The sequence below is a fragment of the Lotus japonicus genome, chromosome 1 (genome assembly GCF_012489685.1).
Source record: "Lotus japonicus ecotype B-129 chromosome 1, LjGifu_v1.2".
NCBI classification, from domain to species: domain Eukaryota; kingdom Viridiplantae; phylum Streptophyta; class Magnoliopsida; order Fabales; family Fabaceae; genus Lotus; species Lotus japonicus.
Genome location: NC_080041.1, coordinates 98,838,763 through 98,970,537, shown reverse-complemented (window position 1 = coordinate 98,970,537; position 131,775 = coordinate 98,838,763). Strand labels below are relative to the sequence as shown.

Below are 131,775 nucleotides of genomic sequence, written 5' to 3'. Positions count from 1 at the left end.
GATAAGGTGAGAAATTGAGTTGGTAGGATGAGAGATTGAACACCGTTATGTATCCCACAAGTCACAAGGTGATTTCGTTAATGAATCAATCAAAATATAATACATTGATTTTTTTTATTATATTAATATTTATTTCCTTAATGATTAACATATTATTTTAGGTATGGAGAAATTCACTCAATTTTCTTATTCTTTTTTTTAGAGGGAAACCCGTATTAGTTTATTTATGAATCTGGATCCTCTGCAGCCCAAACTCTCTACATCTCTCTACAGCAGTGTTGTCCACCATTGGATAAATCTAACGATTCAAATTTATCAAAATTAAATAATTAAAAAATGAGCAAATTGAGGGTCTAACTTCTCCGTTTAGAACATCGCAAGCCATCTGCAGCGTTTGCTCCTCCCCTCATAAGTGTCATCGTCTTCTCTGTTGGGGGCAAACAATTTTTTTTTTTGGGCAAACAATGTTTGTGAGATAAAAAATGGCAAAGTCATTGGTGTATGCAATCCGTGTGGTAGTTAAACTGCTAATTAACTTGATGTTGAAAAAAGGAGGTTGCTGTGTGACCCGAGTTACCAACGGAAAAAACAGCGGTGGCCGACGGCTGACCAGAAGCTGGACGGAGACAAAGGTGCTTGTCGTCTACGTATTGTAATATCTGAGATCCGTTGTTGCCCTCTGCTCTAGCCTCTAACAGTGGCAATGGCTTTAACACTTCATTAAATTATCTTTAATTATTAGACAAATCTGAAACATTGGTTTCATCCAATGGTTGAAAACACTGCTGTAGAGAGATGTAGAAAGTTTGGGCTGCAGAGGATCCATTCTCTTTATATTTATTTAGTCAAGATTCCGGGTGATTAAATTAAAACATCGCTATAATTTGCATGTCTATTTCAGAAGTTGGATGTATATATTTACTGCCGGCTGCTAATAAAGTCATAGACACATAGTGGGCTTGTTCTCATGTGTCATTAATTAAGTCCATTTAGATTTCTTAACAGGGACGTTTTTAGATAATTTAAGGTATTGGGTATTTATTGACCAAAAAAAAGGTATTGGGTATTTTAGAAACTGCCATGACGTATTTGTTTTGGTTTGACTCAATACCTTCTTTAATTTGAGAAGCTTCTCTTTGGCATTTCCGTCACAAGTTCAACAGCTTTACCAAGCACGCTAATCCTCCGTGAAGATATTGTACTCGACCTTGAGTGACGTGGTTGCGACGTCATCCTCAACACGGTGGCGATGCAGCTGAAGAAGGAGGGGATCTCAAGCCTGGTTGTGGACCTCAATCGGTCCAATCAGACTATGTTATCGACGCTCTAGAAGACTAAGATAAAGGGCGTCAGGGAGTATGTATGACGTGCTACAATGAGACATGCGCGTGAGGATTGTTGTTCTTGGAAAACTACTACAATGTGGTGTCATTTGACGTGTTCGTGCACACGGTAGGGAGGGAGCACAAATAGTACTAGGGGCATAAGTCGCGACGGAGAGAATGAGAGTAGTGTCGAAGCTGGTGAGGATTTCGAAGCACGACTAGGTGTGTCAATGTGGGATATGGTGCACGTGACGTGCCGAAGTGCATGGAGAGATTGCAAGAGCTGAAAATGGAGGATGATTCACCGTCGTTATTTTAACACACAAACTTATTTGAAATTTGCAAAAGTTAAACTTTAGCGAAATCCCATCAATAACCTTGAGTTTTCGTGAAACACTTTTTTAAATAACTAGTATGAAATATTTTTTTTTTTACATCGGAAAGATAAATTGCATCCTTCTTGTACCTCCCCATTCAACCCACATATCCCTTATTTCTTACTACTTGAGCTATCATTCAGGGTCGACAAACATCACTTAGTTTATAAAGCCGTAAGTCGGTAAGTGATAATATTTTTTTTAATAACCCAAAATGAATTCAACAAACTACAATGGGTGCTTAAAACCCATATTACACAATATTAAAATTAAAATGATTGGCTTGGTCGGGAGGACCTGAAACAAATCTATCAAACAACATCAGTACAACCAATCCAAAGATCCACCCACCTAAAACTATATGACCCACAATTAGCAATTTAAGACAGCAACAGATCGCAGGTTATTACATATATAAGTGACAATGTGATGATCATATAATTAATTTATATGGAAAATAAACATTGTAACTTTATGGCCTCCATAAGCAATTTGTATCATTATGTTTGTTGTTTGTTTAGCCGTCTTGCATGAATGACCACATGATTAATTTTTTAACAAACCACATCTTTATAAGGTCACAGTCAAGAAGACCTTATCAAGTTCTATCTATTTGTATCAGCCTTATTTGTCTCGAATCTGTTTGCCGAATCAATAAATATTAATGTACCACTTTTTTTAGTTTTTTTTATTTTTTATGTTGACACTTAAATGATGAAAATTCAATTTTCTAAAATGAAACATTTTGAAATAATCACTAAAGTTTATTTGAATTGGAAATTGCAGTAAAATATATCTCTATGTTGTGTAAAAAATCAAATGTTGGAATCATGCTATATAGGACGAAGTTATTTTCAAAAGAAATATTAGGAGCAAATATTCGGATGTTAAGGTATTTTAATATAAATATTTACAAGCTAGAGTTATATAAAAAAAAATGTTATCAATATTTTTCATTAATAAAATTAAATATTAATATTAATATGTTTTCACGTATAGGGTTCATCCTTGTGTGATATTTTAGCTCTCATGTTATGTATATATACTTTTGGGGGTATTTTAACTCCACATGGGCTGCTGAAAATGATCATCTGATATTTGCTGCGGACCATCATTTTTTTGGGTCATACGGAGGTAGGCCCTTCTCAGACAATACTGGATGGATGGAAAATAGTGGGCCGAGCTGAAGAATCATCAATATCAATATCAATATATATTAAAAAAGAACAATTTCTAGCATGACGTGTCGCTCTCACAGGCCAAGTTAGTGACGCGTCGCTCCCAGATTAATTCTCACCTAATATTTTACATGTAAGCTCTTTCTCCTTGGCCCCACTTGCCACATGTGCCCTGATTTTTCCTTACCTTATTTCTCCTTAATAAAAAAATACATTTTTAAATTTTAGATTTGATTAGGATTTAGGTTTTTTATTTCTTGATTTTATCTTAATTTATTTTTGATTTATTTTTAGAGTATTAATTAAGTTTTATGGTATTTTTATTGAATTTTCGGATTTTTAATTAATTCCGGATTTTATGAGTTTTTATTGTGATTTGCTAGATTTTGATAGTTTTTATCTATTTTTATTTAGTACATTTTTAAATTTTAGATTTGATTAGGATTTATGTTGTTTATTTATGTATTTTATCTTAATTTATATTATTATTTATTTTTAGTGTATTAATTATTTTTTATGGTATTTTTATTGAATTTTCAGATTTTTAATTAATTCTGGATTTTATGAGTTTTTATTGTGATTTGCTAGATTTTGATAGTTTTTATCTATATTTATTTAGTACATTTTTAAATTTTAGATTTGATTAGGATTTATGTTGTTTATTTCATGATTTTATCTTAATAAAATCAAAAACTCATAAAATCTTGAATTAATTAAAAATCCGAAAATTCAATAAAGATACCATAAAAATTAATTAATACTCTAAAAATAAATAATAAGATAAATTAAGATAAAATCATGAAATAAACAACCTAAATCCTAATCAAATTTAAAATTAAAAAAGGTATTAAATAAATATAGATAAAAACTATCAAAATCTAGCAAATCACAATAAAAACTCATAAAATCTTGAATTAATTAAAAATCCGAAAATTCAATAAATCCTAATCAAATCTAAAATTTAAAAATGTATTTTTTTATGCGAATTAACCTGAAAATGACACGTTCTCACCTAATATTTTACATGTAAGCTCTTTCTCCTTGGCCCCACTTGCCACCTGTGCCCTGATTTTTCCGTAGCTTATTTCTCCTTAATAAAAAAATACATTTTTAAATTTTAGATATGATTAGGATTTAGGTTTTTTATTTCTTGATTTTATCTTAATTTATTTTTGATTTATTTTTAGAGTATTAATTAATTTTTATGGTATTTTTATTGAATTTTCGGATTTTTAATTAATTCCGGATTTTATGAGTTTTTATTGTGATTTGCTAGATTTTGATAGTTTTTATCTATTTTTATTTAATACATTTTTAAATTTTAGATTTGATTAGGATTTATGTTGTTTATTTCTGTATTCAATATATATTAGAAAAGAAGAACTTCCCTTAGGCTGATTTAGTGACGTGTCATTCTCACGTTAATTCTTAGTGACGTGTCGTTCTCACGTTAATTCTCATAAAAAAACCCCACGTGTCATTCTCAGGTTAATTCTCATAAAAAAATACATTTTTTAAATTTTAGATTTGATTAGGATTTAGGTTGTTTATTTCTTGATTTTATCTTAATTTATTTTTTATTTATTTTTAGAGTATTAATTAATTTTTATTGAATTTTCGGATTTTTAATTAATTTAGGATTTTATGAGTTTTTATTGTGATTTTTTAGATTTTGATAGTTTTTATCTATATTTATTTAGTACCTTTTTTAATTTTAGATTTGATTAGGATTTAGGTTGTTTATTTCATGATTTTATCTTAATTAATCTTATTATTTATTTTTAGATTATTAATTAATTTTTATTGAATTTTCGGATTTTTAATTAATTCAGGATTTTATGAGTTTTTATTGAGATTTGCTAGATTTTTGTAGTTTTTATCTATCTTTATTTATTACCTTTTTAAATTTTAGATTTGATTAGGATTTAGGTTGTTTATTTCTTGATTTTATCTTAATTTATTTTTTATTTATTTTTAGAGTATTAATTAATTTTTATGATATTTTTATTGAATTTTTTTTAAATAGAGATAATATCTATTTAAATAGAGATTGGTTGAGATAGATTTAGTTTCTTTTTATCTCTTTGTTAGATTAATAATAAACTAAATCTTAAAAGATATTCAACACAGTCCTTATATATCTTTGGCTTCTATGCATTTTCAGGACTTTTGGGTTAAATAACATTTGTGATTTTTTCTCCTTGATTTTTAGGTTGAAGAAAGTATTCGTAATGACGGGGTTAATCCCATGGCAGAGCGGTGTGATTACCTTTGAGACTCACGATATTGCTCAAGTTGGTGCTACGATTTATGATGGAAAAATTGATGTATGGATTCTCATCATTTATTACTTTTTCCCTTTTTTTAGATTTATGGTTCTGGAAAGTGATATCATTAATTTTCTCTTCCTGTTTTCAAATTTTTTTGATAGCTCAAAGACAGGTCAAGGTTGATGGGGATATCTAGAAGAAGGAGCATGCAATGCTATCTTTGAAAGGTTTGAAGTTTACATGACATTTACTATTTAGTTTTTAGATTCATGTCATGTCTTAAAAGTAGTAATCTCCTTAGCACATGTGAGAGAGAATTTGATTTGGGTTTCTCGGTTTTGAGAAGATAATTTCAGAGCGAGAGAGAAAGGTTATGCTTATATGTTTCCCTTTTTTCATTCCCCTATTTGTTTGACTGTAGTATCTAAAAAGAAAAACTTATCACTCCTTATATGAATCAAAGAATAACATGATTATCAAGTAGAAAAAGTCTATATTTTTAGCTTCTCAATGAAGTTAATTTGAAAGTTTGATGCATAAGAAGAAGAATATATAGTTGATAGCTTAATTTCGTTGTTTGTCTCATGTTTTCATGTGTCCAATTGTCTAACATTTGTGTAGAAAAGATCTGATCTTTCAGTTCCTATTGGAATTGTTATTATTGATTCTTATGCTGGGGGATGAAGGATACTTATCATTCATCTGAAAGTTTTGAGATCCATTTATAGGCATTTTTTCTATGTTTCTAGCCATTTATATTGAATGATTATCTATTCCTTTATATGCATCTTCTATAAACAGTGTGCAAAGAGTTTAGTTAGTAATTATGGGTGCTAAGGTAACATATGTCCTACTATATGATGGGTGTCTGATTCAGATTGTAGGCTTAGACTTAATGTAGAACACCGATGTTGTTATTTGGTAGAACATAGATGAAATATCAACCATATTGTTGTGTTTTTTTGATGATTTTATGATATTTTTCTTGCATTCTTACAGCGTTTTCTTCAACACATTGAATGCATTATTTCCCTATGAACAATAATTTTAATGATTATCTGTTCCTTTATATGCATCTTCTATAAACAGTGTGCAAAGTGTTTAGTTAGTAATTATGGGTGCTAAGGTAACATATGTCCTACTATATGATGGGTGTCTGATTCAGATTGTAGGCTTAAACTTAATGTAGAACACCGATGTTGTTATTTGGTAGAACATAGATGAAATATCAACCATATTATTGTGTTTTTTGATGATTTTATGATATTTTTCTTGCATTCTTACAGCGTTTTCTTCAACACATTGAATGCATTATTTCCCTATGAACAATAATTTTAAATTAAAAAAAAAAATTAACTTTCAATTTTTTTTAATTCAAACAAAAAATTAAAGTTAATTTTTCATCCAACAATTTTGTATTGAATCTAAAGGAAAAATTCATGTTTGTTTTTCTCTTATGTTGTGAGTTTTTTATTTTATTTTTAGATTATTAATTAATTTTTATTGAATTTTCATATTTTTATTTAATTCAGGATTTTATGAATTTTTATTTTTGATTTGCTAGATTTTGGTAGTTTTTATCTATCCTTAATTAGCACATTTTTAAATTTTAGTTTTGATTAGGATTTATGTTGTTTATTTCTTGATTTTATCTGTGGGGCTTTTATTTTATTTTAGATTTATTTTTAGAGTATTAATTAATTTTTATGATATTTTTATTGAATTTTCGGATTTTTATTTAATTCAGTATTTTATGAGTTTTTAGTGAGATTTGCTAGATTTTGGTAGTTTTTATCTATCTTTAATTAGTACCTTTTAAATTTTATATTTGATTAGATTTAGGTTGTTTATTTCTTGATTTTATCTTGGGTCTTTTTTATTTATTTATTTTGAGAGTATTAATTAATTGGCTAAAAAGCATTTTTGGCCCCTGATGTTTCAAGTTTGTGTAAATTCTGCCCCTACTCTATTTTTGTCGACGTTTCTACCCCTCATGTTTTCAAACAGTGCACCGTCTACCCTTCCGTCAGTTAGGCTTTCTCAGGAGAGGTTCCTGAGTGGACTGGAGAGATGAAGAAGAGTATATGAAGTTGATGATGATCAAGGAAATGATATAAATTAAATTTGTTTGATGTATATATCAATTATGTATGTAACTGAACTAGTTAAATACATGTTTTGCTACTTACAGGTCTTGAGTTTGAATCTCTCATACCCCTTTTTCCAATTTCACTTGTAATTTCCACGTGGCAGGTCCAAAAAATTCTCTTTTTCCGTTAGTTTTTTAACGTCTGACTGACGGAGGGTAGACGGTGCACAGTTTGAAAACATAAAGGGTAGAAACATCGACAAAAATAGAGTAGGGGCAGAATTTGCACAAACTTGAAACATCAGGGGCCAAAAGTGCTTTTTAGCCTAATTTTTATGGTATTTTTATTGAATTTTCAGATTTTTATTTAATTCATGATTTTATGAGTTTTTATTGTGATTTGCTAGATTTTGATAGTTTTATCTATCTTTAGATAGTACCTTTTTAAATTTTAGATTTGATTAGGATTTAGGTTTACTATTTCTTAATTTTTTCTTAATTTGTCTTATTTTTATTTAATGTTAATTCCAGGAAAAGGGAGTTGATATGATGTTGAGGGTCCACAGAGCTACCATGGACACGCAGAGATTTGATGGTTGCTAGGTGAATTTGGCAGAGTTTCTCATTAGCTGCGGACAGCGGTTGTTTCTATATTTTTTCCATTTATCACCTAAGAGAAGTGTGTTTACTTAAATTTTTAAACTCATGATGTAACAGAAGGGGAAATTAATCAGGGACTGCAAGGTTAGTTAGATGTTATTATAGTAGTTACTTAGTACTAGGACGAGATGAGCTATAAATATAGGGAAATCAAATTAGAGGGACGCATTATGTAGCATTATATATCTCTCATTAAGTATGTCCTTTAGTATTTGAAAATTTTGCTAAAGTATGGTATTGAACATGTCTTAAGCACAAGAGAAAGTTCTTCGTGCAACGCACGGATAAAAAGTGATTGTTTGAACTCATAGGTCGAAATCTAATTCCTATGAGTTGTAAATAAAAAATCAATATAATGTCATTACTTTTTTCATAACTTTTTGAAAGTTTTAAAAGGAAATAAATATAAAGGCATGATAATTTGATGATTAAAATGTGGCGTGCGGAGATTAGAAAAAATTAATACATATATAGTGTATTTTGGTTTAAGTTAAACTATAGGGTTAAGAGTACCCACGGGGATGGACATTTTACATGAAAATTCATGTAAAACTAACAGAAAAATAAATTTTAATAAGATGTCACTATTTTACAATGTAACTTCATATTAAACATGTTCTACATAATAATATAGTCTATTTTTATTTTATTTTGTTCAATTTATAGGGCAAAAAACTCCTACGGGAAATAACATTTTTTGGAAATGCTTTAATGTCAAACATAATAAGAAAATAACATTTCATATATGATTTAAGTAAATTGTTCATAGTTTTTCTAATGATTTTAGGAGTAAATATACATAAAAATTATGTGAGATTTCAAAAGGTATGTGGTATTTTCGTTTGTGTTGTGGAGTTGTTTTATTAAATGGTTATCTTTGTTAGTTTCTTAATTCCATCAGGTAAGAATCTCAACAAATAGTGTTTTTAGCATGTCAAATTTGTATAAACCAATGTATTGCTCCATGCCTCAAACACATGAGCAAATTTGACCGTAAAAACACTAGAAAGATAGTAAGAAAAGTACGAGGAATAAAAAATATTAATACATATGTACTATAAAATTATGACCTAAATTTATTAGTGCTAACAAATTAGAGTTACGAGATCTCACGGGAGGAACATTTGACATTAAAATTTGTACGAGTTAACAAAAATAATAATTCATTTTTCTATAACTTAAGTGTATTTTTAATAATTTAAGCAATAATTAAATATTTATGTATTGTTACATATCTAAAACACAAAAGCATTACCATTTATGCAACATGAGTATACATCTTCACAAACAAAATTCACTTATGCCTCACATATGCAAAACTTAAAGCTTTTGGCTTATTAACTTCTGTCTTTTTCAAAATCTTTATATTAGTTAATTCAATGTATGCTTACAAAACACTAAAATTGAGTGTCTGAATTTGTGCTTTTTAAATATCTACATCTTTATTATGATTGTTCTTACATTCTTAGCATCTTAAATATTTTATAATTTAAAATATTAATTGGTGTATTAAATACAATAGATAAATTCTCCGTGCAACGCGCGGGTAAAAAACACTAGTTTAATTCAAAATTGCATACAAAGCAAGGGCAAGAGACCAAAAAAAATAGAACAACTTTGGTGAGGGCACTAGCTACCACTACCCTTTGGGTTCTCCTCCCTCATTGGAGAAGTTCCTCTTCCTCTAAGAGAATCCTCCTTCTTCTTTGGAGAAGTTTTTCCTACAATAGGTGAGTTCTCTTCTATATTAGGTGGTTTAGCTATCCAAATAAGTGGATTTTTTTCTCCCTTTTAGTGTATGTTCTTCCCTTTTTCTTTGGTCAACACCGATTTCCTCAATCGTTCTGCCTTTACTTTTACCTTGGTCGTCTATGTCACAACAGTGTCTTGCCATCTCTGTCGCTGCACCTTATCGCCTTGTGCTGCCACTGCAGTCGTTTTCACCTCAGCAACTACCTCCTCTACCACTTATATAGCCCTACCGCATCTGCTACCGGAGTCGAGTTCACCGTCGTCTCCATTACTTCCACCTCTCCATCCTTGCCTTCGTCCTCATCTGCACACTACAAAACATTCCATTGGGCCACACATTGAAAGCCCATTAAATTTTTCAAAGCCATCAAGTTCATACGGATGTAAGACATTACCCAAGGCCTCTTGAAAGCCACAAGTTCTGCATATTTCTTTTATCAAGTTTATCATTTAAATAATGACAAGTGAATTTTATTTCTTAAATTAAATGGTATTAATTAAGAATTTATTGTAAAATTTTAAAAAATTGTACATATTTCGTTATATGAATGATGAACTTTATTTTTTTAAAGATAATAATGAACTTGATAAAATGAATATAAGAAATTTGGTATCCAAATTCAAATTTATGCGTCCTCAATACATCATTCTCTATCACATGCATGCATTAAATGTGAGGAGCCGTCCTAACACGTACAACATCAGAATAGGTAGAGGCTATACTTTTAAGAAAGATGAAATATATTCAATATAAGATGAAGAAATATGCACGATACATAACACTCCTTAAAAGGATAAAAAACCTGGCACAACCATAGAATAAATATTGTGTGTGTTATATTTTGCTTTCGTGTTGATTTACATTTAAACCATTTAGAATTTTTGAACCTGACAGAAGGTCAGATATAACTAGGTATGCCGACGTCTGCGAAAGAAAAGGAAAAAACAATTAATATCTATTAGCATTGGCCAAGCTGAGACTAACGTGTGCCAAAAATGATTTTTTTTTCAAATTTGGTGGACGTGGAGGAGTTGACAGTAAGAAGGGGGTGTATAAATGGTAGGGTGGGGTTCAAATATATTATTTATGATAGATTTGGGCTAAAAGTAGAAATACTTCAATTTTTAATTTCAAACTACCTTTTTTTTTTTTGGTCAAATGTAAGCATATCATTAATAACATGGGCCAGGCCCATAACCCAAAAGGGTAGTACAACTGGTTGGCAAAGCCCAGAGAAATACAAGTCAGTTTCTAACACTTGAGCCCAAGACTCCTTTCTACTCCTAACCCAAAGTTAGAAACTAGGAGATTAAAAATAAAACTACTTGCAACAGGCCCAAGAGGACCAAGCCCGTAACACTGAGCACCGCCCATGAACCATAGGTCAGAAGAACCCTCGCCCAACCACAGAGGAGATGGCGGTGGATCGGCGGAGACGGAAACGGAAGTGACTCTGGCTTCGGTTGGTGGTTGGTGGATGCAGGTGAAGGCCGCAGTGGTGAGTTGTTGCAGGTGGAACAGCGGAGGATGTGAGAAGAGCGTGGCGTGAGAAGAGTGTGGCGGCGGCGGCACGACGGTGGTTGCACGGCGAGGGCGTTCAGAGACCCATGGGGAGAGCAGATCTGAGTAACCAACAGAGATGGAAGGAAACCATACACAAGGGAAGAGAAAAACAGCAAGGAAAACCCACTTTTTGGGTAGCATATCCACCTAGAGTGAAAGATAACCCACCTATTGTGGGAGAAACCCACCTATTGTGGGGAAAAAGGCCTCCCTAATGGAGGAAAAAGGGAACCCCCAAGGGGGAGAAGCCCCCAAGGGGGTGGCGGCTCAGAGGAGATGAGATGAAACCCTAGCAGACAAGGATTGGGTTTTTTTAAGAACTAGCGTGTTTTTGCTGCAATTTCAAACTACATGTGGTAGATTTAGAAGATCAAATGGATTTTCCCATGTAAAAAAAAAAGGTCAAATGGTTTTTGTACAAGATTGCACAAAAAAATGTCCTTAGTAGAGGGCTCCATTTATTCTATTTAGTTCATGTATCAGTTTCCGAGGGTAATTCTTTTCATGTTGGCCCAACCTACCGTAAGTGTAAGCGTAGAGTTGCTATCAATAATAACATGTAACTGATTGCAGCAAATTTGAGCATTCAGAATCGTCATTATCTCTGCTTGATAGACGCATCTCCAGCACTAAACTTTAAGCCCCAATTTTGTTTTTTCTCATTGCGCAACACACCTAACAAGACGTATCAATCTATTAACAAGTGGAAATATTGTTCCTTTTCCAGTTTCAACTAACTTATGGTAAAACTCAAATAAAGTGATTTTTTTTTAAATTAGAATTTCATGAAATATCTGAATGATAATGTCTTAGTTGGAACGGTAAATTCCTTCTTTCTAACTCGGAAAAATATCTATAATCAGTGAACATTTCAAAATTCTTGGGGGGCGATGGCTCCTGCCAGTCCCTCCCTAGATACGCCCTTGCAAACAGAGTGTTAGACTTTGTTTGTTAGGAGAGAGTTTGAGTATAGAGAGTTAGGGGACGAAGAAAGAAGTATGTGTAATGTTTGTTTGGTAAGTGGGAAGAGAGAGTTACAGAAGAGAAAAAGTGATGGGACTCACCACTTTTTTTTGTCTCTCCAAATTGGAGAGAGATGGGCTGGTCCCTGAATTTTTTTCCCTGATATTTCGCACTTTACTGTGGTCTGGGGCCCCCAGAAGCCACATCAGACCGCCAGAAAAGTGTTTAATATGACAGATTAATATTTTTAATAACAAATGCAGTTTATTGGCGGTTTCGGACTGCCAGTAATTGCATTATGACAGCTAGAAATGGTTTTATATTAGAAATATTCATTTTTAAATACAAAAAGTAAAGCTCTCTCACCTCCATCTCTCTTCTCTTTTTGTCATACCAAACAACCTCTAAATCTACTATATTTATCACGTATTTTCCTTTACTCAATTTCTCTCTTCTCTACCAAACAGGTCCTTACACTCTGTTTGGTAGAGAAGAGAGAGATATAGAAAAAAGAGTAGAGAAGAGAAAAGTTAAGTAGAGAGAAATATGTGAGAAATAAAGTAGATTTATAAGGTTGTTCGGTATGGTATAGATAAATGAGAGAGATAATAAATAATGAGATGAAAAAGAAAAAAAAATTAACTTTTGATTGAAAAAATATTTTTAAAAACAAAAAGAAGTCTCAAAGCAGATAGTAAATGCCTCGAAAATGCAAAAAAACAAAAGTGGCGATTTAAAACCGCTACTAAGTATTAGAGAATTGAAAAAAAAAATATAAAAACTGGCACATGGTTCCTCCTCGCGTCATGATTCCTTTTCTTTTCAAATTGGAGAGACCCAAAATAAGCATGGGGCCCACCAATACAATTCTATTCTCTCATCTCTCCAACAATCAAACACACATAGAATCTCATTTCTCCCCCTAACTCTCTCTTTCCCATCTTTCTCTACCTAAACCTCCCTGTATCAAACATAGTGTTAATGTTCTTTCCAGAACAAATTGGAATTCTCCTCTATTAAAAAAAAGAGATGATAATATTGATGATGAAATAATTAATTGTTGATAGCTAGTTATGAACCGGCAGGACAATAAGTCAATAAATATATGAAATGGACAATAAAGGATCTACGTCAGAAAAGAACATGATTATGTTCAAAAAAAAAAAAAACATGATTTACTCTCTCTTTATTTTGTTTTGTACGCCGAAAAACTCTCTCTCTTTAAGTTCGAAAAAAAGCAGAAAAAAATTATTAGAAATTGGGAGGCCTATACTCAACCACAAAAGCTAGCTCAAGAGTTGAGGTTTGCACTACCCTTATAAAGGCTATCTATGCTCTATCTCTAGCCAATGTGGGACTTCTAACACACCTCCTCACGTCCAGGACTGAACAACCTGGAACTGGGGATCAACAACAACGGGTGGCCTAATAATGGGAGGTCTCCACAACAAACAACAACTGGATCTAGGATAGGCTCTGATACCATATTAGAAATTGGGAGGCCTATACTCAACCACAAAAGCTAGCTCAAGAGTTGAGGTTTGCACTACCCTTATAAAGGCTATCTATGCTCTATCTCTAGCCAATGTGGGACTTCTAACAATATTAGAATTCTAGTATAAATAGGAAACTCATTGTAATATTTTACAATCAATTTTAATAATGAATGAATATTGGAATCAATTTTCCTATTCTCCCTTTTGCTATGTTTGGGATCCCATTGAAGAAATCCATGTGATTTCTAACATGGTATCAGAGCTCCAATGGAGCTCACCGCCTCTTCCGCCGCCGCCGCCGTCGCCGACTTACGAGCGCTTCCTCCGACCTGCTCGACGTGGCTTCAAGCGCTGCCGCCGCAGCACCACTGCGAGAACCACTGCGAGATTATCTTCCTTCAATTTCTCTGATTTGGTCACTGATTTTGGAGACATTGCTGTAGTTTCATCTTCTCCTTCATCGTTCTCTGATTCGATGGTCATGGCTTCTGATTCTCTCATGGTGCAAGAATCATTCGTGAAGGTTGAAGATGAGGATTCTGTCTTGCATGCTCCAGTTCCTCTTTCCTCTGCGTGCTTTGATTCTACCATAGATGAAACGTTTTCTGAGAAGATTCTTGATCATTTTCCTGTTTCTTTCTTGCCGGTCGAGAAATCAAGATTCCGGAGTGGAAACCGGTGATTGAGCCGTTCGTTTTTGGCACTATCAGCAAGGGTTACTTCGTTTCTTCTTCGCTGCTGGATTCATCATCAGGCCCAGATTCATCTTCGTCTTCGGTGTCCTATGAATCGTCTTGTTCGTGTTCGTCATTGAGTAGTTTGGTGAGACGTTTGCCTCTGGTAGTTCGCGATGCTACTACAACTTCCAATTCTAGTTCTTCGTCCTTCTCTGATTCAGCAATGGATGAAGTCGTGCCTGAGAAAATTCTTGAAGCTTCCTCTTCATCAATTTCTGTCGTGGAAGAAGCCATTGCTTCTGATTCAGTGTCGACCACTGATCTTGGTGTAGCATCTTCCCTTACTTCGCATCTTTCGTTCTTTGCCGATCAAGATGTTCAATTTCCGGCGTGGAAACCAGCCACCAATGCTTATGTTTTTTGAAATTTCAGTGAGGGTGTGATCAATCTTGGAGCAGATTCATCTTCCCATTCTTCGTGTCTCATGAAGAATTCAGTTACTCAGCAAATTGAGGTTCCTCTCATCATCGATCAGTTTTTCGGAGAACATTATGTCACAGAGGTAACTCAAATCCTTCTTTCAATCAAAGAAATTCAATTGTCTTGGCTAGGATTATGGAATTTCTCCTTTAATTGGAAGAATTATTTGAACTTGTTGCTTGAGATTGATGGTTCTTGGATTTGCTCACCAAGTGTTTGTGGAAATTACTCTGAGATAGTAAATCTGCCTAAGAAACTTTCTTTTGATCCTGGTGGATCCAGAAGTTGTACACAAGCTGTTTGTAAAAAGTTTCCAAAGAAAGGAGTCGATAGAATTGGTGTTAAGAATGGTATAGACTGTATTTTTGTTCCCCATGATTCGTTTACTGCAAGTTCAACACTCTTCCATAAAAGAAACCAGTGTTTTGATCAATTCAAGTGTGAGACTAATTTTTCAAATTCATTCACTATCAAGTTAAATTTTACTGGGCATGCTCTTGAGATCTTCATATTGCTTCACACAAAGACCCTCTTCCAAGGCTCTTTCTTTCAAATTGTGTGCAAGGATGCTGATGTTGTTGCAGTAGTTGACAAGCTGTGTGTTTTTGGTTCTGTTTTCAATGATGATTGTTCAATGAGTAACTCTTTATCAGCATGTTCCTATCGAGATTTCCGTGATTCAGAATTTGAAGAAGAAAATGCAGAGTTTTTGAGTGGGTTATCAGAAGCTAAAGTTAGTGAGCAGCTTGGGTTTCCAACTCATGAGAGATTGAATATGCTACAAAACCTTGTTCAAATTTCAGAATTGGGTCCCGAGTTAGAAATGAAACTGTCCAAGAGTGTATGGTATTTTAAACTGTTGGAATTCTGCATTATAGACAGCTATTGCTATGGAATTCTGGTGATAGCAGTCCTTGTTGTAGTGGTGAAAAGCCAAGCTATCATGACTTCAACCTTTGTCAATCCTCAAGCATCGTTTTGCATTGAGTTGCTTCCCACACTTTAAGTGGTTCACACTTCAGATGATGCTGATTAGTCTGTCGTTCATACAAGAATGCTCAACATTTCTTCCTTGTTGTTTTTCAGCTTTGCTTTGTTTTTTGGTAGTTATGTTTTCAATTTGGTAGTGTTAATTCTTACTACTTCCAGCTTGCGGGGGGATATTAGAATTCTAGTATAAATAGGAAACTCATTGTAATATTTTACAATCAATTTTAATAATGAATGAATATTGGAATCAATTTTCCTATTCTCCCTTTTGCTATGTTTGGGATCCCATTGAAGAAATCCATGTAATTTCTAACAAAAATAGATTCAATTTTTTTTTTCGGTACATGAAAAAGATAAAATACATATTTAAGGATTAATTCTTACACCTTTTCATCCTCACTTATATGTCTCTCGGATCTTATCACTTAAACTATCATTTGATGACAAATTTAGTTCTAAAAACAAAAATTAATTTGTGCAGACACAACTCTTACACATTTTCATCCTCACTTATTATGATGATCAAATAATCATTTAATACTATGATTGCCAAGAGCATTAATATGATTGCCAAGAGGATAATACGTTTTCTTTTATCTAGAGACTATCCTCGTTGATGAGAAAAAAAAAACACGATCTTATGTTTTCATCGATGAAGTGTCATTGAAAAAATAAATTACACAATTTATGAATTTATCTTTACACCTTCCGATTCTCTCGTTTATATATTCTCAACTCTTACCACTTAACCTATAATTTAAGAATAGATTTATCTATAAAAACAAAAACTTGAGCTGGCACAACTTTTGATTTCTAAAATCAAAATTATTGATTCTAAATGAGAGAGGTGGTAGGTATTAGTAATTATTACTATCATGAAACAAAATCATTAACAATTATTATCATGATCAAATAATCATTTAGTAATATGATTTCCAAGAGCATTGTACGTATTTGATCTAGAGACTAACATCGTTGATGAGAAAGACAATGTAGTGCCATCAAAGAAAAATAACAGAGAAACACAATCTCCTTCTGTTTGAAGCCATTTTTTATTGGCTTAATTGCAACTTTGGTCCCCGACGTTTATAAATACCACGATTTTGGTCCCCCACCTAATTTAATTACATGAATGGTCCCCGACGTTGTAGGCCGTGTGCAACGTTAGTCCTACCGTTTATTTCTTAATGGAGGAGGCTTACGTGGACGTCCAATTGGAGAGAGAAAGGAGGTATGAGGAGAGAAGAAAGCACGTGAGTATCACGTGACCCTTATCTGAAAGGCTTTTCAGATAACCCCTGACCTCCCTAGAACGAAGAAGGTAACACGATTTAGATCCCTAGGGTTTCAGATTTGGGTATAATGGGTTCATATAAGGTTCACGTGAGTTCACGTGATACTCACATGCTTCCCTCTCTCCTCATACCTCCTTTTTCTCTCCAACTAGACGTCCACGTAAGTCTCCTCCATTAAGAAATAAACGGTAGGACTAATGTTGCACACGACCTACAACGTCGGGGACCATCCATGTAATTAAATTAGGTGGGGGACCAAAATCGTGGCATTGGTAAACGTCGGGGACCAAAGTTGCAATTAAGCCTTTTTTATTTGTGCCATGAGCTTCAGTCCGTGTTTGTTATGTTTTTAAGATAGAACGGAATATGACAAAAAGTTTCAGGAATGTGACACTTTGATTCCCTGAAAAAGAGTGAAACATAGGTAGCATTTGGTAGATATGTGGGAAGGGAACGAAACATGACACATGGGTTCCGTTCTGTGTTTGTCGTGTTTTTAAGATGGAACGGAACGGGACAAAAGGCTTCAGGAACGGAACACTTTGGTTCCCCGAAAAAGGGTGGAACGGAACGGAACACTCTCTTAAAACTTTTGCAAGTTCAAAAATACCCCTAATTTATATTTGAAATTTTATGTATCTAAACAATTTAAAATCACTTATAAAATCGAAAACACTTATTATATTTGTAGACAAAGTTAAATAAAAATCTACTTTTTCAAAAAAATCAATTAAAAAAAAATCAATTATTTTTTTCAAAAGTAAAATCACTACTTGAGGGCAGAAGGGGGCCTTGGCCCTCCCAAACCTCTAGAAATTTCCTTGAAAAAATTAAGTATATAAAAAAAATTGTTTTAGGAAACCGTTATATTGAATAAGAACGAAAATATATCAAAACAATGACTTGGACACAGCGGTAACTGTCGCTGCATGACCCAAGGAAAACCTGGGTTCGAGCTAGGCTTTGGACCTTTTATAACTAAACTCACATTTTTATTAATTGTCACATTTTTTATTTTTGATTAATTGGCACTTACTATTCTTTTTTATGGACATACCATTGAGATTGATTATTAATTACACTGATCATTGATTAAACTATATCACATAAGATCTAGCTACACGAAATAGAGTTTCTTCACATCCAACTTTTTTTATGGACTTACCATTGATACATAATTAGTACGGAAGTTTTAAATTTTTCTTCACCGCTAACGTATATGAGATTCTTACATTTTTCCTATACTTGGAAGATTATTAGTTTAATCTGTACTTTTTTAATACATATATTGCCATGAAAATGTTTAAATTTATGTTTTGAAATTGAGTTTCAAACCCGGCCAACAACCCACAACAATTTTTATTTGGTCCCCCAAAATTTGTGTCCTGGTTCCGCCACTTGACAAAGGGCCTCAGGAGCCAGGATTGTAAATTTCATTTTAGTGTCTTTGTTGTTTGGCTTTTGACGTAATTGCTAATAAGATGTATTTTTAGAATAATTTTTTTTGAAATGATATATTTTAGGACTTGAAAACTCTTTTTTATTATATTTCGGCTCACAATAGGATTGATAGAAGTTTTTTTTTGGTCAAAAGGATTGATAGAAGTTAAATAAAAGACAATAATGTTATGTCGAGCCATGAGGCCCAATTCCATACATGTTAATATGATGATTCAAACAAATTAAAACATAAAAAAGAGAGAGAAATAACCTAGATTAAACTTCCTACTTTGGGCTGAGCCCAACTATTCCCAAACCTTAACCTATTCCTCCAAGGCGTTGGCTAGGAAATGGTGGAAGTGCTTTGGTTTCAACATTCGAATAACGAAATAGGGTTCGAGAGAGGTGGGTTGTTGTGGTTTCATTCTCACTTATATCGTTTTCTTCTTTCTCTTGGCTTTGTTTATGGTTGTTGTGTGACCCTATTCTAATGATGATTCTAATGAAGAGGTGAATAGAGTTTCACCGAAACAATGTTTTCAAGCACAAAGAGAAGTGACATCTTTATACGCTTGTCCAATATTGTGATCTCTAAAGACATGAGACAACGAAATATATAAGTTCCAACCTAACATACTCCAAACCCTGTGAATCACAATCGGAATCGCAAATTACTCTCTTGTAAGCCAAGTCCCAAACATGTCGTAAACAAACCTCAACTTCAAGAAGCACAATATAAAAAGCATCTCCATTATTGAAACTGCAAGAAAATCTAAAAATTCATCTATCGCCCTTACCACGAAGAACGTACCAAAGAGTTGTTTTAGCCGTTCAACAAATATAATGGGTCTAAAATTTCTAGAGGGGTTTTCTTCCATTCATCTTCTTTAGTAGCATGTGATTAGTTTCCCCTTACAAATAGATCTAGTTGGTTATGGAAACCACTGGAAGGCCATAGCCAAAAAGTGGCTTCAATTCATTCTTTGGCTTTCATATCTTTTTGCAAATTTGATTGCTATCTTTGCACTATCATAGCTAGATTGATGTTGCACATATTGCTATTATGTTTGGTGGTTTTTAGTCTATCCTACTCTAACATGTCTATCAATCTCACTTCATGAGTTCTTGATTTTCTGTTACTTAGAATGCAGATACGGCTGGAAGCTGCTGATTTGGAAGCAAGTTTCATTTGATTTTTTAAATAGAAATAAATATTTTAATGATTTAAATTCAGAATGTGATACCTTCTTACTTTATGAAGTGTTTTTTTATGCCAAAGAACAGACTCTGGTTGCAGTGAAAACAAAATTTGCATATGATGTTAGGTACTGTGTGGAATTTGTGAGTGTGTTTGTGGATAATTTATAAGAAAAGAGGTGGTGATAGTGAGGTAGAGAAATCTGAGAGAGATTTTGATGTAAATGGAGATTTTTCTTTCTTATGAGATTGGACTTTTAATCCTTATCCACACCATTCAAAATTTCCATTATTAATACTATTATTTTCGACACTTATGTCACTGACAAATAATAATTAGGTTCTGATGTAATGTATATTCTTTGTAATAGAGAATTAAGTAGTTGTTTTTAAGAGTCTTTTATATATAATTCAGATGCAAACAGTATGCACTCAGCTATCACTTGAGCACTAGAGCAAGTAAAGGGAGCATACTACGACTGCTTTACTATTCTGAATTTTTTTATCTCAGAAATGTTCTGGTAAGTACAACAAGCTCAAAAGCAGAATAACATGATGAAACTACTAGATATTATTAATGAACCAAACCTTTCAGTTCCAAACTGCCAAGACCTTCGCTAGAAATTTGTTCTAAAGTACGTCCATTAGTACTACTATAAGAGCAAAGCAACATGCTTCTTATATTGGGAGATAGACAAAAGCAGAGGTTGCCTTAGTAAGCTTTCTCACCTGGATCAACAGAAAAAGCAACTGAAACTCGATCGATGAAAGTTGGAATGGCAAGGTTTACTCTTAAAGTCTTCGGCAGGAGGAGGATACAAGAGATCGACCTTGAAGCAAGCAAGGTATGGTGGGTGTCATCATCTTCATCGATATTACCCACCAGATAGACTTGAGAAAAGACTTTCAGACATCCTGAGAGTAAGGAGAAGTTGGATCTAAATGTATTAGAAAGAGCCTAAAAGCTTTTATATATAGGAAGAATATTTTACATGAAAATACTTCTACATAAAAAAAATGTTAATAAAATTTCATCGGAATTTTTTTTGTTACAAGAAAAACATAATATAATATAGTTTGATGTTAATTTTTTAATACATAATAATATAGTCCACTTTAATTTTTTTGTACAAATTATTATAGGAGTTAAATTCTCCTACGGGAAGAAATATATTTTAACAAGAAAGTACCTTCATTAAGTATTAATTAATGTATCAAATACAATAACAAATTTCGCGGTACATTCTTTTTTTTTCTAAGATTAAAATGTGTTTTGAATGCTTTATTGGTGATTCTTCATATCTATAATTTGTGTTATTGTCTTTAGGCTCATGAAGAATGTGAAACGACTTCATGTTGATATGGGTCAAACTTAGTTTATTTTATTATGTAAAAAATGAACTCGCATAATCACGTACATAAAGAATCTTTTCTCTTTTTTTCATTGTAGATTAAATCAGCTATTGTTTATTAGCCATCATTAAACCACATCCCCTAATATGTTTTGCATAATTTGAGATTTGGTTAACCAATTTTTTTATTAGTTATTCAATTGTACGAAGTTTAATCTATGCAACAAGGGTTTTAATATAAGACTTTTTGTCCACTTTGTTCATCATTTCATACTCTTCTATTTCATCCGTTGTTTATTATATTTTTAATGATCAAGGTATTAATTGACCTATCAAATATAATAGATGTATTCCCCGTGCAACGCGCGGGTAAAAAACACTAGTTTTTTTTGAAATGATATATTTTAGGACTTGAAAACTCTTTTTTATTATATTTCGGCTCACAATAGGATTGATAGAAGTTTTTTTTTTGGTCAAAAGGATTGATAGAAGTTAAATAAAAGACAATAATGTTATGTCGGGCCATGAGGCCCAATTCCATACATGTTAATATGATGATTCAAACAAATTAAAACATAAAAAAGAGAGAGAAATAACCTAGATTAAACTTCCTACTTTGGGCTGAGCCCAACTATTCCCAAACCTTAACCTATTCCTCCAAGGCTTTGGCTAGGAAATGGTGGAAGTGCTTTGGTTTCAACATTCGAATAATGAAATAGGGTTCGAGAGAGAGGTGGGTTGTTGTGGTTTCATTCTCACTTATATCGTTTTCTTCTTTCTCTTGGCTTTGTTTATGGTTGTTGTGTGACCCTATTCTAATGATGATTCTAATGAAGAGGTGAATAGAGTTTCACCGAAACAATGTTTTCAAGCACAAAGAGAAGTGACATCTCTATACGCTTGTCCAATACTGTGATCTCTAGAGACACGAGACAACGAAATATATAAGTTCCAACCTAACATACTCCAAACCCTGTGAATCACAATCGGAATCGCAAATTACTCTCTTGTAAGCCAAGTCCCAAACATGTCGTAAACAAACCTCAACTTCAAGAAGCACAATATAAAAAGCATCTCCATTATTGAAACTGCAAGAAAATCTAAAAATTCATCTATCGCCCTTACCACGAAGAACGTACCCCCACTCCTTACACGCCATACACTAGCACCAAGTTACACCATCCACATTCAGACGAATTAGACGAACCTCACTTAAGCCATGACCCTAGGTACAACATATACAACACAATTGGCCTCTCCTAATGCCACTAACAGATATTAACATCTACCTCAAAACATAACTAACAGACAAAAATACCATTGAATTATGCAAAAAAAAAAAATCAAAATATATTCCTTTAGGTTGGCCCCTAACTAAATTACATATTATACATAAATATATTTACTTTTAGTTACGACACATCATTTATTAGGAGATGTCTACCTACATATTGTGATCTCCAAATCTCAAGAAATTAGTCTTATGGTTGTTGTCTGTGGAGAAAACATGAGAAACCGAAAAAAATCACCATCATAAATCATAACAAATCTTAATTTTTTTTGTTGAATGGGGAAAATAACAAATCATAATATAAATTAAGATTCTAAATATTTTTGGATTATATGCTAAAATAAATTTTTTCAAAAAGTTAGTTCTTCATGCAAAGAGGCAAGCAAGTCCCAATACAAACCATACCATATTTCATTCACATCAAAGTGCACACTTCTCACTTCTCCCATTCCAATCCATTCTTCTTTTCACAACATTTGATCCTCTTCCTCATGAACTTGAGAGCCATCACCACCCTCCTTCTCTTCCTTCTCCTTTCCCAAAATCCCCACTTTACCCTCGCCGGAAAACGCAAGGTTCACATCACCGACGACCTCGACGACGTGTTCGACGACGAGGAAGACGATGGTTGGAAAGAATGGGGCCAGAAACCCGCACCCTCGTTCCCACCTGCCGATTTGAACAAGATGGATCCCTCGCAGATCCAAGAGGAGTTGGCGAAGCGCCACACCGGACCCGTCATCGGATTCGTCAAGCTCCGAGTTGGGGTTCGCCGGACTCCGGTGAGAAATTCCGCTCCTACCCTCTTTTTGTTTTTTGGATCTGAACTCGAATTTGAGTTAAAGTTGTGATCTTTGCTTGTTATGCGTAATGGGTTGTTTACCTTAAAGTTGTGATTTTGCTCATACCCTTTTCATCTTTTTTATTCTTTTGTAATGTGAGCTTGAAGTTGTGAATTTTGGTTGTTATGGATGTAGATTACTGAGTTGTAGTGAATTAGGAGCACATTGCTTGTTTGTTGATTTTTCTAATTTTAGCTTTTTGAGTTGAAGTTGTGGCTTTTTTCATTGTGCTTGTTGAAGATTTTGGATTAGCTTGATTGGGCCTTGCTTTACTTGTGTTGCAATTTTGAAGTGAATAGAGTGAGAGCAATGCTTGCGTAGCGGGTCCCAAGTCGGAGAAGGGTTGTGTTTGGCCTTTGGCAGCCAACGCAAAACTATGCGATATCGTCAATATGGATCAAGCACTACATAGTGAGAACAATGCTGTATTGGATTTATGGCAATTGAGTTCACTATTGCTGCTTGACCTTTGTATCTGTTCCAGCCAAACCACGAATAGTGTTCTATGATGTGAATATTGATATGCCCTTGTGTTTTGTTCTAGGGATAATTTATGTTGGTTCACTGATTTTGTGATAAGTTTTTATTGAACTTTGAAGTGGAATATTATTTCGGAGAAGTCCAACTATAGAACTTTAAACCTTTAAGTTTCATGGATGGCCTTGCAAGCTTTTAAATTTTGAGAGCCAAGTGTACATGAGTGTAAGTTAAAGGGGATAAATTGGGCTTTCCCCCCATTGATTCTACTACTTGTCAGTGGTGTATATTTGATTTATGATATGTTGTTAAATTGTCAACTGTGCCTTTAGCTTATTGGACAGTCAATTTGATTAAGATTAAGAGCAGTCTGAGTGGAGCTTGAGCTTTTAATCTTTACTTAATTTTCTATAATTTGTTTTCTGATGTAGAGAGGTTTCTGGTTTGAACTTTTAGGTGAATGTATTCTTAAGTGCCGTTACCGTTTTTTCCATGTTTGGCTTTAGGACATGGTAGCTGAACTTGCCATGAAATGGACACATGTCCTGAGAACTGGAGCTCTTGGAATAAAGTTCATGGGTGTTGATCTGAATACAGTCATGTTCAACATGGAAAGCATGAAAGATTTGGAAGAGGTATGACTTCCCTTTTAGCCTTTCTATTTTATTTTCTTTTAAAATGTAAAGAAAGAAGTATAGAATAAACAGCTTAATTCAGAGCTATTATGTTCTTCCAGGCGTGTCCTGTTTGAAGTAAATGGTGCTGAATTTGAATCAATGAACTTTGCCGTCTGTTTTTCCTTTGTTGTCTTTCAAATCTAGCTTTAGATTTGACCTAAAGGAAATACTAAGCTTGTTTGATACCATTTTTAGTATTCTGAATTAAAAAACTATTTGTAGAAACAATTTTGAAAATATGTTTTTCAGAAGAAGAAAAAATAAAGTAAAAAACAGTTGAAACATGTTGTGTGAAGCTGAAAGACCTGTTACTTGAAAACTAAAAACAGATGCAGGAAACTGTTCATACCTTTAAGTTTCATGGATGTTTTGGGCTTTCAGTTTTATAAACTAAAATTAAGAACAATTTTTAGAAATTGTTCATACCAAACAAGTTTTTGTTTTGCCATTTTTAAAAACTGAAAACTGTTTTACAAAACAGTAATCAAAGAGGCTATAGGTACTTTGTTTATGATTCTTTCTACTGATATTTTCTCGCACTCATACATGTCATCAGTTGAAGGAATATATCTTGGACCAATCAGAGGCATATGAGATTAAAATGGGGGAACAATTTTTTAGAAGACCTGGAGATCCACCTCTCGATGAAGTTATTCAGAAGTCTAAAGATGAGAAAGGCAAAACAGAGAATGCTGAACCAGAGGAAGTTGATGGAAATTTAAAAACAGAATTGTAGTCAGACAAAATTCTCAAGAAGTTGAGATGATGCAATTGTGCCACTTCTTTTCACAGGCTTACTCCCATTTTTTAAAAGAAATTTTAGAGTCCTGATTTACATCTCTTTCTTCCCCCTCTTCTAATTAGTTTTAAATGCTGGTGTAATAGTAATAGTAACCATAGTTGCAGCATTTGGCAAGACTAAGAGAAGGCACTTCTAGATGTAAATTTTGGGGAAAATAAACAGAAATTACTTTAATTTATATTGATCATGACCAATGATCATGCTGAAAGTGAATGCTTTGAAAACAAATCAACCTCATGGCTAGTTTACTGGATTATTGTTGCAATTTTTGGATTATTATATGATGATTTTTCAATGACACCAAAGATAGAGAGATATTTAATGAATGGAATTAGGCATGGAACAGATGAAATATAAACAGAGCCCCTTTGATGTTCGCAATGAAATAAGGCATGGAACGTGGGTTGAGAATGGGAAATGAACTCTCGAGATCAAATTTCTGTTGTTTGTAAATCCTAATGATGTCGTTTTCAAAGGGTTAGTGGTGAAGGATGGCAAAGTGTCCTCAAATCTATCCATGTTCATATTCTTGAGTTCATTTCTCTATTCTTAATATCTTAAAAATGTAATTGTAATCGGTGTTATATATATGGTAAAAGTTTTGAGCCCCGTCAGATCATAATTTCTTTCTCAAACTAGCTCAACCAGAATCATCAGACATGCGTTCAATATCAAAATCAAACCAGCTTATGTATCTTATTGCTTCTGAGGGCAAAAATGAGGGTCACAGGGTTTGAATGTAATATGTAGAGCAGTAGTTTAACTTGCTAGCAAAACTACCATACCATTAACTATGGTAACTTGAAAGAATGTGTTTGTGCTAGACAATGCTAAGAATTTTTAACATCCTTGCTTCCGGTCATCAATTTTTTGTGCAGTCACCGTAGTCAAGAGATCTCAGCTGTAAAATGAAGATTTGACGATAGCTTTCGAGTTAACAAATTAAAACATGTTCTTTGAATATATGCCGTCAATTTTCATTCAATAACCGAAATTCCTTGACTGGAGTGACTACGCCATGTAAAATATGTTTTTTGAATATGAGACGCACATATTTCTAAATCTCATAATTGCTGCAATTATAATAGAAAGGGCAGTAGAAAGTCACAAGCAATTTGTCTTTGCTTATAAATGAATCAGATGGGAGAAAATATCTAATTCAATGATTGACAATCCAATGGAGTAAGACTTCTATTTCAGCTTGTTACTGAAGTCAGAGAGCCCAAGAACCTGAATCCTGGGGTTGGCTGCTGCTTCTTCCCTCTCTTTCTGAGTGTTGAACCCCCAATCCACTAATCCAAAAAAAACCAAGCATAACAAATGCACAACTCTAAAAAGCACAAATAATGCCAAAAATAAAATAAAATGAAGAAACATGATGAAAAGTGCATAAGTTACACTGAGACAGAAAGAAGAACTCTACCTAGATACAAGTTCCATCCATCTAACTCTGGCTCTTTGATGACATTTTTAAGGGTTGCAAGTCTGTCTTCCACAAAGCTGTTTATATTTTGCTTCAGTTAGTATCTCCTGAACTATCTTAACAAGTAACTGCAAGATTATGCGCATGTTTGAAAATCATCTACAATTGGTTCTAAATGCAAAATCAATTATGGGGATGAGCTTCTATGAGTAGCTTCTGGGCGCCATGATTGATTTTGTGGAAAGAAAAGTTGATTCAAACATGCTATATATCAATCAAAATAACCTCTGAGAGCTCAGAATCTTAACTGTAATGTCAGCCCTTGGTGTTCTGGCATTTTTTGAAGCTTCTTTAGCACTTCCACCTTAGGACTGTAAAGTAAAGAAACAATGTAAAGTAAAGAAACATAATGGTTTTTTCATATAATGTATTAAAGCACTTCAATTGAGCCAAATATATCAAATAGTAATACAAACCCAGTTCCTAGTCCATAGATTCTTTCTGGGGGTAGTGTCACTCCAGCAAGCTCTCTTAGTAAAGCATCAGCAAAACGGCCCTAGAACCAGAGAAAAGATAGGGATAAAGGCATGCTAAAACCAAGTTACAAACTAATATAATATAAAATTATCCACGTGAACCTTAGCATTCACTTGTGTGGTAAAAAAGTAAAAAGTTCATTCAAATTGCACTAAACTGGTATCCAAACACACACTTAAGCTTTTAGAATAATTTGTTTATGACATGTTATCTAGGCCTCTAAGACTATATGTTCTAGAGTTCAATCTGTTACCCCCGCATTATATTCTAACAAAAAAGTTGAATTTCAGCACATGTTAGGTGAGTTTGTGGATCATCATCCACACAAGCCATCTTGTGTGAGGGAGCGTGTTATGAATATAATATATAACCATTCATTCATGTAACAGTTCAGCAAAACTGCAAAACTATGTACATTTAGGATTATTGTCTTACATGCTAGGAGCAAAGAGAGAAAGTCAGACCTGTTTTGTGGTGACAATGTAGACTCTTGAGCTTGCAAATCTTAATGCATCAGCTGTTCCAGGATACAATCTAGAAATAAATCATCCACAATTCAGCAATTTGAAACCTTGTACAGTTGTACTTATAAATGTTTATTTATTCAGCAGGGGCAGAACAGCAGCTACAAGCTCAAGATATTTAAGATATAAGAACTTCAAAAATTTGCACATCCAAGCTCAATTCTATGCTATCCCTCAGTCATATTAGCTTTAGGTTTTCTCATGGTTGAATCAATCAGACTGATGATTCATCAAGTAGAATTATAAAAAAATAAATACCATTTGTTTGATTGGACTACCTGTTGGCCCCAATCCAACCATTGAAATCCTTCTCCAACCAATCATCTCTGACCTTTCCAAAAAGTTCTATCAGATCTTCCCTGTTTTCATTCCATTCTTCCATGATAACTGGCTTCAATTTGAGCCAGTTCTCCAATATGTCCTCAACTGTGAGACCATCTGCCACCTTTCAGAAGAACTATGACATCAATCAAATAGCATCAACAGAGTTGACAAAGCTCCTTATAATCTAATGATATGTATGTCTTTCGCGAATCAACATCTTTTGTCCCCAAATGGTAACTCAATTTTTTGTCCCACCAATGAAATCTTATCATATCAATTCAAAAAGATATGAGTGAGGCCGTTACAAACTTACATGATTATTTTTAGCGGATATGTCAAAATTTTATTAGTGGGATAGAGACCGAGACAGTTCAGGGACAGAAGATTTCAATCCGTAGTGAACAAAATGAAAGCCAAAGGCATGTACCAAAACAATTCAAAACCCTGCTTTACCCACCGAAGACTTCCTGATGGAAGGAACTCTGGTCTCAAGCAACAACCTCACAAGTAAGAGAGTTTCATATCCAGTTTCCACCACAGGCCGCACCTACCATGAAAATAGCATGAGTCCACCTTTAACATCTCATAGGTAGAAAGAAAAGTAATCAAACTCAAATCTTGTGTATAGAGATTGTCTTGAAATTTCAAATTTGTAAATATTTGGATTGATGTTGATTAATATTTAGTACTAAGATCTGTTTGTTATTCGAATGACCCCTAGTTGGAGTTGGAGGCATTTTCCCTCACTTCTAAATCAGAAATCAGAAAGGTTGTGATTGATACAAGACAAAGGACAAAAAAAATTCAGTTTCTGAAGTGCAAATCCTTTTTTTATCACATCCAATCCTTATCTTAAGTAAGGGACCCATTTTTTCTTGCATCTCATTTTCACTTATTTTTAGTTCTTATTTCTCTCTGGTTTTTCTATATCATATCTTTTATTTCTCTATCTTCTCTTCTTATCTCTGACTAGATTTTGGTGGAATTGGGATGTGGATGAAGTATTATTGAACAAGTAATCCACACCAAGATGCCTATAAATCTTATATTATGCCACTAAAATGTTTCATGATAATATAGTCACCAATATATAATCAATGAAAATGACTATCCACAAAAAGAAATAAAAAATGGACCTAATTAAGACCCAATAATAGCACACAGAGAAGAACTGCTTAAAAGTACATTTAACAAGCAAGTCAGTCTAATAATACTACTAATTCCCCTTCAATCTCTTACTTTATAACCAAAAGTAATCAGTCAAAAACTCTTCTACAATTGATTCTTGAGACAGAATTCATTCTGAGAATAAGCTTCTACTAGTAGCTTTTAAGTTTCAGAATTGATTCTGATGAAAACAACCTAGTCAAAGTCTAAAGTGGAGTAGAAAAACAAAGAACAAGACAAAATAAAACAAAGAAGCCATATATTACTTACTGTAATCATCTGTTCCACAATCCAATCTTCTGTGGCTGAATCCACACTACCAAACAAGGAAGGCCATCTCAACTTGGCAGCCTACAAATTATGAAACAAATTAATGATTAGTTTAGTTTAGAAGTTAAAACCAAAACCAAGGGTAAACAGCAAGTGATATCTCCAAAACTTTCTGTTATTTTCTTCCATTTTCTGTGTAACCAAACAGAGAAGAAGGAGAGTGAGAGAGCATGATGAACCTTGAGAGCAGAGATAGCTGTTTCACCACAGCTGTCACATATAACTCCATCAAAGTCCAAGGCATAGAGATGCCCCATTTGCATTTGCCTTTCTTCCTTTCAGCTTTGCCTAAGTTATCATAAGATGATATAATATTGCATGCCACACAAATTACCCGCCATCCAAACTGGATTGAAATCTTTGGTGTAACTTCCATTCAAATCAAGACACGTGCCTGATTAGCAAATTTTTGTGACCAAAACAATAAAAAATCTGAAAACCCAAAAATATACGGAAAAAAAATTGTTGGATTGAATAAAAATTGGAATCTAACTTTTAAAATCAGTCTGATCCAATGCAATAAATATACAACTTATATTTATTTATGAAATATACATTTAAATGAAAATGCTTTTATATGAAATATTTAATAAAATAAAAATATCATACTTTATTATATAATAAATTTAATTTTTTTTGTTTTCCAAGTTGTAATAAAAAATTGATTTTTTTAGATGAAGCATAAACTAAATTATAGAAATATAGTTTTTTATATACTATATAGAACTATTTAAATTATTTTTATTACATTTATTTATATTTTGTGTTGGCGAGAAGAAATGGTCCATGGATTATGTGTGCTATTGGATTGCTCAAGAGCATGTGTAGTAAGACTAGCGTTCATGATCTTATGATATCTAAAGCCAACTACTGATCTTTACCTCCAAGGGACTTCTATTCTCTATGTGTTGATAGTGCTTCTAGCCCCACACACCACCATATGAGGATGGGAGGGCTGGTTCATAATGACTCTAGCAGGTGGTACCGTGGTTTTTACAATCACAGGGGATGGGGGTGATCCTCTGCGAGCAGAGATGCAAGCCTAAAACTTGGTCTTCGATTGTTATGGAGTATGGATATTAAACAATCGTATTGTTAAAATGATTGTTTGGAGATTGTTGATTGTCTTCAAGATGTCTGGTTCTAGCACCATGAGTGTGCTAGTGATTTTTTGGATTTCCATAATGTCTTGTCACAAGATTGGGATATTCATCTTCATCATATACCAAAAGAAGTTAATGAACCAACAAATTGTCTCATTGGTATGAGAGCTTGTCTGCAATGTGACTTCACTATTCTAACTTCCCCTCCTAAAAGGGTTGAGTCGATGATTACTACAAATTTGTTTGGCATGTAATTTTAGTTGTTTTATTGTTTCTACTCAACAAAAAAAAATATTATAGCAAACTACCTCAAGTGAAACCCAATCAAACCCTAGTCTCTTTTAGATTATCTTTTTAATAGTCTCCTTTAGATTGGAATAAATTAAATTTATATTTATAGAAAATTAGATTGGATGATAAAATATGAAAAAGTGTACTGGGCAATATAATCAATACCGTAATGTAAATAGTCAAAAGTGTAACTTTAATAACAAAAACAAGCCCGTCTAGCTCAGTTGGTAGAGCGCAAGGCTCTTAACCTTGTGGTCGTGGGTTCGAGCCCCACGGTGGGCGATTTTTTAATTTTGACTGAAAAAATCAATGAAAAAGGTTACTGCTTATGTATGTAGCTGCTTAGAAAACTTGTCATCCTTAGATCACAGATGTTCCATCCTTTTTAATACTTTATACTCAATTGACTAGTGGCAAATCTTTCTAGCAGCGATGAGATTCATATATTCCTGGACTTGGAAAGCATGGTGCTTGTTCTAATTTCTCTTCCCAAAGTTTGAGCAGAATCTCAATCATTGCACTCAATTTTGAATGACAATAGTCATTTTCTTATGAGAAAATTATATGAATAGTTGAATACCATTTGGTTCTACAAAGTTTATTTAGCCGAGGTGCTTACTGCTAAAGGAACATGTGATTATGAACATTCCTGAAAAAAATTGTCTTCACAATTGCAAGAATATCAGAAATCCTCTCTTCATTTAGGAGAAATGCAAATTACTGCAGTTTAACAAGAAAAAAGGGAGGAATTTTCTAAGTAAAAAAAAACGTGTTTACTATAAACTTTTTATTGTTCATGGTTCAATATCCTTGACAATTACAAATCCATTGCAGGCTCCTATTTCAATTTCTTGCTGAAGTCAGAGAGCTCAAGAACTTGAATTCTGGAGATAGCTGCAGCTTCCTCTTTCTCTTTTCTAGTGTTGTAACCCCAATTCCCTGATCCAAACAACCATCCTTATCAAGTAAACACAACATTTTTCAAGAAAAAAAAAAGCAATAATACACTAATTGGGAACTGAGACAAAACGAGGGAGGGTGCAAAAATAGTAAACAAGCAGAGAGAACTACCTAGATACAAATTCCACTGGTCTAACTCAGGCTCTTTGATGACATTTTTCAAGGTAGCAAGTCGATCCTCAACAAAGCTGGATAAAATTAACTGGAATTAATTTCTAGAAAACAATAACTAGCAAGGTAAGAGTTTTATTCATATGAATAGCTGAATTGAAAGTGACATTAATTATTGCTAATAGCTCAGTATCTTACTGCAGTGTCAGCCCTTGGTGCTCTGGTTTCTTTTGAAGCTGCTTCAGAACTTCTACCTTAGGACTGTAGGTATAAAGTTACAGATAGTACAAGAAAAATTAATTACTTATCAAAATAAAGAAAAAAGATACAATATAAAAATATAAATACTCTACTGTATAACAAAATGTACCAAATACTAACCCAGATCCTAGACCATATATCCTTTCAGGTGGTATGGTCACTCCAGCAAGCTCCCGGAGTATAGCATCAGCAAAGCGGCTCTGAAATAAGAGGAACCAGGAGGTGGGAGAGTAGAAAAGACAAAGTGAAAAGGTCATGATGGGAAATTGATTAAATGAGTTTTCATGGTATTAAGAGTTTAGGACAATAAACCAATTGGTTACCTGCTTCGTTGTGACAATGTAGACTCTTGAGCTCGCAAATTTTAATGCATCAGAAACTCCAGGATATATTCTAGAAGCAAAGGATCACCAATTAGTAATAGGACATCTCATTCATTAAATTTGCAAATAATATAAACATTACAGCATAAAATGATTTATAAGATGAAGATATTCCGTCAACAGAAGTAGAGCAAGATCTCAATGACAATATCTAGTCTGAAGCATAATGAGAATACAAAGTCTAATGTAAATTGATTCGTCGTGGAATATTATCTGTGAAGGGGCTTACTTGAACAGAAAGAATACAAATTGTTCTACCTTAACATAATGTTAGAAATATAATATAAAGCTATTGTGTGTTAGAAATATAATGTAAAGTCATTCATATGCTTTCAGCTAAAACCTGAAGCTTTTAGAATAGTTGGTTTATGATGTAGACCACAAGGTATCAAAGCCTCAATAAGAGTCTATGATCTAGATTTCAATTCTAGTCTCCTCCAATATTCTTCCAATAAAAAGTTGAGTTTCAGCATAAAGCTAGTGAGTGTCCGCTGTATCTATGCTTCAAGTCCAGAGGGCTCTTGTGTGAGGGGATTTGATAGGCCTACCTGTTTGCACCAATCCAAGTCGCGAAATTCTGTTCCAACCACTCATCTCTGACCTTTCCAAAAAGATCTATCAGAGCATCCCTATTCTCACCCCATTCTTCCATAATAACAGGCTTCAACTTGGACCACTTCTCCAATATACCATCAACTGTGAGCCCCTCTGCAACCTTGCACAATAACTATAACATCAGTCAACAGGTCCATGGTTCATTCTGGTTATTCGGAAGCAGATGCAAATTCAAGGAAACCGGCATCATCACAAATTATGAACCTTGCTCCGGTTACACAATTTGCAATTGCTAATAATTAACCAGAAAAAAATATAAGGAAGGTATTTTACCCACCGATGACTTCCGGATGGAAGGTGCTCTAGTCTCTAGCAACAATCTTACAAGTAAAAGGTTCTCATATCCAGTTTCCACCACCGGTCGCACCTGACATGAACAAGTATGGAAGTTCATCTTTAAAATGAAAACAGTCCAACATACTTCCATACGGCAATAGTCTTGAAATTAGTAAGTAAAAATCATGAGATAAATTAGTTTAATGATCTGCAACAGAAATCTATGATTATTGAAGCAATCAAGCAAATATGATCTATTAGCCTCAAGACAGGACAGTTAAAATGGGTGAAAATTTTATTTTCATGACATTACCTCTTATAATATAAAGGGTGAAAAAAAAAATCTACTCTACATCTACATTCAGTCATCATAATACATTGGATTCATGGCATTTTGGTCAAGATTGCCTTTTGTATGTTTGCAGACTGTGTACATTACACTTTCATGGTTCCAAATTGCCTTATTTTAAGAAGTTAACAAATGTTTGACACTTCACTCAAAAGCATAATCCTCTGAGGTATATATCCAGTTTTCGAATCAAACGCCTCCAAAGATAAATCAACTAATAATAAAGTGCAAATTCAAGCTTACTTCTCCCTTCCTATAATGATTCCACTAATTATTATTTTTTCCCAATCAAATCACAAAACTTCCAACATAGCAAAACCAAAGCCTCCTAGCCTAAAATCCATAAAAGCAAAAGCCAAGGAAAATCAAGCACAAATTTTTACTGCATGCATCTGATCAACAATCCAATCTTGTGTAGCTGAATTCACCCCATCAAACAAACCAGGCCATCTCACTTTTGCAGCCTGCAGAGTGTAAAACAAAGTAAACCATGACCATGAGCTTAATTCAGCACATCCATGAATACCCATAAAATGAAAATAAGAAAAGATTGAAACTTTAGCACATTTAAACTATAAAAAAAATAAAAAATAAAAAGTTTAAACACTGTTTTTTTTTTCCAAGTGTATTTCAGTTTTGTGGGGAAGGAAAGAGGAGAGGAACCTTGAGAGCAGAGAGAGAGCTTTCACCGCAGCTATCACAGATGACTCCATCGAAGTCCAGCGCGTAAAGCTCTCCCATTTCACTCTATTCCTTTTCAGTTTCACTGCAAATGTCTTCTTTTTTCAAAGACACTGTGTATTTCAGTGCCATCCAAATTCCAAACAGCCCCTAATTCCATCATCGTGGAAATCGAACCACGTGCCTATGTAGATTACACAATGTGTGGGACCAAAACCAATATTTTTTACTATACAAGGACCAAAACATATTTAATCCATAAAATATTTATAAATCATTGATAATGTTTTTCAAGTCAATTGGATTAAATTCAAAAACTTATTCGTGATGGTGGGACTCGCTTCCATGTGTATGCGGCGATTATTGGCCCTATTAAAGCTCTGCTGCTTTAGAGAGATTGACTAGTAGAGCTTAAGTACATGCTCCGGAAAGTGAATGCAGTAGCAAATTGTTTAGCTATGGATGGTCTTCGGGGGTCTCATCGCCAGATTTTTATGAGCAACTTCCGTTAACCGTTCAACCAATGTTGTTGGATGATTATCGTGACACTTCTTTCTTGAGGCGTTAATGTTGTGGTTTTTTTTCTTTTTCTTTAAGCTTCTTGTAACAAAAAAAAATTCAAAATCTTTTTTAAATTTCAATTAATACTTAATTCCTCATGTAACAAAAAAAAAATCAAGTAATACATTGTGTGCATGCCTAAATACTAAATAGTCAATCTTGTATCGTGTGACTTTTGTTTTAATCCTTTGATCACCCTAATTTTCCTTTCTCTTTTATTTCACATATCATTTTAGTTTTTACTTTGTGTTCTAGGTTGAGAATAATGTGTGATTTAAGCATGTGGAGGGAACTTTTAAGTATTTTCTTTCTTTCTTTCAAAAATGTTTTAAATTTCTATTTATAGTTTAAAAAAAACTACACTATTTTTGTTTTGTTTTGTTTTTATACTTATAAGTTTTAAGGTGTATTTTGCACACTTTACACTGAATTTCAGGATTAATAAATTGTGATTAGAATAATCACTTTGAGTTAAAAAGTTTTAAATCTTGAATGAATGGAATTTTTGCATTTTAAAATCATAAAGTGGCATTGTGAATTAAATTGTTGAATAATTTGTAGTCGATTCATTCCTTGTGGGAATATTTTGCTTTATGCTTGAGTGAGAATCAATTTTATTGTTTTCTTTCTTTTGTGTTACAAGTCTTATAATTATATTCTAGAGACTCAAGAGGGTAGTTCAGTTGACAGCGCATATTGAGTGTGTGAGAAAAGTTTTTGGGTTCGATCCCCACACAATACACTCTAGAGGAGGGATGAGAAGCCTTAATTGTGACTAAATCCCGAATCTGGCGGCATCCAAAGGGTGACCGGGTACCTGGATGTTTATAAAAAAACTATATTCTAGAGATTAAAAATATGAATTTAATATGCATGCATTGAAATCCTGAAACTCATTTACACCAACATCCAATAATTGCTTGACATGTTAGAAAGTGAATTTTAATTTAACTGATATGATTGAATGTGAGTACAAATGAGTTTTTGACTTGAAGTGCATGAAAAGTAAACTTTAAAAGCATCTAGCTGAATTTTTTTACTTATCAAAATCATAATTTAGGCTTACTTTTATTTTTTTTCATCGATTTTTTTTAAATAGTGGCTTTTTTGCGATGAGGGCTTGTTTGATTTTTGTTTTAATTTTATATCTTTAAAAAAATAAAAAATGGGGAAATTTTTTGTTTGAATGAAATATTTTTTTTTCAACATAAAAAAAACTGCAATATTTAAAACTAAAAATAGAAACAGAAAACATCTTTAACATCTTTGTGATTTTAATTTTAAAAATTGAAAATAAAGACTATTTTAAAAATAGGTTATCACTTTCATAATTTTTCAAATTTTAGATAAGTATTTTAATTTTAAAAACAGATAAGTATTTTAAAAAACTGCACAAAGAAACAAACCTAAATATTCTCATTGTTTATTTATTTTCTCAACTCGTATTGGCGCTACACCTACGCGTTTGGCTCAAAAGCAGTGGGCGTGACAGTTAGATCCCATGTCACTGACCCCACGCAAACGACCTTAACCGGTAACCCTCTCACTTCACCCCCTCACTAACCTGCTATAGCCGGTAACAGATAAAATCATCAATATAAAATTCACAAACCCCGTTTCCCGAAGCAACTTCTCAATTTCAACCTCATCGATATCTCGCTCCCACGATTACGCAGATCGTGTTGTGTTTTTTATCTTAGGTTTGTGTTTGAATCTTCATTTTTGTGTTGATTTTGGTAATTCGCACGTTAATTGTCTCTGTTGATGTTGATTTTCCAGGGGAAAATTGGTGGATGTTGTTGTTGAATTATTGCAGATTTTTTTTATTTTTTTTTTGAATTATTGGATTTGTTTTTCTGATTTTTGCAAGTGTTGTGTGGTGATTTAAATTTCACTTTGATGATGTGTTTTTGTGTGTAACTGACTGTGATGTGCATCAGTGCATGTTTTGTTATTTTAGTTCTGTGAATTGATGGAGTTGATGACTGGTTTAAGGTGTAAGGAAGGAAAGATGGTGAGAAATTTGTACTTAGGAAAAGGGAGATTGAGGAAAGATGTGGTTGTTGAATTGAAGATGAGGGAAATAGAATTGAAGATGAGGTGGATATTGTTTTGCAAGAAATTTGAGCAGATTTCAGTTTATTGTTTCTATGTAATTACTAAATTGCATCTAGTTATTAGTTTTTCTCTGGGAAGTTTACCTTTGTTATCAATGAAGTTGATTTAGAATGTTGTTATTTGATGTGTTTTGTTTTGAAATTGAGAAAGGAATGACTCCCTCATTTTTCTGTACTTATATTTCACATGCACTCTAATGACTCTGCATATGATTGTGCCTTTTTTAGTCTAAATTTGTTTCCCAAAAGTAGCTGTTTTCTTGTATATTATTAACTGAATTGTACTATTCTTTTGTGTTGAATGGTTGATATGTTAGCATGTATTTGTATTTATTGATGTTTAAGTTTACTATAAGTAGAATTGGAATTCTGATATAATTTTTTGATGAAAACAAAGATGGCAGACAATGAAGAAGGAGGGGGAAAGGCTCCTCGTGGGAATGATTGGGAGGTTGTATCTCTCACGGCATCAACATATGCTGCTGCTCCTGGTCCCACTGAAGTTGAGTTGAAGGACGGTGACAAGGAAGATGTGTATGCACAGGATGAAGCTGAGACATCTCGTGCTTTGTTTATGTCTGGCCACTTTGTCTTTCCACCCAGTCAGCATGAAAACTTGCCAGTGCAACCTGACTGTAGTGAGATTCATGATGAATCTAGAGACGAAGATATTTCCTCTGAAGAGACTCGTGAAAAAGCAACCAGGCGTAGTGGAAAGGATGAAGAAAACTTGACATTAGCTGGATTGAATGTTTCAGAGGATTTTGAGGGTATACAATATTTTGATGAGAAAATCAACAGATTATCTGTTCATGGTAAGCAGTTTGAGGAAGGTACAACTCTTCCAGGTTATGTTTTGGTTGGAAAACGGGAGGGGGAAAGTATATATGACCCTGCAAAATACACTAATTTCCACAGTGAAACAGCTATTGGGGATGTTACATCATATGACCAGAGCATAGTTGAGTCTGAAACTACCGAATCAAAAGAGCAACTGCCAGTGAACTCTTCCAGAGATGATGACAAATACGACACTTCAGATCTTCCTTGTGGAGCTTGGTGGAAACGAACAGCTGCTTCCTTATATACTCATGCCAAAGAGGCAAATACAGTCTGGTCTATTTTCATTGCAGCTACAGTTATGGGCATTGTAATGCTTGGCCATCGCTGGCAGCAACAAAGAGCTCTACAACTTAAGTGGCAAGTCAGTGTAAATGATGAGGTATATCGACGATCACCATACATCAATTGTTCCTCTAAAATACATTTTATTTTTTCATGTTTAAGTTTATCTTTGACAGAAAATATATGCATTTGATAATTGTTATAAGGTCGTTGGAAGTGATTTTTTACTCTGGAGCACTAGAATTCGTCTAAAAATGAAACATCATCAAGCATGTGTTATACAGTTATACTGAAAGATCCTTGATTTTGTCATTTATTTAAACTCTTTTGTCAATGAATCAAAGGGTTAACTTAGGCCGCCATGATGTTAGACGAATTTCCCTTGACATGGGTCAAAGGATAGACGAATTTGCCTTGACATGAGACAAAGGATTGGACAGTGGTTACTGGTGATACAGTGATGAGTGATTGGTGATTAATGATTATGCAATTTGTTTAATGGTTTTGGCCCCTTTATTGTTTGTTTGGTTTTCAGTTCACACGCGTTCCAAGACAGTTTCAACTGAACAACATGAATCCCAATGTGTGAATGTATTGACTCCTAGGTTCCGTTGGGTTGAAAGTGCTTTCGAGTTGAGCTCAACTGAAATCCAAACACGCCCTTATATGTGGAAACTGTGGCTTAAGACTGAATGACCTTGTGTAGCGAGTTTTATACAAGTTGAACTTGATTCCACTTAATGCTACTATTAATTTTTTAACAAGGTTTTATTTATTTTCGTTATTTGATTAGCAATAGTAGAATTTTTAAGAAATACATCTTTGAATTGCTTTTACCTGTAGAGAAACATAACTTTTAGTACCCTAAAAATTAAAGGTATTTTGTGTGGACTTGATGCCATACACGACCAGTAGGAAGACGGCCATGAATTCTTTTTTATTGCGTGCTTCTCTGTCCTGTTTGATTCCTGTTAATACTTCAAAGATTTTAACATTCTTATCGTTATCCTTTCTACAGGTGAGGAGCAAGGTGCTTGGTCCCATATCTAGACTCAAAGATGTGATTGTTGGTGGGCACCGCCGTGGCTCCTTGATCAGGGGAAGTTCCTCTGGTGAAAGTTGAAGTGAAGGTAGCTCAGTGCATGTGGCTCCTATCATGTGGTACAAAATGACATGATGACAGAAAGTTGAATGTCAGTTTGAGGCCGAGGATGAGAAATGCTGCAGTAGATAAACGCAGGTTTGGTACTGGAATTGGTTCCACCTTTCCCTATTATGAATGCCCTTATCCAAACATTTTATATTGTGAACTTTCTTCATGTTTGCCTTGATTTGCATTGTATAGCTCTTATGTTCTTCAACTTGGTAAGTTTTGTATTCTGATTATGTGAAATTGGCAGTTTAGACACCAAATATGAGATGTAAATGAGTTGGTTGCTATAATGGTGGGTGTTATTTTCTTGATTCTAGCAGCAGCTTAAATCTTGCTAACCAGACTAAACCAGGTGAATCCAATTAAATACACCTTCTGCCGTAGGGATTTTCACGGGTTGGTTGGTTTGAATTTATAGTAAGCTAGAATTCGAACAAATTTAATTTAATTCGTTTGTTTGGTTTAAATCAGTAGTCTTTCGTTTAATTTAAAATGTGATATTAAAATTGGGTGACAAATATATTCAAAAACACTTGATAGCTAAGATGGAAAAAATTGCACCCGCTAGGAATCGATCAATGGACCTCTCCATACCCAATTCATATGTTTTTCAGCTCCTATCACTTGAGCTATTATACGAAGACAAGATGAAAAAGTTAAAATGATTTTAAAATAACTCATAAATGTTAAGTGAGTACAAATTTAATTGGGTGATTGTGAAATGAACCAATTAACTAAAAAAGTTGAACAAACTATACCGATTTGTTTGGATCATCCGATAAATTCAAACATGACACGTAGGAACAAATACATATGTAGTGTCATTTTTTCTTTTTAAATTTTTTTTTGAAAGTAGATGGTTGAAAACATATTGCGGAAATACCGAAATACTACCCATGCAATGTTGTAGCTAACGCGTAAGGTATCCCGGAATCCCGCCTGGGAAGTACGTTCGCAAGAACAAATCCACCCACCCACATTAGGATTACTTGTTAAATGTTTATCAAGTTTGATGGACGGTCCACGAAATTGCTTCCACGTTCGATAGCAATCACACACAAATCCATTGCATCGTCCACCTGCACATATCCATCGCGCCACTAGAATCTGAATTGGTGCTTCGTGGCCAAGCTTGAACCACGATTTTACCCGTGTATGAAGGATCTAAAGATTTTTTGGGGTCTTTCTATTTCTTCACAAAAAACTTCATCGTTTTTCTTTTGTTTCATTCTCTCGTGACTTGAATCACAGGTTTCGTGGGATGCAGTTTGATGGTGGAAGGTTTTGGCTGTGGATGCTGCAATGGAAGCCTGATCTTGTTTCAAAGAGGCAAGGGTGGAGATTGATAGGTACGACAAAGAGGCATGGTGGTGGTTCTAGCTACTAATATGGTTGGCTCTATGGGTTGAGTTCGTCAAAGGCATGGTCGGGTGGAGGTTGCAACTGGGTGGTCATGCTCACCGAGAAAGGGTGGGTTGAAGGTCATGATGGTGGAAGAGGAGGGACAGTGAAAAAGATACATATGTCATATGACTACCAAACACCTTTTGATTTCAACCACTCATGTATATGGTTGTATCACTTGGTACATCGCATTTATAACCTTGTGTTAAATAATCAACAATAGATTATGTTTGAGTTCGGTGGACCACTTTGAATGATAAAGCTATTATTGACAAGTATTTAATGTAATTCCACCAACCGACTCAAACTGTCAAATAACCATAAAGAAAGGACATTAAGGTTACGAAGTAAAGACACGTGGTTCAGGAAAACCTAAGTAATCAAATCTCTTAGTATGTGTTTGAACTTTGAATATCAGTTAAATTAACATAAAAGCACTTTCATCTCAATTCATGATAAGAGATTTGTGCCACATATAAATATACCACCCTTGAATACTACTTATTGAAATTAGATCACTTTTCCATTCTTTACATATAAACTTATTTGGTTATATGTAAGAAAAAATCGTTTAGATAAAAAAATTGTGTTTCAAAAGAATATAAGGAGTGTTAGCAAACAATTTGTTTTAGTTTTATAAAAAAGGCTTAAAGGGTCCAAAGGCCCCTGAGATTACAAAGGGAATCAAATCCAGGACCTAGAAAATTTTTACATCAAATTGGGTCCCTAAGAAATTTTTTTTAATTCAATTAAGGCCAAATCTCAATTTGGTCCTAGTCATCAGTGACACCTGGCTTTTTTCATTATTTTTTAATTAAAAAATATTAAAAAAATAATTTTTAATACCAAGTCATCAAAATAATCAGAAAAAAATCTTAATAAAAACCTAATCTAATAATCCTAAACTAAACAACCTAATAATCTAATAAACCTAGCTAATTTAAAAATCTAATCTTCAACACCATCATCTTCATCATTCTCATCTTCAACACCCAACACCTTCATCTTCTAAACCCAGCAACATCCACCCCACCTGCAACCTCAACATCCACCTCCAACACCATCCCCAACGTGACAACCACCACTCACGCACACTATGCCTTCTTCTTCCACCACCGCACCAAAGCCACGGACAAATCCCCCAACCGGATCGACACAAAACACCTCAATCACCACCGCACCAAAGCTTCACCATTGTTAGATCTCGCACAAACCTCCTGGGGCCTCTATGAAGAAGAAATCTCCATATTCCTTTCTCGGTGCTTCCTCTTCCAGATCCCACCCCCATCGCAAACCCAATCCCACCAGGTTGAATGATTTTTGGATCTGGGACTTCAGGGAAAGGATTCGTCGCCGAATCTCTATCGATCCCTTCCTCTACTCACCGATCTGGGTTGAGATTTTTGAATTAGGGGTTTTTTGGGGTTTGTTGGACACTGCCATCGAAAGTTGAAGATGATGGTGGTATTCCCACCTAACTATTGCTAGTTGGACGTGATAAGGGATCTGCCAAGGGCTGGGCACTTCATATGAAATAAGGATTGATTTTGGGTGATATATATTGAAGCTAGTGCTAGTCTATGTTCATCTTACTCTTGTCGGTTTAAACTCTAATTCCAATCCTTTTGGTTTTTCTTTTGCAATTGGATTAGTTAATTGTGTTCACTCTGAGATGCGATTTGAGCGTTTTTTTTTTCTGGGTTTTGGGACTGGAAGATGAAGCTCATGAAGATGCAAATTAGGGATTAGATTAAGTTTTGGAATTAGATTAGGGATTTTATTAAGTTTTTTAATTTTTTTTTCTGCTTAAATAACTGAGTTGGAATAAAAAAATAAAGTTTTATTATTTTTTAATTAAATAAAAAATAAAAAATGCCAAGGAAAATTAGTGACTAGGACAAAATTGAGCTGTGGCAAGATTTGGCCTTAATTGAATTAAAAAAAATTTCTTAGGGACCCAATTTGATGTAAAATTTTCTAGGTCCTGGATTTGATTCCCTTTGTAATCTCAGGGGCCTTTAGACCCTTTAAGCCTATAAAAAATATTTCTTAATATACACTACTTATAGAGTGACAAAAATGATGCAATTTTACATCACTTGCTTAGATCTGTCATAAGCGATATGAACATCATTTTTCTAAAAGTGATGCATATTGAAGAACCTATAAAAAAAATTATTTTTCAACCCTGTTGAATAGAGGTATGGCTAGGTCAAATTTTGGCGGGTGATATAAGATTAGAATTGGCGCCATAATAGTTTTACTCTTTTTACCAATTTTCGCTTCGCCCACACTCACCGCTGCGGACTCCACCACCAGAGACCAACCCTCTTCATCATCAAAATCAAGTAACTTCTCTTCTCTCTTTAACAACTTCAACTTTCATTCAATCGAGTAGTTATGTTATGTTCTCTCTTGTTAATTGATTGCATTCAATTTGATTTTGATTTTGATTTTGATTTTGATTTTTTTACATTAGTTTGGGTTAGGATTCACCGCATAAATCCCATTATCGACAAAGAATAGAAGAACCCTAAATCCCAAATTTTCGTTCCAAATTCGAATCCCTAATTCACCATCGAATCGATGCTTCGTTTCGTTTCACACTTCTTGCCATAGAGATCGATGCTTCATTTCGTTTGCTTTGAAAAGGGTATCTGTTATAATTTCCTTTGATGTAGTGTTGCCTGCGTTCATCTTTGAAAGCTAAAATTCACAGCAAGGCCCTGTTTTATTTAGTCTTCTGGGTTTTTTGGTTGCTGGGACAAATGAAGAAATGATCGAGTTCATTGTTTCAGGATTTTGGGATTTTTCTGGAACTTGTAAACTTTTTTTTGTTGATATTTTTCTGGAATTTTGAAATTCTTTTGATTTGGTTCTACCACTTTTGCAGATTTTGAAATCTCCTTCTTCAAGAACAGCTCCCCCCTTCCCATTAATTTGGGCTCCTTCTCTCCCACTTCTCCTAAGGATTTGGGCTCTTTCGCTCTTCAATCACTGCTCCTCAGACTCACTTCACCTTGTTGGTAATGATTCTTTACTTGTTACTCCCCATTGGTTTCCATTTCTTTATCTCTGTTGTGGTTTTGTGACCATGTATGTTTATTTTGTCCAACGAGGTGGAAAATGGGGTCTCAAGCATTTGACTCTTAGGAATTGTTTGGTTGGAGGACAACGGAGGGGAGGGGAGGGGTTTTTAAAATCTAATTTTGTTTGGTTCAAACTTTAGGAGGGGAGTGGGGAAATGGAGGGGAGCAAAATCCCTCCAACCTCAATTTTTTGTTCCCCCAAAAGTGGGGGAATTAGGAAGGAAAATAATTTTCGGACAAAAATAACCCTACACAAATCTAGAAATTCCAACTTTTAGTCCAAGGGTTTTAGGTGTATTTCCTTCCTTCTTCATATCAACCATTGCTGCCTCCGTCTCTGGTCTCTCTCTCCGCCGCCGGTGCCCCCTCACCGGTCTCTCACTCCGCTGTCGCCGCCGCTGGCCCCCCTCATCTGCAACCCAAGTATGTGTTAGCCGCCCCTACTACAATTTCCGTTTCATTTGGTTGTTCCCTTGGCTGGCTGTATAGACTTTTTTTCTGCTGTGAAAGGAAGAAATCATAGTATAGGGTGATGCTATTTTTGCACAAGATTTTGGTTTTTTTGCAACTGATACCACATACACTGAGAAATCTTGTTGGTAGTTTGCTGTAAACTTTACTTATCTGTTGAATGAATTTTGGCATGTCTACAACACAACAGGTATAAATTTCAATTTCTTTACTTGCACAGGGCTGTCCACATGAATAATTTTACATGTCTCTTCTCTTTTAAATTGGACTACTGCCGTCTACTGGTCAATTTATTTGGGTGGGGTGAACTGTGATAATTTGCTCGGGGCATTGAGTACATAGTGAAATTCAAGTCCTTTGATCACTTTGTAGCAATGTATTTGTGAACTTAATGGTGCATTTGCCTTCTCTTTTTTATTACTGTGCAAGGTCTGGAAAATTCTGGTTTGTGAGGTTGTGGTGAAGGCTTAAAATTATGCAGAATAATTTTTTCTGAAGAAGGATGTTATATTGTGTTGTTAAATTCAAGTAAAATATGAAAGGGTATAAAAATAATTTTAATTATTAAATCTCTTCCCTCCCCTCCTGAACAAAAAAAAAAATAGTTATTTTCCCTCCCCTACCCTCCTATGAACCAAACATAATAAGTATTAAAATCCCTCCCCTCCCTTCCCCTCCCCTCCCCTCCCCTCCTTTGAACCAAACAGTATGTTAAAGGGTCACTTCTGTTTTCTAGGGGTGGTTTGTTTCATGGGTCTGTCCTTACATTTTCTCGGTTTTTTAGAAAGCCCTATTTTTCTGCTTCTTTGGAATGAGAGTTTTTTTCTTTCTTTTATTTGGGTTATTGATATTGAATGAGAGGGACTAAGTAAGAAGCCAAGGCCTCTCTTTTGTTATTGATATTGAACGAGACTAAGTAAGAATCTAAGGCCTCCCTGGGCCATTGTTGCAGCTTTGTAGCCTTTTCTTTGCTTATGTTGGTATGCATGATCAATTCAAGAATATTGATTCTCTTGTCATAGTTTCATTCTAATTTGATTTGTGTCACCCCCTTTTTCATTTGCTCCTTATTTTCCTGCAACACAGGTTCTGCAAGCCTTACCTTTTCAATTTCATTTCTAATTGGTGATTCCCTCATTCTTCAGCAGCTGAAATACATGGATACAGAGGAAGCCCCTAAAATCCCCAGAAGATTAACCAGGTCTTTGGCTTCATGTTCATCATCCACTTCAAATATTGTACCTGCAGCAAAAGTAAATAACCTTGAACCTCTAACTATTGATGACCTTTTAGTTGGAGGAGGCCCCATTAGCCTAGGTGATGTAATTTCTAGTTATCCTTGTAGAAGTAACCAGATTCTTGAGATTATGCGTCTTTTGGGTCCTTTGAATTCACCAATGCCTCCTTTGTTTGTGTATGGAAGTGCTTCTACTGGAAAAAGTAGTGTCATTCTTCAAGTATTCAGGCATCTAAACAGACCCCTTATTTATTCTAGTTGTAGGACATGTTATAACCAGCGTATCTTGTTTGAGTCTATTCTAAATCAGTTGCTTCTCCATAGAAAAAATGCTGCCAATGGTTATTCTAATGTGAAGCGCTGTGAAAGACCATCTGATTTTGTCAATTTTCTCCGCGAAGCATTGACCAATGTTATAAACAATCTGAAAGAGAAGTCGATCTCAAATAAGACGAAACATGGAGGAATTGGGAATATGATCTACTTGGTATTTGATAATTTTCAGCTTGTTAGGGAGTGGGATAAGAACTCTACTATATTGCCCTTACTGTTTAATCTCTATGATCTGCTAAAGATGCCTGAGGTGGGTCTGATTTTTATCAGCAATACTTCCCCAGATACATTTTACTCTAACATGGGTTACGTGGATCCTATTCCCATTTACTTTCCTGATTACACAGAAGATGATATTCGTCAAATATTATTGAGAAACCAAACGAACCAGAAGTTGTATTCCTCATTTCTAGAGTAAGACATTTTGATCCTTACATTAGTTTCCATTTTGAGCTTTACATTATCTCATACGGTGAAGACTTTTGTTTCTTTTCATGCAGTGTAACTCTGAGGCCTTTCTGTAGAATTACTAGGCAGGTTGGTGAATTGACCACTGCTTTAAAGCCGCTATATGAAAAATATTGTGAACCTTTAAGTGACAGGGGAGTTGTTCCTAGTCAAGACATGATCCGAAGACTATTCAATCATATCAAGCCTCATATTGCCTCCTCTCTGAATGAGATATTTAAGGTTTCATCTCCTCTTTCAAATGAAGTTGAGAATGGTAAAGAGACAAAGCGGAAAGGGAGTCCCAAGAGATTGGAGCAATCTGAAGAAATTGGCAATCTTGATTTTCATATGTCTACTAGTGCTAAGTATCTCCTTATTTCAGCCTTTCTTGCCTCCAGAAACCCAGCTACTCTTGATGCTTCACTTTTTGATTCCAAAGGTGGTTCTGATAATCGAAAGCGAAAGCGGAAGTAAGTATTGTGATTTAAAACTATTTTTTTTCTTTTTTTAAGATTTAGTTCTCAGGCTGTCGATGAAGGCTTTTCTGTATTTTATTTTTTATTTTTTACTTACTTTCCTTGTCAATGTTGTCTTTGTGGGAATTATTTATTAAAGCTCTAACTATTTTCTGATTGGATTTGTTATTCTTTTGTGGTTGATGATAAAATGTTAGGTCTATTACATTTTCACATTTTTTATTCTTTTTTTATTGAGCATTGCCAGTTTCATTTTGTTGTCTGAGTTATTCTTTTTCATGCTAGGCCCGCTGAGAAAGTGCTGAATAAGAAGGAAATTTTAGAAGAGGAACTACTGATGAAAGGACCCGGAACTTTCCCATTAGAGAGGTTGTTAGCCATCTTTCTATGTCTTGTATCAGTTGCAGAAGACCCGTCGGATGAAGAGGAACAAAGCAACTATGGATTAGGAGTTCCATGTGGCCATGATGAACTGATGTCTGACGTTCTTTTGCAACTTTCTAGCCTCTGCAATGCTAATTTTATATTTAAAGGAAGAAGCTGTCCAATAGAAGGCTCAATTCGGTATAGATCAACTATATCTGAAGACTTGGCTTTGAAGGTAACATCTTTGTCTCACTTAATACTCGTACAAATATCTTCATTATATATATATATATATATATCAAACGATGAGTAATACTTACAATGTTGCTAAGCAGGTTGCAAGGAGCCTTAAGTTCCCATTATCTAAGTATTTGTATAGAAGATAGTTATATTTGACATGGACACTTCGCTAAGCTTGGTTGTCAAGGTTTTTGTGATATATTTGCTGAGAAAGTGAGAATGAATACATCCTCTACTGTGATCTACATTTATCAAAGTTGAAATGGCTGGAGTCTCCGATGAATGCAAACCAATGGTAGAATGGATAGTTTTGACCATGCAGTTCATTGGATGGATGGACTGAGTAGTGCTATTTAATGGACTTCTGAGTTGTTATGGTTTGGTTTATTGCTACTTTGTCTTCAATATTGCTCCGAATAGTTTTTCTAATTTTGTTGATTGTTAGTAAAGGTCCTGTAATCATGTTACTTGGAGCTGATATGAAATTGTAATATGGCAAAAAGTTGGGGTTAGTGCCAAATTTTGTTGTAAAAAGAATGCTCCTAGTTTGGTGGAAGTTTAATGGTGGGATTAGGAAGTTCTTGCTAATTCTTGCTGGTGTTATGTTCGCTAAGTTTTGATAGGTTCACACTCATTCTCTTACATATCATTTCCTCTCACTTTATCTTCCTTTCTCACTCTTTTTTTCCTATCTCATCATCAATCATATCTCAATTTTCCATTTTGAATGTTGAGTTGTAGAATTCCTGCAAAGATTGCAAAATTTTAGATTGAATATATCATATGCGGTTCATATAAATGTTAGAAATATAATATAAAATCATTTATGTGTGTATCTTTAACATATTAAATTTGTGGGATGATTAATTCATAACATAAAGAACAGAGAAAATACAGATTCCGAAAGTTTACGAGTCTGATTTTAGGATCCTTGCCTTTGTCTAGTCAAATACTGGTAATTTGATTGTTATTTTGGGTTGGTGTAAGAAAAAATGAAGTGTTTCATAAGTAATATTAAACACCACAAAAAGAACTTCAAGAAAATTGATTGTTTTTTCAGAAAGCTCATGTTTATTAGATGGTATTATATTATATCAACATATATTGGTTTGAGTTGGAGAGATTTTTGTCCTTCAAAATGAAAGTGATTCTATGTTTGATTAAAAAATCAGTGATTTTTCAAAAGCTTCAAAGAGGGCACTATTTAAGGTAGCAAATGAACTTGGATATAGGACTCAATCTGATGCTGTCTCTCGAAATTTCAGAATATCATTTTTATGCAATGGCTCGATCACCCTGGTGCATCATGTAACTTTATAGGAACATTCTTATGCATAACCACTCTAATACTAAAAGAACTACATACATTGTTCTTAACACAACTGAAACCATAACCAAAAACAAAGTTATACAACAATAACAAACCATACACATCCCTGGTGTGCAATAAAAAAAAAATCCCAAGTTTCAGAGGTAGCATTCCTTTGTTTCGTCCACCTCATTTGAAGCTTTAAAACATCTTCTATTCCCTGTCATTTTGTATGGACCCCATTGAGATGATAAAGCTTCAGTTTTCAGTCTTCTAATCTCCTCAATCCAATATCCTATAAAGATGCTTTGATTTGTTCTCATCGCTGCATACCTTATGACCTGATCTTATGTATAAGAGTTCACTCAGGTTTCTCAGCAACCAAATTGGACAAAGATATATTTACCAATAATTAGTTTGCTTAGCCTTATAGCCTGATCCAAAAGGACACACATTTGTGGAAAGAATATACCCTTCTATGAAAAACTCATCCAAAGAGCTTCAACAACAACATATCAAAAGGAGCACACATTTAAATAGACCAATCATTAATCTACCTATGCAATACAAATTACCACTGCAAGTGAAGGAAACCGTCCCTGCAAGTGAAGTGAACTGCTTGGACTATCTCAATGAGTAAACCAAGTGAAGTGTCAGAGAATAAAAAGAGCATGTTTATGCAGCAGCAAAAATTTAATAAAAAAAACCTACAAGTTACTATGTTTTATACAGGGACAATCACAGTCAATATTGTATGCAGCAAATATTTTATGCAGCATACAACAGTGCATCACAACTAATTTTTGGCAAATAGAAAAGGTTTCTAGTTCATAGGAAGTTAGTCAATACAGCTTGTATTTAATAAAGACATGCTTTGGACTTTGCTAGTATAAATCAGAACGCGAAGAAAGTAATAGCATTAAAACAATGCAAGTCATAGTGCCAGCAATTGCAGTTGAAATCAGCATCTTGGATCAATCAAATATTACAAAGTTGAAAATGAGAAAATAATAAACATTGCACTAGAACTTTTAAGAATTGATTGTGGTTATTGATACACCACACCTTACTATTGCACATTACATACGTGGTGAAGGTGATTTGTTCAATATGAACCTCTAGAAAAGCATGCAATGCCCACATAGAAAAGCCAGCAGATCAGATCAATTAAAAGTACAAATAAAAAAATCACTAAGAACTCATAAAACAATGCAAGTCATAGTTGAAAAATACATAATGTTACCTCAACAGACGCTTAAACTGTCTCCCTCCCCAGTAGCAAGCTCAACCATTCCTACTCTGCTATAGTCTTTGTTTGTTTGCTGGCACATGTAGTGGAGGAATTCTACACTCCAGCAGTAGTATATGTAGAATCTTAGCCCCTTCTCACTATTACTAAGGTCATTGTGTTCTTTCTTTCTTACATTTCTACAATAAGGAACCAGAAATGTTCTCATTTGTATAGTCTTACCAAAAATCCATTACTACCTTCTAATAACGATACTCACTACATAACCTTGACAATTGTATCGCCTGTCTTCATATACTAGAAGCATTTTCTTAAGGTATTGGTTTTAATTTTATACTATTTATGCGTATTTGATTTGGTTTGATTTCATGTTTCTTTGTTGTTTAAACAACTGCTTCCTTAGTGTGAGGACTGCATATCAATGTATCAGAAAATGGAAGGAGAGAAATGGCCAAGGAGGGTCTGGTGGAGTTTTTGATGGTGTATGGCGAAAGCTTTGGGACCTCAATATTTTGCCGCGCAAAATTCATTTCATATCGCAGGTTTTGAAAGGGATAGTCCCGGTTCGCAGCCGACTTTGGGACAAGGGTATATGGTGCCCCCGGTTCTGTCCAAGACGTAACAACTATGATGAAACGCACGGTCAGCCGCGGTTCTCGATTGCATCTCGAAGTTGTATGCATTCGTCGGTGTTGTGACCATTACTCTTGTGGTACTCACAATACCTTTTCATATTTAAAAACTTTGTGTTTGTCTTGAGAGGTGTTGGTCGAGGAATGTCTACGAAGACCGTATGTATCACCTCTTTATAGATCCGAGATGAAGCCATGTTCAACACCGAATAATTCTCATACTTCCTTCCATAATTCTTCAGATAATTGCTCTTGTCAAAATTCCTTCGATCTTAATCCAATCTTTTTTACTTGACTATTGTTTTCATTATTTTCTGGACATTTGTGTCGGCTAGGTTGTCTTCCATATTCACATACTTCACCGAGCGCCTACGAACCTCATCCATGTCTTGCGGTGGGGTCTTGGCTAGTGAAGTATGGAAAGACGTTCCGACTCTTATTGCTTCACATAGCAGATGAAGCTTCACCTTTGGATCCAAGCTTGTGACAAGCGTCTCTTCTTTATAGAATTTCGTAAGAAAATCTCACAACAACTAGTTCTTTCCCTACTTCAGCTTTCCCAATGTATGCGAGGTCTTAGGTAGACTTTTGCATGTAAAGAAGTTGTGAACAAATTGTTGCGACAATTCCTCTTAACTTCATATTGAATTTGGTTGGAGAGATTGGTACCAACGTAATGCGGCCTCTCTAAGCATTAGCGAGAACATCCAGAAAACTACGGCATCAGTCACGCCTAAGAGCGAGACCGTCACAATGTACATATCAAGATGCTCTGTTGGATCTGTGTCTCTCACATACGCCTATATTCTGATCGGCTTCTTGAAGCCCTTCGAAACTTCTATTGCATGATCTTAGCATAGAAAGGAGTTTGGAATTTTGCATATACTCTCGCGTTCTTGCCAGATTCCTCCTCATGATCCCCTGGTGCATTGACATGACTTTGTGCCGGCGCCGCATGATTTCTCACGCAGCTTAGCGAACGTTGCGGTCTAGTGAGTTGTCTAGGTGTTGATGCTAACTTGGATGCTATGAAACGTGAACCAACCTCTCCAATTCGAGCAACCTCCTCTCCATCCTTTGGAGCAACTCTTAACGCTCTTTATTACAGTTGCTTATTATTTTCATATCGCTGAGTATGAATCCTCTAAGATTCTCGCTTTTGCGTGTTCCTCATGGAAGGAGAAGCTTCTTCACGTTGGGGTTGAGTCTGAACCATTATTACTCCGCTTGTATGCTTTGATGACTTTTCTCAGAGAGAACTTGATTGAATATCATGGAATGATGATTGTAAAGTTATCTTTCCCATAGACGGCGCCAAATGTTCCTCCTAAATTCTAGATTGCTACTCTTGTGATGCTTGGTGGCAGAGATTAGTCGTGACTTGGCCTGAGAATGTGGTGGTGCTGGCCTCGAGAGTACCTGCAGAACACACTTCGACACTTAAGTCAGTGAATGAGCAAAGAAAGAATCTATTAGTCTTAGAAGAACTCAGGAAATGAACAAAGGAACCTGTATTTATCGGTGTTCATGTTTGGAGTCTCTGCAAGTGTGGGGGAAGTCCTTTAAGTTGAGCTTTCGAGCGCATGATTGACTTGGTGTCATCGTTCTTAAGTAGTTCATCTTGGCCCTTTGTAAAGAGGCTCAGACACTTTGTCAGTTGAGTTTAGGTGGTCTGCTCCTGAACCATTTCGTGCTAGCCACCCTTGTGGTATCTTCTTAAGAGCAAAATCTCGTGGGTCGGCCGCAACACTATTGGGTCGTATGGCTCAAGAGTCGACCAAAGCACTCTACGATTGCATTTCAAAACTGCTCTAAGCCATAGGTCGTATGGAAATTCTAACCCGTCTTTGACTTCATCACCAAGCCCTGTGTCACAGTCTTTCAGGTCATGGCTGACCATACCACAACCATAAAAAATTCCCTTAGCCTCTGATACTTAAGGCTCACCAAGATTGGTTCCTTCTTACTCCTTGCCAATCTCTTCCAGTGTTTGAAGGGTTTTGTGAGATCGTTCAAGGCTCTTACCCTGAGTGAACCTCCAAGTCTATTATCATCAGATGAGTCCATGTAACACAGCCCCCTATGAACTCACTGATGCAACATGCAACGCTCTCCATTCTCATATTCCTAGGTAGGTCGTAGGCTCTGACCTATAAGATATACTTCAGTGGGGTTCTAGTTTGTCCCTAAAGGCCTCAACGCCATCATCCTCCGAGCAAAGTTCGACGGGGACATATCTAGCTCCCTATCATTGTCTCGGACAAAAACAAAATCAAAAGCGTTGTTTTTTTTTTTTTTACTTATGTCACCTCCAAACCTATCTTTTCCTTACAAACCTGTAACATGATAGCCTTTAACGCTCTAACGTTGTAGGGGTGGTCGTGACAGAGCGTTGCAATCCCGCGAGGGTGAGCTTACTCCAAAATCTTGTCCTTAGTTCGGACTGTAGGCTGCAACTCGCCTGCATGAAGCCGAAATCGCTAGTAATCTCCGGTCAGCGAATATCTCCCCTACCATCCATGCATCCTCTAAGATGCAATAAAATAACACAAAAATGTTGGGGGGTTGAATTGTGTTCTTATAAACCTTATTTTTTCAAACAAATATTGGTTTTAAAAGTTTTTTTGGCAATCATTTGGTGCAGCGGATAAAAAGAACATAAAGGGTAAATGATAGAGACAATCGTTTTATCCTACTTCACCCTTAAAAGATAGACCTACATCCAGTCCTTCGCTTTACCAAGATTTCACTATCCACAAAGTATCAAGGACTTCTTCTTTATAAGTATTCTCAAGGACTTCTCCTAACCAAGTAATATCAAGGACTTCTCTTTAACCAAGTATTCTCAAGGACTTATCCTTAACCAAGTATTATCAAGGACTTCTCCTACAATCTTTTTCAAGATTGTTTGCTTCTACAAAGTTCTCTTCTCACAAGAGTGATAGTAGAAAGTTTTGAGCACATGAACTACAAAGTATTGAAGATGATATGACTCTATGAGACACTTTGAGTTCAAGATCCAGAGAGATTATGTTACAAAGGTTTGACTCTTAAGAATTTTTCTCTCAGACGGTGTGAGGATTTTTTCCAGTGCTTGCTTGATGAATATTTCTGAATCAGATAAAAGGTTCTTGCGTTGGTGATTCTTGTTCCTGAAAATCTTCAGGTCCTCCTTTTATACTTCAAGTGCTTCGAGGGTTTGTTGAGAACTATTGGAGCGTGTAGAGCATATCAAGTTCTAGCTGTTTGATCAAAACAGTCCTTTCGTTAGGTACATTAAATGCATTGTATCCTTTAACTTAGACTTTTTACTACAAAATGTATCTTGTAAGCCTATAGGTAGCACTTGAGCTTTGTTCCATTCCTTTAGAGAGAGAAAGAGGAAACTCGATTGTGACAACGTTGTACTTTTTTCCTTGGTCAGTAAGATTTGTAGGGTATCACATGATCCTCTTGCACTTGACTTTCTCTCCAAGAATGTCAGAGATATTTCCCAAATTAAAGATGTCACTCATTCTCTGGACAACGCTTTCATTGGTTAGCTTGAGATAGACGATGGATGCATTCAGCCAGTGTAGTCTTCTCTTGAGCAGATGGTCTAATAGATTTGACTGTTGTTCTCTAGTGTAGACTGTTTTGCAGCTTTGACCTTTCTCCTTTTGTGCAGACTGTCTTGTAGCTTTGTCTTGCATTTATCATTAGTCAGTACAGGGTGTGAAACAAAAGTGATATTTCATGAAATATAATTCACATGAAATTTTAACCGTTACACTTATACCCTTGAAATTGTTATCATTCAAAATATGATAAACAATATAAATAGAATTTGAATTTAACATCCTTTTCCTCTAAGATTACAGGATGATATCTTCCTCCTCCGCATGTGGAACCAAATATGCCATTTTCTTCATACCGAAGACGAGAATGAAAAAAAAACTCCAAAGTTTGATGTCCACAGTTAAAAATGCGACGCAATAAACTTAGACCAGTCAAACCTCGCATAGTTTCAAAAACAAGGCAAGACCTTACAAGGGAGCAAGGAAAACACATAAGGCCTGAGGAAAAGTCAAGACAAGAACTTGAGGAAAAGTGAGCCTCACTAAGTGGCGCAAGAAACCCTAAAAGAGGCAAGGGGATATAATATAACTAAATGAAGTGTTATATTAAAAATATATAAATGAAATGTTACGCGACTTTTTTAAGTGATCACATGACTACTAATTTGTTTTAATATAGACTATTCGTGATTAGATCTAACAGTTGTGATTTATTTTCATGTTCTCACATAATATCACCTTGCTCATGATATACATTCCCTTTAATTATATTTCTTAAGGCTTAAATATGTTTTTGTCCCTATAAAATTAGGGTCTTTTAGTTTAGACTCATCTAAATATTTTTTGGTATACACCTTTATTTTGAAAATAATATGGAGGAATAAACCTTTGGCATTACCTTTACCTAACGATCGCTGACGTGACATATTTTCAAGGGACCTAAACCAAGGAACCATGATTTTAGAGAGACCTAAACCAAAGTACCATGATTTTAGAGGGACCTAAAACTCAAATTTTATCATGTCTTAGGCCCTTCTAAAATCAAGGTTTTTCGCTTTAGGTCCCTCTAAACGACGTAAGGCGGAGGCTAAACCCTATTATTATTTTTTAGTGGTGTATACCAAAAAAATATTTAGTGGGGCATAAACCAAAAAACTCTAATTTTAGTGGGAGAAAAACATATTTAAGTCAATTTCTCAATATATATATTTCCCTTTTTTCAAACTTAGTGAGAAACAAAGGTAGTAGTAGTATATTAAACATAACATTTAATATTTTTCAAGTCAACTTTACACTTATAATATTTTAGTATATTTTATGAATATAAAAAATAAAATTTAATTCATGTGAACTTTCCCCTCTTTTTCCTCTTTTATTTATTAGCAAGAAACAAAGGTAGTAATAGTATATTAAATATAACATTAATTTCAAAAAAAATATTAAATATAACATTTAATATTTTTCAGGTAAACTTGTCTTATATAATATTTTATTATATTTTATATAAAAAGGAAAAAAGTAGAATTTAATCTTTCAAGGCAACTTTTTATATATATATATATATATATATATATATATATATATAACTTTTGTATATTTTTCGAAAATGTAATCTTTTGCTTTAAAAAACTTACTTTTATGTATTTTTATTTTTTTACAATATTTATATATTAGTATATTAAGTTTACTAATATATTTAAGTCAAATTTAATTTTTTTCTTTATTTATACTACTTTTTTCAAATAATATACACATACATAAAAAAGTAATTGATGACATGTAATCTCATTTAAATTTGTTAAAAATATTTTTTCAATATAGTCTATAAATTACTATTTTAATTTTTAACACTTAATATATTCATTATACATAAACCATTACTTAATTTATTTTATTTTTTATGATGGATAGTTAATTGTTGAAAAAAGTTAATATTTGATATTTTAATTAATATTAATAATTTTTTTAAATTCGCAATATAATAAGTTAATACTAATTAGTAATTAATTAGTATTGTCATTCATGTGAGGAATTTTTTGATTGTTTTTTCTTTGAAAGAAAATCAAAAAAGAGATTTTTTAAAATTAATATTAATATAATTATTTATATTTAATTATAATTAGTAATATAAATAGTAGCAATTAATAAGAATTTGACTTTTTTAAAGTGAGTAACGCAAATATTTATAACAATTAATAGTGATTACCTAATTTATGGTTTTAATTTAAAACCATAATTAATAAGAATTTGACTTTTTTAAAGTGAGTAACGCAAATATTTTTAAAGTGACTTTAATTAATGGTTTTGATTTAAAAAATACTTTACTAATCGATGCATTTTAGAAAAATCTGACCCAAAACTTAACTAGGTTCCCATAATAATGCGTCGTTTAGGTAATCAATCTCCCTGTTTTAGAGAAATCGGACCAAAAACTTAATTAGGTTCCCATAATACGACGTCGTTTAGGTAATCCTTCTCCCTGATGTAGAGGAATCGGACCCAAAATCTAATGAGGTTCCCATGATACGGTGTCGTTTAGACAATCCTTCTCCCTGTTTTAGGGTAGTCGAACCCAAAACTTAATCAGGTTCCGATAGTACGACGTCGTTTAGGCAATCCTGTGTCCTTGTTTAACAAAACTAAATTTTTGTTCTCCATTTTTACTTTTTTTTTCCTATCGAAATCTAAATTCTCTTTCTCTCTCTCTCTCTCTCTCTCTCTGTATTCTATCCAATTCTCTGTCCTTCGCCGTCAACCGCCAATTCCCTCCATTTCAAAGCAAACCCCTCTCGCCTTGCGTTTCCAGGTACTCCATGCTCAACCCCCATTTGTTTTTCTCTCTTTCTATCTCTTCATATGCACACAACACATTGATTTGCTTGTTTCTGTTTGAATGTAGCAAAAGGTTTTCGATTTTTCCCCATATATTAGTGTTCTTAAACCCATCATGGCAAAGAATCATGGGTTGTCTTCAAAATGTGTTTTTTTTTATTCATATGCTAGTATGCATAATCTTCTTTTCTGTTATTTTATTGGACTAATATTTGTTTGGCTTTCTTGAAATTATGATATAAGCAGAGACAGTGCTAAAAGGATGATTGTTTACAATAAAGAAGATGAAAATTTACCTTATTTTGTACTTCTCATCACTGTTGTTGTTGTTGTTTGGGAGGGGGTATTTGTGATTGTAGTATTATGGGAATCCTTGGTGTGATGTGAAGTGCTTCTGTTCAATTCTTGATTGGATAACAAGCAACTCTAGATTGTTTTTTATATTTTCTTTTTCATTTCTAAGATAACAATCACTTGTGCCTTTTTAACATGGTGGAATCACAGATTTTGCTGCATATATTGTTGTAGTATATATTTATTACCTACTACTATCCATTTGTAGTAATGGCATACATTTGCCCCACATATTGACTTCTTATTCTCAACCTGACTGCTGTCACTTTGAATTTGGAAGGTTCTGAATTAGTATTACTCTTCATTCTGTTCATTTGCAAGATCACACCAGTTTTTCTTTGTGACATAGAGATCTTTGTATCGTAACTAATATTTTCATGGACCCTGTGCATTTCAGAAATGTAGCTGGAGCCACTTAATACTGATCACTGAAGGCCTTAGATAATTGGGTGTATTATCTGGTTGTCTGGACTTCAAATTAAAATTTCCGCCTACCCAAATATTGCTTGCACCACCGAGGAACTTCCCATAAACAACATATTTTACTCTTCATATTGGTTTAATATGGCAGAAATCGACAAGGGGGTAATTAAACCCGAGGTAAGTACCTTTCTGGATAAGTGTTTATATAATCCATCTACTTCAGTGGTTAAATTTTTATCAATTTAGTTGTACTGCTTTTTGAGTTTCTTTTTCTTATTTATCTCTTTTTTGTTTGATTGTCATGGTGAACTTATTCTTTTAATCTTTATTCGTAAAGGATGCATTCTGTTCTGTATGTTTCAGTAGTCCATTTTTAGTATTATTTTTATTTTTTTTCCATTATTAAAATTCAGAGTTGAAAATAGGTCTATTATGTTCTCTTACAATAATGCTTATTTGTCTCACTCAAAGGTCAGAGATTTTTGAAATTATGGATTATTAAGTTGGTGTTTCATGCATTGAGCTTTATTTATTGACAAGAATATGAAGTGTCTTGAGTTTTGGCACTTTAGGGAATCGGTTTAGTGTTGAAATGGATCATGGGTCGTATTCCCGTCTTAATCTCTTTAGGGATTGAAATTCTAGTGAGATCATAGATTCAAAATTGGTTTTGTGTGCATGTATGCCCCGTTAATTAAGTTACAGTTAGCTTGAGTGATGACTCTCGATGTACCCATCCAAACACTGAAGTTTTTCTTTTTGTCCTGACTAGTTCTTGTCACACTCTGATATTGGCGATGATCCTGTGAGTCTGTCACAAAGTTCTGGAGCGATACACCCTCATTTACTAAGTTTTAATTTTTGTCTTACATCTTACCCGTGGATCTCTCACTTCATCTCTTTCATGGTTGTCAATGTCGTAATATATCTCATAGTAGTACGAGTTTAGGGTTCCAAATCGCGATATATTGAGTGTAAACTCTCTTTTGGGTATCTCGGGTAAACTGGTGCGATCTCACGATATTACCAACGAGTTGATGAGTTTGTTTAGAGCACAAGATAGGATGGTAAAAAAAAGTTGGAGCAGGGGCATTTTAGTGATTTTGGGCCTAACCATTAGGGTTTTGATTTCATATTTCAACACCCATTCTCGTCTGGAGCTGTTGAATACGATCGACCCACCTCTTCTCTCTCACCAGTGATCAGTGGCGAAACCACCGCGCGACCACTGTTCCGGCACAGAGACCCATTATCTGGCCACACCTCTGACTCTCTCCCTTCCAATCTTCTTTGAACTGAGGAAGTGAGTGAGATGCTGATTTAATGAGTCTTTCTGATTCTATTTTTTGTGACTGAATGACTCTCTCTCCGTTATGTTTTTATGAGTTGTTATCTACTTGTCTTGCTAGTTCTATTTTGTCTTTTACTTCTACTCACTGAGTTGATGAGTTGCTATCTTATTGATTCTGTTTTGATGAGATGCTATCTTAGATTTGGATATTTGGTAATTTTATGCATGATTTTAATTATTATTGGATGATTTGGTTAGTTTTTAATGTTATTAGTGTGTTTTCATCATTATTATTATGGTTTTTTTTTAATTACAATACAAGTTTACTATATGGGATTACCCCCCTCCACTGATTACAGAAACATTCGAGATTGACAACATTGGTCTTTTTTATACACATTCACAAATCACAGCTAAACCTATTTGATTTTTTTGCTGTTGTCATTGTTCCACCAACCATTGTGGGGAAGCAGAAACCCATCTGAACAAGGCCTAATAAAGTTTGATTGTTTTCTATTTTCCTACCTTATTTGGAAAGACAATACTGTTACCTCGAATCTAAGAAAATATCTCTACTATTGAACCAGGACCTTGACTTGCTTCCTTTTTACATTGAGCTTAAGGCATACTGAATATTAATTTCATTTTCAGATGTTGAAGCCCTATGTTTGGCTTCAGACTTCAGATGGTTCAATCCAACAAGTGGAACATGAAGTTGCAACAGTTTGCCCTCTGATTTGTCAAGAAATAATACACAAAGGCACTGGATCTTCCAAGAATTGTGCAATATCTCTTCCTCAAGAAGTCAGTCCTGCGATGCTGAGCTTAATTCTTGATTATTGCCGTTTTCATCAACGACAGGGTCGCTCAAACAAGGTTTTACCACTTTCTTTAATGCTTTTACATTGTTACTGTCTTCAGTCAAGACAATTTAAGGCTGAACAAGAATGAATGTCAAAGATGATCTGACTTGGGGGTATTCTTTGTATAGGAAAAGAAGTCCTATGATGAGAAATTCATTAAGAAAGACACAAACCAGCTCTTTGGGTTAGTTAAAGCTGCAGACAGCCTTCAGTTGAAGTCATTGGTTGATCTTACAAGTTGTGCAATTGCTCGAGTAATGGAAGGAAAATCTCCTGAGGTTATACGTGAAATGTTTCATTTGCCAGATGATCTTACCGAGGTATCTGGTGCTTGTGAGAACTCTGTTTGCAGATTATATCTTCCTTCATTTTGAATTTTCATTTTTCACACTTGCTCTTGGTCCAGGAAGAGAAGTTGGAGCCCTTTAAAAACATAACTGATGACCCAAGGATCAGGCTTTTGAACCGTTTGAATGCCAAAAAATTGAAAGAACTAAAAGAGCGTGAAAGCTTAAAGGTGCTGCAATGTTGTTTCTTTATTTTTATCATATTTTAGCATAGGATAATATAGTACTGATTTCCTTATTCCTTAATTATTTATTTCTGTGAATTGAACTTTTTCTTCCTAGAGATGTTTCCTTGCTCTCTTGTTTTACATGTCCTAACCCTAAATTGTAGAGCGTTGGGTGTTGACTTTATTAAGAATTGGTCCTTGCATGTTTTAGAATGTTGAAGTCAAAGATGAGCATGTAGATGATCGTACGGTTGAAGACCTTTTGTCTTTTATCAATGGAAATGATAGAGGTAATTGAGCATTTTTTCGTTCTTGCTTCCATCGAGTTTAATTCCTGCTTATTTAGATTGATGTCTTTCTGTTAATATTTATCACCTGTGGTCTGATTCTGAATACTAGTATAGACAGATGTTAGGAGCTATGGTTATCTTAGGAGTTGTTAGGAATTAGGATTATGTTAAGAGTTAACGTTAGACATAAAGTCAATAGGCTAAGGTCCATATGTACTCCTAGTTTGTACTTTGTACTACACGTTGCACTTCACTCTTCTAGTATTTTATATCGGGGTGGCTGCACCTAGAAAATGATCCCATTACAATATTTTTCTCTTTCTCGCTCTTAATTTTCTCTCTCTTTACATGGTAATTTTCCCACCAGCCTCTTTGGTAAAATAAAATTAAAAAAGGGCCGACCAAGGCTGCTTGGGGGGGGGGGGGCTGAATTTACAATTGAATGTAGGTCCTACTATGATGACATGTATGGTATATTTTTTTGTGATTCTAGTATGCTGCTATGTCTACAGCATTCAACAACAATAACGCCCAAACCTTTTCCCACTAGGTGAGTCGGCTACATGGATCAAATGACGCCATAGTTCCCTATCACTATTTAAGTTCAAATATAACTCTATATCTTTCTTCATGGTTTGATCTGTAATTTCCCTAGCCTATCTCTTACCTATTTGACTATCATTTATCTGATCAACCCTTCCTACCTAATACCTATGCTTCTACTGGTCTTCTTGAAACATATCCAGACCACCTAAGGGTCTAGCACTGTTCTTTATAATTTTTGTTGCTCATGTGTCTTACCATATTTCATTTGTTAACTGTTGTGCTGTTCAGTAGAAATTGTTTGATAGTTATGTCTTGTTAATTTATTTTGTGCTATATTTCCTTTGAATGCCTGATTAATGGTGAAGAATTTTGGCACAGATCAAAAGGAGATTAAAACTTCTAAGAATAAAAAAAAGAACAGAAGGAAAAAAGGGCAACAGAAGTTCTCTTCTTTGAAGGAAGCTTCTGAACCAAATAAGAAGGTTGTTGTCAATATATTTGCTGGTTTCTGCTCTTTCGATAATGAACAAAGTTAATTATTTGTCATCTGGTTTCCAAAATTTTGTTGTCTTTTTTCTTGCAATAGGAGGTTAATGGTCATGATATCGAATCCCAAAATGCTGAAGCTGATAGATTTGCCCGGAACTCGAATTCACATACCGAAGATGACGTTTCTGCTCATAAAGAGATTGATGATGACGATATAGATGATGAAATTGATCCTGCACTAAAGGAAAAAATTGACAGGTGGGGCTGCATTCTAAATGCATTCCTTACACTAATTGTTTCTATATTCTGGAGCTAATTTTATTTTCTATTGTGGATGGCTATTGTTATCTTTAGTGTAGTTGCCGTGGAAGATCACTAGCTTTTCTTCTCATTAGTGGTCAATAACGTTGCTGAATATATTTTGTATGGAGTATAGCATATCAAGAGAACAAGCTATCAGAATGATTGAATCCTCTAGGACCTCTGCAAATTGTACTTTTTGGGCCATCTGTTGCTGGTTAAGTGGTTGGGTTCTTGTGCTCATCAGAGAGGGAGACTTAAAAATGCTGAATTAAATTATATTAGATTTCGACTTGACAATTTTTTAATCTTGGCCCTTATTTTGGAGGAGAATGATAAATTTACTAATATTGTATCCCATAGCAGTCTAGCACTGGATTTTTCATTATTCTCAATATTGTAAAACTTTTGGATAGGTGATATTTTGATTTGGTATGCGTGCATGCATATGTTCTAAAAGAAAATTAAGTAGCGGTGCATAATGGCCCTTGGCCTCTCCTAGTTATTGCGTAGCGGTGCAGTTTAGTGTAGTGGCTGTTGCAACCGCTAGGCATAGGAAATAGAAGCCATAGAGGCGTTATTTGACAGCTATTTGGTTGGATTGGTAGAAACCCACAAAAAGTTCATGTTAAGGCATTTTGGGGAGGTATTTCAGGGTTTTTGCTTCAGAAACATACTGAAAAAGGTCTAGTTTGAGGAGGAAGTGATATAAAACTTTCATGTTTTTAGACAGTTTAGTTTAGGAAATAGAAACTTAAACCTCTTGGTTACCTTGACTTTTGTTGGTACTAGTATGTTTTGTTGACACCTATGACTTTTTAATGTTAATTATGAGCCCCATGAATTTTGAGTATTGATTTATCATATATATGGTTATAGTTATATTACATGAAGTATCAACTATACAAAAAATTCAGCATAGCGGGAGGCGCTATAATTTTGTGGTTGGCCGCTACGCGCCACTTTCCGAGATTGACAACACTGGCTAATATTACATGATGGTTTAAAGTTCAATTTCTTGCTTACGATGTCATCAAATTTTCTTTCTTCTTTATTTGTAAGTCTGCTGCAATGTTATGCTGATGGTTTGAACCCCTTTAACTTCACTTCTATTATTGCCTAAGCTCATTAGATTCACTTTCCCTCTCTTTGATTTACAAGTATTAGAGTGTAGTACTCGAAGAGTGTATTCAGTAGCTAATCTACTTTTCTTTGAATGTAATTCTAACTTAGTATAGACAGTTATTAGTTTCTTATGTTATTAATTAGTTAGTCTTCTGTTTCTGATTAGTTCGATTAGCTAGTAGTCAGTTACGAAATTACAGAACACTATGAGGCTGTTTGGATGCGGAGCAAAGACCACTTATTTGAGCTTATCTAGTGTTTTTTCCCCTAATAAATAAGCTCCAATAAATGCTCTTTGGTCTGCATCCAAACGAGATTTATATAATCTCCCATCCGCAATACACTCAAATGTTTTCCTCTCAAACTTAATTTCTATTAACAAGGAATTGAACATATGCCTTCTACCCACCTTTCCGGTGTTAATGACATATTTGCTAGGAAATTGCTATTTGGCACGACAAATTCTCATGCACGACCCCACGACCTGTGTATTTCCAAACTGTTTCTAGTTTATTTTGTTCATTAAAAATTTGTTTATTATTTTGAAAAAATGAAACAACTGTTATAGGAACCAATCGTGCACCATCGTGCTTGAACCTGTCGTGTTCAATAGCACTGCTGTATTTGTTAATTGTCTTCCACGTGTTGATTTTCCTCATTTCGTTCATTTTGGGTAACAAAGATATCAATTTTCTGTAATGGATGCTCACGTGATTGTTACATAATTGTTCTTTGAAGATGATACACGCATGTTCTAATTTGCTTGGTTCCCATTGATATCATTTGTTATAAAGGGACGTTCATGTAATAGTTATGTAATTGTGCTTTAAAGATGTTCTTATTTGCTTGGTTCCATTTGACACAGGGAGGTGGAAGATTTTGCCCGCCGATTGAATTCTGATTGGCCAGAGAGGATGCAAGAACTTTTATCATCAGGACAAGAAAGGAACACAATGTTTTTCGCTACCAACAGAACCAGTTTTCTAAGGAGAGCTACATGTATGCCTTTTCCATGTGTTTTCAGTGATTTTACTTGCATGCATTATGCCTTACTAATCTGTCATGTGCTTTTTTCCACGTATTTCTCTTATTTTCCTTTTTATATGGTAACTGAAAAATTTATATAATAGACATTTGTTGCATTCAATTCACTTCCTCTTCTAAATTAGTTCTTTCTCACTTTAGTTTCATCCATCTTCTGCATTTTGGCCTGCTATAGTTGATAACATGGTTTTATTATTTTCCTTTTATTGTTCCCTGAAGCTTGTTTTCTTGTTATTAATTCTATACATGTTATCGTGTGTTTGGATAACCTCCTGCACACACTCTGAGGCACGTATGTCACTGTTGTCAAATAGCCAATATAGTGGTGCCAGGGTTGTTAATATGGGCTATTGCGGCGCAATAGCGGCGGAGCGTGGCGGCACGGCGGTTTGCCGTGACGCTGGAGGATGTTTCGGCATGGATATCGCGTAGCAGTGGTGAAAATTTTGAGGGCAAAATTGTCTTTTCGCCTCATGTTAATGAAATTAACCCGCCCAAAAGAAACCTAGCGTTCCTTTCTTTATCGTACAGAGTCTTGTCATTTGACTTCCAACCTGTTTCTTCTTCTCCTCCACACCCACACGAATTCCGGCAGATTTGCCAGCAACTGGAAGTTCATGATCTACCTAGGCTCTTTCTTCCCCACACCTGCGAGAAAGTGCTGCTGTTTGAGGTTATTTCCATCATTCTTCCTCTTTTTTCTCTGTTATTCTCTCATTTTTCTGATTTTCTCTGTTCTCCATCTCATGTTTCTCTGTTCTCCATCTCATTTTTCTCTATTCTCCATCTCTGTTCTTATTTTTCTTTGTTCTTTTGTTCTCCATCTCTGTTCTACCATGCTCTGTTTTCTGTTCTTGTTCAAGTTATATTTGCTCTATTCTTATTTTTTCCATCTCTGTTTTGTTTTCTTAAGAATGGCAATTCCTAGTCAACAAGCCCAAAACCCAGAACCAGCACCAGCTGCTGCATTGTTCAAGCCCACTGGTGATAATATTGTTTGAACACAAATGTCTATTTGTAAGCTAGAAAGCTTTGTTTTATACACTCATGTCTTTTTGTAGCTAATTATGAGCGAAATATAATTTCAGACTTCAGTCCTATTTATCATTTTTGAACAGTCACACACACACACACACACACACATATCCAGTATAATTATATTTAATATATATATATATATAATTCAGTGTAGCGGCTGTAGCGCTACACGCTATAGTGCTCTAGCGTTTTTTGGGCTTGCCGCTACGCTATCCGCCATTAACAACACTGAGTGGCACTATAGCGTAGCGCTCTGAGGACTCACTGATATCCGCTACTTGCCACTATTTTCCGCTATTCTCCGCTGAGGGCCTGACATAGCAGAATTTTGGGTTTCCGCTGTTTTCTGCGATTAACTAACAACACTGGTAATTGTATAATATAAAGCTCCAAGGCAAATGTGGTTTTTAGGCTAGACACGGTAAAAAAGCGCACATCCAGACATGCTTAGTCTGTTAGCATATCTTCCTGTGTGCAGGGTAAAAATTGCATCCTGCCTTGATCTTATACCCGATCTTGACATAAATTTTACTACCTATGGCCTGTTTATTTAGTAATTTAGTAGTAAAGAACTTCCATATAATTATGGCTTCCCTATTTTTGACATAACATGCTAAAAATTTGATGCTGTTTCATATACCCCCCATTCCCGTTATTTATATGGTGTCTTCAACAACTCAGTAAACATCTTTCTATGTGCAGGACTGGACTCAGAATGGAAATGAATCCATACAAGCCCACCCGTACAGCCAAATGGCTTGACCAATTTTGAGAGATGCTGACAAGCGCTAGAAAGTGTGGCGTTTCAGTTGTTTTATTTTTCCCATTTACTGGTAAATTTTATTCTTTGCAGTTCATTGTTGGTGCTTAGCCTAGGTGCAATTTAATGCTGGGGGCTGTCTCTTGTACTTATAGGAACGAATAAAAAAGAATTTTGAGATTGTAGGAACATGTTTGTTGTGTGCAAAGCCTTTTGATTGGTGTTCTCTCGGACTCACCATAATGCAGTGTACTGTTAAGTTAATTTTAAACACAGATTCACATTAATACCCTTTTTTTCTCCCATCTCCATTGAGAACCCTCTTCCTCTGGCAGCAACTGATCAATCTCCTGCAGCAACATTTCTCTGAAACTTGTCTGATGCTTGTTCTGCCACTGTGCTGCTCTCAGACATGGAAATTGGAAAGATTGGTTCTTGATGGAGGAAATTTAGTGGGTCACTGTAGCCGATTGAAAAATTGGTTCTTGTTGGAGATAATGAAAAGGAGATGTAATTAGGCATGTGAGTGAAAGAGGGGCAGAGGTGGTGGAGGAGCCCTCTGTATCCACATTTGACGAGGACTTGGTGGTGGCTTGAGGGGTGGAACGACATGGTGAAAACCGGTGCAGTTGGATTGGGTGGTGCAATTGAGGTTGCGAATAGTGAGTAGTCGGTTGCAGCGCTCTAGGGTTTTGGTTTGCTGTTTGGTTGGGTGAGGATTTGAGTGGTTGATGGGGTAAGTTGTTCTAGGGGGTGGGGTTTGCTTTGTCCGCACGCAGTGGGTCGTGGTATGGGAGAGGTAGGAGTTTGGTTGGAGGGAGGGAGTTGTGGATTTACTCAGGGTGGAGGTTTTGGGTTCAGGGTGGTGCGGGGGAATGGTGATTATGGTGAGGGCTGCGGTGCGATTTAGTATGTGGAGGTTGTGACTGGATGTCTATGTGGTCTGCTTAGGGTCGATTGGGGATGAGGGCGGTGGATGTTGGTCGGAGATGGTGGGCGTTGTTGTGGTGCAAAGGCGTGGTCACAGGCTCATCGAAGACGAATCTAAGGGATTGTGAAAGAAAGGGAGGAGTGGAAGTGAAAAGTAGAAATGATCATTTTTGTAATTTAGGCGAGAAAAGAAGTTATTGAACTACGACTACGCTAGCCGTCACCCTTTTTAATTTGTTACTTTGAGTTTTGATTTAAATGCTCATTTATAACTTTGATTTATGTGGAGTAAAAGAGTTGGTTCTGTAACGTATTTGGATGTTGTCACTCAATTTTTCATTAAGAAATCATTAAGAGGGTGGTGGGAATATGATAAGAGCACGATAAGATATATAGTTGGATAAGGTTATGATATGATATGAGCATGATAAACTCTTATCATATCCCGTGTTTGAGGTGGACAAGACAAATGACAAGTATGATATAAATAAGAGAAATACTCAATGACACGATGGATGGAGAGCACGAGAAGGCACGACTGTGTATTTCCCAAACTTCTATATATATTTTGCTGAATTTTTAAATTTTAAAATAAGATTTGTGTTCAACACAATAACTGAATCATGTGTATTATGCGTGGTTTGCAAGGATATTAGTTGTGCCATGTAGCAAGGCTCTATAAATAATGAAAGTCCATAATTTTTTTTGAAATAACATCATTTGATTAAAAACAGAGTTGAGTACATTATTCCAATACTTTTTAGGCAATTTCTTTTGTACCCTTTTAAATTTCATACCCTTTATTTTGATTTGTCATGATTTTATTTGTAAGTTAGTCATTTATCATTAAAATAATGAACCGTAGGGTACTAAACCCTCTTATTTTCATAGAGTACCACAGCAATGCCATACTTTTTAAAATTTAAAGTTTATAAATTAATAATTTTAAAATATAATTAGTATAATATTTTCATTTTTATAAATGAGTCTAATAAGTTTTGTTTGAAAGTGTCTATATATGTTTTAAAATTAATTAAAATAAGTTTTTTTTTATCAACTAGTCTATTTATAATTCATATATATAAGTAACCAATATTTAATAGTAACAAGTGATAAATAATTAAAATAATAAAAATTTAAAAATAGCATTAATATTATTTATTTTTAAAATTAGTCAATTTTTAATTTAATTACAAATAATTTTATAAGTAAAAATATTGTTTTAAGTAATTACTAGATATTATACCCGTGCGTTGCACGGGTTTCTTTACAACATTTTTAACATTAAATAATAATGATTATAGTTTAAATTATTACATAAATATTAAAATATTTTTCAATAAATATTAATAGAGTTCAACATTTCAATCATTTCAAAAAAAAAGACTTTTCAATAAATATTATTAGAGTTCTCTTTGTAAATAAATTAATATTACTCAAATTTAATAATTAATATTTAATAATCAGCATTGGATCATTTTAAAAATATAAGATATTTATTTATTTATTTAATAATGTGAAATATAATACAGTCCATTTGAAAAAAAAATAAGCAATAAGTTTTAAATGCCATCAAAAACGTTGTTTTACCATTTTTTGTACTTTTTACTCAGAAAGTCATTTTTTGGGAAGGGCAATCACAATTTCCCAAACAAATTTACACATATTAAAATTGAGAAAAATAAAGTAATATCATATTTTTCAACTATAATAAGATATAAATTAAATAGATTAAGTATTATGTACGTTGTAAATTTATATTTATTTAACTTTGGTCGTAATATATCTATTAACCTTGCTCAAAATTGTTTTTACTAATATATTATAAGATCATAAAACTATATTGAGATTTGTTCGTCAAATAAAACACACATACATTATAGTTAATAGTAAATACATTATAGTGTCATTTTTCAATTTAAACAATTTAATTTAAATTATTTATTGATAACATTATTTTATCAATAATCAAGTTTAATTTTCGTTATTTTTCCCTGATGCAAAATTCAAGTCAATTTTTATGTTTATGAATATTATTATTCAATTTAGGTTGTTAAATTACTTTTGACAATACAATTTTTCACTTTTTTATTTTATTATTTAATATATTAATTACAAAGAAATTGCTTCCTTTATTTTAATGCAAAAGTAGGAAGATTTTACAGCTTAATATATTTAATTAAAATTTAATGATAATTAAATTAAAAAATAAATTACTATGGCTAATATATTTGTTAAAAAATATTTTTTTATCTAATTAAATATTTTATTAAATTATTATATTAATGCGTAGTTTTTGTATATTAGAGTGTCTTGTTTCATTTTTTTTTTCCGCTCTTTTTTAAAGAACTAAAGTGTTATATTTCAGGAGTCTTTTGTCATGTTCTATTCTAACTTATACAACAAACATGTAAATTTAGTTGGTAGTTGAATAAATAATTGATCTAAAAAATTTATTGATCAATTTTTAGTTTAGTTTAATGTATATAATACAAATAATTTTTTTTAGTTTTTTGGTGTATTTATAACAAAATTTCAATTGAGTTATACATTTTTGTAGGTAGTTGAATAGCTAATGACTTAGAAAAATTGATTCATTTTTTATATTTTAATTTAATTTATTTACTACAAAGGAAAATGTTAATACAAAGGTTAATTAAAAGTAACTTTTACATTTTAGTAGGTAGTGTAAAAAATAATAATGAGTTTTATTTGTTATTTTTTTAAAATTCCTCAACTTATGATGGATAATTATTATAAAATTATTTTTAATTTTAATATATAACAAATTATAAAGTCTTAAAATTAAAAAGAAGTATAAAAATTACTATTAACTATCTAATATTTTTTTTTAGGAAGCAGAAATAAAATTTAATATTTTTGTTAATGTAAAGTTAGTCAATTTCAGTTAAATTTCCCTCATGTAGTAATTAATAATTAAAATTAAAATAATATTAATATTTAATTTAAAATATGAGAAATTGAAAAGTTTAACAATTACTAATTAATAATTACTAATAAGTGGATGTATATTGGAAGTTGAATAGAAATTTCTTTAACTTTCTTTTTTTATTGCATTTAATACTTTTAGCTCAAGTGAGCTTTACATATATATATAGAAGATTAGCATACCACATGAGAAAATTAATCCATAAAGTTAGTACATAGTAGTCTATGATTTTTTTCCGAAAGTAAAAAGAATGATATATTAATAAGAAAATAGTCAAGAAAACCCCCCTTCTCAAATGGGATCAAAGTCAGAACCAACCTAAAGAAACTTCAAAAAAGGACCAATTCCAGAAAAAACCAATCGCCCATAAGAATCTAAAAACCAGCCCCCAACACCCAATAGATTGCCAAACAGAAACAAAAAAGCCTGCAAGAAAAGCCCACAAAACCCACAACTAGTAAAGACCAAACCTCCCTCTACACAAGCTAAGGAAGCCTTCTCGCCGAAATCTGAGTTGCAATCTCGAAAAGCGTGGTGTCATCTGACCAATTGTACTCCAAATCAAATCTTTTTCCCACCAGAAGAGCACTCCTCGCGTCGAGTCATGATGCCATAAGGATTGGAACTCCTCTGGAAGCACCATCAACTCTTTCCCTGTCGTCGTCGCATTGCCGTCATCAGTTGTTGTCACACCAGTGCAGGACACATAGTGCCCCTTCTTCAAGCTTCCATTTTCCCCCACCTACTTAAGTCTGCCCCTTGGCCTGGGAATTTTCACAACCTCTCTAGGTGAAGAAGGCTGAGGCACTCCCAAGTTGTCAGAGTCAGCAGTAGGCTTGTAAACAGGAGCAATGGGGACAAGCTCAGGGAAGAGCACTAAAGGGGGAAACCTAGAAGAAACTGGCCCCTCCCTGTCCAAACCCTCAAACATGGCATCTTCTTCCTCAGAACACACTTAGTAGTCTATGTTAATGAATAATTAGTTTATATGTTTATTATCATAATATAAATAAAAAAGTAAATATTAATTGAGTAATAGCAAGTGATAAGAAAAAAATTGAATATTGAAATAATTTAATTTGGGGTTAGGGTACTGAAAATGAATAGAGGGTTGTTATCCTATCATGTCATAATAAGTTATAGACCAGCTCCCCTTACGATAAAATTTACACAAGGTAAGATAAGAGACGAAATTGCATTTGTTGACGCAACAAAGAGCGGATTACTGCAAGATATAACTACACTTATCTTGTGTCTTTATCCAGACCACCAAACAAATCCTAAATATCTTACTTTAAATTAGTTACTTTAAACTCTTTTTCACAGCAGTGTATTTTATTTTTATCTTCACTATAAACTTTTTTTAACAAGAGTACTCTTTTTAAGTCTTTGGAGTTTAGACTTCGATGCTAGTTCTCAAATTGATAATGTCTAGTTGCCCTCTAACTTCATTTCATCAATTCTTCCTGATTTTATCTGAGCTTTATATGGATCATTTGGACGTTGCTTCTTTGGGTTGATATCCACTCAAATTAGTTAAAGTTGTTGGTGAAAGTAAGCCTCATTCAGCACTGCAAGCGTGTGTGATTGATTGTTATTTTCATGACATGCAATAATCTTGCAGAAAATGAAAATTAAGCTAACCTCAAATTCACAATTTCTTTATATTTTTCAAATAATAGTTATATTGATGGTATTCATCTTCATACAGCTCATGTTACTGGCTTTGAAATCCTCTTCCTGTCTTCTCTGGTGATTGAAAGTTGTCACCACGCATGTCACCCTTGTGGAAGGAAAACCTCTAAAAGATAATCATAAAGAACAATGTTCCTGAGCTGAAGCCATAACCAGGGAACAAAATCTCTTAAATTTCCTAACATCAGATCATCTTCTAACCCCATCTCCTAAATTGGAAAAAAAAGATCTAATCATTTTGCTGCTGATTACAGTACATGTTATCATATCATTTGGCTAAGTTTTGTTATGACAAAGTTACAAATGTTACATGATTTCCTAAGGTTTTTGGTATAAGTTTCCTGTGAAGAACATCTAGGATTCTTTCTATTCTGCTAAGGATTTCTGGTCCATTGATTGATGATGATCCTCTTGGATGTGAGGGCAAGGCACTCTTGGCTTCCCTCTTGTCCATAAAATCTCGAGTTCACCTCTCTTCTTTCCCAATGACAAAAAGGTTCCTGCAGATACAGAAGAAGATTTCAAAAACTAGTACTGGTTTTCACAGTCATGCTGTAGCCAAATATACCTCATGGTACACAAGGGAGCATTCTCCTTTGGCAGGGAAACATCAAGCATTGAAGTGAAATAATCAATTGTAAGAAACATGAGTAAAGCTTTGCATGTCCATTCAACAACCCATTTTTGAATATTTCTTTCTGCATGAAAATTTAATTGTACTAACCAAGTGTAAATGGGACAATATAAAGCAAAGCTGGTTGACCATGCCCATCCATCAAGTTCAAAGCTAAGTATGTCACAAGGAGACCTGCAGATCAAAATTCAAGGAATTTGATGTGAAAACCAAGCAAATTTGTAATAGAATAGTATTTAAATGTTGTATTTGCCCTGGCTGATTTTTTTGGAAATATACTTCAAAAAGTATTCCATTGAATGTATTTTCCCCTAGATCCCGGAATAGCGATATGGACTGAATGTCCTGTCCATGCCAAGTAGTTAACTCCAAAGAATCCTGACAAATGATGACTGAGGCGGGATTCAGCATTTTTATACCATGAAACGCTCAATTTCCATTTTGGTTGTAGTTGTAGTTATAACCAGCCCCATAGTAAAGATTGGGCTGGCAGGATTTTGGCCTAGAAGTTCCTGAGCAGGAAGGGGCGTAACTACACTATAAAAAAGGGGCGGTCGTTCCCCCAAGAGAAAATAATTTCTAATAGAATAGTATTTAAATGTTGTACTTGCCCTCCCTGAAATTTTTTATATTGCATCCTATAATTAGTTTTGTTTATTTTGTTTTAACATGTGCTAAATATCCAGCCCTCTTATTCATTTTTTCCGGTTCTGTCTTTGTGAGTAGGCCTTATTTAAGCTCGAAAGTAAGCTGGCCAACGTTTCCAAGGAAAATTACCCTCATGAGTGTTGACACATTCTGTCAATGAAAACTAACCCCAGAATAAACATAGCATACCTAAACCATAAGCAGTCATTGCATACAAGAAGTATCCAGCTCGGAGGTTCTTCTTTGCCAACCAATCATACCTGTAAAAGTTATCAAGAGATTAAGTTCATGAACCATTAAGAGTTAAGACAACTTTTTCTCTCCATATATCTATTCATTTTTAGAAGAAGTTGGTGTGGACTTGAATTTTAAGACTAAAATGAACATTAATAGTCCAAGGAATAGGATGAATAAAACATCCATGTGTGACTTTTAATTCAACCTCAGTGAAAATGCTACTAGAAGCCCTGGTAAGATTATGTCCCCAAAACCAATCACGCTGTAACCACCCCAAGGATCAAACAAACGTGGTATCTTGAGTAGCATGGGGATACCGTCTTCTCTGCTTTTATCACCTCGAGCTACCTGCAAAGAAGTGAAAACGTTGAATTAAGTTTTCGGTTGAGGGGGGATCATGTTATATGAGGCCGAAACTGAGCTTAGTAAAGAATGCTTGAAAACACTCACCACTATCATCACACTCTCGTGGAACCACCATTTAGAGACAAACACCCAGAAGATGTCGTATAGGAAGGCACAACTGAGAAGAACAGTTCCAACCTTATGGAGAAGAATGTATACATTAGTGTCTTTTTCATAATAAAAGGTCATAGTATACACTAAATTCATATTCAACTGTTTCAATGAGACAAAGACTCCATATATGCACCCCAAGATTAAACTTCAAGAGTATCAACAAAAACCTAATGGCAGATTCTGCCAGAGGCCTTTAAAAACCAGAAACAGTGACAAAATGAAGAATAAATAATGATTACCTTGAGATTTGGTATGTGGACAATCTGAAGAACTGTAATTATCAATGCAATACCCTGAATGAAAAAATAAAAATTTGAATGAAAAAGAGAAATATTTTATTAATTCATGTCTTTATTTTAACTACTGTCAGATGAAGATATCTGATTCAATACTCATTTCATAATTTTATACCAACATTCTAATGGTTAGGAAGAAAATATGCAATTTGCAAAAAGAAGCTGCAAATTTCTATATTTTACCGGCGCATAAAAAATGAACAGAATACAAAGAACGTAAGAAGAAATGTGATAAAAGTACTATTCTTACGAGAATATCTTGACCAATCCAAGCAAACGATTCATGGTGAAAAACTCCCCAAAGGACAGAAAACACTATGCAGAAGGGAGTAACAGCAAGTGTCAGATATGATACAGCTCCAAAGAAAGGTGCTTTCACAAATGTTTGTCCAGCATGTTGGAACCATCTGAAACTATAAACTTCAAGCTGTCAATTATGTATCATTTTGGGAGAATCTAATACAATAAACTAACTAATATAGCCATAAACTTCACACTGAGATTGTTTCTTTTCAAAGAACATTGATTTTTGGCAAAACTCATATTAGAGGGAAAAAAACCTTGCCGGAGCAAAACTTGGTCCATAGAAGTGAGTTACATCCGTCAGGACAAGGTATATGGAGATGAACTGAGAACTAGTTCAATTATCTTCCCCCCCCCCCCTAATGCATAACTACCATAATCAAACTAATAAACAAAGCATATCATAGTTTAAGATCATGAATTATACATCACCAACAAGATCTTTGGGTCAACATTGGTAATTAAAAGCAGAAGATAACTTGCTCAACAAGACTGCTACAAATTCAAAACAAAAGTCTACAAATTAATTATCAAAGCCTACTTTCACCCAATCCATCTTCTTCATATGGGTTTGCCCATGAGAAAACAAGGATACAAGACTTACCAAGATAACAGACCCACCAAGCAAGTTTGCAGTCCCTGAAAGCATGTAAGGAATAAAGATTCAGCAGCTACATATACATAACATCATGCTACAATCCAATGACTGGCGCCTCATTATAAATCCTGATATCAGGTCTGAATGTATATGGCTTGATATAAAATGATATTAACCTGAATTTGGTGATGCCGCGTGTTTCGCAGGGTATGATAAAAGTTAACACATCATATACAAATACTCCTCAAGTAAAGTATTTAATTCAAGTTTGTTATGTTATTAACTTTTAAGAAATAAAAGTTCATAAGGCATAAAACCACACTGCACGATCACTGATTGATATGTATGTCGAGATTAATAAAACTCTAATCCGAGTTGAGATTCATAACTACCAACAGATTTGGGCGGTCTTACTGGCTTGATCCTCATGATGACTATATCTTTATATATGCATCAGTAATAGGCTTCTTTTAAAATATTCAGATGCATTTTCTTTTACTATCTATCTATTGCTATATAATTTATTAAATTTAATCTTATTATTGTGTTTTTATATTGTATTATATGTATCTTTTAATTAATTTAAATAATATTATTGAAAAAATTGAGACTTCAATAACATATTATTAATCGTTACCTTGGCAAATGGTACCCTAGCGCAGTCCAAGAGGGTGGTACTACCATCCTCTTCCCTCTATTTATGGGTTCCATGCTTTATATTCTTATGGTTTCTAATGCTAAACTTCAGCCCAGTCGGGGGGCCACGTTCATACCTAAGGTATAGAAGCCTGCTTGGGACATAAATAATCTAAGTGTCACTCCTCCGAGTATCACCTTCACAGTCAGTGTGGTACGTCAATTTCTTAATTCTCCTTGTGCAGGACATTGGGATGAAGTTATTCGCATTCTAAAACACATCAAACGAGATTCAAAAAAAGAAAAAAGATCCCTTGTGTGAAGACAAAGGTCAAACTCAAATTTTGAGATATCCAAATTGTCTTCCCATATAAAGCACTTCAGTAGCCATATCTCTAACCAATCTGGGACTTAACACACCCCCCCCCCCCTCATGTCCAGAACATCTGGATGCATGGAGGTCAATTATCATGCCCATATCCATGTCCATCATTGGATATCTTCAGAGGGCGACTAGGTGACCCAACAATAAGGACAGACTCTGATGCCATATTAGAATTTGGGAGGCCTAACTCTACCCCAAAAGCTAGCTAGTGAGGTGAGGATTGTCTTCCCATATATAAGCACTTCAGTAGTCATATCTCTAACCAATGCGAGACTTAACAAGATCCACCTCCGAGTATTGCATTTTATTGGTGACAATTTGGTTTCCTAAAAAATCAAGAAACATAATTTTGCAAGATCAAGCTCAAAAACGAAATGTTGAGCCATGACTTCAACTACTTGTGAACTCATCTGATTCAGAGAGATTCTTAAAGAACTAAGGTTTGAGAAAGTTACATAGGTCATAGGTGACACTTATTTGTAATAATCAAGATTTCTTTCCTGAATTTTAATTTTCCATGAGATGGAATGTGATTTCATCAGGGTGATCTTATCTCAAGACATCACTAGCTTCATTAATTCCAATGATCAATTGTCAGATGTCTTCACCAAGTACTCGAGAGGTCTGTGAATTAGTTATATCATATACGTAAGAGCTTAGGTGCATACGATTTATATGCTCCAGCTTGAGGTGAGTTTTAGAAATCATGCAAATAGAGTAATTAGGTGTTGTATATTATTGTGATTACAGTAATTAGGGTAGCTACGAATCCTTATATTTATGACTCTTATTATATATATTATCCTCTGTTTGGAATTGAGTTGCACCGATTCACTCACATGTATTCTTGTTTTATTTTTCTCCATCTCAGCAATTGATAAGGGTATACACGTGAAACTCTAACAAACCACCCAAGACTTATCAAGTTTTTTGAAGAAAATGCAAATGATGATGAGAAAAGTATGGTAATATGGGTGGTCAGTAAATTGATTAGAGGGATGCCGTAGGGAAGAATTGTAATCAACAAGAACCAAACCTGAGAAAGCATTAACTCACCTCAACCCCACCAATGCAAAATAGAACCACCAGAACGTCAATAAACCAGGCTGACATTAATTTGTAAAGCATAACCAAGAAACATGAAGCAATAACAACAAATGCGATCGCTGCTGTAGTACTGATTTCCACAAAAGCACTTGAACCAGTATCTCCTATATTTAGATACTCAGCTGAAGCATCCTGCAAGTGTAACGTTTTATTAGTAATGGGATTAATGAGAAGAGAGCCTCCTTTATAAAGAAAAAAAATTAGTTCATCTCGAAAAGAGAATCAAAGTTTTGTTTTGAGTAAGCCTCTATGAAAGGTCTACAAGGAACATGAAAGCTTCATTGTTTTAATGAGTTGATTTGTCTTTTAAGTATTTCTTGTGCGTGTCTTTGTTAAGTTTCATATTATTTTTATTATCATCACGCAAATAATATATCATTCATAATAAGAAAATGAATAAAGTTGACATGCAAAGGAACTATAGGCAACCTTTAATAGCTTCTCTTGCTCTGTAGCAGCCTCTCGGGCAGTCCAGGCAGACCAATAAGAAGCACAGAGAATAGAACCAACCGCCATAAGCCATAAAAAGACTTCAGCAACATCAACCATTGGGCGCCGTGGAGAGTATAACTGCACAGACACTTAAAAGTGGCCGTACAAGCACAAGTGCAAAGTACATCATGTAAGACACGAAACCAAGTCAGTTTTAAAATATGAAGTAATTTTAAATTTCTCTGTGGCCATGGAAAGCATAATTGATTACATGAGAATAGACACATATGCGCAAAGAAAGTGAAATATACCTGTGGACTTGTTTAGTATATGATTTTCCAAGTTCTCGCCAGCATATTGTGGAAGCATGACAGCAGGTATTCCAATATCAATATCAGTTTCATTCTCTTCACAAACCATCTTGAAAAGTTCTGCATAAAAAGGACAAAACAAAATTGCCTAAAAAAACCGAATATCCTTTTTGCAAAATTTAAAATAAGGCGAAAACTTTATTTAGCATCTTTTTAAACAATAAATCACTAGTGCTATTAGAATTTTGGCTATGCCTATTTTTACCCCAAAAACTAACTTAATGGGGGAGGAGCCCGAGCTTTATAAGAACTACATTGACCATATCTCTAATCTATGTGAGATCTCAACAATCACCTTAAACTGTAACATAACATGGTAATAATGAAAAGGAAAATGCATGCTAATACCTGCACGGTTATTTATAATGAGGATGGCTGAAGCCCCAGCTTCTTCCGCTATATTTGCCTTGGTTGTGAAACTACACTGTCCTCGGTACACCAAAATAATCTCCCCAGTGAGCTAACAAAATTGCAAGGCACTCCAATATTAGTAAAAAGAATATTAAAAAAGGAAAATGCTAACAACACTGATTTTAACACTTTTTATCCAACACTCACATTTATTGGTTGAAATTCATCTGGGGTCCACTAAAAATCTGGGTCCCACTTCCAACTTAGTGGGACTTACATTAATTTCAATCAATAAATGAGAGTGTTGGAGTGAGTGTTGCAAGTACCCCACATTACAAATCAGAGCTTTTAATATGGACATCTATGCTTCACATGCTCAGAAGTTCCATATGGTAAGTTCAACAGACTACGTATAAAACTATAATACCTTATTCTTAGGCTTGCTACAACAATCAGGAGGGTCTGCAATGGCAACTCTAGTATGGTTAGCACGTTTTTCTTTTGATTCCAAGGTCGGGCCAAATCTTGCACCAACACCAACATACTCACAACTTACGACCCCATCAATCCAAGTAGGGACTTTAACCTAACAAAAGACATATTGGTCAAAGTTGTTTAAAAAAAAAAAACTCATTCATACTTATCAATACTCTATGAAAATAGCAACAGGCCACATAGTAGTTTGCTAAAAGCCTGAAGAACATAAGCTAAAAAAATTGCAGATTTCGTCTTTAAATTTCACAGAATATCCTTTTATCGATTAGTTGGTCATCATCAATTCATCACCATTGTAAAGATGGAAAAGAATTAAAGGAGAGAGAAAGAGAGATTGGGAAACAGTAATAGGATACACTGTTAGGTGCACTATATGTATAATATTAGGTTAAGACATTGGGTATGTGGGTCTCATCTATATATTGCCTTCAACTAGCCCATTCTAATGAATATATGACTCCAGATTGCATTCACAATAATCTTCCCCTCAAGTGTGAGTCACCATCACATTACTATGCTCCCCCTCAGCGGGCTTGTAAATGTACTGCCATTCTAACTTATAGCACCAACGAGACACACCGTCCAACCATCATATTCCCAAGAAGACTTTTGATACAAGAAGTCACCCATGGTCATCACCACTAGCTTTGATACCATGTAAAGATGGAAAAGAATTAAAGGATATATATATATATATATAGAGAGAGAGAGAGAGAGAGATTGGGAGACTGTAATAGCATACATTACAAGGTGCAATCTCCCTGATATATATTATACTAGGTTAAGAAAGATGTAAAATGTGTAGTGCTAGTGCAAAGTACAAATTACACATTACAAGTACATATGGGTCTGACCCATACATTTTCATGAATCTACGTCTAATTCATAACCCTAACTCTTAACAACTATGTTCCTTTTCAAATTTTGAATGCATTCAAGCACTCAACATTTACTTCTTTCATTATAAAAATCAGGCCATCAAGGAAGGCCTATCAAGAAGAAAGAGACATATACCTGAACAAATTTATGGGAATATGTAAAGGTTTTCAGGTAATTAAGTGGTATCCAGAAAACAAGTCTATCTGAGTCAACAGACAATGTTTAAGTGGCTCTGATACCATCATAGAAGAGCTGATTGAGAGGAGAGAGTGTGTAACTGGAAAACAGAAAATGATATTATTGATTGCACTCTCTAATCATTGAGTATATATATATATATATGTGTATAGCTGTACATCTAACTATACAATCTAACATATACTCTATTAAACCTCAGGTGAGAAAGATGAGAGCTAGTCTGATTGTTTGGATAAGCAGCAGGATAAAGAGTTATGAAATTGAAGATGCCATACCAAAGTTAGTAACTAAAATTATCATACTTGAATCACATGACAAAGATCTTCCCATAATCCCATTGCAAAAGACAGGAAAAAAATTCAAGGTGAAAAAGATTCACAACACAATTAAACAGGGCAGCACCTCACAAACATACCTACAGAAAGCAGTTCAACTAAATCACTCTGGTATTATTGTTTTTCCCTCATTTTCTTAACAACATGAAAAGTGATGCTAGAGATTAATACATTGAAAAAAAAAAAAAACTGGTATCCATTAATTGAAAGAGACAGATGCTACAAGCAATCAAAAATATAACTGCGTCTTGTGTCAGAGAACAGTAAAAATTGAACAAACACCCTAGCATAATTCATTGGAAGAGAGAAGAGAGGGGCAGAAAAAGATCTCAAATTTCCAAAATAGAATTTGAATTTTAATCCTATCCAACTCCTTAACTTTCCTAAGTAATAAAAAAAATAGAATTAAGAAGAAAAAAAATCATTGCTCTATCAAATCCTAAACATGTTTCTCCACTTTCCCAACATCCAATCAAACCAAAAATCCCCAAAATCAATAAGCAGAAATAATGGCATTTTCACAACAAGCTCAGCAAGCAAAATTCATAGTAATTTTTGTGTGTACCAGAACGAAGTTGTTGTCACAGCCAGGCCTCTTGGGAGCAACGTTATCAGGGTGTACTATATCTCCAGCCAAACTCAAAGTGACAAGAACCATGAACACAGAACACACAACAGCAAAAACAGCACCAAGTGGAACCATGTTTTTTGAGAGCTGAGAGCTGAGAATAGAGATTGTAGATGCAAAATTGAGGAGAGAAAACAAAAGGGTTTGTGGTATCAAAGGTAAAGATGATATCTTTGAATGAAAAAAAGAGGATGAAGGACAGACAGAAGAAGAAGTGGAATTGGATGTAGTGAGAGAAAGAGTGAGAGAGATAGAGAGAGAAAGAGACAGAGAGGTTTTTAACTTTTTTTCTTTTTCTAATTTTTTTTTTTTTTTGTGTTTGTCGAATGTAAGTGTTGTTAACATGAGGAAAACACCGCGTGGTAACCGTTGAACTGAAATTTCCCAATTCGAAGGTTCATGTTTCGGTGGGTTGGCCACGAGCTTCTTGTGTGCGTGAATTCCACGCTACATTCAAGGGTGATGATATAGTGTAAAGTCAACTTATGAATGCGTATAATAATGCATAAAGTGATAGCAACGTGTCTAATAATAGTTAAAGAGAAAGATTGATGAAAAGTATGTATCATTGCATAGTGAGATAGTGTGATATTTCACAACAATGATATATACATACCTCATGTTTTAAACACTTTATTTTCATCTATTTTTATTTTTATCTCTCTCTTCTTATCATTTATCACATCTCATATTTTCTCTCTCTTACTTTTTCTTTTCTACCTATCTCTCTCATCTCCACCTCTCTTCATCTCATCTTAGAGGTGTGAACATAACATTATTATTCGATATTTCACGATGAGAATTCCTTTACTTTCATTCACATGATTTTGTTAGGATAGAATTTTACTATGACAACTTTGTGTGATAAGAGATATCCACTCTTCTTTTAGTTGTTATTGTCATTGTCACTATCAGTGGCGGATCCAAGACCTTGGGGTTAGGGGGTTCAAAATTTTTAAATGAACACATCGATAAAAATATAATTAAAAACAACTTTAATATGTTTATACATCAGAAAGTATACAAGTCATAGTTAATACAAATAAGTGGGTTTTTGGTGCAAAACATAGTCAACTTGTATAATTTAAAATTTTAAGGGGTTCAAAACAGTTATATAGAGAAATAAGGGCAATTTTTTTTTGTTCAAGGGGCATAAGGTAGATCCGCCCCTGGTCACTACCCTACATCTAATTCCACCACCTTTAAAAGTGTGAAAGTAGTAAAATGTTATTAATAAAAAAGTGAAAATATTAAAATGTCAAATAACAAAAAAAAAAAAATAACAACTCTCAAAACCCCCTCCTCACATTCACATCCTCTCTCATCTTTCTTCTCTCACCAACACCACTCATATTCATCTTATTTTCATACTCATCTTCACACTTATCTTCATACTCATCTCCATCTTCTACTCTCACCTTTTTTTGTCGTCATCGTCGCTCATTTTCATTTGTCTGTTGTTGTCGTCAGTCCACCCCATCGCTAGTCGTCACCGTTACAATTGTCGTTTTCAGATTTGTTTTTTTACAACTAAAACGCACTTTAAAGTACACTTTAAACTAATTCAAGCAATTACTTTATTTTTCTCTTTAACTTTGTTGTTCACTTCGTCTTCATCCGATACAGGAAAAAAAAAATCATTTTTTGGGACTAAAATACTGGAATTTGCAATTTTTGGTCTTTAAAGTGCGTAAAATTAATATTCATGAATTTTATTTAAAGGCAAGTGAAACGTACTCTAAAGTGCGAGTGAAATTTTTTAAGGGCATTTTCAGATTTTACAAATATAAAGAGACATGAATAGATGTGGGTTGCTGACAATAATAACTACCTTTGTTGTACGGACAAGAAACAAAAAAAATTGAGGACATCCAGACTTCAATTATCCAGAATAAGTTGGAGTTTATACATTGTATCTCTCAAGAGAGATAATGGTAGACGTTTATACTCTTGGTTAGAATTCTTATAAACATTCTTTTAAGAGTATTTACAAGATGAAAAAATAGATCTTGATTCCTATGTGATATAGTTGTCTTTATCTATCTTTAGATTGATCAGATGATTGCACTAGCTACTTCTCCAATCTTTACCTCCTTCTTTGGCATAATGGTGATAAACGTTGTTTCATTTATGCCTTTTGTGATGGATCTTGTTAGATTTGGAACTTGTTTCATCGAAGGTCCAATTTGCGGATGCTCTCAATCTGATGAGTTTGATCACTTGATGTTTCATACTTTCAGAATCACCATATAGATATCCTTTTCTAGATGATTCGTCATGTTCTCTTAATTTTGCAAAGGTTCTCAGGTTTGAGTGCTTGATATGATGACCAGAAAAGATTATTGACATGTAGGTCTTGGTGCTGAGAGTTCTTCTTAATGATAATTCTTTTTAGATCTACTTTCTCTCACCCACCATTCAATTTTCCAAGTGTTCCTTATATACTCAAAATTGAAGAAGCATTGTTTATCAAGAGGAGCACTTCAATATTTTCTTATTCTTGAATCGAGTCCCTGCTCTTCCTTAATTCTCTAATAGACTCAGGCTAGCTGTTTCTCCAACATTTTCCTATTCTAGTTACGGTATAGTGTACGTAGTACAGAAAAGTGATATACGAATGACCTCATTTTAAATTCAAGTTTAAGATTTGACTCATTGGTCATTGCATATTGCTTGTCTTGATGTCTTTTCATTCTTTATTCATGTTGTGCATTATGGTTCAACGGGAGTATTTCTGATTTTGATTATTGTATTGTAGAATAAGCATAGATTTAACTTCCAAGATTTGTAGACGTTTCTCTCGCTCATAAGATGTAGACGTTCCATCAACATTTGGCAGACAATAGGACACATGATGATGAGCTTATTGATCTGGTCTTCACACTTGTTTGAAATTGCTTGATAAACGGTGTAATCACTACCCTCAGATTTGATAGACAATGCTAACTTAATTTTGCATTCCTTTTTATTCATGTATTCATATTTCCTGAAACCTTTTTTTTTAGACAAATTAGTATTTCCATATTTCTCAATAATTATATGAATGCAAAATTGTTATCATCAAAACTAAATCAATTTGATCTAGATGTTCATATCTTAACAATCTCCCCTTTTTAGTAATGATAACTCTGTAAGGGCATAGAATTTTGTATTCTTTAGTGAGCATTCAAATAGAGATAAAATAAATTTATTTTAATTTGAAAGCTCCCATTAAGTTTCATGTCTTTTGAGTATTATCCCCCTAACTTGTGTAAAACGATAGTCAGACCCATAACAGTTGAACAGAAGATAGGGTTCAAAAACCCTTTAATAATTGAATCTCTCTATTTATTCTCTCACCCTCACTAACTCTCCCTTGAAGAAGTGTGTTGCTAAGAGGAAAATATTATCTCCTCTTTTGTTTTTAAGAGGAAAATATTGAGTATAATACTTTATTAAATAATGCAAACATCTTGAGACACCATTTTTTTCTCTCAATCTCTTTCTTCTGATTAATTACATCACATTATATATCATATTTATCGGAGGAATTTACGGTGCACAATTGAATGCTTGTGTAAGGTTGCACAAGTGACTTTTGACCTGCAATAGGAGGTTTAGCCGGTTTTTAAAAAATAAATAAAAATACGTATTTATTAATTACAATAATTAACTTGTGATAATTTTAATTAAGTTAATTGATCTATTAAACTTGAATTGTTCATCATCATCAACATAACAGATCTGAAACAAAATAACCCAGAGGAAGAACATAAAATTTTTGCTAAATTTTGATAGTGAAAATTTTGAATATACCGTTACAGAGGAAAAACATATAACATAAAATAAAACATGCTCTCCAATATCATAATTGTTTTGCTAAATCAATATAAATTACAGAAATACAAAGCTTGAACCCAGAAAAAATGGGGTTAGATCTTTACATGAATGTGTTGCTCAAACAGATCTGGAAGAAAGAGGAACCTGGTATATTAATCATCCAGATGTTCCGCGCGCTTAAGATGGAGATCGCTCCGATATGCCTCTCACCCAACCGCAGAAACCCAAAATCGCAACACCAGAAAAAGGTGCGAACTTGGTGATCTGAACCTAGAGAGAGAAGGGATGGTGGCGGTGGCGCGACGAAGCGGTGCTGGACGAGGCCGCGCGTGCGCTGGACGACGCGATGGCAGTTGCGTGGTGCCGGTGCCACGCCGTGTCGGCCCTCCTTGACATGCCATCCACTCGTCTTCCCCAGTCCACAACAACAACCAATCATGGCAACCCCAACCCACCACCGATCTGGTGCTTGTGGTGGTGGTTGGTCCTCCCCTCTTCAGATCTAGAGCAATCGGCGCTGGAACAGGCGAGGAGCGTGACGGCGGAGCTGTTTTGTGGAGGAAAGAAGGAGAAGAGGTGGTGGTGCGGTTGAGAAGGAAGGAAACGGGGTCATGGGGTAGAAGGAGGTGGTGTGGCGGCAAGGCCAAGGAGGTGGTGGTGGCGGCTAGACCATGGGAGAGATGGAGGATGTGGCAGCTAGGATTTTGTGCTTGTAAGAGAAGATGGAGGGTTAATGGATTTCTGTTGGTGAAAATATTTTCTAGTGAAGAAGGAGGGAGAAAAGGAACAAATTAAGATAAAACAAATTTTTGAAATTAATTAAAAGATAAATGTAAAACTTCCTATTTTAGGTTAAAAGCTACATTGTAACCTTACACAAGTTTTTACTTGTGCAGGTTAAATTTTTCCATATTTATCACTTATATTTTCTTTCTTTCTATCTCTCTCTCGTGGCTACACCCAAAGAGTGTTAATTAATCTTTATTCTATAAACCAAAAGGGAAAATGTTCCTTTCACACTTCTCTTTGAGGTGGAAAGAGGTGAAATGGGGAGAGAAATGTGAAGAAAAAAAAATGTAAGAGAGATAAAGTATGAGAGGTGAGAGATATAAATAAAAAGATGTGAAAATATAGTGTTTAAAAAATGAGATGGGTATATATCATTATTGAACCAAAAGCACGCCATAATATAAACCAATTAAAGCAACCATGGTTCAGAACAAGTTGTTGTGGACAGTGTGATGCGCGTGGTGCAATATCTTACATCCAGTACAGACGTTACAGGCTACCCGCTAAACCAGTCGCTGTTTCCGTATGAACCGTACAGATAAGACTGCAGTACGATCCACGAAATTCGACTAATATCCACTGCTTCAGCTACAGCTTTACTCCAACACGTGTCGCAAATTGATTGGAATCTACGAAACACCTTTTTTGTATATTTACATTTGTTATAAAAATTAAAAAAATCATTTCTTTTAACAAAATAGTACTACAAACTAAGTCAGCATAAGCACTCTATTATTTTATGTACCGAAAGAAATTAAATCACACTATTATTTACCATTAATTAACTATCAAGTTGCCGGCTTGGATAAAGCTTTCATTTTCAACTATAAAGCGATTGATCGATAAAATAATAATTTTATTTACCTTTAATTTAATTATTAATTTTTTTAACTTAGATTTAACAGGAAATTTCATTGAAATAAATATAAAAGTATTACACTTATTATATTATATTTTTAAATATTTTAGAATTATATAAATATTCATTTATTTATATATTTAATTTTTTATCCCTATTATAAATTTGAGAAACATGTTATTTATATCCGAGTTTTTTTTTTCGTTACAGTAGGAAAAGTCTTCATAATTATCTTTTAAATGATGTTTTACATCCATCGATCATGTCAAACCAACACATGACCTATATAACATGTCATTAGGAGGTTGATTAACCTAATAGTAACTTGATATGGCGGCGCCGACTATGGCCAACATGGACAAATTTTGATTCTTCTCAATTTCTCTTCATAGGGATCAGAGACCCTGTCTACTTGTGATTGGTGCCTCTGAAATCTTGTTTTGGTTTTTTCTCTTCTCGCGTTGGTTCGTGAATTTTTCTGCTGGAGTTTTTTTCCTGCAACCTTATGAGGAACATGGCCGGAATGGCATACGAAAACTTGGAACCAGACTTTGACCTTGATGGCGACGAAGGAACCGTGATGGACATTGGCCCGGTGGAGGTTGACCCGGATCTGGGGGTCAACGACTGGCTCATAGGCAAGGTGTTATCCCCTCACAAAGTGGAAGCGGGCATCTTCAGGAGCGTGATGCTCCGCTTGTGGGAGTCCAGGAACTGTATTGAGATCAGGAATGTGGGGTTTAACCTGTTCTCCTTTCGTTTTGCAGCGGAAAAGGATAAGGAGCTTGTGCTCCGATCCGGCCCATGGCTCTTCAACCGGCACTTGATTGCACTGAATAACTTTGATCTCACGGTGAATCCGACAAGCATCCCTCTTACACGAGTCCCCATCTGGGTCCAGGCACACGGGCTCCCATACACGATGAGGACGGAGAAAATGGCACGGTCGCTGGGGGCGAAATTTGGAGGGTTCATGGAGTGGGACAAGTACGAGGCTCGCCGGTATGGTGTAAGCTTGCGCATCCGAGTTTGGCTGAACATTGCATCACCGCTCAGGAGGGGGCAGATGGTGGCTGGCCATGGAGGTGCTCCGCTGCGGGTATCTTTCAAGTATGAGAAAATTGTGAACTTTTGTTTCCGATGTGGAATGATTGACCATGTGACTGCTGATTGCGCGCTGCCGGATGATGGTACTCCAAACCGGTTTGGTATGTGGCTACGCGGGGAGGTGGAGCGTCGCCGCGGCAATCGCCGGGACTATCGCCAAGATGATGGTGACCTGCCGGAGGATAATGAGGAGTTTGATGAAGAGGGCCAGCATGATGGGCTCGGATCCGAACCAAATACCAAGGGGTTGGTCACGGGGACAGAAGATGAAGGCAATACAGGGAAGAATCCGAGTGACAATATGCATGTTATAGAGGACCAGAGGAACACGAAGAGGACAAGTGATGAGGAGGGCGAAAAGAATCAGAGGCCAGGAAAAGAAAAAGCTGGTAATGAGTACATTTTTGGAAGCCAACGTGTGCATGGGAATAATAGCCCATGGAAAAGGCTGCCGAGAAATAATGCAAGAGGGATTCATATCCGTGAAGGAGGGGGAGCACAAGATGAGAACGAACACAGGAAAAGGACCACCATGTCTTCTTCTTTGTTTGGCCCGCAGCACACCGGGTTTTCACCACCTTTGAAAAAGCAAACCACTGATTCTGGATTGGGGATGGCGGAGGCTGTTGATCAGCCCCGCCCACCTCAATGAGGATCCTAGCTTGGAACTGCCGGGGGCTTGGGAACCAGCCGGCAGTTAAAGCCTTGAAGAGGCTTGTTCGTTCAAAAGTTCCCGACGTGGTGTTTGCTATGGAGACAAAATGGTATACGACAGAGGCAGCAAATCAGAGGGGCATGGGAGGGTTGACAAACATTTTTCCAGTTCAATGTGCGGGGCACGGACATTCTAGAGCGGGTGGCCTATGCTTATGGTGGAGACAAGAGCTCCAGGTGGACATTTTGGAGGCTTCTCTTAATCACATTCTATGTACTATTTTGCATCCTGAGGACAAGCATCCGATGACTGTTGTTTTTGTGTATGGATTTCCGGATGACCGGTTAAAAGAACAAACTTGGAATTTGGTGACTCGTTTGCATTCAGATGTGTCACGCCCTTGTTTGGTTATTGGTGATTTTAATGATATCCTTTCTCCGAGAGATAAGCTAGGAGGTGACCTCCCTGACTTGCGACATCTCCAGAAGGTGACCCAAGTGTGTGCTCAGCTGGGTTTGCATGAGGTAGATTTCACAGGTTACCGGTACACGTGGTCAAATAAACGTGCGGCTCCGAGAACTATTCAGGAGCGGTTAGACTATGCCCTAACAAATGACGCTTGGGATGCGCTTTGGCCGGTGACGGTGGTGTCCCATCTTCCGAGGTACCATTCTGATCATAATCCTATTTTACTAACTTGTGGTTCCCGCAGGGCTCGGAAGGAATCAAAGCGAGCTCATATGTTCCGCTTTGAGGAACTATGGTTGAGAGAAGGGGAGGAGTGCATGGAGATTATCACGAAGACTTGGTGCCGGGATACAACAAATGTTTTGGCAAAATTCACAGAAGTGAGTGGAGTGCTTGATGACTGGGGACGGAAAAAATTTGGTGATCTCCCCCGAAAAATTTCAGATAAACAAAGTCTGCTCCAGGATTTACAACGTCAGATTCAGAACGAGCAGGTGATTAAGGAAACTCATGAGGCAGAAAAGGAGCTTGAGGCTCTCTTGGCGCAAGAAGAGCTTTGGTGGAGCCAGCGCTCTAGAGCTACTTGGCTTCAGAAAGGAGACAAAAACATGAGTTTCTTCCACCAGAAAGCGTCCCAGAGAAGGAAGAGGAACATGATAGAGTTGATCAAAGATGACCGCGGTAGAGAGTTTGAGAACGATAGAGATATTTCCAATGTCCTTATGGACTATTTTATGCAACTTTTTGCAACATCACACCCATCAGGAATTGAGGAGGCCACTAATCTGGTATCGGGAAGGATAACACAAGCTCACTTAGCTGTCTTATCGGACCCTTTCACGAGGGAAGAGGTGGAGGAGGCTTTATTCCAAATGCACCCGACAAAGGCTCCAGGGATTGATGGCTTTCCGGCTCTTTTCTATCAAAAATTTTGGGGCGTGATTGGAGATGATGTAGCGCGGTTCTGCCTACAGATTCTTCAGGGTCAGGCATCACTAGGTACCATCAATCATACTTTACTTGTTCTTATTCCTAAGATAAAAAAGGCGGAACATGCAACCCAATTTAGACCTATCAGTTTATGTAATGTAATTTTCAAAATAGTGACAAAAACGATTGCCAATAGATTGAAATTAATTTTGCCTGATTTAATTTGTGAAGCACAAAGTGCCTTTGTGCCTAATAGGTTGATCACAGATAATGCTCTTATTGCTCATGAGTGCTTTCACTACATGAAGAAGAAAATTACTGGCCGGAATGGCATTATGGCTCTGAAATTAGACATGGCGAAAGCCTATGACCGAATTGAATGGTCCTTTTTGCGATCCGTGATGGAAAAGATGGGGTTTCCACAGAATTGGGTGAGTTTGATTATGAGATGTGTCTCAACTGTTTCTTTTTCTATTATGCTTAATGGTAACCCCCAAACTGTTTTCAGCCCAGATCGTGGCTTACGACAAGGGGACCCTTTATCACCTTACTTATTTATTTTGTGTGGGGAGGTTTTTTCAGCTTTGGTTGAACGAGCTGTCTTGTCTGCAAGCCTGAGTGGTATCCGTGTTGCCAGAGCGGCACCTGTTATATCTCATTTACTTTTTGCAGACGATAGTATTGTGTTTGCTAGGGCAAATGTGGATGAGGCAAGAACTTTACAGGCTATTGTAGCTACGTACGAGCGAGCTTCCGGACAAGTTATCAACCTAGATAAGTCCATGCTCTCAGTAAGCCGAAATGTGACTGATAATAGATTTGATGAGCTAAAACAGCTATTGAATGTTAAGGCGGTCGAGAGCTATGACAAATATCTGGGGTTGCCAACTGTTATTGGTAAGTCGAAAGTACAAATTTTTAATTTTGTCAAAGAACGTGTTTGGAAGAAGTTAAAGGGGTGGAAAGAAAAGGCCCTCTCGAGGGCAGGTAGAGAAGTTTTAATTAAAGCGGTGGCTCAGGCTATCCCCTCATATGTTATGTCTTGTTTTATCTTACCAGATGGTATTTGTGCAGAGATAGACAGTATGATATCCAGGTTTTTCTGGAGTGGTGATGTTACCAGGCGTGGTTTGCACTGGACGGGGTGGAAAAACCTTTGCAGGAATAAAGCTGATGGTGGCCTAAGTTTCAGAGATTTTAAGTCCTTTAATTTATCCCTAGTGGCAAAGAACTGGTGGAGAGTCTATACTCAACCTGACACCTTGCTTGCCCGTGTTTTCAGTGGTGTGTATTTCCCGAGGGGATCGATTTTGGGAGCCAAAAAAGGGTATAGGCCAAGTTATGCTTGGTCTAGTATATTGAAAGCTAGTTGGATTTTTGAGAGAGGTGGGCTTTGGCGTATAGGAGATGGTTCAAAGGTTCATGCTTGGACAGATAAATGGTTGCCAAATGGTGTGCCACTCACTTACCGGCATGATGTGGTGGATAGCCTTGGCATTGTCATGGTCTCAGATTTGATTGAGAAGGGCCCAAACAGGTGGAGAAGGGACGTGGTGGAGGAAGTTTTCCATCCTACAACAGCAGCTTATATTCTAGCTCTTCCGTTGGGGGCGCACGGTGGTGATGATGTCCTTGCATGGCCTCACACCACGACAGGGCAGTATACATCTAAGACGGGTTATAATTACGTGTGCGGCTTGTTAGCCTTGGAGGTGGCTACGTCCTCTTCCACAGCGGGTTCGACGTTGCAGCCCAAGCTTTGGCGGAAATTCTGGGCAACCAATGCATTACCGAGGTGTAAGGAGACCGCTTGGCGAGCTATCCGTGGCTTTATTCCGGTTCGCGACCAGCTCTTCCGCCGCCATGTAGATACGGATCCGGGATGCTCCCTTTGCGGACACGAGCGAGAGACCATTGATCATATCTTTTTGAGATGTCCGGCGGCCATGGCCATTTGGTATGCGTCCCCTCTCTCCTTTAGAGTTGAACAATTTGCATCTTTCCAGGTTTTTTGGCACATTATTCTCCAGCAGCATGAATCTGAGGTGGTGGAGATGTGTCAGTCTTTGGTGTACAGCATTTGGGATGTGAGGAATAGGGTGATTTTTCGGAGTGGGAGATTGGTTGTTGGGGACGTTATTGATCGGGCCTTGGGGCTATTGGCTCCAATTTCTCCGGCGGTGCGTGAGGAGCGGGGAGGGACCAAAGCGGTGTGGAGGAGGCCACAGGGAAGGGTGGTTAAGCTAAACTTTGATGCCTCTTTTGTGGATGGTATGGGAGCGGGATTGGGGATGGTTGCCCGCAACCGTCTTGGGGAGATCATGGCTGCTGCGACCTCCCATCCGGTCCCAGTTCTTTCGTCTCTGTTGGCAGAAGCGAGCGGGTTCAGGTGGACCTTACGGCTGGCAAGAGAGCTTGGTTTTCGTCGTGTCTGTTTAGAGACGGATTGTCTTCAGTTATATCAGTGGTGGCAGAACGGTACAGTGGGAAGATCTTATTTGGACACCATCATTGGAGATTGTCGTTCTTTAATTCCGTTTTTTGATGTTTTTTCCTTGTCGTTTGTTAGACGTTCTGGTAATTCAGTTGCAGACTTTCTGGCTAAGAACGCTTCCACTTATGCGGATTGTGTATGGGTGGAAGAGGCTCCTGATGCCGTTTCTGGTTTGGTTGATTTGGATGTAATTGTTTCTAGGCCGGTTGGCCCTTAATATTATTTCAGTTCACTTTCAAAAAAAAAAAATAACATGTCATTAGGTTTGACTCATATTAAATTTGAGAAATATTGAACATTCAAAAAGTTCAGTCTTGCATGATTGAGTTTTGAGTTCTTAGAGCATCAGTAACAAAAATATTTTGTGAATTTCTTTATGACATGTCATCTGAAGTAAAGTTTTTTAACTGTTGCAGAAAATTAAGTTTCTTCACGTGGCAAGCAACTTTGCTCCAGAGAAACTTTACTCAAAGTTTCTCTTCTAAATTTAATGATTAAAAAATAAATAAAAAAGCAAATAAATAGGTAACTGGATTTACAAGAAAGTAGTGGGGTATATTGTGGGATCCATTTAAGAAACTTTTTAGAATTTCTGGATTGGAGTAAAAAGTGAGTAGAGTTTATTAAAGTGGTTTAAATGACGTGGCATTACCAAAATTTAAATTAGAAATTAGAGTTTCTTGCATAATGATGCTCTTAGAGCATCTGCAACAAAGAAACTCAGTTTCTTTGTACAAAGTTTCTTTGTGACATGTCATTTAAGATAAAGTTTCTTAACCGTTGCAGAAAATGAAGTTTCTCCACGTGGCAAGCAACTTTGTTCCAAAGTTTCTCTAGAAAGAAACTTTGCTCAAAGTTTCTCTTCCAAATTTAATGATTAAAAAACAAATAAAAAAACTAATAAATAGGTAATTGGATTTTATAGAAAGTAGTGGGGTATATTATGAAACTTTTTAAGAAACTTTTTAAGAGTTGCTGGGTTGAAGTAAAAAGTGAGTAGAGTTGATTAAAGTGGTTTAAATGATGTGGCATTACCAAAATTTAAATTAGAAACTCTAATGAATTTCTTGGATAATAATGGTCTTATATTTATATGTAGATCATAAGAATTCTCTACATATAATTAATGCCTATTCAACTGCTAGTTCCACTTAACATTTTTTTCAATCAAGGTAGTTTTTCAGTATTTGATCTCTAATTTTCAACTACCATTTTAGCTTTCCACTTTTAAAATAAATTCCTAAAATAAACTCCCGCTATATTTACAAGAATGAATAAATGATTGCACCTTACAGAAAGATATATTAACTTCATTGAGTATTTTGATACAAGCTTGTTAAACCACTAATTTTATATATAAAAAAATTAATAATGTAATTTTTCAGTTTTGAACCTTAACTTTCATCTATCTTATAAACATTCAGTTTTCAATTAGCTTATTTACTAGATATCCAAAGATAACCTTAAAACGTATATACAATAAACTCCTAAAATAAACACCCACTATATTTTGAAGAATGAAAAAAATAACTTCACTTACAAAAAAAAGATATATTAACTTGGTTGAGTACGTTGATACAAGTTAAATTTAAAGTTCAAGTATTTTTTTCTTAATTTATAGATAAATATGTTTCACTTGTTATCTCAAAACAAATGTTAATATCTATTGTACTAATATTAACATGTATTCAAACATATGTAAAAAAAAGTTCCATATATTCATTTAACTTTTAGTTACTTAGAAAGAACAATTGATACTTTGAGTTTTTTAAATTTTAACTTTCTCCATCAAATTAGTCAGTGCTTTTTTCAAGGTACATAGTACATAGTCGTACATATTTTACGTTTAAAAATTAATTTAACGTCATCCATAAATATAAAACCAATTTGATTGATATCAAGCAAAGCATATATTAAAAAAAACAAAAAATATATGTTAACCAATGATATGGTGGCGCGTACCAAAGAGATATAGACGTGACCGCATGGTGGAGTTTTCTGGTTTTCCTTGAGCACAAGACACGAAGGCTACAAAGTAGGACCCGCACATGAGCACACGTTATGGGAAAGCATATCCACACTTGACACACGTACCAGCACTGGTTAGCAGATTCACTCGTGTGGGGCCCTCACTGCAGTTTGGCCCAAGTACTCAGCATTGTCAGTCATGAGTCATGAGACAGAAGGATAGATAGACATCAGCCCACTAAAAATTGGATATTACTTTTCTACATCTAAAATTATTATTTTTACATATTCAATAATTTTTTTAAAAAGTTTAAAATTAAAAAATTTCATATCTTTTTGAAGTGGGTTGAGGCTATGTTAGATGGTAGCAAATTTTATTTCTAAGTATGTGTTTTGTTGTCCTGATAATGTTTGGATGAGGAGGGCCTTATTGGAATATTGGTCTAAAAATGTTTCTAGCTATTAGTTGATCTCTCTACTATTGGTTTAAGATTACAAAGACAATTTGAGTTCCTTACTCAAGAGTTTTGAAATTTGATGTTTGATGGGTTGAATGAAATTGATGGAGTAAGGTTGTTAGCGTTACAAAAGTTAACTCTATACAAAAAAAGAGTTTTCCAGATTTTATGATAAAAAGGTTAACTCAAAAGATTTCAAAGAAACTCACAAAGTGGTCACCTATTTGAGAAGGACAATTCAAGGTTGAGATTAGTTATGTCAATAATGCTTATCCTATTATATACGATAGTGATGAAACTCAAATTCAATAAATAAGTTGCAAGTATTTAAATACAAGCAAATTTTAGGTGAAATTCAAACTGAGTGATAAGAAGAATAGCTTAAAGGCCAAAAATGTTAGATTCAGATTGTAAAAAGTAAAAATGAACTTTAAATTCGAATTCATTTGATGGAAAAGGCCTCAAAGGCTTACAAAAATGCAAAATATATATGCTTCGCATGTATGCAAAAGGAAATAAAAAAAAAGTCTTAAAAAGAAAAGTACAAAGAAAAGCCCAAGTATAAAATAAGAAAGTAGGCTTGGCCTTTAATTTTTTTATACCTGAAAAGAAATATTGTGAACCATGATGTAAAAAAATTTGAAGAAGCATTTAAACAACACAAATAAAGTACCTTTCTTTTTCCTTTCGAGGTTTCTTTTTCATCAGATTTGATGTTGGAAGTCATACGCTTCAAGATTCACAGTCATACACTTGGACCATTTATCAGAAGAAGAATTGGTGGTATAGTAGGAAAGGTTCGAAGGAAAAAAGAGCAAGAGAGGACCTTTGGCTTAGAAAAGATCAATGACCTTGTAACGATTTTTATCACGACCTAAAGTCACAAGTCGTGACTAGCACACATGCTACTACCCTAGCCAGACAAGCATATTCCTTAAAAAAAAAAAGCCATTTTCTAAAAATATACATGTTCCTACAATTCAAATATAGTCTAATCTGTATTTTTAAAATTTCCAAAATGTTTAACTTGTCAAATAAGATTCACAACCAACTTGAAATCCAATAATACACACATTAATATCAAAGTAGCAACATAATTCATTACGTTATAGAGTTAAACACTTTTCAAAATAAAACCACTCTATACTCCCCTATAGTTGCAGAGTAAACTAAAAAGACCACCAAAAGACATCATTGGCCACCAGAACAAATGAAGCATATCAAAGAGCATAAAAAAAGACATTGCCATTGACCACCAGGATAAATGAGGCATACCAAAGAGAATGAACTAGTATGAAACAACCTCCTACTCATCTATTGGAAATTTGTTATATGAACAAAGGAAATGTGTAGGTCAAAGAGAACTAGTGCGAATTTAGCAACCACCATAAAAGGGAAATCACTACATATACGTATGTTTCACTCTCAAACTTAATTTTAATAACTTATCATCAATAAAATTAATTCAAATCATGTCAAAGATAAGTGTGTCAAACTTGTAAAAATTATAAATAATCACTTCAAAGGAATTTGACCAAATCATTCCATTTTATTAAAACATAGAAATGTGAAATTCAATATCATAGGGTCACACATAAAGAACCATGAGACGACTCCATCTCGTTGATAGCTCTCTCCTCCTAAGGGATGACCTCTCCCACAGAGGTCAATCCATCTAAGAGATAACTCTTTCCTTTCACATTATCTATCATGTCAAACCATCGGGGGCAACTACATCTCGTTGATCAATAATGATATATACACTTAATCTTTTAAACACTCAATTTCCACATCTTTTTATTTATATCTCTCTCCTCTTATCATTTATCACATCTCATACTTTCTCTCTCTTACTTTTTCTTTTCTTCCTATCTCCTCTCTCCACCTCAAAGAGAAGTGTGAAAGGAACATTATTGCTCGTTGATAGTCTTCTTCTCCTAAGATAAATCTTCCCCAAAAAGGTGGCTCCATCTAACGAATAGTTCTCTCTCCACCCGGAATTATGTAGTTTGGTTTAGGGGCATTCCATTGATAGCCCTCTCCTGCACCTAGGCGGTTAACTCCACTAACAACTAAGAGGTTACACCATGGAGGTTCTATTGTGGATTCCCCAAAACAGTCTTTCAAATCCGTTCAAATTCATATAGAAAATTCTTGTGATTTAGCGTTCTCTTTTAGCCTGTCGTGCTGCTATTTGCTTCAGAGAAGTCCACTGAAGAAAGGAGAACCACATTCTGCCTTTCCAACTGTTAGACATTTCTGTATTAATCTCAGACATTATTACCTACTGCTAAAGATAAATCACATAAAATTTACCAAATATGAGAGATAATTACACGAAAACTGTTTTGACGTATACATGCTTTTAATATTATTATGTTTTTTTTACAATGACTAAAGATTCACCATTTGGTAATCTAACCTATATAAGAGATAGGTATACAATTTGATTCCATACGACTGCAAGAAACAAAACTGATAGAAGGTTTAAAAAAATGTAAAGACAGCTTTCTTTCCTAGACATGTTATAAACAGGTAGATATATATATACTACAATAAAAATTGATAAAACAATAAGCTTGATCATTGACTTTGAAGCCAGTCCTGGATTGCAGAGCGAAGGGCGCGGTTGGGAACAAGATTCTGATGTGCAAGCTTACTATTTGTCATTGGTGAAGTGTCATGACCACTGTCAAGCCATCCTCGTATAGCCTCAGCTTCATAAGTGAAACCATCTGCAGCTACATGTGGATCTCGCATGACTTCCTGCAAAGTATGAACATTATTTAGTCGTGAACTAACTATCTCAAAAACTTATACTGTTAGGTGAAGACACGCGAATGATTTGATATTTTGTAGGACTCCCTCTCACGTAAGAACTTATAAGGCTTGAAGCGTGTACAATGCACAGGTTTATCTGCCTTGTACTGATATTCAATATTCTTGTTTAGAAAATTGTGGCACGAAGGATTGAACTCTAAACCATTCGGTCACAAAGGCTCCGATACTATGTCAGGAACCAACTATCCCAAAAAAATTAAGTTTTTTGGTGAAGACACATGAATGATTTTATATTTATATTTTTTACGATAATTAATGGAAGCTTTCTTACATAAAGTTCTGTATCCAAGGCTATATCATTCCATAGGTTAGGAAAATGCTGTGCAAGTTAAGAACATAAAGATAACAAAATTAAAAATTACACATACGCAATGGAGATAGGCAAGTATAAAATTTTGACCAACTTTGCAATGAAAAATGAGGACTGGAATGAATTTCATTTTCTTAGACAAGTGATCATTGTGCTGGAGATCCTAAAAGATCATGAGGACATAACATCTTCAATGAGTTGAAAACTGAAACTGAAAAACAAAGGCAGACAGAGCCAGTTACCTGGAAGATTGGACAAATAAAATAAGAAGGAGGTTGGTGGAGCCCTTCAGAACTTAGTCCAAAGGAATTTGTGCCTCCAGAAGAAGCCCTCATTGCATCCAGTATCCTCCAAACATCCGAGCACAGGTCCGGACGGCTCTTTCTGCTCATCTCACAACACCGCAAGGCCAAGTGAGCCAGCTGTTCGGCCTGCACAAAGGGCCAGTCTCCAGCCAAAGGATCCAGTAAGGATTTCAACTTTCCAGTATCTACTGCATATTTCACCTCCTTTGATATTCCCAAGGCTTGTCTCCCAGTCAACAACCTCATCAGTATGATTCCAAATGAATAAACATCCGACTTTGGAGTAAGCTCCCCGGAAGCAAGGAATTCAGGATCCATGTATACAAAAGTTCCCTTTGGGTCAGTTCTCCATAACTGTGTAGCATTATCACTAGAACTGCGATTAGATAATATGCGACAGATTCCGAAGTCACTAAGCTTGCTAACAAGGTTTGCATCTAGGAGAATATTTGAGGGTTTTAGGTCACCATGCACTATGCTGTGAGGTTTACAGGAATGGAGAAAGATGAGGGCAGAGCACAGTTCAGCAGCAATGCGAATCCGAGTTTGCCATGATAACGGAGGTGTATTATCCTTGCAAACAAGACGGTCTTCAAGGCTACCATTCGGTAAATACTCATAGACAAGGCCCCAGGATTCTGGGCAGGCTCCTATAAGTGTGATAAGATTGGGATGTCTTAGCTTGCTCAAGACATCAACCTGATACAAAACCAAAAGCAGAGTCAAAATAATCCTTTTTCCCTACAAAGCTGGATCATATTTCTCTTCTTTCAGACTTTCTAGAGACAATAGATGATATATTAAGACAAGGAGCAACTAAGTTTTCAGAAACATGAAAAGTACCAGAGTAGGGATTTTTTAACAAATTGATGCCACTTTAAAAAATTGATGCTGCACATTCTTGTCAGTTTTCTTTTTAACTGGTATTCATTATTTTGATTGCAATCGGCAAGTTGCAAGCAAGAACAGTTAAGGACGATCTGCTGTGGACAAAGAATATTATTGTTGACCAGAAGCAGATGATGCTCAAACTATTACATATAAGTCAAACCATCTCACCTCCTGTTGAAACTCCAAGGGTCCTTGCATGCTGTTGGGGTGCAACATTTTTATAGCTACCTCAGTGTGACGAAGGACACCTTTAAATATACTTCCATATCCACCTTCTCCAATCTTTAGGGATGGATTGAAGTTACCTGCTGCTTCTTCGATCTCTGAAAATGAGAATTCTGAAAACAATTGAGACACGTGGGAGCTTGAGGCCTCTCCTTGTTTTTTCCTCAACTCTTCTGCCTCTCTCAATAAACTATCACGCTGCACCTCCAATTCTTCTCGTTCGTTCTTGTAGTTTTGTAAAAGATCCACAGCAGATATAATCTTCTGCTCCAACTCCTTTACCATAAGTTCAGATGATGCAAGTTGACTCTCTAGTGATGACTTCTGATCCTGGGCAAGCCGGAGTTCTTCCTTAACCTTGTCTGCCTGGCTCTTCAAATTCTCAAGTTCTTCTTTTTCTGTTTCTAGTTCTTCCTCAGCCATTTTCCTCAGATTCAACTCCTCTGCATATAAGCTTTCAGCAGCTTTAGCCTGTGGCAAAAAAGGTTAGAGGGTGTATCAATATTGGCATGTGACTATAGATAATAGATAATACAACCTAAAATTATGCCTATTCATTCCAATGATCTTAGCAGTGGTTAAGGTTGATTGATATATCCTTCACTTTCTTGATTTTCTCTTTGGGTATGATAATTGCTTCGCCTTAGAAGACTTTTAAAACTTGGAAACTTGATGCAAAAGGCAAAATTAACTATTCACATCACAAAAACAATCATCTATACATCGAAGAAGTATAAGAAGCACTCCACAACAGAACAGTTACCCTGCGTATAGCTTCAATGGCATCTTTTTCGGCTCTCCCACGCCTAAAAGTTTCTTGGTATGCATGTCGCGTAGCATTCTCAGCCTCAGCCATAGACTGTTCAAGTTGGTCATAGAGAGTATCATTCATTCCACCATCCTGCTAGAGTTCAACCATTATTCAATTTGGTATTAGAAAAACTCTATTATTACATAAAATTGTTTCTCATCAATTGCGAAAAAGTCAACATGCAAAAATATGCACATTCCCTGACAGGCACAAACAATATTAAAAGAAAAAAGAATGTGTACCAGTACACTGGGAGGAGATGAATGACGAAGATCCTCTTTAATCAGGTGACTCAAAGTCAAATCTATTACATTCTCACTGATCTCATTAATCAAATTCGGGGTCAATGCTGCTTCAATTGCACCGTCAGAGCATGTTGAAAATCCTGAAGGACTCCTCCTTGATGGTCGTTCTGATTCATCAGAACTTACTTCTGTACCCACCCTATTACGTGGGGTTGAAAAACCTTCAGTGTCGTCGGGAGAAGAAACTGCGATATCATTGGTAGATCTTGCTCTGCGATATAACTCTTGAGCAGCATTATGTGAACTCGCCTGAAGATTTTGCCCCAGTGATTGAGATCTCAAAGATCTCACCAAGTTTGGTACTTGCTGCACCAAAAGAGATGCAGCCTCGGCATTGCGTTGATCCAAACTGCGATCCCTGTGTTGACATGGTACTTACATCAGTAATTCAGTGCCCAAATTAATAAAAACCAAGAGCATGACAACCATAGTATGATAAAGCTGACTGTTAAATAAAGAAATAAGTTTTTCCTTTAAATTATCAAATATTGTGCTAATTAATCCTCGCAAGTCGCAACTACAAACCTTCCTTTTGAGTAACATTTATCTTTCATGTGATTCTAAATCCCTTGTGTATCAGAACACACTAATATTTCAGGAGGTCCTGTACCTTGTGTGTATAAGGTGCCCTTTGCAGATAAACTGTACATGACAAGAAGCTGGAGCTCGTTCACATACATAGATGGCTTTCTTAGATCTGAGGTCCACCATTCTCCTGCAATGTCATGCGAGAGCTCAATGAAAACATAATATTGATTTCACCAAAACTGACATAGAGATTAGAAAATTCTCAAGATACAAATAGTTAGTTGATCATCAGAACTTATGAACTAAAGCATAAATTCTGTATAAATTACAAGTTGACATAGATTGGGGAAAGGACTACGATGGCTCCACGCAACCAAAACACCCTAGCGAAAATAGAATCAAAGGGGAGAGACATAGTCCCAGCTCCATAGCTTAGAAAGTCATGGAACTAGCTACTGAAAACAAAGAAGATATAACATGCCTCACTGAAAAATTCCAAGCCTAGAACCGGCAACTACTGTAGCTATTTGCGCCGTACATGATTAGTGGAACTAATATACCATCTTCAGTACTTTCACATCATAATCATTGAATTTCCAGCGAAAATGACAAAATAAAAATGTAGTTTGGGGTTTTTATCTGGCTTCTTACCTAGAATAGTGCTTATCACATGCTGCTCCCATAACAAGCTTTCGGATACCATACTGGGAGACAAGTTCTAGAATTCCTCTTTCAATGCTGTCCATTTCAATATGCAGTTTTTCTGCTCGCACCTGTATCAGAAAGTTGTTAGTGGAAAACTAAACTTCCAAAATACATGTGTATCAAATTACGACAACAATTACCCCCATCCGTTGACAGATACGAAGATACTCATCCAGAGTCTTGTGCATGTTTTGCCTTTCAATTTCCCGGTATGCTCGGACTTCCTGATCTTTCAGTGAACTTGCAGGAAATTTGGCACCCACTATAACCAAGAAAGTTAAAATCAGAGTTATAAACCCTTATCAGAAACTGAACATTCTGCAAATGACAAACACAGCGCAGAAGAGATATTCAAGAGTTACTATATATATTTATAGCTAAATTTAGTTCTTGAAATTAACTACTTCAATGAAAATCATCAGCATGACAAATACCTCCCAGTCCCAACAACATCATAAACTAGACAAGTAAATCTTTAAACAATGAAAATTTAAAGGGCAGCCAACATATGAATCATAAAAGTAGATTTTAAAATAAGGCCTAATTATCTTGGTGGCCTTGTTTCGTTCTAATTCAATTCATCAGATAATTTCAAAAGTATTGATCATCAAAGAGTATGCGAAATATTGAGTCCAAGTTGAGTCAATTTCGCAAGTGTAAAGTTCCATTCAAGAGAATCTATGAAATTAAAGTTATCAAACAACAAGAACATATAGAGAAGCATATAGTATATAACTATAAATATACACACACACACATAGTACACAGAAAACTTACTCAAGGGTATCATTGTTGCAGGCACATGAACAAAGAGGATGCAAATCCTCTTCCCTCCAGAGTTCTGAATGGCCCATATCAGATTCAATTTGCTCTCTTTTATATCCTTTGACACAGCAACATAGATTGGTTCATCAACCATAGTTGGATTAGGCTCCTCTGCAATTTCCCCCACAATTTCACCAACAGAACTCACAGAACCACTCCTTTGTGTTGTTGCAGGCACAGGACACACCACAGCCATGCTAAGAGATTCCGAATTACTGAACCATTCAATAAAAAAAAACTCTCTTTACACACACAATCACAGATTTTGCTATCAACCCAGAAACTTAATCATCAAAATCTCACAAACCCATCAAAAATCCTCTCTCAGGAACTCAGAAAACCCACCAAAGATTGAAACTTTCTGTGTGGGATCTCAAGAAAATTGAAAATTACCCCCCAAGAGCAAAATTGGAAAAGGAAAAAAAAAAAGTTAACCTTAGCTTTTTTGTTCAGGCAATTTCACAAACACATAGAGGGTGATGGCTCCATTAACAGTTAACATCAAAGCTTTGAACTTTCAGAGTGATTACAGAAGGCATGAGAGAGCTAAAAGGGAGAACCGTGTGGTTGGGAGTTTTTGTTGAAGTCAATACATCGTTTCCTCTGTAAAGAGCAACCTTGTCTTAACTTCTAATACGATATCATTGCAGTGTCCAAACAGAAGGAGCCCATGTTAATAAAGGATTTTGGAGGAAAAAGAAAGAAGAAAAATTAATATGGGTGAATTCAATATTTTGGATTTTTTTATGTTATATTTTGGAATTAATATTAAGATATACGGTCCCTAAATGATAGCTTGAGTGGTAAGAGCTGATAGCTTGAGTGGTAAGAGCTGAATGACATGAATTGAAGACGAAAAAGTGCCCAGACCAATCTTTAAAGAGTGTCATTTATCTTTCTGATGTATCAAAAATACATTGAACATAGTATAATATCTCATTTTAATAACAATATAATAAGTTATAATTTTTTATTTGGTAAGAGAAGGGGCTAGACCAATCCTCAATAAAAAAGTTATAGTTGGTTGCTTATCAAGTTTACCTAAGTTATATTTTATTTCATAGTTGAATTCAAAGGTATGTAATCATAGATATATGCCACATATGATCATATTATTTTTATGTTAAATCGAGAAAGGATATGTTTTGAAAATCTTTTTACAATTTATTCTAAAGTTATATAGTTAATTTTAAGGTATTGTAGAAGGTTTTTCTCCCAGTCTCATATCACTTATTTGACCCGATGAAAATCGTGCATAAATGGCATAACATTGTGTTTTTGCATTCATTTCTTAAAAAGTTTAAACCATCAATGATTACTTTTTAAAAATTATTTATCTTTAAACCGATTGAAATTGGCTATCTTAGCGCACAAAATCTCATTTTGGAACCTTTTTTAGATTTTAAAATTGACTCAATCACTTATTTAAGAAATGAAGTATTGAACCACTACATATGAGCTTCTAAAGAATGAATGTCAAGCTCAATATCATGGGCTGAATTAGCCAAATACTTTGCCACTTGATTGGCCGCTCTACTCTTAAAAAAACGTGATTGGCTTCTCTTTCACTAGGGTGATTGGGAGGTGAGAGATAAACTTGCAACCCGTGACCAATTGTGTCAATCCAGATCGACAAAATGCTGTTTTTTTTAAATAGATACAAATTAAGAGTTTGGATCGTATGCAAATAATTGTTGTTTGCATCTGTCTGCAGCAACAACATTATATTAAAATTAATTACATTTATTAATCATGAAATAATCTTAGTTGTTGAGAAATTTTGCATTGGCTAGATATATAGTTAAGATAGCTCATATATATGAGAAGACAATCTCAACTTTTTAGCTAGCTTTTCAGTTGAGTTTAGCCTCCGAATTCTAATATGCTATTAGAGTCTATCCTAAATCCGTCGTTAAGTGGAGATCACCTGTATATGGGTACTACCGATATTCATTCTTGTAAATCTCACGCTCCAAATGTCCAGTCTTGGACGTGGGGGTGTGTTGAGAAATCTTACATTAACTACAGATATAATTGAGATAACCCTTATATATGGGAAGACAATCCTCAATTAGTTAGCTTTTGGGTTGAGTTATACCTTCTAAATTATGATATGTTAGAAGTAAATAAAGCATTAAGATTTTACATGTGAGAAATGTATTGTTGGAGAGATTCAAATCATACAAATAAAACCGGCTTCTAACAAAAATATTATTTTATTATGGTAAATTGTAGTAATAAAAAATGTTGTCTCTTCAATATGTTGATAAAGAGTTCGATATTTTTATGAGTAGATTGAAAAGCCTTTATTAACGAGGTAAAACTCATTTCACTAAAATATATTGACAAATTAGTTTGAGCCAAACAATTTTACCATAAAATAATTAAAAAGATATATTAAGAAGTCACTTCCATCCAACTTAGATCAACTTCTCAGTGTGTTCAAATTATTAGGTATTTTAGAGTAAGTTTGTTCCCCATCTGAAGATTTCTAAAGACACATTTTTTTTCTCCAAAGCTCCAATGGAAAGCGTCCGCACATAGCACCTATTCTTAAGAAAAACACCTACATGACCGAGCACTTAGCAAATAAACTAAGAGAGTCTTCAATTTTCAGTTATTTTCATCCTAAAAAAACATTTTGCATTTTTCTAATGTAAAAAAATCAATAGAACCAAGAAAATAATAGAGTGAATGTGTTTTTACTTTTTCTCAAATTTTAATGCAATTTTTTTTTCGAAAGCAAAATATATATATTTTAGTCCAAACAACGTCAAGGTGATCCGATGTCCCCGTATTTATTTGTATTGTGTATGGAGCAATTATCAATCCGCATTCAGAGGGCCGTGGAAGAAAACGTTTGGCAACCTATCGCTATCTCTCGTGGGGGACCAACTTTGTCGCATATTTTCTTTGCAGATGATGTGATGCTATTTTGTAAGGCCAAGGAGAGCCAAATTTGTGGGATTGCTCAGTTGCTGGAGGAGTTTGGCCGTAGTTCTGGTCTTGTGGTCAATACTCAGAAGTCTAAAGCTGTTTGTTCCAAGGGTGTTCCAAGAGGGGTTCAGAGGAGGCTTAGAACGGTGTGTCCCATTCCTATGGTTCGTGAACTTGGGCGCTATTTGGGATTTACTTTGAAAGGAGGTCGCGTCACTCATGGCAGGTTTCAATTCCTGTTAGATCAGGTTACTCGTCGGCTCTCTTCTTGGAAGTCTCGATTACTAAACAGAGATGGGAAGGTGTGCTTGGCAAAGGCAGTTCTCACAGCGATTTCTACATACGTTACTCAGACAGTATGGCTACCCCGCAAGACAACTCAGTTGATCAATCAGTCGGTGCAGAACTTCATCTGGTCTTCTCGCACATCAGATAGAGGGTGGCATTTAGTGGCATGGGATACTGTACGAAGAGCAAAGAGGGATGGCGGTCTTGGTGTGAGGGACGTGAGTGTAGCTAATACGGCAGTGCTTGGAAAGACAATTTGGTATCTTCTTCACCCCCCCCCCCCAGAAACTTTGGGTTCAAGTTCTGTCTCATAAATACTTGTCTACTCATTCTGTTATGAGTGTACTTGCTGCTCCCTTTGCCTCCTCGTTATGGAAGGGTATTATGAAGGCCAGGTATGTGTTACGCGACGGTTTTGTGTTTAAATTGGGTGTTGGGGAAACTTCGGTTTGGTTTACCGATTGGTGCGGGCGATGTGCAATGGGTAGGGAGGTACCATTTATTAATATTGCGGACACAGCGCTGCAATTGAAGGATTTAATCTGGGATGGGCACTGGGCTTTGAACTCGATGTACACTCCAATGCCGCAGGAGTTCCAGGACGCGCTGAATAAGGTCCAACCGAGCTTGAGTCCAAACTTGCAAGATGTGTGGACTTGGCAACCTTGTCCTACAGGAATTTACTCTGCTGCTTCAGCGTACGTGTGGCTTAATAAACCAGGTATGGGGCCTCACTTAGTTTATGATTGGAACTGTGTCTGGAAGTTACAGGTGCCAGAGAAAATAAGGATGTTCATGTGGCAGCTCCTACATGATGCGACACAAGTCAATGCTCATCGTTATCGCTGCCACCTTTCGTTATCCCCGGCATGTGTGCGCTGCTCTCATGGCATGGAGGATAATTTACATTGTTTGCGTGATTGTCCACATGCCAGGGAGGTGTGGCTCCGGTTTCAAGCTCCATCTTGGCCAGGTTTCTTTTCTAACTCGATTCAAACTTGGGTTCAACGACAGTTGCAGAGTGCTCACGCAATGTTGTTCGCAGCTGTTATTTGGCGTCTTTGGAGATGGCGCATTGAAGTTGTTCTAGGTGAGGGAGTGTGGACGGTTCAATTTGTGTATGAGGCAATAATTCGGGATATGAATGATTTTGCTTCATGGTTGGAGGGTCAAGCATTGCATAACCCGTTAACAATTGCTAGGGCTAAGTGGCGGAGACCGTCACATGGTGCAGTTTCGTTAATGGTGGATGGCGCGTACAGTATATGGATCACAACCGAATGGGAATGGGAGGTTTAGTTCGAGATGAGGCCGGAGTGTGGCTAGGCGGGTTCTATGCTGGTGCAGGTGGTGGCGATTCTCTGTTTGCAGAAATCCAAGCGCTGCTCATGGGATTAAGGTTCAGTTGGAATAAGCATTGGAAGAAGGTGAGTTGTGGAGTGGACTGTCTTGATTTGGTGCATGCGTTAGGGAAGGATAAGTTCTAGTTTCATAGATATGAGAGTGCGTTATTGGAAATTCAATTGATGCTCTCAAGGGCTTGGGAGGTTTCGATCGATTATGTTCCTCGAGAGGGCAATGCACCGACGGATTGTCTAGCGGGTTTGGGTGCGTCTCTGCAGTGTCCAGCTACTGAGCTTATTGTTCCCCCTAGGGTGGTGTTGCCTCTCCTGGCTATGGACATGGAGGAGCCTTAGTTTTGTTGTTTAATTTTCTTATGTACAAAAAAAACACATTCAAACATTTGTGAAAGTTTTGGTATATATGGCATAATCACATTTGGTTCATCTTTGAAGGAATGAGAGTGGATCCCACTGGTAAAGCTGGCGTGTAAGATTGTTCTCTGGTGGCCTCACCTGCAGTAACTACCGGCTCTGAAAAATATAAAAAGCAAAAAGGGACAACATGCATGTGCACTTTGATGGCTACATGATTATAATGTGATGTTAATTATTTCTCAAAATGAAAATTGTGAGCAGTCAATGACATTTAATTTGCTCTGTTGCAATTGGAAATTAGATTCGTGGAATATCATCTTTAATTGGCAACTCTATTTGGTCATGATAATTTTTTATGATCACAGCATATCTCAGAATAGATGACGTGTGTTTTAAGAAATCCAATAAATTTCTACACTCTAAAGTTGTTATAGAAAAAGTTACTCACTCCTCCTAAAAGTAGCTTTTATAGGAAGAAAAGTGATTCTAAGAGATTTGAAGTGTTGCTAGAATAAGGTTAAACTATTATTTGATACATCATTGTATGCACTTCCTATAGTCAATAAAAAATGAGATTACACTATCAAGTTGGTTTGCAATTTAAACCGCACTGGTGTACGTTTAGAGGCATATGGCGGTAGTTGTTCTGATAGTTGCAGAACCGTGGGTAGTTTGTTTTGTGGCGCCAAATCTGACCCTAGTTGTTGAACCGCTGCAAGTGTGTTTAGCCATAAATAACCGCGTGTTAGCTCTATATATAAGAGTGATAATCCTCTATCTCTTGTGTTGACAGATTTGTGTAACGTTTTATAGTCTCAACTCTCAAATCTAATCATGTTAAGTAAGATATATGAACATGATTTTACTTTAAAATGTTTAATTTTAACACATTAGAATTATTTTGATAGTATGTTTCAAGTGAATGATACAATTTCTTCTATTGGGTTAAGAATTGCAAGTTTATCTTTCATCTAAGAATATTTCAACGTATATTACAATGTACACCCTCCAGTCACATTTATTAAATGAATAAATCTAAAATGTTTTTTTTTCCTTATATTATATATGTGATCAGAGGGTGTAATTATTTTCCATTAAAAGAATGTGTTTGGGTTAAAGACTGTGATTTTTTTTTTTTAATTAATGGTGGATAAAGCATTTTGACGGCATATGATTTGTGCAGCTAACTCTAGCTACGAGGAAAAAAACTATACTCCTAAATAGCAAACATGAATATATATAAATATAAATAAATAAATAAATTTACAAATTAGCACACATAAAGTCGTTGGAATATGCGGTAGTTGACTGTAGATCCTCTTTGTTGAAACCGTCACTCAAGTTCACTGGTGTTGGCATGACCGGGACATAAGAATTTGTTAGAAAAAAATAATAAAATAAAATATAGTAGAATTTAATATAAATCTACTTAACTAATAAGATACTTGTCAGTACAGCAAACCTAGTACGTTGACACTTTAAAGTTTAAACTTTAAAAAGTATAAAGTTTAATGAAATTACAATTTAATATAGTATTTGATATGTATTTTCTATAGAATCAACCATAAAATACTAAAAATAAAACGGAAATTATCATAATAAAACGGAAAATATCATTTCTCCCAAACTAATAAGCTAATAAATAATAGTTAAAAAAAAAGCTAATAAATAACTATTAGGGATACCATCACAAAATGGACATGATAGATATCATATAAAAACATATTATTAAAATGGGCAATCTTGTAAAATAACACTAAAATTTTACTTATGAGAAAAGTATTAATAGTCACATTTTTTAAAACACACTTTTACTTAACATAAATTACACTGTTTAACCATATGGAAACACACACTTCTCTTCTCTAGTTTCTCTCTCTAAACTCTCTCTATTTTGCTTCGCTGCTTGGTGACCGCCGCGCCTCCCCTTATGGCGCGTTGACAACCCCTTTTTTTCATTCGTTGCTCCTCTTCTCCCCTTCTATCTTCCTAGTCCTTCCCACTTTACTGTGGTGTTTGTTTTCCTCTATCCCTTTTTGAGATCTGGCTGTCCTTTCTCGCCATCACGCACCTAGATACGAATTAGACGCTCCTTTCTCCTCTTTCCTCTCTCGATGTGGTGGCTCTGCGTCATGGCTACCATTTTTTCGTTGTCAAAGGTGCTCTACTCTAGGGTTCAGTGCCTCTGTGTAGCTAAATGTCTCGGCAGATCTAGTTGAGAACGTGGCGGCGGTACTACAATGCGATGCAGGATCAATGGCGTGGTTGACATCGAGGAGGTTGCCAGATCTAGGTTTTTTCGTGTTGGGGACCTTTTGAAGCCAGATCTACTTCGAGGACTCCTCTTTGTTGTAGTCACAGCGAGTGGAGAGCATGAGGGTGGGTCTCTCTCTCCCTATCCGCCGGTTTCTCCCACTCCACTCTCTTCGTTCGCACCGCTTCCTGGATGTGTAGTTTTTGGAGCTACCGTCGAGGCTCTTTCCCTTTTGTAGTGGTGGCTTTTTGCTTCTTTAGGGCCTTGAAGGGAATCCTGGTCGCGTGGTAGGTAATTCCTACATATCTGATGTGGTTGTGGAGTTGAAGGGTTGTGGAGGGCTGTTGTCAGTTGCCGGTTGCTGTCTTGCTCCTTACTTTTCCTATTTTCGTCTTCATGTTTATGTTTTCCTTGTCTTTGTCCAAGGTCTCAACTCTATGGCTCTCATGGGGTTTTGGTTGTTGGGGGTTTTTGGTTTGCGCAATTGGTTGGGTCTCTTTTGTAGGTGGTGTCGGTTAATCTTGTTGCTGTTTTTCAACTTTAATGGGACCTATCTAGTAGGATAGATGTTAGGGGTTTTGGTTTGGTGCTTGTGGGGCGTTTTAACAGGTTTTTGGTAAGTCTTATGTTGTAATAGCAAAGTTTTTTGCTGATTAAGATTACTGTACACCCATATTATTATTGAGAGAAGTTATTTCTCTACATTTCTTTCTCTACATCATACAAATTACAAAGCTTGTTAAAACAATTATTTTTAATTGAAATTAAAAAAGTATTATCCAAACAGTTCATCTCATATTAATTTTGTTAATTTGTTGGCTTGTTGGTGTCATTTTGATGGCTTCCACCAAAGGCGTCAATGTACAACCGCCACGATATACAGGCTAGGCAGTGGTAGCCGATCGTCACGTCGAGTCCATGATTCTGGACCTAGCCTATCGTATAAGAGTCAACTTTTAGACAACTTGAGTTCAATCTTTTGTTTATTTACAGAGATAGATTGATAGATTAAACTATAACACCAACAATGACAGAATAAATTCATGATTTATTTTAATGGATCTACGATGATTTTAATGCAAAACAACCACTCTTATGGATTTGTTAATCGTGATTAATCAATCCAAATAAAAGCATGGAAATGTTTAGTAGATGTCAGCAGAAGAATATGCCAAGGAATATGATGTGTCTTTTGGTCAAAGTGGAGGAAGTTTTGGAAACAATCAAACAATAGTGGGAAAAAAATAGTTTGTTAAGTTAGAAGTTGTATTTAGGACATGTATTCATGAACCGAGATTGATCGTGATGGATTGAGAAAATATTAAAATTTATAATAACACATTAAAAATGAGGGACCAATGAATGAATTTCCACTTAGTTGTTTGGCTTTCTACTAACGATAAACGAATTTCATGTTAGATAGATTCATAGATATAGTCCATCATCATATAAAGCGATATTTTTAATATTCAGCATGATTATTTAGTAAAGTTTTCCATTTTTGCCTTTCAGCAACTCGATTTTTTAAAGGTATCATTATACATAAAACTTGATGAGATAAAGCATGAGAATATCCTTTTTTTAGTGACCTGCCTAAACCGCTCAAATCACCAGGGAGGTATTGATTAGGAATGAAGCGACAAAACTTAGGTCAATGTGAGCTTTATCTAGTGAGGGGGTAAGTCAATGTCGACCACCGTTGCCGAGCCCGGGAGGGGTCTTGCAATGACACTCTGATGTCTAAGTTTTAGGAATTCTTTAAGACTTTGAGAAGAAAGTGTATACCTCACTTAGTGTGTCTTGGCATTTTATACGTGCATGTTGGTTAAAGGAGGTCTAGAAGGGTGCAATGAGTGCTTAGGTCTTGAGTGGATGTTGTGCATCGAATCTTCCTGCTTCTACAATTGTCTGCAGATATTCAATGGTCAAGGGCTTCTCGTTAGTACTAGGCTTTGAGCTCCATGCATGTCTCTATTGTTAGGTCGTAGGGCCAATGATGGAATGGGTGAGGTGATAAGGATCTTCAACTTTCGGGGGGTTGGTAGATCGAGTACCTAGTGTGTTTGCTTGATCAGATGTCGAGACGACTTGATCGCCTAGGAGGTGATCGGCGAAAGCGTCTCCTGAAAATGTGAGGTGATAAGGATTCAACCTTTGGGGGTTGGTAGATAGAGTACCTAGCATGTTTGCTTGATCAGACGTTGAGACAACTTGATCACCCAGGGGGTGATCGGGGGAAGTGTCTCTCGGAACAATTACAATTCATATTCTCAATACAAATTGAATGGGGGGCCTACCCTATTGCACACTTTCTTGGCTAAATAATTTGCAATAATATTAGATTTCATATAAATATGCCTAATCCCCAAAATAATTCACCTCCCTAACAAGAAATCAATTTGGTGTAACTCATCAAGAAGCTTCCAAGACCTATGAGATATCTCTCGCCCTACTGTCAGCGCACTAAGCGGTAATAGGCTAAACTAATGAATATTTTTTTCCATTTACAAAAATTGGAAATCGAACATTCAACCACTTACTCAAGGAACAAAAGGCTTACCCATTACACCAATAAACCAATGCAATTGGTTAAAATCTATGTATAAGTAACAATACTAACTAGGGTTAAAATATATAACCGTCCCTGAAATTTGAGCGAAATCTGAAAACCGTCTCTCGCCGGAAAATTATCTGAAAACCGTCCCTGAACTATTGAAAACAAATTTGACCCATCCCTCCGGCCGCCTTAGCTCCGGCAAAAGCCCTTTTTTTTATTTTTACCCATCCCTGAACTTTGAGCGAAATCTGAAAACCGTCACTTTTTTTTTTAAATTTAAAATTCCCTAATTTCTAAGAATTAAATCTAATACCCTTTAATCTAAGCCTGAATTCCCAATTTAACCACAAATCCCTTAATCTAACCCTAACTCATCCCAATTTAACCACAATTCCCAAGTTCTCTCTCCTTCGGATATCTCTTTTCTTCTTCTTTCTTCATCTTCATCTTCATCTCATTTCCTCCACCACCAACAACATCTTCTTCTTCTTCTTCTTGTTAGAAAAAAATTGGAATTTTAATTCTTAGAAATTAGGGAATTTTCAGATTTCGCTCAAAGTTCTGATTTCAAATTAGGGAATTTTAATTCTTAGAAATTAGGGAATTTTCAAATTAGGTAGATTTAATTCTTAGAAATTAGGGAATTTTAATTTTAAAAAATAAAAATAAAAAAGTACGGTTTTCAGATTTCGCTCAAAGTTCAGGGATGAGTAAAATAAAAAAAAAAGGCTCTTGCTGGAGCTAAGGCGGCCGGAGGGATGAGTCAAATTTGTTTTCAATAATTCAGGGACGGTTTTCAGATAATTTTCCGGCGAGAGACGGTTTTCAAACCTTTGTCAAAGTTTAAGGACGATTAAAGTTTTTAACCCTACTAACTATACTAACAATATTATCAATCTAACCTCGAGTTCCTTATTTTCTTTGCAAATTGTCTCTGTTTTATTTTTACTTGTCAAAAAGTGTCTCTTTTGAAGCTGTATTGCAAGTTTCTCAATGCAACCTGTGGAACACCAAAGAAAGGCCCGTATGGAGGCCGAAAAATATAAATTTTTTGAACTGGGAGAAGAATGTCTTGGAGACACTAATGACCAATCATACTGCTGATGGTTTTATTTTTGTTCAATATACTGATGGTTTCTTTTTACAAGCCTCATGTTAAAGCCCATCCAAATATTTTATTTGTCAAAATGGGCTAACTATGCCCATGTTGACCAAAAATACTCCACAAGCACCTACATGCATGTACAAATTAGTCATCCTAATGTGTGTTGACCCATAAAAAAAAATTAGGCCACATTTAATTATCAATAAAAAAAGTATGAAAATGAGAAAACAACACACATGTCAAAACATTTTCCTTTCACAAAAAATAACTTAAACACACTTTTCAATGAAACAGTAACCAAATGGACTCTTAGTAGGTCCCTTCTGTGGTGCCTCCTCCCAGGTGCAGGTATGGTGCCTCTGCCTATTTGGACCAGTAAGAATGTGGCATGTATTAAATGAGTTGACTTTTCTTTTTTTCTGAAATGAATTAAAATAATAGGAAATGATTTTCAGAAAATATGGTTTTATAAAAATAAAATATTTATTAATTTGCTAACAGGTCCCTCAGTTAATTAGTTACCACAGTAAAAGTAATACCCTCATTTGAATTGATGTGACTATTGATGTTCCCTCTGTTTTGATAACTGATACACTTCAATATTTTCATCATTTCTCAACACCATCTTCATCCTTCCCAAAGCAGAACATTCTAGAGAAAGAGAAGTGTGAGAGACTGAGTGGCGGAGACGACGAGAGTGATCGACGGTGGAACGGCGGTGGAACGCGACGACGAGGACCGACGGTGGAACGCGACGACGTGAGAGAAGAAGGCGCCAGCGACCTATGGTATGTTCTTCATCTTTTCTTTTCGTAGTTTTGATCTTCAAGTATTCTCTTCTGGGGTTTGGATCTTAATGAAAGAATGGTTTTTTTCTCAGGGTTTGTGTTCTGATATCGTTCTCATATCTTTGTCTGAGTTAAAGTTTTGATGTTTTGATGTTTACGGTTATTTTTCATAACTTGTAATTACAATTATTCCGAATAGGCTGTAGATTTGAAAACCAACCTTGTATATCACATGCATGTCATTCCCCTTTCTTTGTCTGCATTAAAGGTTTGATTTTTATGTTATTTATGGTTTGTAGATTTGTTATGGAACCTTGTTTATCACATGAGTGTTCTTTTTTTGGTGGGATTGAACCATATTTTTATGTTGATATTGAATTTTAAACGTCTGGGTTCACATTCTTAATCTGTGCTTTGAACTGATTATTTGTGTTTTTGAAGAGATGAGTCAAACAAGTGCTTATGGCCCTTACACACCTGGTTTCAATACTGTGATAAAGTTAAACCTGGTAATTTTTAGCTCCTTCCATTTGTGTTGGTATAGTTATATGGTTTAAACATCAATTTTAATAAGTTTTATTGGAAAAACATTAGGATGACGTGGAAGTTCCAGTAGAGTTTATTGCACAATACAAATCTATGCTGGGAAATCATGTTGTGGTTAGTGAAATTCTGGTTCTCGCACAGGACAGATGTCGAACGCGATGTTGGGACAATCGGTTCGACAATTGCACAACAGTACATAAATTAAATCAACGAAAAAAAAACACAGGGAATTGTTAACCTAGTTCGGTGCAACATCACCTACATCTGGAGGATACCAATCCAGGAGTCAATTCACTATCAAATAATAGCTCTCAGGTCACATGAAAGTCCCTCCTATACCTAAGTACTCCCCCTTAGTATAGAGCCTCTTCAATGTCTACCACTATTACATAAGTGAATCTAGCTTAGCCCTTCTCCTCTAAGCTATGAGGAAACTTCCCCTAACTCCTAATGATCACTGCCACAGTGACCGATAGCTTACAAGAGATTGAAAGATAGATCTCATGATCAAACAACAATTTGAAGAGATTACAACTCAACTAAACAAACCAACTCTAAGCCATATGATTATCAATGGAGGCAGTAGAGAGGTGTACAAAATAACAGAACAAGGACTCACAAAACAAAACCCTAAAAACCCAATCCTTGGGTGCCCAAGGCACACTTTGCAACTAGGGTTAAGCCTCCTTAAATAGGCTTTCTTCTGGTCTTGATCTTCAATGGGCTTGCACGAAAATAGAGTCCATAAAACAGATCTGGAACAAATCTTTTAAACCAGTAACAAATCTTATCAAATAAGATTTGAACAAAAGATAACATCTTTCACAATTTAAACCAAATCAAATCTTCTTCAACAGATTTGATTCCACTATATTATATTCCAGATAACAAATAGAAGCTTCTTCAATAACCTTAACTTGATTATCACGAAATCCATCCAAAGCTTCTAGAAAAATCAGCCAAACACACAGCAGATCCGCAGGACAAATGTCACAGCACGATGTTACAACATCTGCTTCGACATCAGGTTGTTTTTGAAAAAATGCAGACAACCAAAAGTAACAACAATCTCCCCCTTTGTCAAATTTTGTCTAAAACAACTTGAGATTTAGAGAAGATAAACATAACTCCCTCTCAGCAGCAGAACTCCCCCTCAAACGGTGCACATCATCGGGTTGCATATCAGAGACACATTATAAACAGCAGTAGATACATGAGATCACAAGATCAGATCTATTTATTGATCCCTCTTCCTTGGCGTTGTCCATGAAACCAGAATATATTCCCTGGAGCTCACCCAACATAATAGGGTGCCTGCTCTGATACCAATTGAAATTCTGGTTCTCGCACAGGACAGATGTCGAACGCGATGTTGGGACAATCGGTTCGACAATTGCACAACAGTACATAAATTAAATCAACGAAAAAAAAACACAGGGAATTGTTAACCCAGTTCGGTGCAACATCACCTACATCTGGAGGATACCAATCCAGGAGTCAATTCACTATCAAATAATAGCTCTCAGGTCACATGAAAGTCCCTCCTATACCTAAGTACTCCCCCTTAGTATAGAGCCTCTTCAATGTCTACCACTATTACATAAGTGAATCTAGCTTAGCCCTTCTCCTCTAAGCTATGAGGAAACTTCCCCTAACTCCTAATGATCACTGCCACAGTGACCGATCCCTTACAAGAGATTGAAAGATAGATCTCATGATCAAACAACAATTTGAAGAGATTACAACTCAACTAAACAAACCAACTCTAAGCCATATGATTATCAATGGAGGCAGTAGAGAGGTGTACAAAATAACAGAACAAGGACTCACAAAACAAAACCCTAAAAACCCAATCCTTGGGTGCCCAAGGCACACTTTGCAACTAGGGTTAAGCCTCCTTAAATAGGCTTTCTTCTGGTCTTGATCTTCAATGGGCTTGCACGAAAATAGAGTCCATAAAACAGATCTGGAACAAATCTTTTAAACTAGTAACAAATCTTATCAAATAAGATTTGAACAAAAGATAACATCTTTCACAATTTAAACCAAATCAAATCTTCTTCAACAGATTTGATTCCACTATATTATATTCCGGATAACAAATAGAAGCTTCTTCAATAACCTTAACTTGATTATCACGAAATCCATCCAAAGCTTCTAGAAAAATCAGCCAAACACACAGCAGATCCGCAGGACAAATGTCACAGCACGATGTTACAACATCTGCTTCGACATCAGGTTGTTTTTGAAAAAATGCAGACAACCAAAAGTAACAACAGTTAGGGATCCTGTAGGGGGGGAGTTCACCTTTCAGTTGGTTGTGGGTAATAATGGAGGTTTGCTCATTGATGCTGTGGTCAAGTTTGTAAAAATGTATGATTTGAAAAGAAATCATTGGGAAGATTTCTCCTATTGTGGAAAGAACAAGTTTTCTATCAGGATATTTGATAGACTGATGAATCAAATAAGCTATGGTGCTGGCCCTTCTGTAAGGCAACCTGATGTTGGGAGTTCAGGTAAGAATGGTGAAGAGGTGGTTGTGTCTGATGTTGGTGATAAGGATGAAGTTGGTGGGGAAGTTCCAGTGGATGATGTCGGTGGTAAGGTTGAAGTTGGTGGGGAAGTTTCAGTTCCAGTGGCTGATGTTGGTGATAAGGATGAAGATGGTGTGGAAGTTCCAGTTCCAGTGGCTGATGTTGGTGGGGAGATACCATTAGCTGATGTTGGTGGGCAGTTTATGGATGTGGATAACATTGAAGAGAATGATGTAATTATGATATCAAGTGATGATGAGGAGGATGATGGAATTGTGCAATTAAGTGATGAGGAGGAGGATGATGAAATTATGCAATTGAGTGATGGAGAGGAGGATGATAGTGTGGAGAGGGTTATTCATAATTTTGATAAGGTCATTAGCAGCTCTGATTCTGGTGGAGGCCAGACAATGGTAAGTACTTGTTTTTAAATTGTAGTGCTACTTGTTTTTAAAATTTCGTTTGCTGTATGTGATATCTAATACAATGTTTATTTTTTTATTTTCAGGCATTGCCTAAGTTGTATGTGGTGAATCATATTAGGGCAAACTGGGAGAATATCGTTCTACAAACCCCTAGGGGTAGAACTTATAGTTGTCTTCTGAAAAGAAGGAATCCAAGGAAGATTGATACTCCAATCCACATTGCAAAGGATTGGTATCAATATGTGAAGGATCATGAGTTGAAGTATAGGGATGCTGTGCACTTTAGGCCAGTTAGCACTCACAACAATTTGGTTAATGTTACCATTACCCGTGGGCAGCCGTAGTGAGTTTGATGTTTTGTTGATTTCCTATTAATGTTTTCAGTTTGGACCTTGTATGTTTTGCCTTTGTTTTGTGCAACTTTTGGACTGGCTTGATGCCCCTGGCTTGTTAGACCTTTTTGGATATGTTTTGTGCAACTTGGTGTTTTATGGATATTAGTTAATCAATGACTTTATATGTTATTAAGGTTTCAATTATTTACTTATTAGTATATTTCTGTAGTGTATAATATATGGCATCTCAATCATTCTCTTCGACACAAAGAAGAAATGGGATTGCTGATGGAAGGCTCTGTACTTGCGGCCTTACCCCAGCCCTAAAGACTTCATGGTCCAGTAGTAATTATGGACGAAGATATTTTCAATGTCCTTTGAAGGTAAACAAGGAGTTTTTGTTATGTATTCAGTTGACAACAAGGAATATATAACTTATGAACTTAAATATACGCAGGCTTGTGGGTATTATGATTGGCTTGATCCCCCTGTGCATGGGCAAGTTGTTGAAGCCCCCATGACTGCTGCTGTGACTCCTGGTCAAGTTGATGATTGCTTTGAAGGATTAAAGAGGGCAGAAGCTTTGATCTCTGACTACAAGAGAAGGGAACAAATGTATTTCATTGTTGTTGTTGTCTCTTTGGTAGTTGCTGTGCTACTTATTTTGTTTAAGTGATTTACACAAGCTTTGGATATGTAAAACTGTTTTTGAGAAGTGGTCACATGTATGTGTACTCTTTTTGAATTATTAACTCTTTTATGAGAAGTGCTCACATGAGTCCTCTTTTTAAACTTATCTAAATTTACATTTTTTAGTCTACATAATAATTTAATGAAACTGTGTAAGTAGATGATGAGAAACCTCCCAAGATGACTATGATAAAACTATGTAAGTAGATGATGAGAAACCTCCAAAAATGACTATAATAAAACTATGACAAAAGAGCATACAAAAGAACCAAGAACATTTGCTATATTAAGTGAAAACTGGTCCAAATAAAATAGTGAGTAAGTAGTGCTCTTGTCAAACTTGACTATGATTTACTATGTCAAAAGATGTTACTATCGCTATGAAACATGTTTTCAACTGTTTTTAAGTGAAAATGGGTCCAAATAAGGTTGCTCTTGTCTAAGTTTGGTTGATCTTTCTATTGCTATGAATCATGTTTCTATTTTCAATAGAAAATGGTCCAAATATATAACTAAGTTGCGCTCTTGTGTTCTTGTTTAAGCTATAGCTATTATTGCATTTGATGAAAACATGATCTAATAAACATGATATAAGACAACCAACGCATAAAAATTTATAAAAGGGTTTTTTGGCAACTAGTGCCTTAACAAGCAAAATTTGGCAACTAGTGCCTTAACAAGCAAAATTTGGCAACTAGTGCCTTAACCTGATGAACAAAATTTGGCAACTACAAGTGCCCTGAAAAAAGATTCAATGCGTCCACGCTTGCGCATACACAAAGATAAAGCACGGAATAAAAAACATAGATTGTGTCTAACAATAACCAAGATTACAAAATCAGCAAGTCTTTGGCACCCCTTTCTTCTTGTTTCCAGCTTCTGATATCCTGTTGTAGTACACCAATGATTTTGATAGCATAACTTATTGAAGCAAATTATGTGAATGGAGAACAAGGTCCACAGCAAGTTTCAATCTTGTGAAGTTATCAACCTCTATCTTGTATCCATTTATCCCCATCTGGTTCATCCAAGTTGCAACAAAAACTCCACAGTCGTTTCTGCATGACAGAAAACAATTTTCAATCAGTAAGTTACATGGTTTCAAAAGTAGAAAAAGAATTAAATTGTTATATGTAACTTACGAATCTTTCTTTTGAACCATAAGCCCTTCTGGGATAACCATTTTGAATTCAGACACAATAGGCTTAGGGCTATCATCGATGAGATAAAATGACTGGTCTTGCAGAAGTTCTTCCAAATAAATACACTACGAGCAACAAGTTTTCTCTTAGTAACAAAATTAATAACACAAATCATGTAATCAAAAAAGTAAATTCATTATAAGGTTATACCAGTAGTTTGGTACGCCTAATTCTGGCAAGCATCCTGCCTTCTTCCGGATAGCTGTCGAGATACACTACTTGCTCATTCTTAAAGTCCAGGACTATAAGGTACCAGTGCTTATTGTCGTCGTTAACAGGAATAAATATCTGGCAGAAAGCAACCATGTAGATAAAGCTCAAACAAGCTACATTTTGAATGAAATGATATGTTACACAATTATTGAGTTACCTTTTCAAGAAGGTCTACTTTCCCCATGAAATTTTCCTTAATTAAAATCTTCATAGAATTAGGGTTTGTAGTCCATGACAAAATAGCTTGCTACAGTGGAAAAGAACAACTTCAGTGAACTTTATATTTCATTTCTATTAAACAGAACTTGCCATTAAGAATGAGCAGATGATATTACCGAAACATTTGTTGGGAAAAACCATATGGGTGGATTTTGATTAAAAGACCTCTCCTTCTTGGTCAACAAGCAAGCGAGCAAGTTAAGCAAATCCGTCACCAACTCTCCTTTTGGTTTCAGGCACTGCAGCACACCACGGGTTCCATCCGAGAAAGGGATTTCAGGCTTCACCAAGGCCTCTTTCCTGCCATGAACATAACATGCATATTAAATTATCTCTTCTACTGAGTATCAAAAAATAATTTAACTACGTAAATAAAAACTCAGACATTTTACCAAGCCATGTCATCTTTATTGGCCTTCTTAAAGATATAAGATGCCACAGCCGTCTCAGCATAAGATAGTTGGAATGTGTTCTCATTCTTGAATATCTTGTTCAGGAACTACAAGATACACATGTATGACAGTCAATTTAACAAGTAAAGTTCTTAATTAATGGGTCAAAATTTTAAAACTTACCGGTGGAACATAATGAGGGGTAACTATTTTCAGGTTTTTGGGGGATTGAAAGTCAGCATTGGTAATTTGGTTTCCTGGATTTCTGTCCTGTGACGTAACAGGTGGGCTGAAAAGCTTCCTAACAAGTGAACTGTGATTTTCTGTAGATGTTGGTGCGATCTCAACGGTTTCAGTTTGGATTTCAGTATTTGGTGTTGGTAGGTCAGCAATAGGTGTTGGGAGTTCAACCGTTGGTGCAACAAACTTTTGCATGATTTTCTCTATCGCTTCAGGTATTGGTTCAACTGATGAAGATGGATCTAACTGTGTTCCTTCTGTGGGAAGAATCTGGACACATTTGGACTTTATCATTGTCTGTGTCAACCACCCAATACTAGCCATAATAGCTTCCATGTTTGCCTCCAACGTATTAAATTTCTCTTCATTAACCACTCCCTGCATTGTAAAATATAAAAAAAAAATTTAAACCTTGGCTATAGGTTTCACAGCTATAATTTAAGTAGGGATTCAAGGTTTCCTAATTTGAATCCATTATATGAAGTTTAATTTGGCATACTACTATGGTAAGCAAGGGAATAAGATACGGAAAATTCAACTGAAGCAATTTAAGCTATTTAAGTGAAAAGTAATTCATTTTACTTCAAAACATACCTTTTTTTTCTTGTCATCTTCTTGTTGATCACCATAATATGGAAGATTCATGTTCAGCTGCAGCCCAGAATCTTGATGACTGCAAATAAGATATGAATGTCAAAAACCTACGAAACCTAATACATAAACACGACAGAACAGAAACAGAGTTTTAGATGAGTAACACTGATTACCTCGAAGATATGAGTACCAAAGAAGGGTTAGTGTTCTGATTTGGGACGGTGAAATCCAAGTCCGGCGAATTGACGGAGATGCAATCCACTTCTCGACGATTTCGCTTCCGGTGGCTTCGTCGAACAACTGGGGCTCCTTTCGTTTTCATGGTAGACATCAATCAGATGATTTTGGACCGTAAATCTTCCACTCCTTGTTAGACTCTGAATCCCATTCATAATTGAAGCAATTTTATAGTACTAGGGGGAATTGATTGAAACCCTAAACCCCTTCACGAGTTTTGAGGCTGGAAGATCAAACAACAAAGCTGCAATCAATTTTCCTCATTACTCCCCCTTTCATAACCCTATCAAGCATGCGGCCTCTCCATATTCCAATTTTGGAGCCACCGAAAGTGCTTAACTTCACCATCTCCTCACCTTCCATTTTCGAAGCTTTATGGCACCATGGTTAGGAAGTTAAATGTTTTTTAATTTTTTATATTTAACTTATTTTAGAAATAATATTTATAAATAGGTATAAAAATTATTTATTAACATTATTTATTAATAAATACTATATAAATAATATTTAATGGTACAAGCTTTAAGTTTGACCTAATATGGAGAGCGGCGGAGCAACAAGAGTCTCGGCAGAGCTTAAGAAGGATAAAGGCCTAATATGAAGCTTCGGTCTTACTTAAGCTTTAAGTTTGACCTAATATGGAGAGCGGCGGAGCAACAAGAGTCTCGGCAGAGCTTAAGAAGGATAAAGACCTAATATGAAGCTTCGGTCTTATTTATGCTTTAAGTTTGGCCTAATATGGAGAGCGGCGGAGCAATAAGAGTCTCGGCAGAGCTTAAGAAGGATAAAGGCCTAATATGAAGCTTCGGTCTTACTTAAGCTTTAAGTTTGGCCTAATATGGAGAGCGGCGGAGCAACAAGAGTCTCGGCAGAGCTTAAGAAGGATAAAGGCCTAATATGAAGCTTCGGTCTTACTTAAGCTTTAAGTTTGACCTAATATGGAGAGCGGCGGAGCAACAAGAGTCTCGGCAGAGCTTAAGAAGGATAAAGGCCTAATATGAAGCTTCGGTCTTACTTAAGCTTTAAGTTTGGCCTAATATGGAGAGCGGCGGAGCAATAAGAGTCTCGGCAGAGCTTAAGAAGGATAAAGGCCTAATATGAAGCTTCGGTCTTACTTAAGCTTTAAGTTTGACCTAATATGGAGAGCGGCGGAGCAACAAGAGTCTCGGCAGAGCTTAAGAAGGATAAAGGCCTAATATGAAGCTTCGGTCTTACTTAAGCTTTAAGTTTGACCTAATATGGAGAGCGGCGGAGCAACAAGAGTCTCGGCAGAGCTTAAGAAGGATAAAGGCCTAATATGAAGCTTCGGTCTTACTTAAGCTTTAAGTTTGACCTAATATGGAGAGCGGCGGAGCAACAAGAGTCTCGGCAGAGCTTAAGAAGGATAAAGGCCTAATATGAAGCTTCGGTCTTACTTAAGCTTTAAGTTTGGCCTAATATGGAGAGCGGCGGAGCAACAAGAGTCTCGGCAGAGCTTAAGAAGGATAAAGGCCTAATATGAAGCTTCGGTCTTACTTAAGCTTTAAGTTTGACCTAATATGGAGAACGGCGGAGCAACAAGAGTCTCGGCAGAGCTTAAGAAGGATAAAGGCCTAATATGAAACTTCGGTCTTACTTAAGCTTTAAGTTTGACCTAATATGGAGAGCGGCGGAGCAACAAGAGTCTCGGCAGAGCTTAAGAAGGATAAAGGCCTAATATGAAGCTTCGATCTTACTTAAGCTTTAAGTTTGACCTAATATGGAGAGCGGCGGAGCAATAAGAGTCTAAGTTTATTAATATGAAGCTTCGCACGACCTTAAGTTTAAGTTTATTAATCTTAACTCAATTAAATACTCGCATTAACTCAATTAAATATTTATGATTACAGTTTCATTTCAATAGTTACTTGTAGCTTAGTGGTTAGTAGCATCCTATATTTCCCACATGTCCTAGGTTCGAATACTCCTATAATCAGTTTTTAATTATTTTTTTATTTGCTTATCCGTATTAAATATATTATTTAACTGTTTGTTTCTACATGTCCCTGGTTCAAATCTCATGTTCTTCTTTTTTTTACCCATTTTGTACAGATTATAACATTGGTCTCTTTTTATACAAGTACTGGATTGCATAAATATGGCACAAAGATGGTACCTGAAATATTCTAAACTAAGCATTTGGATGAAAGAACTCAAAAACTACTATGAATTAATAATTCAGCAATAAAATTCATTGGTCCAACATTCAATCATAATAACTTCAAGACTTCATAAACAAAAAATACTTCAAAATCAGCGAGGACTTCAATAACATAGCCATATTAGTTCCCAGCAAAAATTACATGAAAAAAAAACAGGTCCATTAATGGTTTAAGCAACACAATGCAATAGCAATTCCAAGCAAAATTCAGAGCCACATCCAATATTCAGTCTTCTACTGAGTGTCATAAGGCGATTGCTGGTATGAAGCAAAAGGATGGAAAGATTGTAAAATCTGGCTCGCAGGGAATTGGGGAAACAAATTGAACCCACTTGGGAAACTCATTGGAGGGGCTTCAATATCAGCTTGAGGTTGCTCAATAGTTGGTTACACCATAGCTTGGGAACTTCCAGTGTTGCGTTTAACATCCTTTTGGGTTCTTCTATCTCCCACCTAAAATTCACAGCCAAATATAAATCATAAACAACAATTTTACAACAGAACATGCCACTCAAATTTATACAACATAGTAAATATGACATATAACATGCCTTTCTTTTGGCTTTGACTGTACTCATTGAACTGGGCCCTCCATTATCTCCACCTAATGATGGCACGGGCTGTATACAATTTAAAATATTAATGTCATACACATGGTAATTGGCTGCAAAATAATCCAATAGAAAAATTATACAAACAACTTACAGTATCAGCGGTGTTATCACCATCAATTTCAGCAGATGAATCTTCATCTTCTTCAGCATCTGCAAAACTTTCTCCAACTTCATTACCCTCAAATAATGTAGGACATGTCCTGATTGTGTGGCCACCCTTTCTGCAATTAGAGCATAGCCTTTTCGTCTTCTTATACTTCTTCTTCCGTGGAGCGCCCTTTGTTTTGACAACAGCTGGGTCACCAATGACAAATAAATTGGTTGCAGCAGAATTGGGATGACGACGTTTCTGAAATTTCATGACAAGCTTGTATATGTCCTCGATAACATTTGAGAAATCAGAAGAGTCATCAGCACCATATTCACTCAGAAAGTTGCATGCAGCAGAAATTGCACCTCTACGCAGCATTTTCATTCTATCAGTATCAACCTCCATAGCAGGGATAGATTGTAATGAATCAGCCTTTGCAGTCTTCAGCCACCTTTTAGAAACAAGACTAGCAGGGAATTCATTCATGTTCTCAGTTCTCATTGCACATATAATGTGAGAACAAGGTATGCCAACATATTCAGAAAACCCACAATCACAATTAAACATGTTCTGATTCTTGTCATAAATGACCAAGAACTGAGTGTTTGGATGACGACAAATGCTAAACTTTATCATCACTGTGGTACCAATCTCTGATCGTTCAACAAGATTAAGGTTAAGTGCTCGTTGAATCATATGTCTCACTTCCCTAAACATATTCAATGTCAACAACTTTGCTGCCCCTTGTTCAATGTGACTCAAAGCAGTAATCAAGACAGGCTCACCATAACTTGACTTGAAATCAGAGGCTAACTCATTATGCCTATACTCCTCCACAGCTCTCTCAAAGTTATAAATGAAATCAAGGATGCTATTTTTGCACTGCACATACCTCTTAATAAATGAGTTAATGCCTTCACATAGAGAGGTAGTCCTGATACTGGCAAAAAATTTCTCTCGCATAAACGCAGTTGCCCACATCTGCCTAGTTTCATACGTCTGTTTAATCCATTTTTCCTCACCAATACCATACTTTTCAATCACTTGCAACCATTTAGTTTCAAAACGTTCTGGAGTGAAATTCCCATAAATCAAAGTCTTAAATTCATTCAAGAAATCTGGAATCTTAATTTTCTCAAGACAGTTTTGCTGAATATGCCATCCACAAAGCCTATGAGTAGCATTAGGAAACACAACCTTCACTGCTTCACGCATAGATTTGTCTCCATCAGTCACAACAGCTTTGGGTTGGTTTCCAAACATAGCTTCATCCAAGACTTTCAGGACCCATTTGTAAGTCTCAATGGTCTCATCACAAACCAAGGCACATGCAAAAATTGTAGTCTCCTTGTGATGATTGTAGCCAGAAAAGATAACAACCGGTTTGTTGTACTTGTTCTTCTTGTAGGTGCTGTAAAAAACAATGACATCTCCAAACGCTTGGTAATCAAGGCGACTTGTTCCATCGCACCAAAACAAGTTTTCAAGATTTTCTTCACCTGATCTTGTGAATTTGAAAAAAAACATGGGATCCTTCTCCCCCTTACGCTGCAAATAACTCAATGCACTGGCTGCATCTCCAGCACCTAAACTTATCATTTTCTTCTTATCAACATGATTATATAAGTCCTTTTTCAGAAAACCCACCGATTCATGCCCACCTTTCTGACCCATCAAAAGCCCCATTATGTTGCAACTTCTCACCCCATACAGCTTTAGACTGTCTACTTGAGCCTTGTCACCATCAGTCAATCCCCTGAATGAGGGCATCAAATGAACGTGGGATGCAGGTGTCAACCCATGATTGTGTTCTGGTTCAAATAGCACAACCTTCCACTTGCTTGAGTCTGCATGAAAACGGACACGGAACTTTGCTGGGCAAGCCACTCTGGTAATAGGCTTTGCTTCTTTGACTCGGCTAACCTTATTCAAATGCTTCTCATGTCTCTCACCTTCCCTATTACACACCAGTTGACGACTAATAATATTACCCTTTCGATCACGACGGACATCATCTTTCCTTGCACCAAAACCTTTGAAATGGGCATAGTGTTGGTAAAATTCAACAGCATCCTTCTCAGAACAAAACACCAGCTCCCTTATCTCATCAGCTGTCAAGTCAGGGATTAATTTGCAACGATCTGGATTAGAATTTTCATTATTGCCATTGCCATCATCAGCCACTGCCACAGAATCATCATCCTCACTCATACCTCCATCATTAGACAAGTCAATAGAGAAATATTCATTCACATCTGCCATGGCAGCAAACCTATGCAACGAAACCAATAAATAAGTACAACACAAAGATTTTAAGTAAACAAAACCTGATTTTCGAAAACAACGAAATCAATTTGGTAAACCTTAAACGAAAAAAATTTCATTCAGATTTTTTAAACCCTAAACCCACCGATTCAAAAGCCTAAACCCAAAAGCACAATACCCAAAATGCGATTTAAACCATAAACCCAGATTCAAAACCCACAAATATAAGAACCCCTTAATTTGAAATCAAACAACAACAACGAATAATAGATTAGGAAAATGCGATTTTAGAACCAAAACACACTAAACCCAGATTCAGAAACGGACCGTGCTATTTGATGAAGAAGCTGGAACGTGAAGAAGCTCGAACGACAATGAAGAAGCTGATGACGACAATGGTCCTCGTCTGCGAAAAACGAACGATGAAGAAGCTGGAAGGTGAATTTGATGAAGAAGCTGGAACGTGAAGAAGCTCGAACGACAATGAAGAAGCTGATGACGACAATGGTCATCGTCTGCGAAAAACGAACGATGAAGAAGCTGGAAGGTGAAGAAGCTGGAAGGTGAAGAAGCTGATACTATTAGGGTTCAAGGAAGAAGAAGAAGAAAATGGGTTGAACTCAGAATACGAATAAGCTTGGTAAAAATTCTCAATGATGGTTAAAAGATAATATACAACTTTCAAACAATTGCTAAAAGGCCCCTCTGATAATAAAATATAAAACATTTTTGATTTTCTAAAAAACAATTCAAATTTGAACAGAAAAAGAAAATTTGAAAATACTAATACACATGGCATCATATTATTTGCTAAAAGGGTTGGAGGCACCACACCCTTAAAAATAGGGAGGCACCACAGAATTTGCCCTCTTAGTAACTGGAAGATCCACACACATTATGTGGTTTCAGCCAAAAGACAATACTAGCAATTTGAGGGAAAATTCCCCTCCATGCCGATAGTACTAATTTAACATTATCATGAAAAAGTACTCATTTAGCATGGCATTATCATGTTTAAGTTTGTCTTTGTATCTTTTCTTTTCTTTAAAGCTAAAAATTAAAGTGATATAAAATTGTTTCAAATCCAAATCATCACCACACAACGAGTTATGATATATACACACCTCTCCACTTCTTTTCCACCTCCATTCTATTTATTTTTTTTCTTTATCAATCAAATCACATATCACATCTTTACTTTCTCTCTCCTTTCTTCCTATCTCTCTCTTCTTCCACCTCTCCACACCTCAAAAGTGAGGTGTGAAGATATAATTATCCCCACACAACCTAGCGGACTATACGTCAATTTGATCAACTTAATGTTTTTTTTTTCTTTTTTAGAAAATTTAGGTTTAGGTTATTAACTTACATGTGAAGCATTCATGAACGCTAACCTGCTTTTGTAATCAGGTAATTTTCCTGTCTTGTCTAATAATGGTATAGTAAATCGTTGTGTGGTTGAACACTCTTATCAAAGTAGGACACTGGCTACTTCTGAGAGCAACTCCAACGCTGGTTTCTTAACCCAGCTGGAGTTGCTAAGAAACTGTCCTTATTTTCTGGCAGCGTTGGAGCATGCCTAGTTGGCAATTTTGAGTTCTTAGCAACAGTGCAGAGTTCCTTGCACAAGGAACTCTGCTTTTTGGTTTCTTAAGTTAAAAAATGATATTTTCTCTCACCGAAACCCAACTGATTTCCGTGGGAAAACAACAGAATGAAGATAAAGGGTAGAAGATGAAATTGAATCCAACACAAAAATGCAGAACATAGTAGGAAGACATGAAATTGAAAAAAAAATTATCATTAATTTTTTGAATATTACAGAGAACACAAAAGTCAATTTTTTACAGAGAAAAAAAAAACCATGGAAGCTCCAATCCAATCTTGCAGTGCATGTTGAAGGTATGAAAAACGGTAGAAAGGGGGGGGGTTTGAATAACGTTTTCAGAACAAAACTTCCACCTTAAAGATTTTGACAAATCTTTCGAGAACTTAAGTGCTAAAGATAAGAGATAGAAAAGCACACAAGGATTTTATCCTGGTTCACTTGATAAATCACTCAAGCTACTCCAGTCCACCCGTTAAGGTGATTTCTTCCTTCTTAGAATGAAGGCAATCCACTAATCAGGTAAGAGTTACAACTGCACTTGAAACCTACAAGTGACTAACAATTACACTGACTTAGCTCACACTAAGATTCACTCTCTTAGTCTTCTCTAGGATCCGATCAACCTTGATCTCCTAAAGGAACTAAACAAACTGTTTATCAAAGAAATGTTTACAAGAGATTTGCTTCTAAAAAGCTAATAGTAAACACAATGAATTTCAGATGAAAGAAGGCTTAGAATATTTTGAATATGTCTTGCGCGTGTGTATTTCTTTTTCTTAGTTTCTTAGCCGCTTCTTTCAATCTTCAGCCTCTATATATACTCCAAGGATTAGGGTTGAGCGTTGCATGGGAAATGCTACCGTTGGAGGGCAGTTCTGGAAAATCCAGCTTCTGCTGTGGCTGAGAACGTTAGGTAGGTCGTCAGGAAGGTACACTTGCTTTTGTACTTGGATAGCGACTTGACCTTTTAACCTAGGAGACTTCTGATCAGGGGAATACTTCATGTTGGAACTTGTGAAGCCGGTTGATCAGAGTCAGAGGGAAAGCACAGATCCTCTGACCATTGTATCTTCTGATTCTGAACTCAGAGGGAAGAACATGGCCTTCAGAGTTTCTTGCTTCTGGACTTCAGAGTTTCCACTATTCAGCTTCTGGATCTTCAGAGTCTTCTACACCATCAGAACATCTGAACCTTCAGTGTTTCTTGGTTATCAGAACTTCTGGATCTTCAGAGCTTCTAGCGACTGAGTCCACATCAGAGTTTGTATAGCTTCAGAACTTCTGAAGCTTTTCCACTGTTCATACTGAACATGGTGAATGCGAAAGCGTTGCTTGGGTTACCCTTTATACACAGTGCTTCTGATTTGTGTGAGATTGAGTTGAGGTCAGAGCCTGTAAATAGCACACTCAGAAAAACACGTTAGAGTACCACAATTGTTCATATCAAAAGGTTAACTTGTAATCATCAAAACATAGAGTTGTACTACTAGATCAAAACTTGATCTTACAATCTCCCCCTTTTTGATGATGACAAAACTAAGATTTTTGATGAACAATTCTTAAACATTAAACTGAATTCACTCAGAGTTTAGAGATATAGAATAAGACTTATCCTGATGTGAATAGTTTATCTTGCTCATTCTGAATTCAAGTCACTGCTTGATTTTGAGCTTAGCTCCCCCTGAATCTAATACTTGATGAAAACGTTAGTAAAGTCTAGATTCTGAGCTAAAAAAAAATATAAGAGTTCAGAGTGAAAAGCTTATGACATAGATGAAAAACGAATAATCAGAGCGCATAAGTGATCAGAGTCAGGGACAAGGTATCAGAGTCTTGGGTATCAGAGTCAACTTAGAATCACTTCAGAAGAAGTGAAATGTATTCCTTGTATTTGCCCAGTGACACATCTATGGTCATGAAGGTGGAACTCTTAAAATCTCCAAAAGAAAAATAAGTCACACTAACACATCTTACAAATCAAAAACTGGGTTTACTCCCCCTTTTTGTTATAAGCAAAAAGCTTGGGGTGTGAAAAACTTAGCTTGAAGTACAAGGTACTCCCCCTTAGAGAAGGTCTAAGTTTAAAAGAAAATGAAAACGATGTAAGAATCAGAGTTAGGCGAAAATAAATAGAAGAGTTAATGCAAGGGATGAACGTTTACCACCGGTCAAGTGAGTAAATAGAAGGGCCAGTTACCAAGAACTTAACCTCGAGAAACTGTAAGAGCATTAACTTTCAGAGAGAAAGTGAAGCCTATAAAAAGCGTTGGAGAGAAAGGTAAGCTTCACACCTCGAATAATTTTCAGTAAAAAAAAATGGCATCATACAACGTAGCACTAGAAGAGCTGAGGAAGAAGGCCTTTGAAGAGGACTTGTTCCTGAACATCAGGCATCCAGAGGGTGCAACTACCATCTCGGAGCTAACACGGACACTGCTGGAAGAGGACCTGCGTCCAGAGTTGGAGAGAGACCTGAAGGAATTTCTTGCCTTCGTGGAGGAGGTGCAAGAACTCAGCCGGCTTGAACTCAAGCTGCTGGAAGAGAAAGAGAGTTTGGAGGAGAAGCTCAAGACTTCAGAAGAGATTCTGGAGAGGGATGAGCTAAAGATCAGGCTCAGCAACATCCAGCATGTACTGGATCGTCTGGAAAAGGATAGGTCAGAGCAGCGCCAGGAGTGCAGAAGAATGAGGAGGGATCCTCCATTCTAGATTATATGATGTAAAGAAATATGATGTAAACATAGAATTATGAATAAAAAAGACTTTTGCAAACATATGTGACATAAGTATATAGATATATATGCATATATAATCACAAACGAACAAAAGAGAATAAATAAATAAAAAGAAATAGAGTTTAACAAAAGGAAAACAAAGTTAACGAAAAAGAAGAAAAAGAAGAGATCCTAAAAACTAAGGTTTGTCAGTGCGTCTCAGAAGTTCCATCATCATTTGCTTCATCTCAATCAGCATGGATTCATGAGTGTCAAGACGTTGTTCCATGATGTCGAGTCTGGATGAGCTTGTCTGAGTAGAGCTGGAAGGAACATTCTGAGCAGCTTGAGGATCTGGAATGGAAGCAGAAGCAGCAGGAGTAAACACAACTGGTGCAAGTCGCTCTGCCTCAGCCTCAGCTTCAAGACGCTCTGCCTCAAGTCTGGCTTGTTCAGCCTGAGCTGCTGCTTGACGTGCAGCTTCTTCTGCTTGTTCTTTCTTTCTCTTGGCTTCTTCAATAGCTTCAAGAAGCTTATTTCTCTGTTCTAGTTCATGAAGAGCCACCCTCCTAGCAAGCCTTTGCTTTTCAGCCTCAATGCTCTGACTGCCCTCTGCATGCAGGAGCTGCATCATAATTGGAACTTGAGCCACTAGCCAAGTGCTCAGATTGTTCCACTCATCAGCCACATTTTCAGCATTCTCACTGAGATCAGTCTGACCGTGCACATTGCGGAGCCTCAAAGAGGCTTCATGATAGAAGATATTGATGCACTCAGAGAGAGATGTGGGTTGAAGGTGAGTATAGGGAATTATGGAGAGGTTGGATTCAGGAGAGGCTGGGTGATTGCTGCTATGGGCTTCAGAGGCACCTTGTGGAGAACCAATGTTAATCATGGGAGCATTGGGTTCAGAGGTTCCAAGGTGAGGGTCTGAAGTTTCAA

The 131,775-nt window shown here is 35.7% G+C and overlaps 10 protein-coding genes and 1 non-coding gene across 24 annotated transcripts; 6 read left to right on the top strand and 5 right to left on the bottom strand.

The window, feature by feature from the left end:
- The first annotated feature begins 22,787 nt into the window (after window positions 1-22,787).
- LOC130728271 (uncharacterized) lies at window positions 22,788-25,372 on the top strand. Its single transcript, XM_057579686.1, has 3 exons — window positions 22,788-23,178; window positions 24,222-24,350; window positions 24,949-25,372. Exons 1-3 carry the CDS (start codon window positions 22,888-22,890, stop codon window positions 25,126-25,128), a joined length of 600 nt encoding a protein of 199 aa, XP_057435669.1. The 5' UTR covers window positions 22,788-22,887; the 3' UTR covers window positions 25,129-25,372.
- Window positions 25,373-25,958: 586 nt separating this feature from the next.
- Window positions 25,959-29,820, bottom strand: LOC130728270 (uncharacterized). Its single transcript, XM_057579685.1, has 9 exons — window positions 29,679-29,820; window positions 29,440-29,520; window positions 28,460-28,549; window positions 27,957-28,123; window positions 27,619-27,688; window positions 27,094-27,173; window positions 26,926-26,988; window positions 26,618-26,694; window positions 25,959-26,486 (listed from the first exon to the last, which is right to left on the bottom strand). The coding sequence occupies exons 1-9, from the start codon at window positions 29,760-29,762 to the stop codon at window positions 26,386-26,388; spliced, it is 813 nt and encodes a 270-aa protein (XP_057435668.1). The 5' UTR covers window positions 29,763-29,820; the 3' UTR covers window positions 25,959-26,385.
- A 1,282-nt stretch (window positions 29,821-31,102) lies between these two features.
- On the top strand, window positions 31,103-31,175 carry TRNAK-CUU (transfer RNA lysine (anticodon CUU)). Its single transcript has one exon. It is a non-coding gene; the product is annotated as a tRNA-Lys (tRNA).
- A 333-nt stretch (window positions 31,176-31,508) lies between these two features.
- On the bottom strand, window positions 31,509-34,690 carry LOC130728269 (uncharacterized). 2 transcript variants are annotated; one of them, XM_057579683.1, is made up of 9 exons: window positions 34,512-34,690; window positions 34,277-34,312; window positions 33,501-33,590; window positions 33,157-33,323; window positions 32,549-32,618; window positions 32,346-32,425; window positions 32,163-32,225; window positions 31,965-32,041; window positions 31,509-31,832 (listed from the first exon to the last, which is right to left on the bottom strand). In XM_057579683.1, the coding sequence occupies exons 1-9, from the start codon at window positions 34,587-34,589 to the stop codon at window positions 31,732-31,734; spliced, it is 762 nt and encodes a 253-aa protein (XP_057435666.1). In that variant the 5' UTR covers window positions 34,590-34,690; the 3' UTR covers window positions 31,509-31,731. The 2 variants fall into 2 exon arrangements, with proteins under 2 accessions (XP_057435666.1, XP_057435665.1); XM_057579682.1 differs by having other exon boundaries at window positions 34,232-34,312; window positions 34,512-34,689.
- Window positions 34,691-36,631: 1,941 nt separating this feature from the next.
- LOC130728268 (ATG8-interacting protein 1) lies at window positions 36,632-39,775 on the top strand. The gene is made up of 3 exons (XM_057579681.1): window positions 36,632-36,790; window positions 37,605-38,429; window positions 39,351-39,775. The coding sequence occupies exons 2-3, from the start codon at window positions 37,605-37,607 to the stop codon at window positions 39,453-39,455; spliced, it is 930 nt and encodes a 309-aa protein (XP_057435664.1). The 5' UTR covers window positions 36,632-36,790; the 3' UTR covers window positions 39,456-39,775.
- A 3,325-nt stretch (window positions 39,776-43,100) lies between these two features.
- On the top strand, window positions 43,101-48,139 carry LOC130728267 (origin of replication complex subunit 5). 10 transcript variants are annotated; one of them, XM_057579676.1, is made up of 6 exons: window positions 43,101-43,237; window positions 43,783-43,915; window positions 45,598-46,433; window positions 46,520-46,939; window positions 47,231-47,546; window positions 47,647-48,139. In XM_057579676.1, the coding sequence occupies exons 3-6, from the start codon at window positions 45,607-45,609 to the stop codon at window positions 47,695-47,697; spliced, it is 1,614 nt and encodes a 537-aa protein (XP_057435659.1). In that variant the 5' UTR covers window positions 43,101-43,237; window positions 43,783-43,915; window positions 45,598-45,606; the 3' UTR covers window positions 47,698-48,139. The 10 variants fall into 10 exon arrangements, with proteins under 10 accessions (XP_057435659.1, XP_057435658.1, XP_057435653.1 ...); XM_057579675.1 differs by having other exon boundaries at window positions 45,595-46,433; XM_057579670.1 differs by having other exon boundaries at window positions 45,536-46,433.
- Window positions 48,140-56,955: 8,816 nt separating this feature from the next.
- Window positions 56,956-67,410, top strand: LOC130728265 (SKP1-like protein 21). The gene is made up of 10 exons (XM_057579669.1): window positions 56,956-57,104; window positions 57,882-58,084; window positions 59,850-60,074; window positions 60,190-60,381; window positions 60,468-60,578; window positions 60,787-60,865; window positions 61,790-61,893; window positions 61,998-62,158; window positions 64,191-64,324; window positions 66,110-67,410. Coding segments are annotated over exons 2-10 (1,044 nt in total). The 5' UTR covers window positions 56,956-57,104; window positions 57,882-58,048; the 3' UTR covers window positions 66,112-67,410.
- Window positions 67,411-71,687: 4,277 nt separating this feature from the next.
- Window positions 71,688-81,083, bottom strand: LOC130728264 (signal peptide peptidase-like 4). Its single transcript, XM_057579668.1, has 14 exons — window positions 80,732-81,083; window positions 78,687-78,845; window positions 78,257-78,368; window positions 77,849-77,968; window positions 77,535-77,686; window positions 77,055-77,237; window positions 74,984-75,018; window positions 74,327-74,489; window positions 74,020-74,073; window positions 73,712-73,804; window positions 73,467-73,609; window positions 73,214-73,284; window positions 72,467-72,550; window positions 71,688-72,242 (listed from the first exon to the last, which is right to left on the bottom strand). The coding sequence occupies exons 1-14, from the start codon at window positions 80,867-80,869 to the stop codon at window positions 72,109-72,111; spliced, it is 1,641 nt and encodes a 546-aa protein (XP_057435651.1). The 5' UTR covers window positions 80,870-81,083; the 3' UTR covers window positions 71,688-72,108.
- Window positions 81,084-96,673: 15,590 nt separating this feature from the next.
- LOC130728263 (U-box domain-containing protein 33-like) lies at window positions 96,674-102,757 on the bottom strand. Of its 4 annotated transcripts, none has more exons than XM_057579664.1 (10): window positions 102,523-102,749; window positions 102,040-102,302; window positions 101,403-101,524; window positions 101,209-101,330; window positions 100,640-100,744; window positions 99,967-100,387; window positions 99,677-99,817; window positions 98,857-99,384; window positions 97,735-98,496; window positions 96,674-97,107 (listed from the first exon to the last, which is right to left on the bottom strand). In XM_057579664.1, exons 2-10 carry the CDS (start codon window positions 102,281-102,283, stop codon window positions 96,925-96,927), a joined length of 2,628 nt encoding a protein of 875 aa, XP_057435647.1. In that variant the 5' UTR covers window positions 102,284-102,302; window positions 102,523-102,749; the 3' UTR covers window positions 96,674-96,924. The 4 variants fall into 4 exon arrangements, with proteins under 4 accessions (XP_057435647.1, XP_057435649.1, XP_057435648.1 ...); XM_057579666.1 differs by having other exon boundaries at window positions 99,677-99,814; XM_057579665.1 differs by having other exon boundaries at window positions 102,040-102,757.
- Window positions 102,758-116,582: 13,825 nt separating this feature from the next.
- On the top strand, window positions 116,583-118,381 carry LOC130732318 (uncharacterized). Its single transcript, XM_057584388.1, has 4 exons — window positions 116,583-117,227; window positions 117,323-117,582; window positions 117,804-117,957; window positions 118,032-118,381. The coding sequence occupies exons 1-3, from the start codon at window positions 116,652-116,654 to the stop codon at window positions 117,808-117,810; spliced, it is 843 nt and encodes a 280-aa protein (XP_057440371.1). The 5' UTR covers window positions 116,583-116,651; the 3' UTR covers window positions 117,811-117,957; window positions 118,032-118,381.
- Window positions 118,382-123,927: 5,546 nt separating this feature from the next.
- LOC130714505 (protein FAR1-RELATED SEQUENCE 5-like) lies at window positions 123,928-126,507 on the bottom strand. The gene is made up of 3 exons (XM_057564406.1): window positions 124,246-126,507; window positions 124,092-124,160; window positions 123,928-123,993 (listed from the first exon to the last, which is right to left on the bottom strand). Exons 1-3 carry the CDS (start codon window positions 126,505-126,507, stop codon window positions 123,928-123,930), a joined length of 2,397 nt encoding a protein of 798 aa, XP_057420389.1.
- Between the last annotated feature and the right edge of the window lie 5,268 nt (window positions 126,508-131,775).

Excerpts from the sequence above, each read along its gene's own strand:
- LOC130714505 (XM_057564406.1), bottom strand. The coding sequence starts at position 126,507 with ATGGCAGATGTGAATGAATATTTCTCTATTGACTTGTCTAATGATGGA. Across the intron at positions 124,161-124,245 it reads GTGATAACACCGCTGATACT|CCCGTGCCATCATTAGGTGG; the intron begins GTAAGTTGTTTG and ends AATTGTATACAG. Across the intron at positions 123,994-124,091 it reads CAGTCAAAGCCAAAAGAAAG|GTGGGAGATAGAAGAACCCA; the intron begins GCATGTTATATG and ends TGTGAATTTTAG.
- LOC130728270 (XM_057579685.1), bottom strand. The coding sequence starts at position 29,762 with ATGCAAATGGGGCATCTCTATGCCTTGGACTTTGATGGAGTTATATGT. Across the intron at positions 28,550-29,439 it reads TTGTGGAACAGATGATTACA|GTGCGGCCTGTGGTGGAAAC; the intron begins GTAAGTAATATA and ends TTTTCATGGTAG. Across the intron at positions 26,487-26,617 it reads TGGATGGAACTTGTATCTAG|TGGATTGGGGGTTCAACACT; the intron begins GTAGAGTTCTTC and ends TTTTTGGATTAG.
- LOC130728263 (XM_057579665.1), bottom strand. The coding sequence starts at position 102,283 with ATGGCTGTGGTGTGTCCTGTGCCTGCAACAACACAAAGGAGTGGTTCT. Across the intron at positions 99,818-99,966 it reads CATCTCCTCCCAGTGTACTG|CAGGATGGTGGAATGAATGA; the intron begins GTACACATTCTT and ends GTTGAACTCTAG. Across the intron at positions 98,497-98,856 it reads CCTTGGAGTTTCAACAGGAG|GTTGATGTCTTGAGCAAGCT; the intron begins GTGAGATGGTTT and ends GTTTTGTATCAG.
- LOC130732318 (XM_057584388.1), top strand. The coding sequence starts at position 116,652 with ATGTATGATTTGAAAAGAAATCATTGGGAAGATTTCTCCTATTGTGGA. Across the intron at positions 117,228-117,322 it reads CTGGTGGAGGCCAGACAATG|GCATTGCCTAAGTTGTATGT; the intron begins GTAAGTACTTGT and ends TTTTATTTTCAG.
- LOC130728268 (XM_057579681.1), top strand. The coding sequence starts at position 37,605 with ATGGCAGACAATGAAGAAGGAGGGGGAAAGGCTCCTCGTGGGAATGAT. Across the intron at positions 38,430-39,350 it reads AAGTCAGTGTAAATGATGAG|GTGAGGAGCAAGGTGCTTGG; the intron begins GTATATCGACGA and ends TCCTTTCTACAG.
- LOC130728264 (XM_057579668.1), bottom strand. The coding sequence starts at position 80,869 with ATGGTTCCACTTGGTGCTGTTTTTGCTGTTGTGTGTTCTGTGTTCATG. Across the intron at positions 75,019-77,054 it reads TTTGCATTGGTGGGGTTGAG|GGACTGCAAACTTGCTTGGT; the intron begins GTGAGTTAATGC and ends ACATGCTTTCAG. Across the intron at positions 72,243-72,466 it reads TATTGTCCCATTTACACTTG|GAACCTTTTTGTCATTGGGA; the intron begins GTTAGTACAATT and ends CTGTATCTGCAG.
- LOC130728269 (XM_057579682.1), bottom strand. The coding sequence starts at position 34,589 with ATGGGAGAGCTTTACGCGCTGGACTTCGATGGAGTCATCTGTGATAGC. Across the intron at positions 34,313-34,511 it reads GCTCTCTCTCTGCTCTCAAG|GCTGCAAAAGTGAGATGGCC; the intron begins GTTCCTCTCCTC and ends TACACTCTGCAG. Across the intron at positions 32,619-33,156 it reads ACTTGGATTGGTGCAAACAG|AATATATCCTGGAGTTTCTG; the intron begins GTAGGCCTATCA and ends CTTTGCTTCTAG.
- LOC130728265 (XM_057579669.1), top strand. The coding sequence starts at position 58,049 with ATGGCAGAAATCGACAAGGGGGTAATTAAACCCGAG. Across the intron at positions 60,075-60,189 it reads GACAGGGTCGCTCAAACAAG|GAAAAGAAGTCCTATGATGA; the intron begins GTTTTACCACTT and ends TTCTTTGTATAG. Across the intron at positions 61,894-61,997 it reads CTTCTGAACCAAATAAGAAG|GAGGTTAATGGTCATGATAT; the intron begins GTTGTTGTCAAT and ends TTCTTGCAATAG.
- LOC130728267 (XM_057579676.1), top strand. The coding sequence starts at position 45,607 with ATGGATACAGAGGAAGCCCCTAAAATCCCCAGAAGATTAACCAGGTCT. Across the intron at positions 46,434-46,519 it reads TTGTATTCCTCATTTCTAGA|TGTAACTCTGAGGCCTTTCT; the intron begins GTAAGACATTTT and ends CTTTTCATGCAG. Across the intron at positions 46,940-47,230 it reads AATCGAAAGCGAAAGCGGAA|GCCCGCTGAGAAAGTGCTGA; the intron begins GTAAGTATTGTG and ends TTTTCATGCTAG.
- LOC130728271 (XM_057579686.1), top strand. The coding sequence starts at position 22,888 with ATGAACTTGAGAGCCATCACCACCCTCCTTCTCTTCCTTCTCCTTTCC. Across the intron at positions 23,179-24,221 it reads TTGGGGTTCGCCGGACTCCG|GACATGGTAGCTGAACTTGC; the intron begins GTGAGAAATTCC and ends GTTTGGCTTTAG. Across the intron at positions 24,351-24,948 it reads GCATGAAAGATTTGGAAGAG|TTGAAGGAATATATCTTGGA; the intron begins GTATGACTTCCC and ends ACATGTCATCAG.